At 44.9% G+C, this 144,179-nt stretch overlaps 2 protein-coding genes across 2 annotated transcripts; both read left to right on the top strand.

Moving 5' to 3' along the window:
- Positions 1 to 69,727: 69,727 nt before the first annotated feature.
- On the top strand, positions 69,728 to 78,918 carry LOC129866027 (profilin-2-like). The gene is made up of 4 exons (XM_055939164.1): positions 69,728 to 69,835; positions 70,086 to 70,261; positions 77,791 to 77,986; positions 78,604 to 78,918. Exons 2-4 carry the CDS (start codon positions 70,124 to 70,126, stop codon positions 78,699 to 78,701), a joined length of 432 nt encoding a protein of 143 aa, XP_055795139.1. The 5' UTR covers positions 69,728 to 69,835; positions 70,086 to 70,123; the 3' UTR covers positions 78,702 to 78,918.
- A 15,709-nt stretch (positions 78,919 to 94,627) lies between these two features.
- Positions 94,628 to 113,108, top strand: LOC129866026 (beta-enolase). The gene is made up of 11 exons (XM_055939163.1): positions 94,628 to 94,720; positions 102,399 to 102,488; positions 102,571 to 102,666; positions 104,445 to 104,573; positions 105,527 to 105,660; positions 106,698 to 106,920; positions 107,509 to 107,706; positions 107,780 to 107,856; positions 110,112 to 110,236; positions 111,704 to 111,871; positions 112,791 to 113,108. The coding sequence occupies exons 2-11, from the start codon at positions 102,404 to 102,406 to the stop codon at positions 112,858 to 112,860; spliced, it is 1,305 nt and encodes a 434-aa protein (XP_055795138.1). The 5' UTR covers positions 94,628 to 94,720; positions 102,399 to 102,403; the 3' UTR covers positions 112,861 to 113,108.
- The last annotated feature ends 31,071 nt before the right edge of the window (positions 113,109 to 144,179 follow it).

The following is a 144,179-nucleotide window of genomic DNA, read 5'->3' as shown; positions in this document are numbered from 1 at the left end:
AGAGTCCTGTCAGAGTGTAGAGTCCTGACAGAGTCCTGTCAGTGTGTAGAGTCCTGTCAGATTGTAGAGTCCTGTCACAGTCCTGTCAGAGTGTAGAGTCCTGTCAGTGTGTAGAGTCCTGTCAGTGTGTAGAGTCCTGTCAGTGTGTAGAGTCCTGTCAGTGTGTAGAGTCCTGTCTGTTTGTAGAGCCCTGTCAGAGTCCTTTCAGTGTGTAGAGTCCTGTCAGAGTGTAGAGTCCTGTCAGAGTCCTGTCAGAGTCCTGTCAGAGTCCTGTCAGTGTGTAGAGTCCTGTCAGTGTGTAGAGTCCTGTCAGTGTGTAGAGTCCTGTCAGTGTGTAGAGTCCTGTCTGTTTGTAGAGCCCTGTCAGAGTCCTGTCAGTGTGTAGAGTCCTGTCAGAGTGTAGAGTCCTGTCAGAGTCCTGTCAGAGTCCTGTCAGAGTCCTGTCAGTGTGTAGAGTCCTGTCAGTGTGTAGAGTCCTGTCAGAGTCCTGTCAGAGTGTAGAGTCCTGTCAGAGTCCTGTCAGAGTGTAGAGTCCTGTCAGAGTGTAGAGTCCTGACAGAGTCCTGTCAGTGTGTAGAGTCCTGTCAGTGTGTAGAGTCCTGTCAGAGTCCTGTCAGTGTGTAGAGTCCTGTCAGAGTCCTGTCAGTGTGTAGAGTCCTGTCAGAGTGTAGAGTCCTGTCAGAGTCCTGTCAGTGTGTAGAGTCCTGTCAGAGTCCTGTCAGAGTGTAGAGTCCTGTCAGTGTGTAGAGTCCTGACATAGTCCTGTCAGTGTGTAGAGTCCTGTCAGAGTCCTGTCAGTGTGTAGAGTCCTGTCAGAGTCCTTTCAGTGTGTAGAGTCCTGTCAGATTGTAGAGTCCTGTCAGAGTCCTGTCAGAGTGTAGAGTCCTGTCAGTGTGTAGAGTCCTGTCAGTGTGTAGAGTCCTGTCAGTGTGTAGAGTCCTGTCAGTGTGTAGAGTCCTGTCTGTTTGTAGAGCCCTGTCAGAGTCCTGTCAGTTTGTAGAGTCCTGTCAGAGTGTAGAGTCCTGTCAGAGTCCTGTCAGAGTCCTGTCAGTGTGTAGAGTCCTGTCAGTGTGTAGAGTCCTGTCAGAGTCCTGTCAGAGTCCTGTCAGTGTGTAGAGTCCTGTCAGAGTCCTGTCAGTGTGTAGAGTCCTGTCAGAGTCCTGTCAGTGTGTAGAGTCCTGTCAGAGTCCTGTCAGTGTGTAGAGTCCTGTCAGAGTCCTGTCAGTGTGTAGAGTCCTTGTCAGTGTGTAGAGTCCTGTCAGTGTGTAGAGTCCTGTCAGTGTGTAGAGTCCTGTCAGTGTGTAGAGTCCTGTCTGTTTGTAGAGCCCTGTCAGAGTCCTGTCAGTGTGTAGAGTCCTGTCAGAGTGTAGAGTCCTGTCAGAGTCCTGTCAGAGTCCTGTCAGAGTCCTGTCAGTGTGTAGAGTCCTGTCAGTGTGTAGAGTCCTGTCAGAGTCCTGTCAGAGTGTAGAGTCCTGTCAGAGTCCTGTCAGAGTGTAGAGTCCTGTCAGAGTGTAGAGTCCTGACAGAGTCCTGTCAGTGTGTAGAGTCCTGTCAGTGTGTAGAGTCCTGTCAGAGTCCTGTCAGTGTGTAGAGTCCTGTCAGAGTCCTGTCAGTGTGTAGAGTCCTGTCAGAGTGTAGAGTCCTGTCAGAGTCCTGTCAGTGTGTAGAGTCCTGTCAGAGTCCTGTCAGAGTGTAGAGTCCTGTCAGTGTGTAGAGTCCTGACATAGTCCTGTCAGTGTGTAGAGTCCTGTCAGAGTCCTGTCAGTGTGTAGAGTCCTGTCAGAGTCCTTTCAGTGTGTAGAGTCTTGTCAGAGTCCTGTCAGAGTGTAGAGTCCTGTCAGAGTGTAGAGTCCTGACAGAGTCCTGTCAGTGTGTAGAGTCCTGTCAGATTGTAGAGTCCTGTCAGAGTCCTGTCAGAGTGTAGAGTCCTGTCAGTGTGTAGAGTCCTGTCAGTGTGTAGAGTCCTGTCAGTGTGTAGAGTCCTGTCAGTGTGTAGAGTCCTGTCTGTTTGTAGAGCCCTGTCAGAGTCCTGTCAGTTTGTAGAGTCCTGTCAGAGTGTAGAGTCCTGTCAGAGTCCTGTCAGAGTCCTGTCAGAGTCCTGTCAGTGTGTAGAGTCCTGTCAGTGTGTAGAGTCCTGTCAGAGTCCTGTCAGAGTCCTGTCAGTGTGTAGAGTCCTGTCAGAGTCCTGTCAGTGTGTAGAGTCCTGTCAGAGTCCTGTCAGTGTGTAGAGTCCTGTCAGAGTCCTGTCAGTGTGTAGAGTCCTGTCAGAGTCCTGTCAGTGTGTAGAGTCCTTGTCAGTGTGTAGAGTCCTGTCAGTGTGTAGAGTCCTGTCAGAGTGTAGAGTCCTGTCAGTGTGTAGAGTCCTGTCAGTGTGTAGAGTCCTGTCAGTGTGTAGAGTCCTGTCAGTGTGTAGAGTCCTGTCAGAGTCCTGTCAGAGTGTAGAGTCCTGTCAGAGTGTAGAGTCCTGTCAGAGTCCTGTCAGTGTGTAGAGTCCTGTCAGAGTGTAGAGTCCTGTCAGTGTGTAGAGTCCTGTCAGTGTGTAGAGTCCTGTCAGAGTGTAGAGGCCTGTCCGTGTGTAGAGGCCTGTCAGTGTGTAGAGTCCTGTCAGAGTGTAGAGTCCTGTCAGAGTCCTGTCAGAGTGTAGGGTCCTGTCAGAGTCCTGTCAGAGTGTAGAGTCCTGTCAGAGTCCTGTCAGAGTGTAGAGTCCTGTCAGAGTCCTGTCAGAGTGTAGAGTCCTGTCAGAGTCCTGTCAGAGTCCTGTCAGAGTGTAGAGTCCTGTCAGTGTGTAGAGTCCTGTCAGTGTGTAGAGTCCTGTCAGAGTCCTGTCAGAGTGTAGGTTCCTGTCAGTGTGTAGAGTCCTGTCAGAGTGTAGAGTCCTGTCAGTGTGTAGAGTCCTGTCAGAGTCCTGTCAGTGTGTAGAGTCCTGTCAGAGTCCTGTCAGAGTGTAGAGTCCTGTCAGAGTCCTGTCAGAGTGTAGAGTCCTGTCAGAGTCCTGTCAGAGTGTAGAGTCCTGTCAGAGTCCTGTCAGAGTCCTGTCAGAGTGTAGAGTCCTGTCAGTGTGTAGAGTCCTGTCAGTGTGTAGAGTCCTGTCAGAGTCCTGTCAGAGTGTAGGTTCCTGTCAGTGTGTAGAGTCCTGTCAGAGTGTAGAGTCCTGTCAGTGTGTAGAGTCCTGTCAGAGTCCTGTCAGTGTGTAGAGTCCTGTCAGTGTGTAGAGTCCTGTCAGTGTGTAGAGTCCTGTCAGTGTGTAGAGTCCTGTCAGTGTGTAGAGTCCTGTCAGAGTGTAGAGTCCTGTCAGAGTCCTGTCAGAGTGTAGAGTCCTGTCAGAGTCCTGTCAGTGTGTAGAGTACTGTCAGAGTCCTGTCAGAGTGTAGAGGCCTGTCCGTGTGTAGAGGCCTGTCAGTGTGTAGAGTCCTGTCAGAGTGTAGAGTCCTGTCAGAGTCCTGTCAGAGTGTAGGGTCCTGTCAGAGTCCTGTCAGAGTGTAGAGTCCTGTCAGAGTCCTGTCAGAGTGTAGAGTCCTGTCAGTGTGTAGAGTCCTGTCAGTGTGTAGAGTCCTGTCAGAGTCCTGTCAGAGTGTAGGTTCCTGTCAGTGTGTAGAGTCCTGTCAGAGTGTAGAGTCCTGTCAGTGTGTAGAGTCCTGTCAGAGTCCTGTCAGTGTGTAGAGTCCTGTCAGTGTGTAGAGTCCTGTCAGTGTGTAGAGTCCTTTCAGTGTGTAGAGTCCTGTCAGTGTGTAGAGTCCTGTCAGAGTGTAGAGACCTGTCAGAGTCCTGTCAGAGTGTAGAGTCCTGTCAGAGTCCTGTCAGTGTGTAGAGTCCTGTCAGAGTCCTGTCAGAGTGTAGAGTCCTGTCAGTGTGTAGAGGCCTGTCAGAGTCCTGTCATTGTGTAGATACCTGTCAGTGTGTAGAGTCCTGTCAGTGTGTAGAGTCCTGTCAGAGTGTAGAGTCCTGTCAGAGTCCTGTCAGTGTGTAGAGTCCTGTCAGTGTGTAGAGTCCTGTCAGAGTCCTGTCAGAGTGTAGAGTCCTGTCAGTGTGTAGAGTCCTGTCAGTGTGTAGAGTCCTGTCAGAGTGTAGAGGCCTGTCAGTGTGTAGAGTCCTGTCAGAGTGTAGAGTCCTGTCAGTGTGTAGAGTCCTGTCAGTGTGTAGAGTCCTGTCAGTGTGTAGAGTCCTGTCAGTGTGTAGAGTCCTGTCAGAGTCCTGTCAGAGTGCAGAGTCCTGTCAGTGTGTAGAGTCCTGTCAGAGTGCAGAGTCCTGTCAGAGTCCTGTCAGAGTGCAGAGTCCTGTCAGTGTGTAGAGTCCTGTCAGAGTCCTGTCAGAGTGTAGAGTCCTGTCAGAGTGTAGAGTCCTGTCAGTGTGTAGAGTCCTGTCAGAGTGTAGAGTCCTGTCAGTGTGTAGAGTCATGTCAGAGTCCTGTCAGAGTGTAGAGTCCTGTCAGTGTGTAGAGTCCTGTCAGATTGTAGAGTCCTGTCAGAGTCCTGTCAGAGTGTAGAGTCCTGTCAGTGTGTAGAGTCCTGTCAGTGTGTAGAGTCCTGTCAGTGTGTAGAGTCCTGTCAGTGTGTAGAGTCCTGTCTGTTTGTAGAGCCCTGTCAGAGTCCTGTCAGTGTGTAGAGTCCTGTCAGAGTGTAGAGTCCTGTCAGAGTCCTGTCAGAGTCCTGTCAGAGTCCTGTCAGTGTGTAGAGTCCTGTCAGTGTGTAGAGTCCTGTCAGAGTCCTGTCAGAGTGTAGAGTCCTGTCAGAGTCCTGTCAGAGTGTAGAGTCCTGTCAGAGTGTAGAGTCCTGACAGAGTCCTGTCAGTGTGTAGAGTCCTGTCAGTGTGTAGAGTCCTGTCAGAGTCCTGTCAGTGTGTAGAGTCCTGTCAGAGTCCTGTCAGTGTGTAGAGTCCTGTCAGAGTGTAGAGTCCTGTCAGAGTCCTGTCAGTGTGTAGAGTCCTGTCAGAGTCCTGTCAGAGTGTAGAGTCCTGTCAGTGTGTAGAGTCCTGACATAGTCCTGTCAGTGTGTAGAGTCCTGTCAGAGTCCTGTCAGTGTGTAGAGTCCTGTCAGAGTCCTTTCAGTGTGTAGAGTCCTGTCAGATTGTAGAGTCCTGTCAGAGTCCTGTCAGAGTGTAGAGTCCTGTCAGTGTGTAGAGTCCTGTCAGTGTGTTGAGTCCTGTCAGTGTGTAGAGTCCTGTCAGTGTGTAGAGTCCTGTCTGTTTGTAGAGCCCTGTCAGAGTCCTGTCAGTTTGTAGAGTCCTGTCAGAGTGTAGAGTCCTGTCAGAGTCCTGTCAGAGTCCTGTCAGAGTCCTGTCAGTGTGTAGAGTCCTGTCAGTGTGTAGAGTCCTGTCAGAGTCCTGTCAGAGTCCTGTCAGTGTGTAGAGTCCTGTCAGAGTCCTGTCAGTGTGTAGAGTCCTGTCAGAGTCCTGTCAGTGTGTAGAGTCCTGTCAGAGTCCTGTCAGTGTGTAGAGTCCTGTCAGAGTCCTGTCAGTGTGTAGAGTCCTTGTCAGTGTGTAGAGTCCTGTCAGTGTGTAGAGTCCTGTCAGTGTGTAGAGTCCTGTCAGTGTGTAGAGTCCTGTCTGTTTGTAGAGCCCTGTCAGAGTCCTGTCAGTGTGTAGAGTCCTGTCAGAGTGTAGAGTCCTGTCAGAGTCCTGTCAGAGTCCTGTCAGAGTCCTGTCAGTGTGTAGAGTCCTGTCAGTGTGTAGAGTCCTGTCAGAGTCCTGTCAGAGTGTAGAGTCCTGTCAGAGTCCTGTCAGAGTGTAGAGTCCTGTCAGAGTGTAGAGTCCTGACAGAGTCCTGTCAGTGTGTAGAGTCCTGTCAGTGTGTAGAGTCCTGTCAGAGTCCTGTCAGTGTGTAGAGTCCTGTCAGAGTCCTGTCAGTGTGTAGAGTCCTGTCAGAGTGTAGAGTCCTGTCAGAGTCCTGTCAGTGTGTAGAGTCCTGTCAGAGTCCTGTCAGAGTGTAGAGTCCTGTCAGTGTGTAGAGTCCTGACATAGTCCTGTCAGTGTGTAGAGTCCTGTCAGAGTCCTGTCAGTGTGTAGAGTCCTGTCAGAGTCCTTTCAGTGTGTAGAGTCTTGTCAGAGTCCTGTCAGAGTGTAGAGTCCTGTCAGAGTGTAGAGTCCTGACAGAGTCCTGTCAGTGTGTAGAGTCCTGTCAGATTGTAGAGTCCTGTCAGAGTCCTGTCAGAGTGTAGAGTCCTGTCAGTGTGTAGAGTCCTGTCAGTGTGTAGAGTCCTGTCAGTGTGTAGAGTCCTGTCAGTGTGTAGAGTCCTGTCTGTTTGTAGAGCCCTGTCAGAGTCCTGTCAGTTTGTAGAGTCCTGTCAGAGTGTAGAGTCCTGTCAGAGTCCTGTCAGAGTCCTGTCAGAGTCCTGTCAGTGTGTAGAGTCCTGTCAGTGTGTAGAGTCCTGTCAGAGTCCTGTCAGAGTCCTGTCAGTGTGTAGAGTCCTGTCAGAGTCCTGTCAGTGTGTAGAGTCCTGTCAGAGTCCTGTCAGTGTGTAGAGTCCTGTCAGAGTCCTGTCAGTGTGTAGAGTCCTGTCAGAGTCCTGTCAGTGTGTAGAGTCCTTGTCAGTGTGTAGAGTCCTGTCAGTGTGTAGAGTCCTGTCAGAGTGTAGAGTCCTGTCAGTGTGTAGAGTCCTGTCAGTGTGTAGAGTCCTGTCAGTGTGTAGAGTCCTGTCAGTGTGTAGAGTCCTGTCAGAGTCCTGTCAGAGTGTAGAGTCCTGTCAGAGTGTAGAGTCCTGTCAGAGTCCTGTCAGTGTGTAGAGTCCTGTCAGAGTGTAGAGTCCTGTCAGTGTGTAGAGTCCTGTCAGTGTGTAGAGTCCTGTCAGAGTGTAGAGGCCTGTCCGTGTGTAGAGGCCTGTCAGTGTGTAGAGTCCTGTCAGAGTGTAGAGTCCTGTCAGAGTCCTGTCAGAGTGTAGGGTCCTGTCAGAGTCCTGTCAGAGTGTAGAGTCCTGTCAGAGTCCTGTCAGAGTGTAGAGTCCTGTCAGAGTCCTGTCAGAGTGTAGAGTCCTGTCAGAGTCCTGTCAGAGTCCTGTCAGAGTGTAGAGTCCTGTCAGTGTGTAGAGTCCTGTCAGTGTGTAGAGTCCTGTCAGAGTCCTGTCAGAGTGTAGGTTCCTGTCAGTGTGTAGAGTCCTGTCAGAGTGTAGAGTCCTGTCAGTGTGTAGAGTCCTGTCAGAGTCCTGTCAGTGTGTAGAGTCCTGTCAGAGTCCTGTCAGAGTGTAGAGTCCTGTCAGAGTCCTGTCAGAGTGTAGAGTCCTGTCAGAGTCCTGTCAGAGTGTAGAGTCCTGTCAGAGTCCTGTCAGAGTCCTGTCAGAGTGTAGAGTCCTGTCAGTGTGTAGAGTCCTGTCAGTGTGTAGAGTCCTGTCAGAGTCCTGTCAGAGTGTAGGTTCCTGTCAGTGTGTAGAGTCCTGTCAGAGTGTAGAGTCCTGTCAGTGTGTAGAGTCCTGTCAGAGTCCTGTCAGTGTGTAGAGTCCTGTCAGTGTGTAGAGTCCTGTCAGTGTGTAGAGTCCTGTCAGTGTGTAGAGTCCTGTCAGTGTGTAGAGTCCTGTCAGAGTGTAGAGTCCTGTCAGAGTCCTGTCAGAGTGTAGAGGCCTGTCCGTGTGTAGAGGCCTGTCAGTGTGTAGAGTCCTGTCAGAGTGTAGAGTCCTGTCAGAGTCCTGTCAGAGTGTAGGGTCCTGTCAGAGTCCTGTCAGAGTGTAGAGTCCTGTCAGAGTCCTGTCAGAGTGTAGAGTCCTGTCAGTGTGTAGAGTCCTGTCAGTGTGTAGAGTCCTGTCAGAGTCCTGTCAGAGTGTAGGTTCCTGTCAGTGTGTAGAGTCCTGTCAGAGTGTAGAGTCCTGTCAGTGTGTAGAGTCCTGTCAGAGTCCTGTCAGTGTGTAGAGTCCTGTCAGTGTGTAGAGTCCTGTCAGTGTGTAGAGTCCTTTCAGTGTGTAGAGTCCTGTCAGTGTGTAGAGTCCTGTCAGAGTGTAGAGACCTGTCAGAGTCCTGTCAGAGTGTAGAGTCCTGTCAGAGTCCTGTCAGTGTGTAGAGTCCTGTCAGAGTCCTGTCAGAGTGTAGAGTCCTGTCAGTGTGTAGAGGCCTGTCAGAGTCCTGTCATTGTGTAGATACCTGTCAGTGTGTAGAGTCCTGTCAGTGTGTAGAGTCCTGTCAGAGTGTAGAGTCCTGTCAGAGTCCTGTCAGTGTGTAGAGTCCTGTCAGTGTGTAGAGTCCTGTCAGAGTCCTGTCAGAGTGTAGAGTCCTGTCAGTGTGTAGAGTCCTGTCAGTGTGTAGAGTCCTGTCAGAGTGTAGAGGCCTGTCAGTGTGTAGAGTCCTGTCAGAGTGTAGAGTCCTGTCAGTGTGTAGAGTCCTGTCAGTGTGTAGAGTCCTGTCAGTGTGTAGAGTCCTGTCAGTGTGTAGAGTCCTGTCAGAGTCCTGTCAGAGTGCAGAGTCCTGTCAGTGTGTAGAGTCCTGTCAGAGTGCAGAGTCCTGTCAGAGTCCTGTCAGAGTGCAGAGTCCTGTCAGTGTGTAGAGTCCTGTCAGAGTCCTGTCAGAGTGTAGAGTCCTGTCAGAGTGTAGAGTCCTGTCAGTGTGTAGAGTCCTGTCAGAGTGTAGAGTCCTGTCAGTGTGTAGAGTCATGTCAGAGTCCTGTCAGAGTGTAGAGTCCTGTCAGTGTGTAGAGTCCTGTCAGATTGTAGAGTCCTGTCAGAGTCCTGTCAGAGTGTAGAGTCCTGTCAGTGTGTAGAGTCCTGTCAGTGTGTAGAGTCCTGTCAGTGTGTAGAGTCCTGTCAGTGTGTAAAGTCCTGTCTGTTTGTAGAGCCCTGTCAGAGTCCTGTCAGTGTGTAGAGTCCTGTCAGAGTGTAGAGTCCTGTCAGAGTCCTGTCAGAGTCCTGTCAGAGTCCTGTCAGTGTGTAGAGTCCTGTCAGTGTGTAGAGTCCTGTCAGAGTCCTGTCAGAGTGTAGAGTCCTGTCAGAGTCCTGTCAGAGTGTAGAGTCCTGTCAGAGTGTAGAGTCCTGACAGAGTCCTGTCAGTGTGTAGAGTCCTGTCAGTGTGTAGAGTCCTGTCAGAGTCCTGTCAGTGTGTAGAGTCCTGTCAGAGTCCTGTCAGTGTGTAGAGTCCTGTCAGAGTGTAGAGTCCTGTCAGAGTCCTGTCAGTGTGTAGAGTCCTGTCAGAGTCCTGTCAGAGTGTAGAGTCCTGTCAGTGTGTAGAGTCCTGACATAGTCCTGTCAGTGTGTAGAGTCCTGTCAGAGTCCTGTCAGTGTGTAGAGTCCTGTCAGAGTCCTTTCAGTGTGTAGAGTCCTGTCAGATTGTAGAGTCCTGTCAGAGTCCTGTCAGAGTGTAGAGTCCTGTCAGTGTGTAGAGTCCTGTCAGTGTGTTGAGTCCTGTCAGTGTGTAGAGTCCTGTCAGTGTGTAGAGTCCTGTCTGTTTGTAGAGCCCTGTCAGAGTCCTGTCAGTTTGTAGAGTCCTGTCAGAGTGTAGAGTCCTGTCAGAGTCCTGTCAGAGTCCTGTCAGAGTCCTGTCAGTGTGTAGAGTCCTGTCAGTGTGTAGAGTCCTGTCAGAGTCCTGTCAGAGTCCTGTCAGTGTGTAGAGTCCTGTCAGAGTCCTGTCAGTGTGTAGAGTCCTGTCAGAGTCCTGTCAGTGTGTAGAGTCCTGTCAGAGTCCTGTCAGTGTGTAGAGTCCTGTCAGAGTCCTGTCAGTGTGTAGAGTCCTTGTCAGTGTGTAGAGTCCTGTCAGTGTGTAGAGTCCTGTCAGTGTGTAGAGTCCTGTCAGTGTGTAGAGTCCTGTCTGTTTGTAGAGCCCTGTCAGAGTCCTGTCAGTGTGTAGAGTCCTGTCAGAGTGTAGAGTCCTGTCAGAGTCCTGTCAGAGTCCTGTCAGAGTCCTGTCAGTGTGTAGAGTCCTGTCAGTGTGTAGAGTCCTGTCAGAGTCCTGTCAGAGTGTAGAGTCCTGTCAGAGTCCTGTCAGAGTGTAGAGTCCTGTCAGAGTGTAGAGTCCTGACAGAGTCCTGTCAGTGTGTAGAGTCCTGTCAGTGTGTAGAGTCCTGTCAGAGTCCTGTCAGTGTGTAGAGTCCTGTCAGAGTCCTGTCAGTGTGTAGAGTCCTGTCAGAGTGTAGAGTCCTGTCAGAGTCCTGTCAGTGTGTAGAGTCCTGTCAGAGTCCTGTCAGAGTGTAGAGTCCTGTCAGTGTGTAGAGTCCTGACATAGTCCTGTCAGTGTGTAGAGTCCTGTCAGAGTCCTGTCAGTGTGTAGAGTCCTGTCAGAGTCCTTTCAGTGTGTAGAGTCTTGTCAGAGTCCTGTCAGAGTGTAGAGTCCTGTCAGAGTGTAGAGTCCTGACAGAGTCCTGTCAGTGTGTAGAGTCCTGTCAGATTGTAGAGTCCTGTCAGAGTCCTGTCAGAGTGTAGAGTCCTGTCAGTGTGTAGAGTCCTGTCAGTGTGTAGAGTCCTGTCAGTGTGTAGAGTCCTGTCAGTGTGTAGAGTCCTGTCTGTTTGTAGAGCCCTGTCAGAGTCCTGTCAGTTTGTAGAGTCCTGTCAGAGTGTAGAGTCCTGTCAGAGTCCTGTCAGAGTCCTGTCAGAGTCCTGTCAGTGTGTAGAGTCCTGTCAGTGTGTAGAGTCCTGTCAGAGTCCTGTCAGAGTCCTGTCAGTGTGTAGAGTCCTGTCAGAGTCCTGTCAGTGTGTAGAGTCCTGTCAGAGTCCTGTCAGTGTGTAGAGTCCTGTCAGAGTCCTGTCAGTGTGTAGAGTCCTGTCAGAGTCCTGTCAGTGTGTAGAGTCCTTGTCAGTGTGTAGAGTCCTGTCAGTGTGTAGAGTCCTGTCAGAGTGTAGAGTCCTGTCAGTGTGTAGAGTCCTGTCAGTGTGTAGAGTCCTGTCAGTGTGTAGAGTCCTGTCAGTGTGTAGAGTCCTGTCAGAGTCCTGTCAGAGTGTAGAGTCCTGTCAGAGTGTAGAGTCCTGTCAGAGTCCTGTCAGTGTGTAGAGTCCTGTCAGAGTGTAGAGTCCTGTCAGTGTGTAGAGTCCTGTCAGTGTGTAGAGTCCTGTCAGAGTGTAGAGGCCTGTCCGTGTGTAGAGGCCTGTCAGTGTGTAGAGTCCTGTCAGAGTGTAGAGTCCTGTCAGAGTCCTGTCAGAGTGTAGGGTCCTGTCAGAGTCCTGTCAGAGTGTAGAGTCCTGTCAGAGTCCTGTCAGAGTGTAGAGTCCTGTCAGAGTCCTGTCAGAGTGTAGAGTCCTGTCAGAGTCCTGTCAGAGTCCTGTCAGAGTGTAGAGTCCTGTCAGTGTGTAGAGTCCTGTCAGTGTGTAGAGTCCTGTCAGAGTCCTGTCAGAGTGTAGGTTCCTGTCAGTGTGTAGAGTCCTGTCAGAGTGTAGAGTCCTGTCAGTGTGTAGAGTCCTGTCAGAGTCCTGTCAGTGTGTAGAGTCCTGTCAGAGTCCTGTCAGAGTGTAGAGTCCTGTCAGAGTCCTGTCAGAGTGTAGAGTCCTGTCAGAGTCCTGTCAGAGTGTAGAGTCCTGTCAGAGTCCTGTCAGAGTCCTGTCAGAGTGTAGAGTCCTGTCAGTGTGTAGAGTCCTGTCAGTGTGTAGAGTCCTGTCAGAGTCCTGTCAGAGTGTAGGTTCCTGTCAGTGTGTAGAGTCCTGTCAGAGTGTAGAGTCCTGTCAGTGTGTAGAGTCCTGTCAGATTGTAGAGTCCTGTCAGAGTCCTGTCAGAGTGTAGAGTCCTGTCAGTGTGTAGAGTCCTGTCAGTGTGTAGAGTCCTGTCAGTGTGTAGAGTCCTGTCAGTGTGTAGAGTCCTGTCTGTTTGTAGAGCCCTGTCAGAGTCCTGTCAGTTTGTAGAGTCCTGTCAGAGTGTAGAGTCCTGTCAGAGTCCTGTCAGAGTCCTGTCAGAGTCCTGTCAGTGTGTAGAGTCCTGTCAGTGTGTAGAGTCCTGTCAGAGTCCTGTCAGAGTCCTGTCAGTGTGTAGAGTCCTGTCAGAGTCCTGTCAGTGTGTAGAGTCCTGTCAGAGTCCTGTCAGTGTGTAGAGTCCTGTCAGAGTCCTGTCAGTGTGTAGAGTCCTGTCAGAGTCCTGTCAGTGTGTAGAGTCCTTGTCAGTGTGTAGAGTCCTGTCAGTGTGTAGAGTCCTGTCAGAGTGTAGAGTCCTGTCAGTGTGTAGAGTCCTGTCAGTGTGTAGAGTCCTGTCAGTGTGTAGAGTCCTGTCAGTGTGTAGAGTCCTGTCAGAGTCCTGTCAGAGTGTAGAGTCCTGTCAGAGTGTAGAGTCCTGTCAGAGTCCTGTCAGTGTGTAGAGTCCTGTCAGAGTGTAGAGTCCTGTCAGTGTGTAGAGTCCTGTCAGTGTGTAGAGTCCTGTCAGAGTGTAGAGGCCTGTCCGTGTGTAGAGGCCTGTCAGTGTGTAGAGTCCTGTCAGAGTGTAGAGTCCTGTCAGAGTCCTGTCAGAGTGTAGGGTCCTGTCAGAGTCCTGTCAGAGTGTAGAGTCCTGTCAGAGTCCTGTCAGAGTGTAGAGTCCTGTCAGAGTCCTGTCAGAGTGTAGAGTCCTGTCAGAGTCCTGTCAGAGTCCTGTCAGAGTGTAGAGTCCTGTCAGTGTGTAGAGTCCTGTCAGTGTGTAGAGTCCTGTCAGAGTCCTGTCAGAGTGTAGGTTCCTGTCAGTGTGTAGAGTCCTGTCAGAGTGTAGAGTCCTGTCAGTGTGTAGAGTCCTGTCAGAGTCCTGTCAGTGTGTAGAGTCCTGTCAGAGTCCTGTCAGAGTGTAGAGTCCTGTCAGAGTCCTGTCAGAGTGTAGAGTCCTGTCAGAGTCCTGTCAGAGTGTAGAGTCCTGTCAGAGTCCTGTCAGAGTCCTGTCAGAGTGTAGAGTCCTGTCAGTGTGTAGAGTCCTGTCAGTGTGTAGAGTCCTGTCAGAGTCCTGTCAGAGTGTAGGTTCCTGTCAGTGTGTAGAGTCCTGTCAGAGTGTAGAGTCCTGTCAGTGTGTAGAGTCCTGTCAGAGTCCTGTCAGTGTGTAGAGTCCTGTCAGTGTGTAGAGTCCTGTCAGTGTGTAGAGTCCTGTCAGTGTGTAGAGTCCTGTCAGTGTGTAGAGTCCTGTCAGAGTGTAGAGTCCTGTCAGAGTCCTGTCAGAGTGTAGAGTCCTGTCAGAGTCCTGTCAGTGTGTAGAGTACTGTCAGAGTCCTGTCAGAGTGTAGAGGCCTGTCCGTGTGTAGAGGCCTGTCAGTGTGTAGAGTCCTGTCAGAGTGTAGAGTCCTGTCAGAGTCCTGTCAGAGTGTAGGGTCCTGTCAGAGTCCTGTCAGAGTGTAGAGTCCTGTCAGAGTCCTGTCAGAGTGTAGAGTCCTGTCAGTGTGTAGAGTCCTGTCAGTGTGTAGAGTCCTGTCAGAGTCCTGTCAGAGTGTAGGTTCCTGTCAGTGTGTAGAGTCCTGTCAGAGTGTAGAGTCCTGTCAGTGTGTAGAGTCCTGTCAGAGTCCTGTCAGTGTGTAGAGTCCTGTCAGTGTGTAGAGTCCTGTCAGTGTGTAGAGTCCTTTCAGTGTGTAGAGTCCTGTCAGTGTGTAGAGTCCTGTCAGAGTGTAGAGACCTGTCAGAGTCCTGTCAGAGTGTAGAGTCCTGTCAGAGTCCTGTCAGTGTGTAGAGTCCTGTCAGAGTCCTGTCAGAGTGTAGAGTCCTGTCAGTGTGTAGAGGCCTGTCAGAGTCCTGTCATTGTGTAGATACCTGTCAGTGTGTAGAGTCCTGTCAGTGTGTAGAGTCCTGTCAGAGTGTAGAGTCCTGTCAGAGTCCTGTCAGTGTGTAGAGTCCTGTCAGTGTGTAGAGTCCTGTCAGAGTCCTGTCAGAGTGTAGAGTCCTGTCAGTGTGTAGAGTCCTGTCAGTGTGTAGAGTCCTGTCAGAGTGTAGAGGCCTGTCAGTGTGTAGAGTCCTGTCAGAGTGTAGAGTCCTGTCAGTGTGTAGAGTCCTGTCAGTGTGTAGAGTCCTGTCAGTGTGTAGAGTCCTGTCAGTGTGTAGAGTCCTGTCAGAGTCCTGTCAGAGTGCAGAGTCCTGTCAGTGTGTAGAGTCCTGTCAGAGTGCAGAGTCCTGTCAGAGTCCTGTCAGAGTGCAGAGTCCTGTCAGTGTGTAGAGTCCTGTCAGAGTCCTGTCAGAGTGTAGAGTCCTGTCAGAGTGTAGAGTCCTGTCAGTGTGTAGAGTCCTGTCAGAGTGTAGAGTCCTGTCAGTGTGTAGAGTCATGTCAGAGTCCTGTCAGAGTGTAGAGTCCTGTCAGTGTGTAGAGTCCTGTCAGTGTGTAGAGGCCTGTCAGAGTCCTGTCAGTTTGTAGAGTCCTGTCAGATTCCTGTCAGTGTGTAGAGTCCTGTCAGAGTCCTGTCAGTCTGTAGAGTCCTGTCAGTGTGTAGAGTCCTGTCAGAGTCCTGTCAGAGTGTAGAGTCCTGTCAGAGTGTAGAGTCCTGACAGAGTCCTGTCAGTGTGTAGAGTCCTGTCAGTGTGTAGAGTCCTGTCAGAGTCCTGTCAGTGTGTAGAGTCCTGTCAGTCTGTAGAGTCCTGTCAGTGTGTAGAGTCCTGTCAGTGTGTAGAGTCCTGTCAGTTTGTAGAGTCCTGTCAGAGTCCTGTCAGTGTGTAGAGTCCTTTCAGAGTCCTGTCAGTGTGTAGAGTCCTGTCAGAGTCCTGTCAGTGTGTAGAGTCCTGTCAGAGTCCTGTCACAGTGTAGAGTCCTGTCAGAGTGTAGAGTCCTGACAGAGTCCTGTCAGTGTGTAGAGTCCTGTCAGTGTGTAGAGTCCTGTCAGAGTCCTGTCAGTGTGTAGAGTCCTGTCAGAGTCCTGTCAGTGTGTAGAGTCCTGTCAGAGTCCTGTCAGTGTGTAGAGTCCTGTCAGAGTCCTGTCAGAGTGTAGAGTCCTGTCAGTGTGTAGAGTCCTGACAGAGTCCTGTCAGTGTGTAGAGTCCTGTCAGAGTCCTGTCAGTGTGTAGAGTCCTGTCAGAGTGTAGAGTCCTGTCAGTGTGTAGAGTCCTGTCAGTGTGTAGAGTCCTGTCAGAGTCCTGTCAGAGTGTAGAGTCCTGTCAGAGTGTAGAGTCCTGTCAGTGTGTAGAGTCCTGTCAGAGTCCTGTCAGAGTGTAGAGTCCTGTCAGAGTGTAGAGTCCTGTCAGTGTGTAGAGTCCTGTCAGTGTGTAGAGTCCTGTCAGTGTGTAGAGTCCTGTCAGAGTCCTGTCAGAGTGTAGAGGCCTGTCAGTGTGTAGAGTCCTGTCAGTGTGTAGAGTCCTGTCAGTGTGTAGAGTCCTGTCAGTGTGTAGAGTCCTGTCAGAGTCCTGTCAGTGTGTAGAGTCCTGTCAGTGTGTAGAGTCCTGTCAGAGTCCTGTCAGTGTGTAGAGTCCTGTCAGAGTCCTGTCAGAGTGTAGAGTCCTGTCAGAGTGTAGAGTCCTGTCAGAGTCCTGTCAGAGTGTAGAGTCCTGTCAGAGTCCTGTCAGAGTGTAGAGTCCTGTCAGTGTGTAGAGTCCTGTCAGAGTCCTGTCAGTTTGTAGAGTCCTGTCAGAGTCCTGTCAGAGTGTAGAGGCCTGTCAGTGTGTAGAGGCCTGTCAGTGTGTATAGTCCTGTCAGAGTGTAGAGTCCTGTCAGAGTCCTGTCAGTGTATAGAGTCCTGTCAGAGTCCTGTCAGTGTGTAGAGTCCTGTCAGTGTGTAGAGTCCTGTCAGAGTCCTGTCAGTGTGTAGAGTCCTGTCAGAGTGTAGAGTCCTGTCAGTGTGTAGAGTCCTGTCAGAGTGTAGAGTCCTGTCAGAGTGTAGAGTCCTGTCAGAGTCCTGTCAGAGTGTAGAGTCCTGTTAGAGTCCTGTCAGTGTGTAGAGTCCTGTCAGAGTCCTGTCAGTGTGTAGAGTCCTGTCAGAGTCCTGTCAGTGTGTAGAGTCCTGTCAGTGTGTAGAGTCCTGTCAGAGTGTAGAGTCCTGTCAGTGTGTAGAGTCCTGTCAGTGTGTAGAGTCCTGTCAGAGTGTAGAGTCCTGTCAGTGTATAGAGTCCTGTCAGTGTGTAGAGTCCTGACAGTGTGTAGAGTCCTGTCAGTCTGTAGAGTCCTGTCAGTCTGTAGAGTCCTGTCAGAGTCCTGTCAGTGTGTAGAGTCCTGTCAGTGTGTAGAGTCCTGACAGTGTGTAGAGTCCTGTCAGTGTGTAGAGTCCTGTCAGTCTGTAGAGTCCTGTCAGTCTGTAGAGTCCTGTCAGAGTCCTGTCAGTCTGTAGAGTCCTGTCAGTCTGTAGAGTCCTGTCAGTGTGTAGAGTCCTGTCAGTGTGTAGAGTCCTGTCAGAGTCATGTCAGTGTGTAGAGTCCTGTCAGTGTTTAGAGTCCTGTCAGAGTCCTGTCAGTCTGTAGAGTCCTGTCAGAGTCCTGTCAGTCTGTAGAGTCCTGTCAGTCTGTAGAGTCCTGTCAGTGTGTAGAGTCCTGTCAGAGTCCTGTCAGTGTGTAGAGTCCTGTCAGTGTGTAGAGTCCTGTCAGTGTGTAGAGTCCTGTCAGAGTGTAGAGTCCTGTCAGTGTGTAGAGTCCTGTCAGAGTGTAGAGTCCTGGCAGAGTGTAGAGTCCTGTCAGTGTGTAGAGTCCTGTCAGAGTGTAGAGTCCTGGCAGAGTCCTGTCAGTGTGTAGAGTCCTGTCAGAGTGTAGAGTCCTGTCAGAGTCCTGTCAGAGTGTAGAGTCCTGTCAGTGTGTAGAGTCCTGGCAGAGTGTAGAGTCCTATCAGAGTCCTGTCAGTGTGTAGAGTCCTGTCAGTGTGTAGAGTCCTGGCAGAGTCCTGTCAGAGTGTAGAGTCCTGTCAGTGTGTAGAGTCCTGTCAGAGTGTAGAGTCCTGTCAGAGTCCTGTCAGAGTGTAGAGTCCTGTCAGTGTGTAGAGTCCTGTCAGAGTGTAGAGTCCTGTCAGAGTCCTGTCAGTGTGTAGAGTCCTGTCAGAGTCCTGTCAGTGTGTAGAGTCCTGTCAGTGTGTAGAGTCCTGGCAGAGTCCTGTCAGAGTGTAGAGTCCTGTCAGTGTGTAGAGTCCTGTCAGAGTGTAGAGTCCTGTCAGAGTCCTGTCAGAGTGTAGAGTCCTGTCAGTGTGTAGAGTCCTGTCAGAGTGTAGAGTCCTGTCAGAGTCCTGTCAGTGTGTAGAGTCCTGTCAGAGTCCTGTCAGTGTGTAGAGTCCTGTCAGTGTGTAGAGTCCTGACAGTGTGTAGAGTCCTGTCAGTGTGTAGAGGCCTGTCAGAGTCCTGTCAGTGTGTAGAGTCCTGTCAGTGTGTAGAGTCCTGACAGTGTGTAGAGTCCTGTCAGAGTCCTGTCAGTGTGTAGAGTCCTGTCAGTGTGTAGAGTCCTGACAGTGTGTAGAGTCCTGTCAGTGTGTAGAGGCCTGTCAGAGTCCTGTCAGTGTGTAGAGTCCTGACAGTGTGTAGAGTTCTGTCAGTGTGTAGAGGCCTGTCAGAGTCATGTCAGTGTGTAGAGTCCTGTCAGTGTTTAGAGTCCTGTCAGAGTCCTGTCAGTCTGTAGAGTCCTGTCAGAGTCCTGTCAGTCTGTAGAGTCCTGTCAGTCTGTAGAGTCCTGTCAGTGTGTAGAGTCCTGTCAGAGTCCTGTCAGTGTGTAGAGTCCTGTCAGTGTGTAGAGTCCTGTCAGTGTGTAGAGTCCTGTCAGAGTGTAGAGTCCTGTCAGTGTGTAGAGTCCTGTCAGAGTGTAGAGTCCTGGCAGAGTGTAGAGTCCTGTCAGTGTGTAGAGTCCTGTCAGAGTGTAGAGTCCTGGCAGAGTCCTGTCAGTGTGTAGAGTCCTGTCAGAGTGTAGAGTCCTGTCAGAGTCCTGTCAGAGTGTAGAGTCCTGTCAGTGTGTAGAGTCCTGGCAGAGTGTAGAGTCCTGTCAGAGTCCTGTCAGTGTGTAGAGTCCTGTCAGTGTGTAGAGTCCTGGCAGAGTCCTGTCAGAGTGTAGAGTCCTGTCAGTGTGTAGAGTCCTGTCAGAGTGTAGAGTCCTGTCAGAGTCCTGTCAGAGTGTAGAGTCCTGTCAGTGTGTAGAGTCCTGTCAGAGTGTAGAGTCCTGTCAGAGTCCTGTCAGTGTGTAGAGTCCTGTCAGAGTCCTGTCAGTGTGTAGAGTCCTGTCAGTGTGTAGAGTCCTGGCAGAGTCCTGTCAGAGTGTAGAGTCCTGTCAGTGTGTAGAGTCCTGTCAGAGTGTAGAGTCCTGTCAGAGTCCTGTCAGAGTGTAGAGTCCTGTCAGTGTGTAGAGTCCTGTCAGAGTGTAGAGTCCTGTCAGAGTCCTGTCAGTGTGTAGAGTCCTGTCAGAGTCCTGTCAGTGTGTAGAGTCCTGTCAGTGTGTAGAGTCCTGACAGTGTGTAGAGTCCTGTCAGTGTGTAGAGGCCTGTCAGAGTCCTGTCAGTGTGTAGAGTCCTGTCAGTGTGTAGAGTCCTGACAGTGTGTAGAGTCCTGTCAGAGTCCTGTCAGTGTGTAGAGTCCTGTCAGTGTGTAGAGTCCTGACAGTGTGTAGAGTCCTGTCAGTGTGTAGAGGCCTGTCAGAGTCCTGTCAGTGTGTAGAGTCCTGACAGTGTGTAGAGTTCTGTCAGTGTGTAGAGGCCTGTCAGAGTCCTGTCAGTGTGTAGAGTCCTGTCAGTGTGTAGAGTCCTGTCAGAGTCCTGTCAGTGTGTAGAGTCCTGTCAGTGTGTAGAGTCCTGTCAGTGTGTAGAGTCCTGTCAGTGTGTAGAGTCCTGTCAGTGTGTAGAGTCCTGTCAGAGTCCTGTCAGTGTGTAGAGTCCTGTCAGTGTGTAGAGTCCTGTCAGTGTGTAGAGTCCTGTCAGTGTGTAGAGTCCTGTCAGTTTGTAGAGTCCTGTCAGTGTGTAGAGTCCTGTCTGAGTCCTGTCAGTGTGTAGAGTCCTGTCAGTGTGTAGAGTCCTGTCAGTGTGTAGAGTCCTGTCAGTGTGTAGAGTCCTGTCAGAGTGTAGAGTCCTGTCAGAGTCCTGTCAGTGTGTAGAGGCCTGTCAGAGTCCTGTCAGAGTGTAGAGTCCTGTCAGTGTGTAGAGTCCTGTCAGTGTGTAGAGTCCTGTCAGAGTCCTGTCAGAGTGTAGAGTCCTGTCAGTGTGTAGAGTCCTGTCAGAGTCCTGTCAGAGTGTAGAGTCCTGTCAGTGTGTAGAGTCCTGTCAGTGTGTAGAGTCCTGTCAGAGTGTAGAGTCCTGTCAGAGTCCTGTCAGTGTGTAGAGGCCTGTCAGAGTCCTGTCAGAGTGTAGAGTCCTGTCAGTGTGTAGAGTCCTGTCAGTGTGTAGAGTCCTGTCAGTGTGTAGAGTCCTGTCAGTGTGTAGAGTCCTGTCAGTGTGTAGAGTCCTGTTAGTGTGTAGAGTCCTGTCAGTGTGTAGAGTCCTGTCAGTGTGTAGGGTCCTGTCAGAGTGTAGAGTCCTGTCAGTGTGTAGAGCCCTGTCAGTGTGTAGAGTCCTGTCAGAGTGTAGAGTCCTGTCAGTGTGTAGAGTCCTGTCAGTGTGTAGAGTCCTGTCAGAGTCCTGTCAGTGTGTAGAGTCGTGTCAGTGTGTAGAGTCCTGTCAGTGTGTAGAGTCCTGTCAGTGTGTAGAGTCGTGTCAGTGTGTAGAGTCCTGTCAGTGTGTAGAGTCCTGTCAGTGTGTAGAGTCCTGTCAGTGTGTAGAGTCGTGTCAGTGTGTAGAGTCGTGTCAGTGTGTAGAGTCCTGTCAGAGTCCTGTCAGAGTCCTGTCAGAGTCCTGTCAGTGTGTAGAGTCCTGTCAGTGTGTAGAGTCCTGTCAGTGTGTAGAGTCCTGTCAGAGTGTAGAGTCCTGTCAGTGTCCTGTCAGAGTGTAGAGTCCTGTCAGTGTGTAGAGTCCTGTCAGAGTGTAGAGTCCTGTCAGTGTCCTGTCAGAGTGTAGAGTCCTGTCAGTGTGTAGAGTCCTGTCAGAGTGTAGAGTCCTGTCAGTGTCCTGTCAGTGTGTAGAGTCCTGTCAGTGTGTAGAGTCCTGTCAGTGTGTAGAGTCCTGTCAGTGTGTAGTCCTGTCAGTGTGTAGAGTCCTGTCAGTGTGTAGAGTCCTGTCAGTGTGTAGAGTCCTGTCAGAGTCCTGTCAGAGTGTAGAGTCCTGTCAGTGTGTAGAGTCCTGTCAGTGTCCTGTCAGAGTGTAGAGTCCTGTCAGTGTGTAGAGTCCTGTCAGAGTGTAGAGTCCTGTCAGTGTCCTGTCAGTGTGTAGAGTCCTGTCAGTGTGTAGAGTCCTGTCAGTGTGTAGGGTTCTCTGACCTCTAAACCTCCTACTCTCAAGCCAAACAGGGTCTCAAAGAGATGGGTAATCAATCAAGTGTATTTTATAAAGCTTTTTTATAGCAGTTTTTACAAAGTGCTTTACAGATGCCCAGCCTAAAACCCTAAAGAACAAGCAATGCAGACGTAGAAGCACAGTAGCTAGGAAAAACTCCCTAGAAAGCAGGAACCTAGGAAGAAACCTAGAGCGGAACCAGGCTCGGAGGGGAAACTCTCTAGAAGAAGGAAACCTAGGAAGAAACCTATAGAGGAATCAGGCTCCGAGGGGAAAAACTCTCTAGAACGCTGGAACCTAGAGAGGAACCAGGCTCCCTGAACTCTTAACTCCATAGTAATATGTAGACAGGGCTGTGTTCTCTATTGACAAGCATTCTGTCTGCTGTATAAATGAAGGGTAACGATCTTGTTTGACTACATATCCATAATGCATCTATTATTATCTATAAGCATTTCAGGAACGTGTTAGATTGGGTCCCAAATGCATTACTAAGGTGAAGGCAATATATCTGTTGTGTATTGGGTATAGTGGTGCTATTGGGTATAGTGGTGCTATTGGGTATAGTGGTGCTATTGGGTATAGTACTATTGGGTATAGTGGTGCTATTGGGTATAGTGGTGCTATTGGGTATAGTGGTGCTATTGGGTATAGTGGTGCTATTGGGTATAGTGGTGCTATTGGGTATAGTGGTGCTATTGGGTATAGTGGTGCTATTGGGTATAGTGCTATTGGGTATAGTGGTGCTATTGGGTATAGTGGTGCTATTGGGTATAGTGGTGCTATTGGGTATAGTGGTGCTATTGGGTATAGTGGTGCTATTGGGTATAGTACTATTGGGTATAGTGGTGCTATTGGGTATAGTGGTGCTATTGGGTATAGTGGTGCTATTGGGTATAGTGGTGCTATTGGGTATAGTGGTGCTATTGGGTATAGTGGTGCTATTGGGTATAGTGGTGCTATTGGGTATAGTGGTGCTATTGGGTATAGTACTATTGGGTATAGTGGTGCTATTGGGTATAGTGGTGCTATTGGGTATAGTGGTGCTATTGGGTATAGTGGTGCTATTGGGTATAGTACTATTGGGTATAGTGGTGCTATTGGGTATAGTGGTGCTATTGGGTATAGTGGTGCTATTGGGTATAGTGGTGCTATTGGGTATAGTGGTGCTATTGGGTATAGTGGTGCTATTGGGTATAGTGGTGCTATTGGGTATAGTACTATTGGGTATAGTGGTGCTATTGGGTATAGTGGTGCTATTGGGTATAGTGGTGCTATTGGGTATAGTGGTGCTATTGGGTATAGTACTATTGGGTATAGTGGTGCTATTGGGTATAGTGGTGCTATTGGGTATAGTGGTGCTATTGGGTATAGTGCTATTGGGTATAGTGCTATTGGGTATAGTGCTATTGGGTATAGTGCTATTGGGTATAGTAGTGCTATTGGGTATAGTGGTGGTCAGCACATTATTAAGGACTGTGCACAGACACTCCCATATACAGTTGAAGTCGGAAGTTTACATACACTTAGGTTGGAGTCATTAAAACTTGTTTTTCAACCACTCCGCAATCTACTTTGTGCACGACACAAGTAATTTTTACAACAATTGTTTACAGACATATTATTTCACTTATAATTCACTGTATCACAATTCCAGTGGGTCAGAAGTTTACGTACACTAAGTTGACTGTGCCTTTAAACAACCGCTCAGGAAGGAGACGCGTTCTGTCTCCTAGAGATTAACGTACTTTGGTGCGAAAAGTGCAAATCAATCCCAGAACAACAGCAAAGGACCTTGTGAAGATGCTGGAGGAAACAGGTACAAAAGTATCTATATCCACAGTAAAACCAGTCCTATATTGACATAATCTGAAAGGCTGCTCAGCAAGGAAGAAACCACCGCTCCAAAAGCTCCAAACCGCCATAAAAAAAACAGACTACGGTTTGCAACTGCACATGGGGACAAAGATCGTACTCTTTGGTGAAATGTCCTCTGGTCTGATGAAACAAAAATAGAACTGTTTGGCCATAATGACCATCGTTACGTTTGGAGGAAAAAGGGTGAAGCTTGCAAGCCGAAGAACACCATCCCAACCGTGAAGCAAGGGGTTGGCAGCATCATATTGTGGGGGTGCTTTGCTGCAGGAGGGACTGGTGCACTTCACAAAATAGATAGCTTCATGAGGTAGGAACATTATGTGGATATATTGAAGCAACGTCTCAAGACATCAGTCAGGAAGTTATAACTTGGTTGCTAATGGATCTTCCAAATGGACAATGACCCCAAGCATACTTCCAAAGTTGTGGCAAAATGGCTTAAGGACAACGAAGTCAAGGTATTGGAGTGGCCATCACAAAGCCCTGAGCTCAATCCTATAGAACATGTGTGGGCAGAACTGAAAAAGCATGTGCGAGCAAGGAGGCCTACAAACCTGACTCAGTTACACCAGCTCTGTCAGGAGGAATGGGCCAAAATTCACCCAACTTGTTGTGGGAAGCTTGTGGAAGGCTACCCGAAACATTTGACCCAAGTTAAACAATTTAAAGGCAATGCGACTGACCCAGGATAAGGTCAAGGCCATTAAGGAGGAACCTTTTCCCCGGGAAAAAGTCTGAGCTTCAGTCGTTTCAGGGGCTTCTCAACTTTTACTACTGCTTCCTGCCTGATAAAGGTTCAGTGTTGTAGTCCTTATATCGCCTACTGGACCAGGAAGCTCCCTGGAGTTGGACTGACACTAACCAGGAAGTCTATAAACAGGTTAAGCAGCTACCACAAGCAGATCGGCTGCTAGCCCACTATGATGAGAGAAAGCTCTTGTTACTGGTCTGTGATGAGTCTCCATGAGGCTCTGAACCCCTGTTACTGGTCTGTGATGAGTCTCCATGAGGCTCTGAACCCCTGTTACCGGTCTGTGATGAGTCTCCATGAGGCTCTGAACCCCTGTTACTGGTCTGTGATGAGTCTCCATGAGGCTCTGAAACCCTGTTACCGGTCTGTGATGAGTCTCCATGAGGCTCTGAACCCGTTACTGGTCTGTGATGAGTCTCCATGAGGCTCTGAACCCCTGTCCCTGGTCTGTGATGAGTCTCCATGAGGCTCTGAACCCCCGTTACCGGTCTGTGATGAGTCTTGAGAAGTTCCATCAGTATTTTTCAGGTCACCATTGTGTTGTCTACCCCGACCACAAGCCCTTGCTGGGCCTGCTTCATCATATGAAGCCCGTGCCCCAGATTGTTTCCCCTGGATGGTCAGACGGAGCCTGATACTGGGAGCCAATGGTGATGAGTTCTGCTATCGTCCAGGGAATCAGCTGGCTAATGGGGATGCCCTGAGTCTCCTGCCACTAGCTACCCTTTTGTTGGACCCACCACCTCCCTGGGAAGTCATGCTGTTTGAGGTGGTGCCTGGTGCCCCTTTCTAGGCTTTATTATAATGTCTCTCTCTTTATTATAATGTCCCTCTCCAGGCTTTATTATAATGTCTCTCTCCAGGCTTTATTATAATGTCTCTCTCCAGGCTTTATTATAATGTCCCTCTCTTTATTATAATGTCCCTCTCTAGGCTTTATTATAATGTCTCTCTCTTTATTATAATGTCCCTCTCCAGGCTTTATTATAATGTCTCTCTCTTTATTATAATGTCTCTCTCTTTATTATAATGTCTCTCTCTTTATTATAATGTCTCTCTCTTTATTATAATGTCTCTCTCTTTATTATAATGTCCCTCTCCAGGCTTTATTATAATGTCCCTCTCCAGGCTTTATTATAATGTCTCTCTCCAGGCTTTATTATAATGTCTCTCTCTTTATTATAATGTCTGTCTCCAGGATTTATTATAATGTCCCTCTCCAGGCTTTATTATAATGTCTCTCTCTTTATTATAATGTCTGTCTCTTTATTATAATGTCTCTCTCTTATTATAATGTCCCTCTCCAGGCTTTATTATAATGTCTCTCTCCAGGCTTTATTATAATGTCTCTCCCTTTATTATAATGTCTCTCTCTTTATTATAATGTCTCTCTCCAGGCTTTATTATAATGTCCCTCTCCAGGCTTTATTATAATGTCTCTCTCCAGGCTTTATTATAATGTCTCTCTCCAGGCTTTATTATAATGTCCCTCTCCAGGCTTTATTATAATGTCCCTCTCCAGGCTTTATTATAATGTCCCTCTCCAGGCTTTATTATAATGTCTCTCTCCAGGCTTTATTATAATGTCTCTCTCCAGGCTTTATTATAATGTTCCTCTCCAGGCTTTATTATAATGTCTCTCTCCAGGCTTTATTATAATGTCCCTCTCCAGGCTTTATTATAATGTCCCTCTCCAGGCTTTATTATAATGTCTCTCTCCAGGCTTTATTATAATGTCCCTCTCCAGGCTTTATTATAATGTCCCTCTCCAGGCTTTATTATAATGTCTCTCTCCAGGCTTTATTATAATGTCCCTCTCCAGGCTTTATTATAATGTCTCTCTCCAGGCTTTATTATAATGTCCCTCTCCAGGCTTTATTATAATGTCTCTCTCTTTATTATAATGTCCATCTCCAGGCTTTATTATAATGTCCCTCTCCAGGCGTTATTATAATGTCCCTCTCCAGGCTTTATTATAATGTCTCTCTCTTTATTATAATGTCCCTCTCCAGGCTTTATTATAATGTCTCTCTCTTTATTATAATGTCCCTCTCCAGGCTTTATTATAATGTCCCTCTCCAGGCGTTATTATAATGTCCCTCTCCAGGCTTTATTATAATGTCTCTCTCTTTATTATAATGTCTCTCTCCAGGCTTTATTATAATGTCTCTCTCCAGGCTTTATTATAATGTCTCTCTCCAGGCTTTATTATAATGTCCCTCTCTTTATTATATTGTCCCTCTCCAGGCTTTATTATAATGTCCCTCTCTTTATTATAATGTCTCTCTCTTTATTATAATGTCTCTCTCCAGGCTTTATTATAATGTCTCTCACCAGGCTTTATTATAATGTCTCTCTCTTTATTATAATGTCCCTCTCTAGGCTTTATTATAATGTCTCTCTCCAGGCTTTATTATAATGTCTCTCTCCAGGCTTTATTATAATGTCCCTCTCTTTATTATAATGTCCCTCTCTTTATTATAATGTCTCTCTCTTTATTATAATGTCTCTCTCTTTATTATAATGTCTCTCTCCAGGCTTTATTATAATGTCCCTCTCTTTATTATAATGTCCCTCTCTTTATTATAATGTCTCTCTCCAGGCTTTATTATAATGTCTCTCTCCAGGCTTTATTATAATGTCCCTCTCCAGGCTTTATTATAATGTCCCTCTCCAGGCTTTATTATAATGTCTCTCTCTTTATTATAATGTCTCTCTCTTTATTATAATGTCCCTCTCTTTATTATAATGTCCCTCTCTAGGCTTTATTATAATGTCCCTCTCTTTATTATAATGTCTCTCTCCAGGCTTTATTATAATGTCTCTCTCCAGGCTTTATTATAATGTCTCTCTCCAGGCTTTATTATAATGTCTCTCTCCAGGCTTTATTATAATGTCCCTCTCTTTATTATAATGTCTCTCTCCAGGCTTTATTATAATGTCCCTCTCCAGGCTTTATTATAATGTCCCTCTCCAGGCTTTCTTATAATGTCTCTCTCTTTATTATAATGTCCCTCTCCAGGCTTTATTATAATGTCCCTCTCTTTATTATAATGTCCCTCTCCAGGCTTTATTATAATGTCCCTCTCTTTATTATAATGTCCCTCTCCAGGCTTTATTATAATGTCTCTCACTTTATTATAATGTCCCTCTCCAGGCTTTATTATAATGTCCCTCTCTTTATTATAATGTCCCTCTCCAGGTATTATTATAATGTCCCTCTCTCTATTATAATGTCCCTCTCCAGGCTTTATTATAATGTCCCTCTCTTTATTATGATGTCTCCCTCTTTATTATAATGTCTCTCTCCAGGCTTTATTATAATGTCTCTCTCCAGGCTTTATTATAATGTCTCTCTCTTTATTATAATGTCTCTCTCCAGGCTTTATTATAATGTCTCTCTCCAGGCTTTATTATAATGTCCCTCTCCAGGCTTTATTATAATGTCCCTCTCTTTATTATAATGTCCCTCTCTAGGCTTTATTATAATGTCTCTCTCTTTATTATAATGTCCCTCTCTAGGCTTTATTATAATGTCCCTCTCTTTATTATAATGTCCCTCTCTGGGCTTTATTATAATGTCCCTCTCTTTATTATAATGTCCCTCTCTAGGCTTTATTATAATGTCCCTCTCTTTATTATAATGTCCCTCTCTAGGCTTTATTATAATGTCCCTCTCTAGGCTTTATTATAATGTCTCTCTCCAGGCTTTATTATAATGTCTCTCTCCAGGCTTTATTATAATGTCTCTCTCTTTATAATAATGTCTCTCTCCAGGCTTTATTATAAAGTCTCTCTCCAGGCTTTATTATAATGTCCCTCTCCAGGCTTTATTATAATGTCCCTCTCTTTATTATAATGTCTCTCTCCAGGCTTTATTATAATGTCTCTCTCTTTATTATAATGTCTCTCTCCAGGCTTTATTATAATGTCTCTCTCCAGGCTTTATTATAATGTCCCTCTCCAGGCTTTATTATAATGTCCCTCTCTTTATTATAATGTCCCTCTCTAGGCTTTATTATAATGTCTCTCTCTTTATTATAATGTCCCTCTCTAGGCTTTATTATAATGTCCCTCTCTTTATTATAATGTCCCTCTCTGGGCTTTATTATAATGTCCCTCTCTTTATTATAATGTCCCTCTCTAGGCTTTATTATAATGTCCCTCTCTTTATTATAATGTCCCTCTCTAGGCTTTATTATAATGTCCCTCTCTAGGCTTTATTATAATGTCTCTCTCCAGGCTTTATTATAATGTCTCTCTCCAGGCTTTATTATAATGTCTCTCTCTTTATAATAATGTCTCTCTCCAGGCTTTATTATAAAGTCTCTCTCCAGGCTTTATTATAATGTCCCTCTCCAGGCTTTATTATAATGTCCCTCTCTTTATTATAATGTCTCTCTCCAGGCTTTATTATAATGTCCCTCTCCAGGCTTTATTATAATGTCTCTCTCTTTATTATAATGTCTCTCTCTTTATTATAATGTCTCTCTCTTTATTATAATGTCCCTCTCCAGGCTTTATTATAATGTCCCTCTCTTTATTATAATGTCTCTCTCCAGGCTTTATTATAATGTCCCTCTCTTTATTATAATGTCTCTCTCCAGGCTTTATTATAATGTCTCTCTCCAGGCTTTATTATAATGTCTCTCTCCAGGCTTTATTATAATGTCCCTCTCCAGGCTTTATTATAATGTCCCTCTCCAGGCTTTATTATAATGTCCCTCTCCAGGCTTTATTATAATGTCTCTCTCCAGGCTTTATTATAATGTCCCTCTCTAGGCTTTATTATAATGTCTCTCTACAGGCTTTATTATAATGTCCCTCTCCAGGCTTTATTATAATGTCTCTCTCTAGGCTTTATTATAATGTCCCTCTCCAGGCTTTATTATAATGTCCCTCTCCAGGCTTTATTATAATGTCTCTCTTGTCACCCCCTGGCCTTAGTATTCTTTGTTTTCTTTATTATTTTAGTTTGGTCAGGGTGTGACATGGGGATTGTTTGTGTTTTGTCGGTTTTGGGTGATTCTATGGTAAAGGGGGTGTTGGGTGTAGTGTATGGGTTTGTGTTGAGTGCATGTGTCTAGCTGTGTCTATGTTGGTTTAGTTGTCTAGGAGATTCTATGGTTGCCTGAATGAGTTCCCAATTAGAGACAGCTGATTTCTGTTGTCTCTGATTGGGAGCCATATTTAGGGTAGCCATAGGCTTTCATTTGATTGTGGGTAATTGTCTATGTTATACGTTTGTAGCCTGTGTGTGCACTTCGTTCTTAGCTTCACGATCGTTTTCTTGTTTTGTTTAGTGTATAAGTGTTTTTGTTTCGTTTTGCCTTCGTCTTCAATAAAAGAGATGGCGTATTTTCCAAATGCTGCGTTTTGGTCCGTCAATCCTCCACACGATCGTGACATCTCTCCAGGCTTTATTATAATGTCCCTCTCCAGGCTTTATTATAATGTCTCTCTCCAGGCTTTATTATAATGTCCCTCTCCAGGCTTTATTATAATGTCCCTCTCCAGGCTTTATTATAATGTCTCTCTCCAGGCTTTATTATAATGTCTCTCTCCAGGCTTTATTATAATGTCTCTCTCCAGGCTTTATTATAATGTCTCTCTCCAGGCTTTATTATAATGTCCCTCTCTTTATTATAATGTCTCTCTCCAGGCTTTATTATAATGTCCCTCTCTTTATTGTAATGTCTCTCTCTTTATTATAATGTCTCTCTCCAGGCTTTATTATAATGTCCCTCTCTTTATTATAATGTCTCTCTCCAGGCTTTATTATAATGTCTCTCTCCAGGCTTTATTATAATGTCCCTCTCTTTATTATAATGTCTCTCTCTAGGCTTTATTATAATGTCTCTCTCCAGGCTTTATTATAATGTCTCTCTCCAGGCTTTATTATAATGTCCCTCTCCAGGCTTTATTATAATGTCCCTCTCCAGGCTTTATTATAATGTCCCTCTCTTTATTATAATGTCTCTCTCTTTATTATAATGTCTCTCTCCAGGCTTTATTATAATGTCCCTCTCTTTATTATAATGTCTCTCTCTTTATTATAATGTCTCTCTCCAGGCTTTATTATAATGTCTCTCTCCAGGCTTTATTATAATGTCTCTCTCTCTTTATTATAATGTCTCTCTCCAGGCTTTATTATAATGTCCCTCTCTTTATTATAATGTCTCTCTCCAGGCTTTATTATAATGTCTCTCTCCAGGCTTTATTATAATGTCTCTCTCCAGGCTTTATTATAATGTCCCTCTCCAGGCTTTATTATAATGTCCCTCTCCAGGCTTTATTATAATGACCCTCTCCAGGCTTTATTATAATGTCCCTCTCCAGGCTTTATTATATTGTCCCTCTCTTTATTATAATGTCTCTCTCCAGGCTTTATTATAATGTCTCTCTCCAGGCTTTATTATAATGTCCCTCTCCAGGCTTTATTATAATGTCCCTCTCTTTATTATAATGTCCCTCTCCAGGCTTTATTAAAATGTCCCTCTCTTTATTATAATGTCTCTCTCCAGGCTTTATTATAATGTCTCTCTCCAGGCTTTATTATAATGTCTCTCTCCAGGCTTTATTATAATGTCCCTCTCCAGGCTTTATTATAATGTCTCTCTCCAGGCTTTATTATAATGTCCCTCTCTTTATTATAATGTCTCTCTCCAGGCTTTATTATAATGTCCCTCTCCAGGCTTTATTATAATGTCCCTCTCCAGGCTTTATTATAATGTCTCTCTCTCTTTATTATAATGTCTCTCTCCAGGCTTTATTATAATGTCCCTCTCTTTATTATAATGTCTCTCTCCAGGCTTTATTATAATGTCCCTCTCCAGGCTTTATTATAATGTCCCTCTCCAGGCTTTATTATAATGTCCCTCTCCAGGCTTTATTATAATGTCTCTCTCCAGGCTTTATTATAATGTCCCTCTCCAGGCTTTATTATAATGTCCCTCTCCAGCTTTTATTATAATGTCTCTCTCCAGGCTTTATTATAATGTCTCTCTCCAGGCTTTATTATAATGTCTCTCTCCAGGCTTTATTATAATGTCCCTCTCTTTATTATAATGTCTCTCTCTAGGCTTTATTATAATGTCCCTCTCCAGGCTTTATTATAATGTCTCTCTCCAGGCTTTATTATAATGTCCCTCTCCAGGCTTTATTATAATGTCCCTCTCTTTATTATAATGTCTCTCTCCAGGCTTTATTATAATGTCCCTCTCTTTATTATAATGTCTCTCTCTTTATTATAATGTCTCTCTCCAGGCTTTATTATAATGTCTCTCTCCAGGCTTTATTATAATGTCTCTCTCTCTTTATTATAATGTCTCTCTCCAGGCTTTATTATAATGTCCCTCTCTTTATTATAATGTCTCTCTCCAGGCTTTATTATAATGTCTCTCTCCAGGCTTTATTATAATGTCTCTATCCAGGCTTTATTATAATGTCCCTCTCCAGGCTTTATTATAATGTCCCTCTCCAGGCTTTATTATAATGACCCTCTCCAGGCTTTATTATAATGTCCCTCTCCAGGCTTTATTATAATGTCCCTCTCTTTATTATAATGTCTCTCTCCAGGCTTTATTATAATGTCTCTCTCCAGGCTTTATTATAATGTCTCTCTCCAGGCTTTATTATAATGTCCCTCTCCAGGCTTTATTATAATGTCCCTCTCCAGGCTTTATTATAATGTCCCTCTCTTTATTATAATGTCTCTCTCCAGGCTTTATTATAATGTCTCTCTCCAGGCTTTATTATAATGTCCCTCTCTTTATTATAATGTCCCTCTCCAGGCTTTATTATAATGTCTCTCTCCAGGCTTTATTATAATGTCTCTCTCCAGGCTTTATTATAATGTCCCTCTCTTTATTATAATGTCCCTCTCTTTATTATAATGTCTCTCTCCAGGCTTTATTATAATGTCTCTCTCCAGGCTTTATTATAATGTCTCTCTCCAGGCTTTATTATAATGTCCCTCTCCAGGCTTTATTATAATGTCTCTCTCCAGGCTTTATTATAATGTCCCTCTCTTTATTATAATGTCTCTCTCCAGGCTTTATTATAATGTCCCTCTCCAGGCTTTATTATAATGTCCCTCTCCAGGCTTTATTATAATGTCCCTCTCCAGGCTTTATTATAATGTCCCTCTCTTTATTATAATGTCTCTCTCCAGGCTTTATTATAATGTCCCTCTCCAGGCTTTATTATAATGTCCCTCTCCAGGCTTTATTATAATGTCCCTCTCCAGGCTTTATTATAATGTCTCTCTCCAGGCTTTATTATAATGTCCCTCTCCAGGCTTTATTATAATGTCTCTCTCTTTATTATAATGTCCCTCTCTTTATTATAATGTCCCTCTTTTTATTATAATGTCCCTCTCCAGGCTTTATTATAATGTCTCTCTCTTTATTATAATGTCTCTCTCTTTATTATAATGTCTCTCTCTTTATTATAATGTCTCTCTCTTTATTATAATGTCTCTCTCTAGGCTTTATTATAATGTCCCTCTCTTTATTATAATGTCTCTCTCCAGGCTTTATTATAATGTCTCTCTCTTTATTATAATGTCTCTCTCTTTATTATAATGTCCCTCTCTTTATTATAATGTCTCTCTCTAGGCTTTATTATAATGTCCCTCTCTTTATTATAATGTCTCTCTCCAGGCTTTATTATAATGTCTCTCTCCAGGCTTTATTATAATGTCCCTCTCTTTATTATAATGTCTCTCTCTTTATTATAATGTCTCTCTCCAGGCTTTATTATAATGTCTCTCTCTTTATTATAATGTCTCTCTCCAGGCTTTATTATAATGTCTGTCTCCAGGCTTTATTATAATGTCTCTCTCCAGGCTTTATTATAATGTCTCTCTCCAGGCTTTATTATAATGTCCCTCTCTTTATTATAATGTCCCTCTCTTTATTATAATGTCTCTCTCCAGGCTTTATTATAATGTCCCTCTCTTTATTATAATGTCTCTCTCCAAGCTTTATTATAATGTCCCTCTCCAGGTGTCACGCCCTGGCCTTATTATTCTTTGTTTTCTTTATTATTTTAGTTAGGTCAGGGTGTGACATGGGTAATGTTTATGTTTTGTTGGTTTTGGGTGTTTATGTGGTAAAGGGGTTATGGGGTGTAGTAGATGGTTTTGTGTTGAGTGTATATGTCTAGCGTTGTCTATGTTGGTTAGTTATCTAGGAGAGTCTATGGTTACCTGAATGAGTTCCCAATTAGAGACAGCTGATTTCGGTTGTCTCTGATTGGGAGCCTTATTTAGGGTAGCCATAGGCTCTCATTGATTGTGGGTAATTGTCTATGTAAGAACGTTAGTAGCCTGTATGTTTGTGCACAACGTTTGTAGCTTCACGGTCGTTTTGTTATTTTGTTGTTTTGTTAAAGTGTTTTTGTGTCGTGTTCATCTTCGTGTTAAAATAAAAGAAGATGGCATATTTTCCAACTGCTGCATTTTGGTCCGTCAATCCGCCACACGATCGTGACACCAGGCTTTATTATAATGTCTCTCTCTTTATTATAATGTCTCTCTCCAGGCTTTATTATAATGTCTCTCTCCAGGCTTTATTATAATGTCCCTCTCTTTATTATAATGTCCCTCTCTTTATTATAATGTCTCTCTCCAGGCTTTATTATAATGTCCCTCTCTTTATTATAATGTCTCTCTCCAGGCTTTATTATAATGTCTCTCTCCAGGCTTTATTATAATGTCCCTCTCTTTATTATAATGTCTCTCTCCAGGCTTTATTATAATGTCCCTCTCTTTATTATAATGTCTCTCTCCAGGCTTTATTATAATGTCTCTCTCCAGGCTTTATTATAATGTCTCTCTCTTTATTATAATGTCTCTCTCCAGGCTTTATTATAATGTCTCTCTCCAGGCTTTATTATAATGTCCCTCTCTTTATTATAATGTCCCTCTCTTTATTATAATGTCTCTCTCCAGGCTTTATTATAATGTCCCTCTCTTTATTATAATGTCTCTCTCCAGGCTTTATTATAATGTCCCTCTCTTTATTATAATGTCTCTCTCCAGGCTTTATTATAATGTCCCTCTCCAGGCTTTATTATAATGTCCCTCTCCAGGCTTTATTATAATGACTCTCTCCAGGCTTTATTATAATGTCTCTCTCCAGGCTTTATTATAATGTCTCTCTCTTTATTATAATGTCTCTCTCCAGGCTTTATTATAATGTCCCTCTCCAGGCTTTATTATAATGTCCCTCTCCAGGCTTTATTATAATGTCTCTCTCTTTATTATAATGTCTCTCTCCAGGCTTTATTATAATGTCCCTCTCCAGGCTTTATTATAATGTCCCTCTCCAGGCTTTATTATAATGTCCCTCTCAAGGCTTTATTATAATGTCCCTCTCCAGGCTTTATTATAATGTCCCTCTCCAGGCTTTATTATAATGTCCCTCTCCAGGCTTTATTATAATGTCCCTCTCCAGGCTTTATTATAATGTCTCTCTCCAGGCTTTATTATAATGTCCCTCTCCAGGCTTTATTATAATGTCTCTCTCTTTATTATAATGTCCCTCTCTTTATTATAATGTCCCTCTCTTTATTATAATGTCTCTCTCCAGGCTTTATTATAATGTCCCTCTCCAGGCTTTATTATAATGTCTCTCTCTTTATTATAATGTCTCTCTCTTTATTATAATGTCTCTCTCTTTATTATAATGTCTCTCTCTTTATTATAATGTCTCTCTCTTTATTATAATGTCTCTCTCTTTATTATAATGTCTCTCTCTTTATTATAATGTCCCTCTCTTTATTATAATGTCTCTCTCCAGGCTTTATTATAATGTCCCTCTCCAGGCTTTATTATAATGTCCCTCTCTTTATTATAATGTCTCTCTCCAGGCTTTATTATAATGTCTCTCTCTTTATTATAATGTCTCTCTCTTTATTATAATGTCCCTCTCCAGGCTTTATTATAATGTCTCTCTCTTTATTATAATGTCTCTCTCTTTATTATAATGTCTCTCTCTTAATTATAATGTCTCTCTCTTTATTATAATGTCTCTCTCTTTATTATAATGTCTCTCTCTTTATTATAATGTCTCTCTCTTTATTATAATGTCTCTCTCTTTATTATAATGTCTCTCTCTTTATTATAATGTCTCTCTCTTTATTATAATGTCTCTCTCTTTATTATAATGTCCCTCTCTTTATTATAATGTCTCTCTCTTTATTATAATGTCTCTCTCTTTATTATAATGTCCCTCTCTTTATTATAATGTCTCTCTCTAGGCTTTATTATAATGTCTCTCTCTAGGCTTTATTATAATGTCTCTCTCTTAATTATAATGTCTCTCTCTTTATTATAATGTCTCTCTCTTTATTATAATGTCTCTCTCTTTATTATAATGTCTCTCTCTTTATTATAATGTCTCTCTCGTTATTATAATGTCTCTCTTTATTATAATGTCTCTCTCTTTATTATAATGTCTCTCTCTTTATTATAATGTCCCTCTCTTTATTATAATGTCTCTCTCTTTATTATAATGTCTCTCTCTTTATTATAATGTCCCTCTCTTTATTATAATGTCTCTCTCTAGGCTTTATTATAATGTCTCTCTCTAGGCTTTATTATAATGTCTCTCTCTTTATTATAATGTCTCTCTTTATTATAATGTCTCTCTCTTTATTATAATGTCTCTCTCTTTATTATAATGTCCCTCTCTTTATTATAATGTCTCTCTCTAGGCTTTATTATAATGTCTCTCTCTTTATTATAATGTCTCTCTCTTTATTATAATGTCTCTCTCTTTATTATAATGTCTCTCTCTAGGCTTTATTATAATGTCTCTCTCTTTATTATAATGTCTCTCTCTAGGCTTTATTATAATGTCTCTCTCTTTATTATAATGTCTCTCTCCAGGGTTTATTATAATGTCCCTCTCTCTTTATTATAATGTCCCTCTCCAGGCTTTATTATAATGTCCCTCTCCAGGCTTTATTATAATGTCTCTCTCTTTATTATAATGTCCCTCTCTTTATTATAATGTCTCTCTCCAGGCTTTATTATAATGTCTCTCTCTTTATTATAATGTCTCTCTCCAGGCTTCATTATAAAAAATAATAAAATAAATGGGGGAAGGGGGGGGGGGATAGATCAGCTTTAAAACTGCAGATGAATTGAGCTTCCATCAATGTAATTGTCCGCATCATTTCCAATCCCCCATATCTTTTTTGTATATATATATATAGTTCATTCGGAAAGTATTCAGACCCATTGACCTTTTCCACATTTTGTTACGTTACAGCCTTCTTTAGAAATGTTTGAAAATGTATACAAAGCAGTAATTATTTCACCACTATGGCCTATTTATTGCCTCACCCCCGTTATCCTACCTCATTTGCACACACTGTATATAGATATTGTATTATTGACAGTATGTTTGTTTATTCAATGTGTAACTCTGTGTTGTTGTTTTTGTCGCACTGCTTTGCTTTATCTTGGCCAGGTCTTAGTTGTAAATGAGAACTTGTTCTCAACTGGCCTACCTGGTTAAATAAAGGTGAAATAAAATGGCTACTCTGACTAACTGAATCAATATGAGCGCATTCCCTTCGTCCCCCCTCTCTCCTATTGGCTAGCACATTCCCTTCGTCCCCCCTCTCTCTCTCTCCTATTGGCTAGCACATTCCCTTCGTCCCCCCTCTCTCTCCTATTGGCTAGCACATTCCCTTCGTTCCCCCTCTCTCTCTGTCCTATTGGCTAGCACATTCCCTTCGTCCCCCTCTCTCTCTCTCCTATTGGCTAGCACATTCCCTTAATCGCCCCTCTCTCTCTCCTATTGGCTAGCACATTCCCTTAATCCCCCCTCTCTCCTATTGGCTAGCACATTCCCTTCGCCGCCCCCCCTCTCTCTCCTATTGGCTAGCACATTCCCTTCATCCCCCTCTCTATCTCCTATTGGCTAGCACATTCCCTTAATCCCCCCTCTCTCCTATTGGCTAGCACATTCCCTTCATCCCCCCTCTCTCTCTCCTATTGGCTAGCACATTCACTTCACCCCCCTCTCTCTCTCCTATTGGCTAGCACATTCACTTCACCCCCTCTCTCTCTCTCTCTCCTATTGGCTAGCACATTCACTTCACCCCCCCTCTCTCTCTCCTATTGGCTAGCACATTCCCTTCATCCCCCCTCTCTCTCTCCTATTGGCTAGCACATTCCCTTCATCCCCCCTCTCTCTCTCCTATTGGCTAGCACATTCCCTTAATCCCCCCCTCTCTCTCCTATTGGCTAGCACATTCCCTTCGTCCCCCCTCTCTCTCTCTCCTATTAGCTAGCACATTCCCTTAATCCCCCCCCCCCCTCTCTCTCCTATTGGCTAACACATTCCCTTCGTCCCCCCTCTCTCTCTCTCCTATTGGCTAGCACATTCCCTTAATCCCCCCCCCTCTCTCTCCTATTGGCTAGCACATTCCCTTCGCCCCCCCCCCCCCCCCTCTCCTATTGGCTAGCACATTCCCTTAATCGTCCTGACCAGGGTGATCTGTAATGAAGGGTTATTCTCTGTCTCCCCCTACAGGTCGTCCTGACCAGGGTGATCCGTAATGAATGGTTTCTCTCTGTCTCTCCGTACAGGACGTCCTGACCAGGGTGATCTGTAATGAAGGGTTTCTCTCTGTCTCTCCGTACAGGACGTCCTGACCAGGGTGATCCGTAATGAAGGGTTTCTCTCTGTCTCTCCGTACAGGACGTCCTGACCAGGGTGATCCGTAATGAAGGGTTTCTCTCTGTCTCCCCCTACAGGTCGTCCTGACCAGGGTGATCCGTAATGAATGGTTTCTCTCTGTCTCTCCGTACAGGACGTCCTGACCAGGGTGATCTGTAATGAAGGGTTTCTCTCTGTCTCTCCGTACAGGACGTCCTGACCAGGGTGATCCGTAATGAAGGGTTTCTCTCTGTCTCTCCGTACAGGACGTCCTGACCAGGGTGATCCGTAATGAAGGGTTTCTCTCTGTCTCTCCGTACAGGACGTCCTGACCAGGGTGATCCGTAATGAAGGGTTTCTCTCTGTCTCCCCCTACAGGACGTCCTGACCAGGGTGATCCGTAATGAAGGATTCTTCTCTCTGTGGAAGGGTTTCACTTCATACTATGCCAGATTGGGACCTCACACCGTTCTCACATTCATCTTCCGTGAACAGATAAACAAGGCTTATAAAGTCTACTTCCTGGATTAGAGACTGGAGATACACTATACACTACACACTATACACTACACACTATACACTACACACACAATCGCACACTATACACTATACACACAGACGCACACTACACACTTTACACTATACACTACACACTACACACTATACACTATACACTACACACTATACACTACACACACACACACACATACATACGTCGTGTCGAGGGACCTTTAACTCCAACTCCCCGTTAACTTCCACCCTTTATACTGCACAACTCAGAATGTACCATTTAACACCCCACCCCCCCTGATTAGCGGTTGGTAGCGGTAACGATAGTTAAATTCGAATAATATTTGACCCTATGAAACACACAGACCTGCTGGTTACCGTGACACACAATGGGATGGTTTAGTAACCATGTTAACAGATGACTAAAACCTTGATGTTGACAAACAAGCAGATAAAAAAAACAGTATTTCTGAAGCAAGGTTTTGTTTTTGTTTATTTCATCAAGTTGTAAACAGTTCCGAAGAATGACCTGATTAATTGGTTGATTGGTTGACATACTGTGCCTGTCTGTATGTGTTTCTGTACTCAGTCGTGTGTACATCGAATACATGCTCTTACGCTAAAGGAAAAGCAGAAATCACATTATTATTGTGGGGCCAAGAAAGAGCCCCCATTTAAATCTGGAACATTCTTCTTCAACTTTATTTTTAAAATGTTTCTTCCTCAACCTTCTTCTTTAACATTTTTCTTAAACATTCTTATTTTTTTAAACATTCTCCTTCTTTAACATTTCTTCAACCTTCTTCTTTAACATTTTTCTTAAACATTCTTATTTTTTTAAACATTCTCCTTCTTTAACATTTCTTCAACCTTCTTCTTTAACATTTTTCTTAAACATTCTTATTTTTTTTTAAACATTCTCCTTCTTTAACATTTCTTTAACCTTCTTCTTTAACATTTTTCTTAAACATTCTTATTTTTTTAAACATTCTCCTTCTTTAACATTTCTTCAACCTTCTTCTTTAACATTTTTCTTAACTGTCTAGGATCAGCGTGGCGCTAGCGGCACACCCCCCCCCCCCACTGAAAAACCAGTGCCGCGAAATTCAAAAAAAATATATTTTTAAAATATTTAACTTTCACACATTAAAGTCCAATACAGCTAATGAAAGACACAGATCTTGTGAATCCAGTCAACATTTCCGATTTTTAAAATGTTTTACAGGGAAGACACAATATGTAAAGATGTACATCTATTACCTAAAAACACATTAGCATAATCCACCATCTTTTATTTGTCCACCAACACCAGTAGCCATCACCAATTCGGCTAAACTAAGATATTTATAGCCCCTAACCAACAAAAAAACTCATTAGATGACAGTCTGATAACATATTTATGGTATGGGATAGGTTTTGTTAGAAAAAAGTGCATATTTCAGGTAGATGGCATAGTTTACAATTGCACCCACCATCACAAATGGACTAGAATAATTACAATGAGCAACGTGTTTACCTAACTACTAATCATCAAACATTTCGTAAAAATACACAGCATACACGAATCGAAAGACACAGATCCTGTGAATACAGACAATATTTCAGATTTTCTAAGTGTCTTACAGCGAAAACACAATAAATCGTTATATTAGCTTAGCACATAGCAATTAGCAGCCCAGCATTGATTCTAGCCAAAGTGAGCGATAAAAGTCAACATCGCCAAAAGATATTAATTTTTTCACTAACCTTCTCAGAATTCTTCCGATGACACTCCTGTAACATCACATTACAACATGCATATACAGTTTGATCGAAAATGTTTATATTTAGCCACCAAAATCATGGTTAGACAATGTGAAATGTAACTCAGCTGGTCAGAATTTGTCCTTGCGCCACTTAGACAGTGATCTACTCTTATACATAAATACTCATAAACGTGACTAAAAAATATAGGGTGGACAGGGATTGATAGACAATTTAATTCTTAATACAATTGCGTTATTACATTTTTTAATTTATCCTTACTTTTCAATACAGTTTGCGCCAAGCGAAGCTACGTCAAAAAACATGGCGTCCTAAGCCACTAAAATGTTTCGACAGAAACACGATTTATCATAATAAAAATGTCCTACCTTGAGCTGTTCTTCCATCAGTATCTTGGGCAAAGGATCCTTTCTTGGGAGAAATCGTCTTTTGGTGGAAAGCTGTCCTCTTGCCATGTGGAAATGTCAACTGCGTTCGGGATGAACTGAAAAGCGTGCCCAACTTTTCACATCGTTGCAAAAATAAATGTCCCAAAATCGCACTAAACGGATATAAATTGCTATAAAACGCTTTAAATTAACTACTTTATGATGTTTGTAACTCCTATAACGAGTGAAAAGATGACCGGAGAAATATAACAGGCTAAACTAACGCTTGGAACAGGAGAGGGTCGGTGTCTTCCACGCGCGTTACGCAGCAAGAAAAGACTTGCTAGCTAAAGGTTTTTTTCATTTGTAGGGCCTGTGAACGAGCAATCGACCCCGTTGGAATCGTCATCACGTAAAGGCATCCAGGGGAAGACGTAAGAAGTGTCCGTATAGTCATAGCAACGACAGTGCCCTTTTAACTGTCTTCAGAAAAGTGGCCAACATTTCTCAAATCTGACTCCATGTCAGGGAAATTGCTGTAGAATGGGCTCTGTTCCACTTAGAGACAAAATTTCAACTCCTATAGAAACTATAGACTGTTTTCTATCCAATAATAATAATAATATGCATATTGTACGATCAAGGATTTTGTGGGAAGCCGTTTAAAAAATTAGCCACATTAGCATAAATAGTCTAAACAGCGCCCCCATCCCCAACAGGTTAAACATTCTTATTTTTTTTAAACATTCTCCTTCTTTAACATTTCTTTAACCTTCTTATTTAACATTTTTCTTAAACATTCTTATTTTTTTAAACATTCTCCTTCTTTAACATTTCTTCAACCTTCTTCTTTAACATTTTTCTTAAACATTCTTATTTTTTTAAACATTCTCCTTCTTTAACATTTCTTCAACCTTCTTCTTTAACATTTTTCTTAAACATTCTTATTTTTTTAAACATTCTCCTTCTTTAACATTTCTTTAACCTTCTTATTTAACATTCTTCAAAATATTTTTCAACCTTCCTGTAACAGCAGCCTTCCTTCTCTTCAAGAGGAGGTGTAGCAGAGAAAACACAGAGACAGGAAACAGCCCTATCTGGTGCAGAGAAAACACAGAGACAGGAAACAGCCCTATCTGGTGCAGAGAAAACACAGAGACAGGAAACAGCCCTATCTGGTGCAGAGAAAACACAGAGACAGGAAACAGCCCTATCTGGTGCAGAGAAAACACAGAGACAGGAAACAGCCCTATCTGGTGCAGAGAAAACACAGAGACAGGAAACAGGCCTATCTGGTGCAGAGAAAACACAGAGACAGGAAACAGCCCTATCTGGTGCAGAGAAAACACAGAGACAGGAAACAGCCCTATCTGGTGCAGAGAAAACACAGAGACAGGAAACAGCCCTATCTGGTGCAGAGAAAACACAGAGACAGGAAACAGCCCTATCTGGTGCAGAGAAAACACAGAGACAGGAAACAGCCCTATCTGGTGCAGAGAAAACACAGAGACAGGAAACAGCCCTATCTGGTGCAGAGAAAACACAGAGACAGGAAACAGCCCTATCTGGTGCAGAGAAAACACAGAGACAGGAAACAGCCCTATCTGGTGCAGAGAAAACACAGAGACAGGAAACAGCCCTATCTGGTGCAGAGAAAACACAGAGACAGGAAACAGCCCTATCTGGTGCAGAGAAAACACAGAGACAGGAAACAGCCCTATCTGGTGCAGAGAAAACACAGAGACAGGAAACAGCCCTATCTGGTGCAGAGAAAACACAGAGACAGGAAACAGCCCTATCTGGTGCAGAGAAAACACAGAGACAGGAAACAGCCCTATCTGGTGCAGAGAAAACACAGAGACAGGAAACAGCCCTATCTGGTGCAGAGAAAACACAGAGACAGGAAACAGCCCTATCTGGTGCAGAGAAAACACAGAGACAGGAAACAGCCCTATCTGGTGCAGAGAAAACACAGAGACAGGAAACAGGCCTATCTGGTGCAGAGAAAACACAGAGACAGGAAACAGCCCTATCTGGTGCAGAGAAAACACAGAGACAGGAAACAGCCCTATCTGGTGCAGAGAAAACACAGAGACAGGAAACAGCCCTATCTGGTGCAGAGAAAACACAGAGACAGGAAACAGCCCTATCTGGTGCAGAGAAAACACAGAGACAGGAAACAAACACCCACAAACCCCTACAAAACAAGCCACCTATATATGATTCCCAATAAGAGACAACACAAAACACCTGCCTCTGATTGAGAACCATATCAGGCCAAACACAGAAACAGACAAACTAGACACACAACATAGAATGCCCACCCAGCTCACGTCCTGACCAACACTAAAACAAGCAAAACACATAAGAACTCTGGTCAGAACGTGACACTTCCTCTTTAAAATGTGTCCTTTGTCTGGTCGACTGATGTCAAGAAGGCAAAGCAGCACCCTGTCACGGACAGACCTGTTCCCATTGAGTCTGTGTTTCGACTGTAACAGCTATCTAGGGTCACACCCAGCAGTTTAGTCTCTTAAACTCAATCGCCACGTTATTCAATAATATATCTAAATGAGGTTTACAACTACTGACCACAACTACTGACCACAACTACCGACCACAACTACAGACCGCAACTACCGACCACAACTACTGACCACAACCACACAACTACTGAGCACAACCACACAACTACTGGCCACAACTACTGACCACAACTACTGACCATGGCCATACTGTAGGGCCCAAAGAACCTGAAACACAACTACTGACCACAACTACTGACCACAACTACTGACCATGGCCATACTGTAGGGCCCAAAGAACCTGAAACACAACAACTGACCACAACTACTGACCACAACTACTGACCGCAACTACTGACCACAACTACTGACCACAACTACCGACCACAACTACTGACCACAACTACTGACCACAACTACTGACCACAACTACTGACCACACCTATTGACCACAACTACTGACCACAACTACCGACCACAACTACTGACCACACAACTATTGACCACAACTACTGACCACAAAACTACTGACCGCAACTACTGACCACAACTACTGACCACAACTACTGACCATGGCCATACTGTAGGGCCCAAAGAACCTGAAACACAACTACTGACCACAACTACTGACCACAACTACTGACCACAACTACTGACCACAACTACTGACCATGGCCATACTGTAGGGCCCAAAGAACGTGAAACACAACAACTGACCACAACTACTGACCACAACTACTGACAACAACTACTGACCATAACTACTGACCGCAACTACTGACCACAACTACTGACCACAACTACTGACCATGGCCATACTGTAGGGCCCAAAGAACCTGAAACACAACTACTGACCACAACTACTGACCACAACTACTGACCACAACTACTGACCGCAACTACGACCACAACTACTGACCACAACTACTGACCACAACTACTGACCGCAACTACTGACCGCAACTACTGACCGCAACTACTGACCGCAACTACTGACCACAACCACACAACTACTGACCACAACTACTGACCACAACTACTGACCACAACTACTGACCACAACCACACAACTACTGAGCACAACCACACAACTACTGACCACAACTACTGACCACAACTACTGACCACACCTACTGACCACAACTACTGACCATGGCCATACTGTAGGGCCCAAAGAACCTGAAACACAACTACTGACCACAACTACTGACCACAACTACTGACCATGGCCATACTGTAGGGTCCAAAGAACCTGAAACACAACTACTGACCACAACTACTGACCACAACTACTGACCGCAACTACTGACCACAACTACTGACCACAACTACCGACCACAACTACTGACCACAACTACTGACCACAACTACTGACCACACCTACTGACCACAACTACTGACCACAACTACCGACCACAACAACTGACCACAACTACTGACCACAACTACTGACCACACAACTACTGACCGCAACTACTGACCACAACTACTGACCACAACTACTGACCATGGCCATACTGTAGGGCCCAAAGAACCTGAAACACAACTACTGACCACAACTACTGACCACAACTACTGACCACAACTACTTACCACAACTACTGACCACAACTACTGACCACAACTACTGACCATGGCCATACTGTAGGGCCCAAAGAACCTGAAACACAACTACTGACCACAACTACTGACCACAACTACTGACCACAACTACGACCACAACTACCGACCATGGCCATACTGTAGGGCCCAAAGAACGTGAAACACAACTACCGACCACAACTACCGACCACAACTACTGACCACAACTACCGACCACAACTACCGACCACAACTACTGACTACAACTACTGACCACAACTACTGACCACAACTACTTACCACAACTACTGACCACAACTACTGACCACAACTACTGACCATGGCCATACTGTAGGGCCCAAAGAACCTGAAACACAACTACTGACCACAACTACTGACCACAACTACTGACCACAACTACTGGTAGAGCTGCCCTGCTAGAGCTGCCCTGGTAGAGCTGCCCTGTTAGAGTTCTCCTGCTAGAGCTGCCCTGTTAGAGCTGCCCTGGTAGAGCTGCCCTGTTAGAGCTGCCCTGGTAGAGCTGCCCTGGTAGAGCTGCCGTGGTAGAGCTGCCCTGTTAGAGCTGCACTGGTAGAGCTGCCCTGGTAGAGCTGCCCTGCTAGAGCTGCCCTGCTAGAGCTGCCCTGCTAGAGCTGCCCTGGTAGAGCTGCCCTGGTAGAGCTGCCCTGGTAGAGCTGCCCTGGTAGAGCTGCCCTGCTAGAGCTGCCCTGGTAGAGCTGCCCTGGTAGAGCAGCCCTGGTAGAGCTGCCCTGGTAGAGCTGCCCTGGTAGAGCTGCCCTGGTAGAGCTGCCCTGGTAGAGCTGCCGTGGTAGAGCTGCCCTGTTAGAGCTGCCCTGGTAGAGCTGCCCTGCTAGAGCTGCCCTGCTAGAGCTGCCCTGCTAGAGCTGCCCTGGTAGAGCTGCCCTGGTAGAGCTGCCCTGGTAGAGCTGCCCTGCTAGAGCTGCCCTGGTAGAGCTGCCCTGGTAGAGCTGCTCTGGTCATCTGTAAGTGCTGTTATTGTGAAGTGGAAACGTTTAAGAAAAACAACGGCTCGAATTGGTAGACCAGACAAGCTGACAGAACGGGACCGCCGAACACTCACATCAGCACAGGAACTGTTGGCCGAGCAGCCGCACACAAACCTAGATCACCATACACAATGCCAAGTGTCGGCTGGAGTTGTGTAAAGCTCGCCGCCATTGCACTCTGGAGCAGTGAAATCTGGGTTTAGCAGATGCCAGGAGAAAACTACCTGCCCGAATGTATAGTGCCAACTGTAAAGATTGGTGGAGGAATAGTCTGTGGCTGTTTTTAATGCTTCCGGCTCCTTTGTTCCAGTGAAGGGAAATCTTAAAACCAAAGCATACAATGACATTCTAGACGATTCTGTGCTTCCAACTTTGTGGCAACAGTTTGGAGAAGGCCCTTTTCTGTTTCAGCATGACAATACAGAAATGGTTTGTAGAGCTCGGTGTGGAAGAACTTGAGTGGCCTGCAGAGAGCCCTGACCTCAACCTTATCAAACACCTTTGGGATGAATTGGAACAACGATTGCGAGTCAGGCCTAATCGCCCAACATCAGTGCCCGACCTCACTAATGCTCTTGTGGCTGAATTGAAGCAAATCCCTGCAGCAATGTTCCAACATCTAGTAGAAAGCCTTTCCAGAAGAGTGGAGGCTGTTATAGCAGCAATGTTCCAACATCTAGTGGAAAGCCTTCCCAGAAGAGTGGAGGCTGTTGTAGCAGCAATGTTCCAACATCTAGTGGAAAGCCTTCCCAGGAGAGTGGAGGCTGTTATAACAGCAATGTTCCAAAATCTAGTGGAAATCCTTCCCAGAAGAGTGGAGGCTGTTATAGCAGCAATGTTCCAACATCTAGTGGAAAGCCTTCCCAGAAGAGTGGAGGCTGTTACAGCAGCAATGTTCCAACAACTAGTGGAAAGCCTTCCCAGAAGAGTGGAGGCTGTTATAGCAGCAATGTTCCAACATCTAGTGGAAAGCCTTCCCAGAAGAGTGGAGGCTGTTACATCAGCAATGTTCCAACATCTAGTGGAAAGCCTTCCCAGAAGAGTGGAGGCTGTTATAGCAGCAATGTTCCAACATCTAGTGGAAAGCCTTCCCAGAAGAGTGGAGGCTGTTACAGCAGCAATGTTCCAACATCTAGTTGAAAGCCTTCCCAGAGGAGTGGAGGCTGTTATAGCATCAATGTTCCAACATCTAGTGGAAAGCCTTCCCAGAAGAGTGGAGGTTGTTATAGCAGCAATGTTCCAACATCTAGTGGAAAGCCTTCCCATAAGAGTGGAGGCTGTTATAGCAGCAATGTTCCAACATCTAGTGGAAAGCCTTCCCAGAAGAGTGGAGGCTGTTACAGCAGCAATGTTCCAACATCTAGTGGAAAGCCTTCCCAGAAGAGTGGAGGCTGTTATAGCAGCAATGTTCCAACATCTAGTGGAAAGCCTTCCCAGAAGAGTGGAGGCTGTTATAGCAGCAATGTTCCAACATCTAGTGGAAAGCCTTCCCGGAAGAGTGGAGGCTGTTATAGCAGCAATGTTCCAACAACTAGAGGAAAGCCTTCCCAGAAGAGTGCAGGCTGTTATAGCAGCAATGTTCCAACATCTAGCGGAAAGCCTTCCCAGAAGAGTGGAGGCTGTTATAGCAGCAATGTTCAAACATCTAGTGGAAAGCCTTCCCAGAAGAGTGGAGGCTGTTACAGCAGCAATGTTCCAGCATCTAGTGGAAAGCCTTCCCAGAAGAGTGGAGGCTGTTACAGCAGCAATGCTCCAACATCTAGTGGAAAGCCTTCCCAGAAGAGTGGAGGCTGTTATAGCAGCAATGTTCCAACATCTAGTGGAAAGCCTTCCCAGAAGAGTGGAGGCTGTTACAGCAGCAATGTTCCAACATCTAGTTGAAAGCCTTCCCAGAAGAGTGGAGGCTGTTATAGCATCAATGTTCCAACATCTAGTGGAAAGCCTTCCCAGAAGAGTGGAGGTTGTTATAGCAGCAATGTTCCAACATCTAGTGGAAAGCCTTCCCAGAAGAGTGGAGGCTGTTATAGCAGCAATGTTCCAACATCTAGAGGAAAGCCTTCCCAGAAGAGTGGAGGCTGTTATAGCAGCAATGTTCCAACATCTAGAGGAAAGCCTTCCCAGAAGAGTGGAGGCTGTTATAGCAGCAATGTTCCAACATCTAGTGGAAAGCCTTCCCAGAAGAGTGGAGGCTGTTATAGCAGCAATGTTCCAACATCTAGTGGAAAGCCTTCCCAGAAGAGTGGAGGCTGTTATAGCAGCAATGTTCCAACATCTAGTGGAAAGCCTTCCCAGAAGAGTGGAGGCTGTTATAGCAGCAATGTTCCAACATCTAGTGGAAAGCCTTCCCAGAAGAGTGGAGGCTGTTATAGCAGCAATGTTCCAACATCTAGTGGAAAGCCTTCCCAGAAGAGTGGAGGCTGTTGTAGCAGCAATGTTCCAACATCTAGTGGAAAGCCTTCCCAGAAGAGTGGAGGCTGTTATAGCAGCAATGTTCCAACATCTAGTGGAAAGCCTTCCCAGAAGAGTGGAGGCTGTTATAGCAGCAATGTTCAAACATCTAGTGGAAAGCCTTCCCAGAAGAGTGGAGGCTGTTATAGCAGCAATGTTCAAACATCTAGTGGAAAGCCTTCCCAGAAGAGTGGAGGCTGTTACAGCAGCAATGTTCCAGCATCTAGTGGAAAGCCTTCCCAGAAGAGTGGAGGCTGTTACAGCAGCAATGTTCCAACATCTAGTGGAAAGCCTTCCCAGAAGAGTGGAGGCTGTTACAGCAGCAATGTTCCAACATCTAGTGGAAAGTCTTCCCAGAAGAGTGGAGGCTGTTACAGCAGCAATGTTCCAACATCTAGTTGAAAGCCTTCCCAGAAGAGTGGAGGCTGTTATAGCATCAATGTTCCAACATCTAGTGGAAAGCCTTCCCAGAAGAGTGGAGGCTGTTATAGCAGCAATGTTCCAACATCTAGTGGAAAGCCTTCCCAGAAGAGTGGAGGCTGTTATAGCAGCAATGTTCCAACATCTAGTGGAAAGCCTTCCCATAAGAGTGGAGGCTGTTATAGCAGCAATGTTCCAACATCTAGGGGAAAGCCTTCCCAGAAGAGTGGAGGCTGTTATAGCAGCAAATGGGGACCAACTCCATATTAATGGCCATGATTTTGGAATGAGATGTTCGATAAGCCACGTGTACAGATACTTTTGTTATTGTAGTGTATCTATCTATATATCTATTTAAATGTAACTGCCAAAATAAAGGAAACCCTTGAGAAAATGAGGCAAACAAAGTATATTGAAACCAGGTGCTTCCACGCAGGTGTGGTTCCTGAGTTCATTAAGCAATGAACATCCCAGCATCCTTAGGGTCATGTATAAAAATGGCCAGTTGTCCATTATTTTGGCTGCCATGGATAGAATAAGAGATCACAGTGAATTTGAAAGAGGGGTCTCAACGGAGTATAGGAGGTTTAATTAAAGGATGAATAAAAGCTTTATGAACTATAAGCCATTTGAAAGAGGGGTCTCAACGGAGTATAGGAGGTTTAATTAAAGGATGAATAAAAGCTTTATGAACTATAAGCCATTTGAATTATCATTATGCTACAGGACCAATTTTAAAATGTTCAGGCTATCCTAACTTCACATGTTCTAAAAGATTTATGAGCTATAAACCATTTGAATTAGCATAAAATAGCATGAAATCCCCAAAAGTAACTCTCGAACCGTTCAAGCTAGAGACGCCAAACCATGTCTCATGTACAGGTTCTCCTATCTTCAAATTCTTTAAAACTTGTATCAACTGTAACTATATAAATGTGCATGAGAATATGTACATATAAATACATGGATGAGCGATGGCCGAGGGGCATAGGCAAGGTGCAATAGATGGTATAGAATACAGTATATACAGGGGGGCAAAAAAGTATTTAGTCAGCCACCAATTGTGCAAGTTCTCCCACTTAGAAAGATGAGAGAGGCCTGTAATTTTCATCATAGGTACACTTCAACTATGACAGACAAAATGAGAAAAAAAATCCAGAAAATCACATTGTAGGATTTTTAATTTATTTATTTGCAAAATATGGTGGAAAATAAGTATTTAGAAGGACTTGAGTTCCTGTATGTTGTTATGATTACACCATGAGTCATTATTCATAAAGCATACACCCCCGCTCTTCCTCTTCCCAGAGAGGAGTTTATCTCTGTCGGCGCGATGCATGGAGAAGCCCGGTGGCTGGACCGATTATATCCTGAGACATGTTTCCGTGAAACAGAGAATGTTACAGTCTCTGATGTCTCTCTGGAAGGCAACCCTTGCTCGGATTTCGTCTACCTTGTTGTCAAGAGACTGGACATTGGCGAGTAGTATACTGGGGAGCGGTGAGCGAAGTGCCCGTTTACGAAGCCTGACCTGTCACGATCGTCTATGGGTGAGAGAGTGGACCAAGGCGCAGCGTGTGCAAAATACATCTCTCTTTTATTGAGAGAAGGGAAAAAACACGAAACGAACACTGAATACAAACTAAACAAAACAACCGTGAAGCTAAATGACGTAAGTGCAATGACAAGCAACAAACGTTCAACATAGACAATTACCCACATTAACCTAATGCCTATGGCTGCCTTAAATATGGCTCCCAATCAGAGACAATGAATGACAGCTGTCTCTGATTGAGAACCCTTCAGGCAACCATAGACTTACCTAGACAACTACACTAGACACTGCCCCATACACATACAACACCCCTAGACACTACAAAACCCCATGTCACACCCTGACCTAACTAAAATAATAAAGAAAACAAAGATAACTAAGGCGTGACATGACCAGAAGACTCTGTCTGCTCCTTCTGCATCGCAGTTGTTTTCGGTCAGCTGCTGGGATCCGATCCATTGTCCTGGGTGGAGGACCAAAGAGAGGATCTGCTTTGGGAAAGTTGTATTCCTGGTCGTAGTGTTGGTAAGTTGACGTTGCTCTTATGTCCAATAGTTCCTCCCGGCTGTATCTAACAAGACTTAAGATTTCCTGGGGTAACAATGTAAGAAATAATATATTAAAAAAAGTCAAATACTGCATAGTTTCCTAAGTACTCGAAGCGAGGCAACCATCTCTGTTGGCGCCATTGTGATGATTCAAGCAAGAGGCATTAAACCAACTTTCACATGTTCCAGCTATCTTAACTTCAATTTCTCTTCAAATCTTTATCAACTATAACTATATACCGTTGCATACATTTGGAAAAATGTACTCGCCAACAGTAACTCTTGAACTGTCCCAAGCTAGACACACCAAACCAATTTTTATATGTTCAGGTTATCCTAACTTGAAATTATTTCAAATCTTTATAACTATATATACATTTGCATAAAATAACAACCGTATTATTATTCAACTTAAACCTTTATTTTGACAGACTGTCATATTTCATACTGAGACAAGGGTCAGTTTTTTAGATGAGACCTGCATAAATACACTACCAGTCAAAAGTTTGGACACACCTGCTCATTCAAGGGTATTTCTTTATTTTTACTATTTTCTACATTGTAGAATAATTGTGAAGACATCAACACTATAAAATAACACATATGGAATCATGTAGTAACCAAAAAAGTGTTAAACAAAGCAAAATATATTTTAGATTTTAGATTCTTCAAAGTAGCCACCCTTTGCCTTGATGACAGCTTTGCACACGGTTTGCATTCTCCCAACCAGCTTCAGAGGGTCACCTGGGGTGCATTTCAATTAAGAGGTGTGCCTTGTTAAAAATTAATTTGCAGAATTTATTTCCATCTTAATGTGTTTGAGCCAATCAGTTGTGTTGTGACAAGGTAGGGGTGGTATACAGAAGATATCCCTATGTGGTAAAACACCAAGTCCATATTATGGCAAGAACAGCTCAAATAAGCAAAGAGAAACGACAGTCTATCATGACTTTAAGACATGATGGTCAGTCAATCCGTAAAATTTCAAGAACTTTGACAGTTTCTTCAAGTGCAGTCGCAAAAACCATCAAGCGCTATGATGAAACTGGCTCTCATGAGGACCGCCACAGGAAAGGAAGACCCAGAGTTACCTCTGCTGCAGAGGATAAGTTCCTTAGAGTTACCAGCCTCAGATTGCAGCCCAAATAAATGCGTCACAGAGTTCAAGTAACAGACACATCTCAACATCAACTGTTCAGAGGAGACTATGTGAATCAGGCCTTCATGGTCAGATTGCTGCAAAGAAAGCACTACTAAAGGTGACCAATAATAAGAAGAAGATACTTGCTTGGACCAAGAAATACGAGCAATGGACATTAGACCGGTTGAAATCTGTCCTTGGGTCTGAAGAGTTCAAATTTGAGATTTTTGGTTCCAACCGCCGTGTCTTTGTGAGACGCAGAGTATGTGAACGGATGATCTCCACATGTGTGGTTCCCACCGTGAAGCATGGAGGAGGTGGTGTTATGGTGTGGGGGTGCTTTGCTGGTGACACTGTCTGTGATTTATTTCAAATTCAGGGCACACTTAACCAGCGTGGTTACCACAGCATTCTGCAGCGATACGCCATCCCATCTAGTTTGGGCTTAGTGGAACTATCATTTGTTTTACAACAGGACAATGACCCAAAACACACCTCCAGGCTGTGTAAGGGCTATTTGACCAAGGAGAGTGATGAAGTGCTGCATCAGATGACCTGGTCTCCACAATCAACCAACCTCAACCCCTGACCTCAACTCAATTGAGATGGTTTAGGATGAGTTGGACAACAGAGTGAAGGAAAAGCAGCCAACAAGTTCTCAGCATATGTGGAAACTCCTTCAAGACAGCGGTACCGGAGAGCCAAGTCTAGGAAAAAAAGCTTCTCAACAGTTTTTACCCCCAAGCCATAAGACTCCTGAACAGGTAATCAAATGGTTACCCGGACTATTTCCATTGTGTGCCCCCGCCAACCCCTCTTTTACGCTGCTGCTTCTCTCTGTTTATTATCTATGCATAGTCACTTTAACTATACATTCATGTACATACTACCTCAATTGGGCCGACCAACCAGTGCTCCCGCACATTGGCTAACCGGGCTCTCTGCATTGTGTCCCACCACCCACCCGCCAACCCCTCTTTACGCTGCTGCTACTCTCTGTTTATGATATATGCATAGTCACTTTAACCATATCTACATGTACATACTACCTCAATCAGCCTGACTAACCAGTGCCTGTATGTAGCCTCTCTACTGTATATAGCCTCTCTACTGTATGTAGCCTCTCTACTGTATATAGCCTCTCTACTGTATATAGTCTCTCTACTGTATACAGCCTCTACTGTATATAGTCTCTCTACTGTATATAGCCTCTACAGTATATAGCCTCTCTACTGTATATAGCTTCTCTACTGTATATAGCCTCTCTACTGTATATAGCCTCGCTACTGTTATAGCCTCTCTACTGTATATAGCCTCTCTACTGTATATAGCCTCTCTACTGTATATAGCCTCTCTACTGTATATAGCCTCTCTAATGTATATAGCCTCTCTACTGTATATAGCCTCTCTACTGTATATAGCCTCTCTACTGTATATAGCCTCTCTACTGTATATAGCCTCTCTAATGTATATAGCCTCTCTACTGTATATAGCCTCTCTACTGTATATAGCCTCTCTACTGTATATAGCCTCTCTACTGTATATAGCCTCTCTACTGTATATAACCTCTCTACTGTATATAGCCTCTCTACTGTATATAGCCTCTCTACTGTATATAGCCTCTCTACTGTATGTAGCCTCTCTACTGTATATAGACTCTCTACTGTATATAGCCTCACTACTGTATATAGCCTCTCCACTGTATATAGCCTCTCTCTGTATATAGCCTCTCTACTGTATATAGCCTCTCTACTGTATATAGCCTCTCTCTGTATATAGCCTCTCTACTGTATATAGCCTCTCTACTGTTTATAGCCTCTCTACTGTATATAGCCTCTCTACTGTATATAACCTCTCTACTGTATATAGCCTCTACTGTATATAGCCTCTCTACTGTATATAGCCTCTCTACTGTATGTAGCCTCTCTACTGTATATAGCCTCTCTACTGTATATAGCCTCTCTACTGTATATAGCCTCTCTACTGTATATAGCCTCTCTACTGTATATAGCCTCTCTACTGTATATAGCCTCTCTACTGTATATAGCCTCTCTACTGTATATAGCCTCTCTACTGTATATAACCTCTCTACTGTATATAGCCTCTCTACTGTTATAGCCTCTCTACTGTATGTAGCCTCTCTACTGTATATAGCCTCTCTACTGTATGTAGCCTCTCTACTGTATATAGCCTCTACTGTATATAGGCTCTCTACTGTATATAGTCTCTCTACTGTATACAGCCTCTACTGTATATAGTCTCTCTACTGTATATAGCCTCTACTGTATATAGCTTCTCTACTGTATATAGCCTCTCTACTGTATATAGCCTCTCTACTGTATATAGCCTCGCTACTGTTATAGCCTCTCTACTGTATATAGCCTCTCTACTGTATATAGCCTCTCTACTGTATATAGCCTCTCTACTGTATATAGCCTCTCTACTGTATATAGCCTCTCTACTGTATATAGCCTCTCTACTGTATATAGCCTCTCTAATGTATATAGCCTCTCTACTGTATATAGCCTCTCTACTGTATATAGCCTCTCTACTGTATATAGCCTCTCTACTGTATATAGCCTCTCTACTGTATATAACCTCTCTACTGTATATAGCCTCTACTGTATATAGCCTCTCTACTGTATATAGCCTCTCTACTGTATGTAGCCTCTCTACTGTATATAGCCTCTCTACTGTATATAGTCTCACTACTGTATATAGCCTCTCCACTGTATATAGCCTCTCTCTGTATATAGCCTCTCTACTGTATATAGCCTCTCTACTGTATATAGCCTCTCTACTGTATATAGCCTCTCTACTGTATATAGCCTCTCTACTGTTTATAGCCTCTCTACTGTATATAGCCTCTCTACTGTATATAACCTCTCTACTGTATATAGCCTCTACTTTATATAGCCTCTCTACTGTATATAGCCTCTCTACTGTATGTAGCCTCTCTACTGTATATAGCCTCTCTACTGTATATAGCCTCTCTACTGTATATAGCCTCTCTACTGTATATAGCCTCTCTACTGTATATAGCCTCTCTACTGTATATAGCCTCTCTACTGTATATAGCCTCTCTACTGTATATAGCCTCTCTACTGTTATAGCCTCTCTACTGTGTATAGCCTCTCTACTGTATATAGCCTATCTACTGTATATAGCCTCGCTACTGTTATAGCCTCTATACTGTATATAGCCTCGCTACTGTATATAGCCTCTCTACTGTATATTGCCTCTCTACTGTATATTGCCTCTCTACTGTATATAGCCTCTCTACTGTATATAGCCTCGCTACTGTTGTAGCCTCGCTACTGTATATAGCCTCTCTACTGTATATAGCCTCTCTACTGTATATAGCCTCTCTACTGTATATAGCCTCTCTACTGTTATAGCCTCTCTACTGTATATAGCCTCTCTACTGTATATAGCCTCTCTACTGTATATAACCTCTCTACTGTATATAGCCTCTACTGTATATAGCCTCTCTACTGTATATAGCCTCTCTACTGTATGTAGCCTCTCTACTGTATATAGCCTCTCTACTGTTTATAGCCTCTCTACTGTATATAGCCTCTCTCTGTATATAGCCTCTCTACTGTATATAGCCTCTCTACTGTATATAGCCTCTCTACTGTATATAGCCTCTCTACTGTATATAGCCTCTCTACTGTTTATAGCCTCTCTACTGTATATAGCCTCTCTACTGTATATAACCTCTCTACTGTATATAGCCTCTACTGTATATAGCCTCTCTACTGTATGTAGCCTCTCTACTGTATGTAGCCTCTCTACTGTATATAGCCTCTCTACTGTATATAGCCTCTCTACTGTATATAGCCTCACTACTGTATATAGCCTCTCTACTGTATATAGCCTCTCTACTGTATATAGCCTCTCTACTGTATATAGCCTCTCTACTGTATATAACCTCTCTACTGTATATAGCCTCTCTACTGTTATAGCCTCTCTACTGTATATAGCCTCTCTACTGTGTATAGCCTCTCTACTGTATATAGCCTCTCTACTGTATATAGCCTCTCTACTGTTATAGCCTCTCTACTGTATATAGCCTCTCTACTGTATATAGCCTCTCTACTGTATATAGCCTCTCTACTGTATATAGCCTCTCTACTGTATATAGCCTCTACTGTATATAGCCTCTCTACTGTATATAGCCTCTCTACTGTTATAGCATCTCTACTGTATATAGCCTCGCTACTGTATATAGCCTCTCTACTGTATATAGCCTCTCTACTGTATATAGCCTCTCTACTGTATGTAGCCTCTCTACTGTTATTGCCTCTCTACTGTTGTAGCCTCTCTACTGTATATAGCCTCTCTACTGTATATAGCCTCTCTACTGTATATAGCCCCTCTACTGTATATAGCCTCTACTGTATATAGCCTCTCTACTGTATATAGCCTCTCTACTGTATATAGCCTCTCTACTGTATATAGCCTCTACTGTGTATACTTCAATGGGCTGTACTTCAATGGGCTGTACTTCAATGGGCTATACTTCAGTGGGCTGTACTTCAGTGGGCTGTACTTCAATGGGCTGTACTTCAGTGGGCTGTACTTCAATGGGCTGTACTTCAGTGGGCTGTACTTCAATGGGCTGTACTTCAGTGGGCTGTACTTCAATGGGCTGTACTTCAGTGGGCTGTACTTCAATGGGCTGTACTTCAGTGGGCTGTACTTCAGTGGGCTGTACTTCAGTGGGTTGTACTTCAGTGGGCTGTACTTCAGTGGGCTGTACTTCAGTGGGTTGTACTTCAATGGGCTGTACTTCAATGGGCTGTACTTCAATGGGCTGTACTTCAAACAACATGTACAGGCAGCTATTCTTTCTCTTCTTCTCAGGAGACTAATAGAGACTGATAGAGACTAATAGATACTAATAGAGACTGTCGTGTCTTTGACTATGCCAGATTAATTGCTATGACATGCTATTCTATAAAATAATTTCTCCGTAATGAATATTACCTGATTGAACTAATCATGTAAATATGAATTAACTAGAGAGGGACACCACGAAAGAATATTTATAGAGCTATTATCTTTCGAATAAACTCTTAAAGATTTAGTAATATTTTACTAAATAGCAGTCACATTAATCGTCATTTTGTTCAGTCTCATCTGAAAGTTGTAAGTCCTTGATTATCTGCAAGAATCCTGGCTAACAAGTTGAATCAGCAATACAAAATGGGTTTAATTATTTATTTACTAAATACCTAACTAATCACACAGAAACACATATACACAATTAAATCATAACTTGATCACAAATTACGTCATACAGAAAAACGTCCCTAGCGGGCAGAATCGATATGACAGCTTGTTACACAAAGGAAAGGGGGGGAGTCCTAGTGAAAGAGCGGAAGACTTGACATAGGCGAGCTGTGCTATCGTAAATACAGTATCTTATGCATTCTAAATTAACGCCCATTTGAAGAGGAAAATGCAATCAATATTTACTCTGAGCTCTTTACTATTATCTGAACCATTCTGACACTGGATCGTCATCCTAGAGTACCCGGAACAGGAAGTTATATTCTAGTTCATGGCTTTTATAGTGGAGGGAGAGGGGTGTGTCTGAAAGGTTTATAACCCATTCCTCTTCACAGGGGCGGACCACTGTGAGCAGAGAAATTCAAACATTTGAATTAAACAACAATTCCATGTGAATCCGATACCTCTGACGTTTAGACTTTGCACAGTAGAGTTTATGTCATTCTATCATTGATGAGAATGTGTCAGAGGGCAACCGAACTGACATAATATACCTTAAGTACCACTGCATATGTTCAGTTGGTCGGATTACCAGAATATAGTTCATTTCCCCCAACTTCTGATGTTACCAGAACCTCTATGTTAACCCATGGGTTTCCTTATGTCACATCAGTTATAGTAGGGAGAGAGAAAAAGGGGGAAAGAGGTATTTATGACTGTCATAAACCTACCCCCAACCCAACGTCATGACAAGATTAATAGAGACTGATAGAGACTGATAGAGACTGATATTTAAAAAAAATATATATATATTTCACCTTTGTTTAACCAGGTAGGCCAGTTGAGAACAAGTTCTCATTTGCAACTGCGACCTGGCCAAGATAAAGCATAGCAGTGTGAACAGACAACAACACAGAGTTACACATGGAGTAAACAATAAACAAGTCAATAACATGGTAGAGAAAAAAAAGAAAAGAGAATCTATATACAATGTGTGCAAAAGGCATGAGATAGGCAATAAATCGAGTAATTACAATTTAGCAGATTAACACTGGAGTGATAAATCATCAGATGATCATGTGCAAGAAGAGATACTGGTGTGCAAAAGAACAGAAAAGTAAATAAATAAAAGCAGTATGGGGGGTGAGGTAGGTAAAGTGGGTGGGTAGTTTACAGATGGACTATGTACAGCTGCAGCGATCGGTTAGCTGCTCGGATAGCAGATTTTTAAAGTTGTTGAGGGAGATAAAAGTCTCCAACTTCAGAGATTTTTGCAATTCGTTCCAGTCACAGGCAGCAGAGAACTGGAAGGAAAGGCGTCCAAATGAGGTTTTGGCTTTAGGGATGATCAGTGAGATACACCTGCTGGAGCGCGTGCTACGGGTGGGTGTAGCTATCGTGACCAGTGAACTGAGATAAGGCGGCACTTTACCTAGCATAGACTTGTAGATGACCTGGAGCCAGTGGGTCTGACGACGAACATGTAGCGAGGGCCAGCCGACTAGGGCATACAGGTCGCAGTGGTGGGTCGTATAAGGTGCTTTAGTAACAAAACGGATGGCACTGTGATAAACTGCATCCAGTTTGCTGAGTAGAGTATTGGAAGCTATTTTGTAGATGACATCGCCGAAGTCGAGGATCGGTAGGATAGTCAGTTTTACTAGGGTAAGTTTGGCGGCGTGAGTGAAGGAGGCTTTGTTGCGGAATAGAAAGCCGACTCTAGATTTGATTTTGGATTGGAGATGATTGGAGATGATATTTATTTATTTTTATTTTATTTAACCGTTATTTTACCAGGTAAGTTGACTGAGAACACGTTCTCATTTGCAGCAACGACCTGGGGAATAGTTACAGGGGAGAGGAGGGGGATGAATGAGCCAATTGTAAACTGGGGATTATTAGGTGACCGTGATGGTTTGAGGGCCAGATTGGGAATTTAGCCAGGACACCGGGGTTAACACCCCTACTCTTACGATAAGTGCCATGGGATCTTTAATGACCTCAGAGAGTCAGGACACCCGTTTAACGTCCCATCTGAAAGACGGCACCCTACACAGGGCAGCGTCCCCAATCACTGCCCTGGGGCATTGGGATATCTTTTTAGACCAGAGGAAAGAGTGCCTCCTACTGGCCCTCCAACACCACTTCCAGCAGCATCTGGTCTCCCATCCAGGGACTGACCAGGACCAACCCTGCTTAGCTTCAGAAGCAAGCCAGCAGTGTTAGAGACATGATAGAGACTGATAGAGACTAATAGAGACTAATAGAGACTGATAGAGACTGATAGAGACTAATGGAGTCTGGTAGAGACTAATAGAGACTGATAGAGACTAACAGAGACTGATAGAGACTAACAGAGACTAATATAGACTGATAGAGACTAATAGAGACAAATATAGACCAATAGAGACTGATAGAGACTGATAGAGACTGCCAGAGACTGATAGAGATTAATAGAGACTGATAGAGACCAATAGAGACTAATATAGACTGATATAGACTAATAGAGACTGATAGAGACTAATAGAGACTGATAGAGACTAATAAGGACTAATAGAGACTAATAGAGACCGATAGAGACTAATAGAGATTGATAGAGACTAATAGAGATTGATAGAGACTAATAGAGACTAATAGAGACTAATAGAGACTGATAGAGACTAATAGAGACTAATAGAGATTGATCTAGACTAATAGAGACTAATAGAGACTGATAGAGACTAATAGAGACTGATAGAGACAAATAGAAACTAATAGAGATTGATAGAGACTAATAGAGACTAATAGAGACCGATAGAGACTAATAGAGATTGATAGAGACTAATAGAGACTAATAGAGACTAATAGAGACCAATAGAGACTAATATAGACTGATAGAGACTAATAGAGACTAATAGAGATTGATAGAGACCAATAGAGACTAATAGAGACCGATAGAGACTAATGGAGACTAATAGAGACTGATAGAGACTAATAGAGACTGATAGAGACTAATAGAGACTGATAGAGACATTGTAACTTCCGGGTTGGAGCGAGTAGTCGCACTTTGCTTCGCTCCACAGGTAGTATTACATTTCATTACAGTACAACGGTTTGATTTGTTTGATCTGAGCAAAAAAAAAATCTTAGCTAGCTACATAGCCGTCTTTGTATCAAAGATAATTGTGTAGTTTAGAGTAATTATCGAGGTTAGCTAGCCAGCTTTTTTTTCGTCCTTCTAACGTAGTCAACACTGCTAGCTAGCCAGCTAGCCAACTTCTACCGAAAAGCAGCACTGTAGAAACCATTTCATTACAACGGAACGACTTGATTAGTGTAGTGTTAGCTAGCTACATAGTTGTCTTTGCTGTCTTTGTATCTAACATAATTGTGTAGTTTAGAGTAATTATCGAGGTTAGCTAGCCAGCTTTTTTCGTCCGCCGCGCCGCGCCACCGTTCTCCCACTAAGTCAACAACTGCTAGCTAGCTAGTGTGCCATGGGTGCCATGGGATCTTTAATGACCTCAGAGAGTCAGGACACCCGTTTAACGTCCCATCTGAAAGACGGCACCCTACACAGGGCAGCGTCCCCAATCACTGCCCTGGGGCATTGGGATATCTTTTTAGACCAGAGGAAAGAGTGCCTCCTACTGGCCCTCCAACACCACTTCCAGCAGCATCTGGTCTCCCATCCAGGGACTGACCAGGACCAACCCTGCTTAGCTTCAGAAGCAAGCCAGCAGTGTTAGAGACATGATAGAGACTGATAGAGACTAATAGAGACTAGTAGAGACTGATAGAGACTGATAGAGACTAATGGAGTCTGATAGAGACTAATAGAGACTGATAGAGACTAACAGAGACTGATATAGACTAACAGAGACTAATATAGACTGATAGAGACTAATAGAGACAAATATAGACCAATAGAGACTGATAGAGACTGATAGAGACTGATAGGGACTGATAGAGATTAATAGAGACTGATAGAGACTAATAGAGACTAATATAGACTGATATAGACTAATAGAGACTGATAGAGACTAATAGAGACTGATAGAGACTAATAAGGACTAATAGAGACTAATAGAGACCGATAGAGACTAATAGAGATTGATAGAGACTAATAGAGATTGATAGAGACTAATAGAGACTAATAGAGACCAATAGAGACTGATAGAGACTAATAGAGACTAATAGAGATTGATCTAGACTAATAGAGACTAATAGAGACTGATAGAGACTAATAGAGACTGATAGAGACAAATAGAGACTAATAGAGATTGATAGAGACTAATAGAGACTAATAGAGACTGATAGAGACTAATAGAGACTAATAGAGATTGATAGAGACTAATAGAGACTAATAGAGACTAATAGAGACCAATAGAGACTAATATAGACTGATAGAGACTAATAGAGATTGATAGAGACTAATAGAGACTAATAGAGACTGATAGAGACTAATGGAGACTAATAGAGACTGATAGAGACTAATAGAGACTGATAGAGACTAATAGAGACTGATAGAGACATTGTAACTTCCGGGTTGGAGCGAGTAGTCGCACTTCGCTTCGCTCCACAGGTAGTATTACATTTCATTACAGTACAACGGTTTGATTTGTTTGATCTGAGCAAAAAAAAAATCTTAGCTAGCTACATAGCCGTCTTTGTATCAAAGATAATTGTGTAGTTTAGAGTAATTATCGAGGTTAGCTAGCCAGCTTTTTTTTCGTCCTTCTAACGTAGTCAACACTGCTAGCTAGCCAGCTAGCCAACTTCTACCGAAAAGCAGCACTGTAGAAACCATTACATTACAACGGAACGACTTGATTAGTGTAGTGTTAGCTAGCTACATAGTTGTCTTTGCTGTCTTTGTATCTAACATAATTGTGTAGTTTAGAGTAATTATCGAGGTTAGCTAGCCAGCTTTTTTCGTCCGCCGCGCCGCGCCACCGTTCTCCCACTAAGTCAACAACTGCTAGCTAGCTAGTGTGCCATGGGTGCCATGGGATCTTTAATGACCTCAGAGAGTCAGGACACCCGTTTAACGTCCCATCTGAAAGACGGCACCCTACACAGGGCAGCGTCCCCAATCACTGCCCTGGGGCATTGGGATATCTTTTTAGACCAGAGGAAAGAGTGCCTCCTACTGGCCCTCCAACACCACTTCCAGCAGCATCTGGTCTCCCATCCAGGGACTGACCAGGACCAACCCTGCTTAGCTTCAGAAGCAAGCCAGCAGTGTTAGAGACATGATAGAGACTGATAGAGACTAATAGAGACTAATAGAGACTGATAGAGACTGATAGAGACTAATGGAGTCTGATAGAGACTAATAGAGACTGATAGAGACTAACAGAGACTGATAGAGACTAACAGAGACTAATATAGACTGATAGAGACTAATAGAGACAAATATAGACCAATAGAGACTGATAGAGACTGATAGAGACTGATAGAGACTGATAGAGATTAATAGAGACTGATTGAGACTAATAGAGACTGATATAGACTGATATAGACTAATAGAGACTGATAGAGACTAATAGAGACTGATGGAGACTAATAAGGACTAATAGAGACTAATAGAGACCGATAGAGACTAATAGAGATTGATAGAGACTAATAGAGATTGATAGAGACTAATAGAGACTAATAGAGACTAATAGAGACTGATAGAGACTAATAGAGACTAATAGAGATTGATCTAGACTAATAGAGACTAATAGAGACTGATAGAGACTAATAGAGACTGATAGAGACAAATAGAGACTAATAGAGATTGATAGAGACTAATAGAGACTAATAGAGACTGATAGAGACTAATAGAGACTAATAGAGATTGATAGAGACTAATAGAGACTAATAGAGACTAATAGAGACCAATAGAGACTAATATAGACTGATAGAGACTAATAGAGACTAATAGAGATTGATAGAGACTTATAGAGACTGATAGAGACTAATGGAGACTAATAGAGACTGATAGAGACTAATAGAGACTGATAGAGACTAATAGAGACTGATAGAGACATTGTAACTTCCGGGTTGGAGCGAGTAGTCGCACTTCGCTTCGCTCCACAGGTAGTATTACATTTCATTACAGTACAACGGTTTGATTTGTTTGATCTGAGCAAAAAAAAAATCTTAGCTAGCTACATAGCCGTCTTTGTATCAAAGATAATTGTGTAGTTTAGAGTAATTATCGAGGTTAGCTAGCCAGCTTTTTTTTCGTCCTTCTAACGTAGTCAACACTGCTAGCTAGCCAGCTAGCCAACTTCTACCGAAAAGCAGCACTGTAGAAACCATTACATTACAACGGAACGACTTGATTAGTGTAGTGTTAGCTAGCTACATAGTTGTCTTTGCTGTCTTTGTATCTAACATAATTGTGTAGTTTAGAGTAATTATCGAGGTTAGCTAGCCAGCTTTTTTCGTCCGCCGCGCCGCGCCACCGTTCTCCCACTAAGTCAACAACTGCTAGCTAGCTAGTCAACTTCTACCGACTAGCAGCACTGTAGAAACTAATAATACATTACAACGGAACGATTTGATTAGTGTAGTGCTAGCTAGATACATAGTTGTCTTTGCTGTCTTTGTATCTAAGATAATTGTGTAGTTTAGAGTAATTATCGAGGTTATCGAGGTTACCTAGCCAGTTATCGAGGCTACCTAGCCAGCAACACTTTCAAACAAAGTCAACAACGCAGCCACTGCTAGCTAGCCTACTTCACCAGCCAGCAGTACTGTATCATTTTAATCATTTTAGTCAATAAGATTTTTGCAACGTAAGCTTAACTTTCTGAACATTCGAGACGTGTAGTCCACTTGTCATTCCAATCTCCTTTGCATTAGCGTAGCCTCTTCTGTAGCCTGTCAACTATGTGTCTGTCTATCCCTGTCCTCTCCTCTCTGCACAGACCATACAAACGCTTCACACCGCGTGGCCGCTGCCACTCTAACCTTGTGGTCCCAGCGCGCACAACCCACGTGGAGTTCCAGGTCTCCGGCAGCCTCTGGAACTGCCGATCTGCGGCCAACAAGGCAGAGTTCATCTCAGCCTATGCTTCCCTCCAGTCCCTCGACTTCTTGGCACTGACGGAAACATGGATTACCACAGATAACACTGCTACTCCTACTGCTCTCTCCTCGTCTGCCCACGTGTTCTCGCACACCCCGAGAGCTTCTGGTCAGCTGGGTGGTGGCACTGGGATCCTCATCTCTCCCAAGTGGACATTCTCTCTTTCTCCCCTTACCCATCTGTCTATTGCCTCCTTTGAATTCCATGCTGTCACAGTTACCAGCCCTTTCAAGCTTAACATCCTTATCATTTATCGCCCTCCAGGTTCCCTTGGAGAGTTCATCAATGAGCTTGACGCCTTGATAAGCTCCTTTCCTGAGGACGGCTCACCTCTCACAGTTCTGGGTGACTTAACCTCCCCACGTCTACCTTTGACTCATTCCTCTCTGCCTCCTTCTTTCCACTCCTCTCCTCTTTTGACCTCACCCTCTCACCTTCCCCCCTTACTCACAAGGCAGGCAATACGCTTGACCTCATCTTTACTAGATGCTGTTCTTCCACTAATCTCATTGCAACTCCCCTCCAAGTCTCCGACCACTACCTTGTATCCTTTTCCCTCTCGCTCTCATCCAACACTTCCCACACTGCCCCTACTCGGATGGTATCGCGCCGTCCCAACCTTCGCTCTCTCTCCCCCGCTACTCTCTCCTCTTCCATCCTATCATCTCTTCCCTCTGCTCAAACCTTCTTCAACCTATCTCCTGATTCTGCCTCCTCAACCCTCCTCTCCTCCATTTCTGCATCCTTTGACTCTCTATGTCCCCTATCCTCCAGGCCGGCTCGGTCCTCCCCTCCTGCTCCGTGGCTCGACGACTCATTGCGAGCTCACAGAACAGGGCTACGGGCAGCCGAGCGGAAATGGAGGAAAACTCGCCTCCCTGCGGACCTGGCATCCTTTCACTCCCTCCTCTCTACATTTTCCTCTTCTGTCTCTGCTGCTAAAGCCACTTTCTACCACTCTAAATTCCAAGCATCTGCCTCTAACCCTACGAAGCTCTTTGCCATCTTCTCCTCCCTCCTGAATCCCCCCCCCCCCCTCCTCCCTCTCTGCGGATGACTTCGTCAACCATTTTGAAAAGAAGGTCGACGACATCCGATCCTCGTTTGCTAAGTCAAACGACACCGCTGGTTCTGCTCACACTGCCCTACCCTGTGCTCTGACCTCTTTCTCCCCTCTCTCTCCAGATGAAATCTCGCGTCTTGTGACGGCCGGCCGCCCAACAACCTGCCCGCTTGACCCTATCCCCTCCTCTCTTCTCCAGACCATTTCCGGCGACCTTCTCCCTTACCTCACCTCGCTCATCAACTCATCCTTGACCGCTGGCTACGTCCCTTCCGTCTTCAAGAGAGCGAGAGTTGCACCCCTTCTGAAAAAACCTACACTCGATCCCTCCGATGTCAACAACTACAGACCAGTGTCCCTTCTTTCTTTTCTCTCCAAAACTCTTGAACGTGCCGTCCTTGGCCAGCTCTCCTGCTATCTCTCTCAGAATGACCTTCTTGATCCAAATCAGTCAGGTTTCAAGACTAGTCATTCAACTGAGACTGCTCTTCTCTGTGTCACGGAGGCGCTCCGCACTGCTAAAGCTAACTCTCTCTCCTCTGCTCTCATCCTTCTAGACCTTTCGGCTGCCTTTGATACTGTGAACCATCAGATCCTCCTCTCCACCCTCTCCGAGTTGGGCATCTCCGGCGCGGCCCACGCTTGGATTACGTCCTACTTGACAGGTTGCTCCTACCAGGTGGCGTGGCGAGAATCTGTCTCCGCACCACGTGCTCTCACCACTGGTGTCCCCCAGGGCCCTGTTCTAGGCCCTCTCCTATTCTCGCTATACACCAAGTCACTTGGCTCTGTCATATCCTCACATGGTCTCTCCTATCATTGCTATGCAGACGACACACAATTAATCTTCTCCTTTCCCCCTTCTGATAACCAGGTGGCGAATCGCATCTCTGCATGTCTGGCAGACATATCAGTGTGGATGACGGATCACCACCTCAAGCTGAACCTCGGCAAGACGGAGCTGCTCTTCCTCCCGGGGAAGGACTGCCCGTTCCATGATCTCGCCATCACGGTTGACAACTCCATTGTGTCCTCCTCCCAGAGCGCTAAGAACCTTGGCGTGATCCTGGACAACACCCTGTCGTTCTCAACTAACATCAAGGCGGTGGCCCGTTCCTGTAGGTTCATGCTCTACAACGTTCGCAGATTACGACCCTGCCTCACACAGGAAGCGGCGCAGGTCCTAATCCAGGCACTTGTCATCTCCCGTCTGGATTACTGCAACTCGCTGTTGGCTGGGCTCCCTGCCTGTGCCATTAAACCCCTACAACTCATCCAGAACGCCGCAGCCCGTCTGGTGTTCAACCTTCCCAAGTTCTCTCACGTCACCCCGCTCCTCCGCTCTCTCCACTGGCTTCCAGTTGAAGCTCGCATCCGCTACAAGACCATGGTGCTTGCCTACGGAGCTGTGAGGGGAACGGCACCTCCGTACCTTCAGGCTCTGATCAGGCCCTACACCCAAACAAGGGCACTGCGTTCATCCACCTCTGGCCTGCTCGCCTCCCTACCTCTGAGGAAGTACAGTTCCCGCTCAGCCCAGTCAAAACTGTTCGCTGCTCTGGCACCCCAATGGTGGAACAAACTCCCTCACGACGCCAAGTCAGCGGAGTCAATCACCACCTTCCGGAGACACCTGAAACCCCACCTCTTTAAGGAATACCTAGGATAGGATAAAGTAATCCTTCTAACCCCCCACCCCCCCCCTCCCCTTAAAAGATTTAGATGCACTATTGTAAAGTGGTTGTTCCACTGGATATCATAAGGTGAATGCACCAATTTGTAAGTCGCTCTGGATAAGAGCGTCTGCTAAATGACTTAAATGTAATGTAAATGTAATAGAGACTAATAGAGACTGATAGAGACCAATAGAGATGATAGAGACTAATAGAGACTAATAGAAACCAATAGAGACTGATAGAGACTAATAGAGACTAATAGAGACTGATAGAGACAAATAGAGACTAATAGAGTCTGATAGAGACTAATAGAGACTAATAGAGACTAATAGAGACTGATAGAGACCATTAGAGACCAATAGAGACTAATAGAGACTAAGAGAGACTAATAGAGTCTGATAGAGACTAATAGAGACTAATAATGACTGATAGAGACTAATAGAGACTAATAGAGACAAATAGAGTCTGATAGAGACTAATATAGACTAATAGAGACTGATAGAGACTAATAGAGTCTGATAGAGACTAATAGAGACTGAAAGTGACTAATAGAGTCTGATAGAGACTAATAGAGTCTGATAGAGACTAATAGAGTCTGATAGTCTCTATTAGTCTCTATTAGTCTCTATTGGTCTCTATTAGTCTCTAATAGAGGCTGATAGAGACTAATAGAGACTAATAGAGACCGATAGAGACTAATAAAGACTAATAGAGACTAATATAGACTAATAGAGGCTGGCAGAGACTAATAGAGTCTGATAGAGACTAATAGAGACTGATAGAGACTAATAGAGACTAATAGAGACCAATAGAGACTAATAGAGACTGATAGAGACTAATAGAGACTTATAGAGACTAATAGAGACTTATAGAGACTAATAGAGACTGCAAGAGACTAATAGAGACTAATGGAGACTAATAGAGTCTGATAGAGACTAATAGAGTCTGATAGAGACTAATAGAGACTAATAGACATGTCATACAGTCTGCCTGCAGAACAAACATCCCATGTCCAGAAGCTACTTGTCAATCTATACATTTTACCATTCCATCTTCTTTTACATTTTCCTCTCTCTTTATCTCGCTTGCTCTCTTTCTCTCTCTCTTCCTGTTTTGCCAAATAAGGAGACAGACTAGCACCAATCAGACACTGACAGCTATGGTTAGAAGAACTCTTCTAGTTAAAGGTTGCGTGTGCGTGTGTGTGATGTTTGTGTGTGTGTGTGTGTGTGTGTGTGTGTGTGTGTGTGTGTGTGTGTGTGTGTGTGTGTGTGTGTGTGTGTGTGTGTGTGTGTGTGTGTGTGTGTGTGTTTGTGTGTGTGTGTGTGTTTGTGTGTGTGTGTGTGTGTGTGTGTGTGCGTGTGTGCGTGTGTGCGTGTGTGTGTGTGTGTGATGTTTGTGACCACTTCCTCTCATCTCTCGTCTTCATTCTCTCAAAATGAGTCAGGAAGCCGGAGTATCGTTAGCTACAGGAAGTCTGTGTGTTTTTACTGATCAACTTCTCATTCCCCATAGTTCAGCCCTTTCACTGGCTAGTCTATATGTAATCTTCAGGTGAATGCTTACACAGAAGTGTGTGTGTGTGTGTGTGTGTGTGTGTGTGTGTGTGTGTGTGTGTGTGTGTGTGTGTGTGTGTGTGTGTGTGTGTGTGTGTGTGTGTGTGTGTGTGTGTGTGTGTGTGTGTGTGTGTGTCTACATGCTCCATCACTGCCTCCCAGAATGTGTGTGTTTGTTAGAAAAGGAGAGAAACAAGAAGGGGACAGAAGGAGAGAGAGAATAAGAAGGGGAGAGATGGAGAGAGAGAAGAAGGGGAGAGAGAGGAGAAGGGGAGAGATGGAGAGAGAAGGGGAGAGATGGAAAGAGAAGAAGAAGGGGAGAGATGGAGAGAGAAGAAGAAGAGGAGAGATGGAGAGAGAAGAAGAAGGGGAGAGATGGAGAGAGAAGAAGAAGAGGAGAGATGGAGAGAGAGAATAAGAAGGGGAGAGAAGAAGAGGAGAGATGGAGAGAGAAGAAGAAGAAGATGGGAGATGGAGAGAGAAGAAGGGGAGAGATGGAGAGAGTCCAGAGAGTGTGTGTCTGTACATGTTGTGTACAAGGTCTGCCTGAGGGTTGGATTCTGTAGCTGTGTGTGTAATTAGACTTGCAGTAACACGCCCCTGATACTGTGTACAATGCTACTCTCTCCCTGATAAGAAGACAGGTTAGGACACCTCAGTCCTTCTCTCCCCTGATAAGAAGACAGGTAAGGATGCCTCAGTCCTTCTCTCCCTGATTAGAAGACAGGTTAGGACACTAGTATGTACCAGTCCTTCTCTCCCCTGATTAGAAGACAGGTTAGGACACATCAGTCCTTCTCTCCCCTGATTAGAAGACAGGTTAGGACACTAGTATGTACCAGTCCTTCTCTCCCTGATTAGAAGACAGATTAGGACACTAGTATGTACCAGTCCTTCTCTCCCCTGATTAGAAGACAGGTTAGGACACATCAGTCCTTCTCTCCCTGATTAGAAGACAGGTTAGGACACATCAGTCCTTCTCTCCCCTGATTAGAAGACAGGTTAGGACACATCAGTCCTTCTCTCCCCTGATTAGAAGACAGGTTAGGACACATCAGTCCTTCTCTCCCTGATTAGAAGACAGGTTAGGACACTAGTATGTACCAGTCCTTCTCTCCCCTGATTAGAAGACAGGTTAGGACACATCAGTCCTTCTCTCCCCTGATTAGAAGACAGGTTAGGACACTAGTATGTACCAGTCCTTCTCTCCCTGATTAGAAGACAGGTTAGGACACTAGTATGTACCAGTCCTTCTCTCCCTGATTAGAAGACAGGTTAGGACACTAGTATGTACCAGTCCTTCTCTCCCCTGATTAGAAGACAGGTTAGGACACATCAGTCCTTCTCTCCCCTGATTAGAAGACAGGTTAGGACACTAGTATGTACCAGTCCTTCTCTCCCCTGATTAGAAGACAGGTTAGGACACATCAGTCCTTCTCTCCCCTGATTAGAAGACAGGTTAGGACACTAGTATGTACCAGTCCTTCTCTCCCCTGATTAGAAGACAGGTTAGGACACATCAGTCCTTCTCTCCCCTGATTAGAAGACAGGTTAGGACACTAGTATGTACCAGTCCTTCTCTCCCCTGATTAGAAGACAGGTTAGGATACTTCTATATACTGTATGCCATTTAGCTTTTATCCAAAGTGACTTACAGTAGGGGTGAATACATGTTGGTATGAACGTTCCTGGGAACCCACTATCATGGCAGGAGCCATGCTTTACCAGCTGAGCCATCACTTCCTGACTCTTCTGATTCTCCTAAAGCATGTCTCTTTCTGCTTGTCAGTTCTAGTCCTCCTTCTCTCTGTCATCTCACCTCTTCTTTCTCCCCTCCATCTTGCTTTCTCAAGTACTCCTCCCTACCCTTTCTCCCCCTCTCTTTCTCCTTCTCTCTCTTCTATAAGGTTACAGGATGTGGTTCTTACAGGTGTGTGTGTGTGTGTGTGTGTGTGTGTGTGTGTGTGTGTGTGTGTGTGTGTGTGTGTGTGTGTGTGTGTGTGTGTGTGTGTGTGTGTGTGTGTGTGTGTGTGTGTGTGTGTGTGTGTGTGTGTCTGCGAGTGTGTGTGTGTGTGTGTGTGCGCGCTTTACCCACGATACACACACCCCTTCAAACAATAACACCTGGATATAGGAGACTGACCAAGGGGCAGTTCTGAGCCATCACACACACACACACACACACACACACACACACACACACACACACACACACACACACACACACACACACACACACACACACAGTGAGTTCTGCTGGGAGGTGTGTGTAGGACTGTGAGGAATGCTGTGCATATGCAGAAAGAGAACAGTCTGTCAACTTGATCCATGACCATTCTAAAATAAATATTGGAAACGTTTTAGTTGGAATAAAATATAAATAACCTACAATTTAACAAACAAAAAAACGGGTGTATGAAACGGAAACAGAGCTGCTTTGGAGGAAAAGTGTAGACTAGTTTGTAATTGGTGTCGTCGTAATATTAACACTTGTAATGCTGTTAAATTGCCAAAACCAAGAGAGCAAAAACTTCCTCAAGAGAATGCCAGGATATTGTTTGCAGCAGCACGATACAATGGCGCCCAATGTAAATCCCGGTGTGCTTCTGAGAGTCCGCTGACCCGTTCATCAGGACACAACGGTGCGCAACGTTTAATTAAAATGGTAATGGTGCTGTACTGAACGACCAGTTGTTTTTGAACGACCGGTTGAAAATCGTTGTAATTAAGGTGACCCGGAGGGGACTGGTCTAGAGTGCTGCTGTACGAATTTTGCTGCAGCCTACGAGACTGTTGAAGAAATGTTTTTTGGGGGAAAAGCGGCCTTCAGTACTCTACATAACGGAATGAAACGTTGAGTGAACTGAACGCGCCCGGCTTCTCCCTGTCTGAATGAGGAAGTCCGGAGGGGTGGGCGCGACACCGTATATATAATCGCGTGCCTGCTCTTCCTCCCGCTTCACTCCCCGGTCCCTGCGAGCCGCTCAGGTAAGAGCTTTATAGTTCTATACATAGGCCTACACGTCTTTCTGACTATTTGTTCTCCTTGGTGATTTGTGTTACATTCTACCTTTTACTCACACTGTGCAGATTTAATGCAGTAGCATCGGAATGTTGAATGTTGAGACTGTTGGTTCGTCTCCCCCTCGTCCACCCCACCTCTCCTCTCCGTTTCCTCCTCATCCACCCCTCCTCTCCGTCTCCTCCTCATCCACCTCTCCTCTCCGTCTCCTCCTAGTCTATAGGTGTTTCTAGTCAAATCAGTGCTGTAGAACCATGGCGTGGGATGGCTATATAACCAACCTGATGGCAGGAACCCCTCCCTTCGTGGAAGAGGCAGCGATCTGTGGGTCTGAGGCGGGGAAGGAGTCGGTCTGGGCGGCAACACCTGGAGGTCAGCTGGCTGGTGTGACGGTAAGTAGGCTCGCTAACATGTATGATGTACTTAGTCATAGGTGTTTAATTGGGGTGGCTGTTGACGTGACTGTTGGTTTAATGGTTTACTAGTTTGGGGGTTTGATATTTCCTGGCGGAATCTGACATCAGAGGTGTGTTTTTCTGTAGTTGGCCAACCAGGGAGTAGCCAACTCACAGGGAGGGGTGGAGAGAGAATTGCATTGCTTTGACAATGTTAAGGTGTGTTTCCCATGCCAATAGAATTAAATTGGAGGGAGAGAGGGGGGATGAGCTTGGGCAATTTTCCCACTGTCACATCAACATGCAGTTGGTTCTGGTTCTTTATAAACTAGTAGGATACACATGTTAGACAATAGCTGGTTCTTTATAAACTAGTAGGATACACATGTTAGACAATAGCTGGTTCTTTATGAACACTAGAGAATATTTTGTCAAATGATTACTCCCTGTGACCTTGTATTGTGAGGACTCTCCTGACTTCTGGTAAATGTGTTCAAATGAGACCTTGGCTTTATTTAACAATTCATACTGCAGAATGGTGTCTGAGCTAGTTCTGTGTTCACAGCTTTATTTAACAATTCATACTGCAGAATGGTGTCTGCACTAGTTCCGTATTCACAGCTTTATTTAACAATTCATACTGCAGAATGGTGTCTGCACTAGTTCCGTATTCACAGCTTTATTTAACAATTCATACTGCAGAATGGTGTCTGAGCTAGTTCTGTGTTCACAGCTTTATTTAACAATTCATACTGCAGAATGGTGTCTGCACTAGTTCCGTATTCACAGCTTTATTTAACAATTCATACTGCAGAATGGTGTCTGAGCTAGTTCTGTGTTCACAGATTTATTTAACAATTCATACTGCAGAATGGTGTCTGAGCTAGTTCTGTGTTCACAGCTTTATTTAACTATTCATACTGCAGAATGGTGTCTGAGCTAGTTCCGTATTCACAGCTTTATTTAACAATTCATACTGCAGAATGGTGTCTGAGCTAGTTCTGTGTTCACAGCTTTATTTAACTATTCATACTGCAGAATGGTGTCTGAGCTAGTTCCGTATTCACAGCTTTATTTAACAATTCATACTGCAGAATGGTGTCTGAGCTAGTTCTGTGTTCACAGCTTTATTTAACTATTCATACTGCAGAATGGTGTCTGAGCTAGTTCCGTATTCACAGCTTTATTTAACAATTCATACTGCAGAATGGTGTCTGAGCTAGTTCTGTGTTCACAGCTTTATTTAACTATTCATACTGCAGAATGGTGTCTGAGCTAGTTCTGTGTTCACAGCTTTATTTAACTATTCATACTGCAGAATGGTGTCTGAGCTAGTTCTGTGTTCACAGCTTTATTTAACTATTCATACTGCAGAATGGTGTCTGCACTAGTTCCGTGTTTTCAGTTTGATTCTCAGCTCCTTATTTGGTCATGTTGCACACAGCAACTTGAGACACACACACACACACACACCGCAACATATAGGAAGTGAAGAGAGCGTCTTCTGTGAGCCACTTCCCCCATCGAGAACGTCTGCCACACACACACCTACGGCCAGTCACATGAGGAGCATGAAGATGTGCTTGCTGAAAATGGCCAGTGTGTGTGTGTGTCACAGACATTTTCATGGTTTGGAAAGCTCAGGGTGGTGGGTGTGGTGTTTGTAAACAAACCTGCAGTATTTCTCCACAATGCTCTAACACACACACACACACACACACACACACACACACAACTGATTGAGCAAACAGTAGGCATGCAGATTACCCAAGAGGAGAGAGAAAGACCTTTTGGTAGAAGAGAATCATCTTTAATGTCCACATAGTTTCTTTGACAGTTTCTCTGAAGCAGGCAAGTCTCCCCCTTCTCTCTCTCTCCCCCCCTTCTCTCTCTCTCCCCCCCTTCTCTCTCTCTCTCCCCCCCCTTCTCTCTCTCTCTTCCCCCCCTTCTCTCTCTCTCTTCCCCCCCTTCTCTCTCTCTCTTCCCCCCCTTCTCTCTCTCTCTCTTCCCCCCCTTCTCTCTCTCTCCCCCCCTTCTCTCTCTCTCCCCCCCTTCTCTCTCTCTCTCCCCCCCTTCTCTCTCTCTCTTCCCCCCCTTCTCTCTCTCTCTTCCCCCCCTTCTCTCTCTCTCTTCCCCCCCTTCTCTCTCTCTCTTCCCCCCCTTCTCTCTCTCTCTTCCCCCCCTTCTCTCTCTCTCTTCCCCCCCTTCTCTCTCTCTCTCCCCCCCTTCTCTCTCTCTCTCTTCCACCCCTTCTCTCTTCTCTGTCTCTCTCTCGTGGTTAAATTTTCAGGAAGTCAGTTGAACTCTGAAGACAGCATCGTGTGTTTTGTGGACAAGTCAGTACTTGTGCAGAGTTCTCCTCTCTTTCCCCTGTCAGGACTTGCATCTTCTTTCTCACTCTCTCCATTTTGTTTTTCTTTCTCTCTCGCTCTCTTGCCACCTCTTCTCAATCTCTCTGTTGTGTGTGCGCGTGTCTGTTGTTTGTGACCACTTCCTAAGAGTGCTGAAGGGGATCTCTAGGCTGTTAGTAGTAACATTGTGGTGAAATACTGTCTCTTAGTGGTGGAGTGCAGTATGACTGGAGATAGATGGACTATAGCTAACTCAGGTGCATTGTGGTTAAATACTGGTAGGTTGGGGGTTCCATTCCCAGTTAAATGATCGACACTGCCAATACCGACCACGTTTCCAGGCGTTTTGCTGACATCGTTCATTATGATAAGTAGCCTGTAGTAGAGAAATGAGAAGTTTGAAATGGAATAAGTTAGCTAACATGGCTGTTAAGGGGGCAGTTGATGACGGTCCAACTAGTTTAAAGGAGAATAACAAACTGCTTCACATGACGGTTTTAAACTTCCCCTTCTGTTTGTCCTTAACACATAAATTCAGACAATTTATCCTGATATGGATTTTTGTCCCAGTTCCGTTAGGGAGGTAGATTAGTGGTAAGGCACTGCCATAGACTAGTGTCCTGTCCAGGGGGTGTCCTGTACATCAAGCTGTCTCTCTACAGAAACAGGAAATGGACTGCTGCCTTATGGGTAGTTCTGGCTGGGACAAGGCTTATGGGCAGTACTGGCTGGGACGAGGCTTATGGGCAGTTCTGGCTGGGACAAGGCTTATGGGCAGTTCTGGATGGGACGAGGCTTATGGGTAGTTCTGGCTGGGACGAGGCTTATGGGCAGTTCTGGCTGGGACAAGGCTTATGGGCAGTTCTGGATGGGACGAGGCTTATGGGTAGTTCTGGCTGGGACGAGGCTTATGGGCAGTTCTGGCTGGGACAAGGCTTATGGGTAGTTCTGGCTGGGACGAGGCTTATGGGTAGTTCTGGCTGGGACGAGGCTTATGGGCAGTTCTGGCTGGGACAAGGCTTACTTACTTAGCTATAGATAAACCTTTACAGATATTTAGTGTGTGTATCGGGTGTGGTCTAGGTTGGAGGTTCATGGTGGGCATGACTGGACTAGAGGTGTTGGAATTCCTGGAAACTGGGACATTTTGGGGGGGGGGGGGGGGGAGCGAGGGAGAAGGGGGAGTTGTAGAGAGAAAGATGAGGGGGTGGGGTAGAGAGAAGAGCTTGATGGGAGTGAAAAGTTTGAATCCTTCTAATAAAAATGAAGGAACCTGTTTGAGCATGTACTTTCTCTTTTTCCTGTCTCTCTCTTTTTCCTGTCTCTCTCTCTCCTCTGAGTGTGTATAATTTCTAAATGTTCATATATACTGTATCATAAGAAATACTGCATTCATCCACTAGATGTTTCTCGTTACATAGATTATGTAAATGCCGCTAGTTAATGTACCAGATGCCACCATATTTCCTATTTAGTCATTTTGACCAGGGTCCATGAGGTAGGCTGTAGGTAATGGGGTCCGTGAGGTAGGCTGTAGGTAATGGGGTCCGTGAGGTAGGCTGTAGGTAATGGGGTCCGTGAGGTAGGCTGTAGGTAATGGGGTCCGTGAGGTAGGCTGTAGGTAATGGGGTCCGTGAGGTAGGCTGTAGGTAATGGGGTCCGTGAGGTAGGCTGTAGGTAATGGGGTCCGTGAGGTAGGCTGTAGGTAATGGGGTCCGTGAGGTAGGCTGTAGGTAATGGGGTCCGTGAGGTAGGCTGTAGGTAATGGGGTCCGTGAGGTAGGCTGTAGGTAATGGGGTCCGTGAGGTAGGCTGTAGGTAATGGGGTCCGTGAGGTAGGCTGTAGGTAATGGGGTCCGTGAGGTAGGCTGTAGGTAATGGGGTCCGTGAGGTAGGCTGTAGGTAATGGGGTCCGTGAGGTAGGCTGTAGGTAATGGGGTCCGTGAGGTAGGCTGTAGGTAATGGGGTCCGTGAGGTAGGCTGTAGGTAATGGGGTCCGTGAGGTAGGCTGTAGGTAATGGGGTCCGTGAGGTAGGCTGTAGGTAATGGGGTCCGTGAGGTAGGCTGTAGGTAATGGGGTCCGTGAGGTAGGCTGTAGGTAATGGGGTCCGTGAGGTAGGCTGTAGGTAATGGGGTCCGTGAGGTAGGCTGTAGGTAATGGGGTCCGTGAGGTAGGCTGTAGGTAATGGGGTCCGTGAGGTAGGCTGTAGGTAATGGGGTCCGTGAGGTAGGCTGTAGGTAATGGGGTCCGTGAGGTAGGCTGTAGGTAATGGGGTCCGTGAGGTAGGCTGTAGGTAATGGGGTCCGTGAGGTAGGCTGTAGGTAATGGGGTCCGTGAGGTAGGCTGTAGGTAATGGGGTCCGTGAGGTAGGCTGTAGGTAATGGGGTCCGTGAGGTAGGCTGTAGGTAATGGGGTCCGTGAGGTAGGCTGTAGGTAATGGGGTCCGTGAGGTAGGCTGTAGGTAATGGGGTCCGTGAGGTAGGCTGTAGGTAATGGGGTCCGTGAGGTAGGCTGTAGGTAATGGGGTCCGTGAGGTAGGCTGTAGGTAATGGGGTCCGTGAGGTAGGCTGTAGGTAATGGGGTCCGTGAGGTAGGCTGTAGGTAATGGGGTCCGTGAGGTAGGCTGTAGGTAATGGGGTCCGTGAGGTAGGCTGTAGGTAATGGGGTCCGTGAGGTAGGCTGTAGGTAATGGGGTCCGTGAGGTAGGCTGTAGGTAATGGGGTCCGTGAGGTAGGCTGTAGGTAATGGGGTCCGTGAGGTAGGCTGTAGGTAATGGGGTCCGTGAGGTAGGCTGTAGGTAATGGGGTCCGTGAGGTAGGCTGTAGGTAATGGGGTCCGTGAGGTAGGCTGTAGGTAATGGGGTCCGTGAGGTAGGCTGTAGGTAATGGGGTCCGTGAGGTAGGCTGTAGGTAATGGGGTCCGTGAGGTAGGCTGTAGGTAATGGGGTCCGTGAGGTAGGCTGTAGGTAATGGGGTCCGTGAGGTAGGCTGTAGGTAATGGGGTCCGTGAGGTAGGCTGTAGGTAATGGGGTCCGTGAGGTAGGCTGTAGGTAATGGGGTCCGTGAGGTAGGCTGTAGGTAATGGGGTCCGTGAGGTAGGCTGTAGGTAATGGGGTCCGTGAGGTAGGCTGTAGGTAATGGGGTCCGTGAGGTAGGCTGTAGGTAATGGGGTCCGTGAGGTAGGCTGCAGGTAATGGGGTCCGTGAGGTAGGCTGCAGGTAATGGGGTCCGTGAGGTAGGCTGCAGGTAATGGGGTCCGTGAGGTAGGCTGCAGGTAATGGGGTCCGTGAGGTAGGCTGCAGGTAATGGGGTCCGTGAGGTAGGCTGCAGGTAATGGGGTCCGTGAGGTAGGCTGCAGGTAATGGGGTCCGTGAGGTAGGCTGCAGGTAATGGGGTCCGTGAGGTAGGCTGCAGGTAATGGGGTCCGTGAGGTAGGCTGCAGGTAATGGGGTCCGTGAGGTAGGCTGCAGGTAATGGGGTCCGTGAGGTAGGCTGCAGGTAATGGGGTCCGTGAGGTAGGCTGCAGGTAATGGGGTCCGTGAGGTAGGCTGCAGGTAATGGGGTCCGTGAGGTAGGCTGCAGGTAATGGGGTCCGTGAGGTAGGCTGCAGGTAATGGGGTCCGTGAGGTAGGCTGCAGGTAATGGGGTCCGTGAGGTAGGCTGTAGGTAATGGGGTCCGTGAGGTAGGCTGTAGGTAATGGGGTCCGTGAGGTAGGCTGTAGGTAATGGGGTCCGTGAGGCTGTTTGCTGTGCCAACGCACACTAGTGAGTTGAGTTTGTAGTGCATCTAGCTCAGGGCTGCCCAACCCTGTTCCTGGAGGTTTTAACTCCAACCCTAATTTAGTACATCTGATTGTACTTATTAGCCGACCCGGACCTCTATTAGCCAGCCCGGACCTCTATTAGCCAGCCCGGACCTCTATTAGCCAGCCCGGACCTCTATTAGCCAGCCCGGACCTCTATTAGCCAGCCCGGACCTCTATTAGCCAGCCCGGACCTCTATTAGCCGACCCGGACCTCTATTAGCCGACCCGGACCTCTATTAGCCGACCCGGACCTCTATTAGCCAGCCCGGACCTCTATTAGCCAGCCCGGACCTCTATTAGCCAGCCCGGACCTCTATTAGCCAGCCCGGACCTCTATTAGCCAGCCCGGACCTCTATTAGCCGACCCGGACCTCTATTAGCCGACCCGGACCTCTATTAGCCGACCCGGACCTCTATTAGCCAGCCCGGACCTCTATTAGCCGACCCGGACCTCTATTAGCCGACCCGGACCTCTATTAGCCAGCCCGGACCTCTATTAGCCGACCCGGACCTCTATTAGCCGACCCGGACCTCTATTAGCCGGCCCAGACTTTGCGTTCATCAACCAATGTTTGTGCCATGTCATCTACAGTGCAGTCAGACACCAGATTGCTGTAACATATTATGTGATTAGCTGAACGGTAAAATACCTTTCCAGGCGTAAGATCTTGAATGTGTCAGCAACATCTAAGCAGGGAAACAACCCTTGTCTGGCTGAATCTGGTTCGTTAGGTTATGGTTGGACTAACACTACAGTACAGCAGGGTAGATGACTGGGAGCCGGGGTAGATGTCTGGGAGCCGGGGTAGATGTCTGGGAGCCGGGGTAGATGTCTGGGAGCCGGGGTAGATGTCTGGGAGCCGGGGTAGATGTCTGGGAGCCGGGGTAGATGTCTGGGAGCCGGGGTAGATGTCTGGGAGCCGGGGTAGATGTCTGGGAGCCGGGAACAGGGTGGTTCTCCAGCTGTAGAATAACTCTACTACCACTAGGTGGCACTGCAGGGTGGTGACGGCAACAGAGACCGAGGAGTAGCAGTGGCAATGTGCATTGAATGTGACTGACTGGTTGTTAGTGAAATGAGTGAGCTTCTGCATAGCTTGATGATGAGTTGATTAGGAAACTCAGCTGTGTAGTGCTAAGGCACAAGGTGCACTGCTTTGGTTCCCTAGGACCCTGTCTCCCTCTAACTTTTTTACCATGTGTAATGTGTATACTGAATGTCTATAGGCCATTTAAATATATGAATGTATGAGGGATGCAGCCAGTCCTCCAAGTTGTGCAGCAGCTCCTACATTATTTGTTGAACTCTGATGTACAGCATGGCCTGTGTTGTATGACAAACTATTGATTTCCCCTCCCTCCTCCCCCAGGCTGCAGAGATCAAGGCGATGATGTCCTTGGATCGTTCTCCTCTCTTCGCCAGTGGTCTTCATCTCAGTGGGAACAAGTGTACTGTCCTGAGAGATAATCTCCACACTGAGGGGGACAACACGTTAGATGTTAAGATGAGGCCCACTGCTACTGATACCAACTCCTACAGCCTCACCATCGCTAAGAGTGGCAAGGGTACGAACCCCACACACTCACTCTTCTGTACATCATCTCATGTTGTCCTGTATTGGATTATACTGTTTATTAGGTACACCGCCCTGGCCAGTTTATTAGGTGCACCGCCCTGGCCAGTTTATTAGGTGCACCGCCCTGGCCAGTTTATTAGGTACACCGCCCTGGCCAGTTTATTAGGTGCACCGCCCTGGCCAGTTTATTAGGTGCACCGCCCTGGCCAGTTTATTAGGTGCACCGCCCTGGCCAGTTTATTAGGTGCACCGCCCTGGCCAGTTTATTAGGTGCACCGCCCTGGCCAGTTTATTAGGTGCACCGCCCTGGCCAGTTTATTAGGTGCACCGCCCTGGCCAGTTTATTAGGTGCACCGCCCTGGCCAGTTTATTAGGTGCACCGCCCTGGCCAGTTTATTAGGTGCACCGCCCTGGCCAGTTTATTAGGTGCACCGCCCTGGCCAGTTTATTAGGTGCACCGCCCTGGCCAGTTTATTAGGTACAGCACCCTGAGAATATTTGTTCATATGGAAAAAGGTACTATGTTCTAAAGGAGTGTCTCTCCCTTTCTCTCCCTCTCTCCCTTTCTCTCTCTCTCTCTCTCTCTCTCTGTCCTCCCTCTATCAGCTCTGATCATTGTTAAAGGGATGAAGGACATTCCAGGTGGAAAGATCAACATAAAGGCCTCAGACATGATGCAGTACCTGAGGAAGAGTGGCTTCTAACGCTTGACCCCTGACCCCGACACCCCCCCTTAGATGCTGATCTTGGTTCAGTTTAGCATTCCCCCACTAATGGTTAGGATTGGGGGAAGCTCGTCTGTGCCTCGTGGAAACGTTACCCAGCAGCCTCAGTGCCTTGTTGATGATGATATGCAAATGTTCAAACATGTGAAATTATCAGAGTGGCAAATGAAATAAACAGATTTATTCTAAGAAAATATTTATTTTGACTGCTGATTTAATTATTTATTGAGGAGAATGTACTTACTGTGATATTTAGTTAAATGACTAGAATGTTAATGGTAAGTGTGTGTGTACTCTCTCTTTTTCTATATCCATGTTTATAACCAGGTCAGACTGCAGTGTTCAACCTGAGGACCAGACCTGTTTACATTTCAGCCTTATTTAAAATTGATAATTGTTTTCCCCCCTCATCTGTCTACATTCCAAAATTTTGCAAATGTATTAAAGAAAATGTAAAAAAGATCACATTTACATAAGTATTCAGAGCCTTTACTCAGTACTTTGTTGAAACACCTTTGGCAGAGATTACAGCCTCAAGTCTTCTTGGGTTTGACGCTACAAGCTTGGCACACCTGTATTTGGGGAGTTTCTCCCATTCTTCTCTGCAGATCCTCTCAACCTCCCTCAGGTTGGATGGGGAGCGTCGCTGCACAGCTATTTTCAGGTCTCTCCAGAGATGTTCGATCGGGTTCATGTCCGGGTTCTGGCTGGGCCACTCAAGGACATTCAGAGACTTGTCCCAAAGCCACTCCTGAGTTGTCTTGTCTGTGTGCTTAGGGTTGTTGTCCTGTTGGAAGGTGAACCTTCACCCCAGTCTGAGGTCCTGAGCGATCTGTAGCCGGTTTTCATCAATGATCTCTCTGTACTTTGCTCCGTTCTTCTTTCCCTCGATCCTGACTAGGCTCCCAGTCCCTGCAGCTGAAAAACATCCCCACAGCATGATGCTGCCACCCCCATGCTTCACTGTAGGGATGCTGCCACCCCCATGCTTCACTGTAGGGATGCTGCCACCCCCATGCTTCACTGTAGGGATGCTGCCACCCCCATGCTTCACTGTAGGGATGCTGCCACCCCCATGCTTCACTGTAGGGATGCTGCCACCCCCATGCTTCACTGTAGGGATGCTGCCACCCCCATGCTTCACTGTAGGGATGCTGCCACCCCCATGCTTCACTGTAGGGATGCTGCCACCCCCATGCTTCACTGTAGGGATGCTGCCACCCCCCATGCTTCACTGTAGGGATGCTGCCACCCCCATGCTTCACTGTAGGGATGCTGCCACCCCCATGCTTCACTGTAGGGATGCTGCCACCCCCATGCTTCACTGTAGGGATGCTGCCACCCCCATGCTTCACTGTAGGGATGCTGCCACCCCCATGCTTCACTGTAGGGATGCTGCCACCCCCATGCTTCACTGTAGGGATGCTGCCACCCCCATGCTTCACCGTAGGGATGCTGCCACCCCCATGCTTCACCGTAGGGATGCTGCCACCCCCATGCTTCACCGTAGGGATGCTGCCACCCCCATGCTTCACCGTAGGGATGCTGCCACCCCCATGCTTCACCGTAGGGATGCTGCCACCCCCATGCTTCACCGTAGGGATGCTGCCACCCCCATGCTTCACCGTAGGGATGCTGCCACCCCCATGCTTCACCGTAGGGATGCTGCCACCCCCATGCTTCACCGTAGGGATGCTGCCACCCCCATGCTTCACCGTAGGGATGCTGCCGCCCCCATGCTTCACCGTAGGGATGCTGCCGCCCCCATGCTTCACCGTAGGGATGCTGCCGCCCCCATGCTTCACCGTAGGGATGCTGCCGCCCCCATGCTTCACCGTAGGGATGCTGCCTTGTTTCCTCCAGACGTGTCGCTTGGCATTCATGAGAAACAAGATTCTCTGGCCTGATCTGAGAGTCTTTTGGTGCCTTTTGGCAAACTCCATGCGAGCTGTCATGTGCATTTTTACTGAGGAGTGGCTTCTGTCTGGCCACTCTACCATTATGGCCTGATTGGTAGAGTGCTGCAGAGATGGTTGTCCTTCTGGAAGGTTCTCTCATCTCCACAGAGGAACTCTGGAGCTCTGTCAGAGTGACCATCGGGTTCTTGGTCACCTCCCTGACCAAGGCCCTTCTCCATGATTGCTCTGTTTAGCCAAGCGGCCAGCTCTAGGAAGAGTTTTGGTGATTCCAAGCTACTTCCATTTAAGAATGATGGAGGCCACTGTGTTCTTGGGGACCTTCAATGCCGCAGAATTTATTTTGGTACCCTTCCCCAGATCTGTGCCTCGACAGAATCCTGTCTCGGAGCTCTACGGGCAATTTCTTCGACCTCACGGCTTGGTTTTTGCTCTGACATGCACTGTCAACTGTGGGACCTTATATAGACAGGTGTGTGCCTTTCCAAATCATGTCCAATCAATTGAATTTACCACAGGTGGAGTCCAATCAGGTTGTAGAATCATCTCAAGGATGTTCAATGTAAACAGAATGCACCTGAACTCAATTTAGAGTCTCATAACAAAGGGTCTGAATACTTATGTCAATAAGGTATATATTTTATTTTTAATATATTTGCAAATATTTCTAAACTTGTTTTTGCTTTGTCATTATGGGGTATTGTGATGTCATTATGATGTATTGTTTGTTGATTGATGAGGAAAAACAATTGAATCCATTTTAGAATAAGGCTGTAAAGTAACAAAATGTGGAAAAAGTCAAGGGGTCTGAATACTTTCTGAATGTACTGTATCTCTATGAAGTATCTGTGTGTAACTAACTACGTAAATCTTAACTCAGCATAAAACGAAACGTCCTCACTGTCAACTGCATTTATTTTCAACAAACTTAACATGTGTAAATATTTGTATGAACATAACAAGATTCAACAACTGAGACATAAACTGAACAAGTTCCACAGACATGTGACTAACAGAAATGGAATAATGTGTCCCTGAACAAAAGGGGGGGGGTCAAAATCAAAAGTAACAGTCAGTATCTGGTGTGGCCACCAGCTGCATTAAGTACTGCAGTGCATCTCATGTACTGCACCAGATTTGCCCGTTCTTGCTGTGAGATGTTACCCCACTCTTCCACCAAGGTACCTGCAAGTTCCTGGACATTTCTGGGGGGAATGGCCCTAGCCCTCACCCTCCGATCCAACAGGTCCCAGACGTGCTCAATGGGATTGAGGTCCTGGTTCTTCGCTGGCCATGGCAGAACACTGACATTCCTGTCTTGCAGGAAATCACGCACAGAACGAGCAGTATGGCTGTTGGCATTGTCATGCTGGAGGGTCATGTCAGGATGAGCCTGCAGGAAGGGTACCACATGAGGGAGGAGGATGTCTTCCCTGTAACGCACAGCGTTGAGATTGCCTGCAATGACAACAAGCTCAGTCTGATGATACTGTGACACACCGCCCCAGACCTTGACGGACCCTCCACCTCCACCTCGATCCTGCTCCAGAGTACAGGCCTCGGTGTAACGCTCATTCCTTCGACGATAAACACGAATCCGACCATCCCCCCTGGTGAGACAAACCCGCGACTCGTCAGTGAAGAGCACTTTTTGCCAGTCCTGTCTGGTCCGGCAACGTTGGGTTTGTGCCCATAGGTGATGTTGTTGCCGGTGATGTCTGGTGAGGACCTGCCCTACAACAGGCCTACAAGCCCTCAGTCCAGCCTCTCTCAGCCTATTGCGGACAGTCTGAGCACTGATGGAGGGATTGTGCGTTCCTGGTGTAACTCGGGCAGTTGTTGTTGCCATCCTGTACCTGTCCCGCAGGTGTGATGTTCAGATGTACCGATCTGTGTAGGTGTTGTTACACGTGGTCTGCCACTAGGAGGACGATCGGCTGTCCGTCCTGTCTCCCTGTAGCGCTGTCTTAGGCGTCTCACAGTACGGACATTGCAATTTATTGTCCTGGCCACATCTCTATGTACCCATTAACACGCTCTCTGTCTGTAACTAACTAGGTATCTCTATGTACCCATTAACACGCTCTCTGTCTGTAACTAACTAGGTATCTCTATGTACCCATTAATACGCTCTCTGTCTGTAACTAACTAGGTATCTCTATGTACCCATTAATACGCTCTCTGTCTGTAACTAACTATGTATCTCTATGAAGTATCTGTCTGTGCCCATTTACACTCTCTCTGTCTAACTATGTATCTCTATGAAGTATCTGTCTGTACCCATTAACACCCTCTCTGTCTGTAACTAACTATGTATCTCTCTGTAAAGTATCTAACTATCTGGTCACAAGGAGAGTAGGAGGGTTAAATATATTTTTGTACCCAGTAGTAAAGGGTAGGGGTGCTGCTGAGGGGACTGGCAAAGGGTAAGAGAGAGAGAGAGAGAGAGAGAGTGTGTGTGTTGGTGCACTGGCCTTTAACGCACCACGTACAGTGAAAAGGGTACATGATTGTGTGTTTGTCGGGTCGCTGGCCTTTTACTGTGAACCCAGAGCGGCTCACATTTCACCTTTAGCTGAACCTTGACCTTTACACCTTAGCTGGAGAGCTAGGGAGCGTCTGACATGAGGAGAGAATGAATGAATGGTCATTGGAAAAGTGATTCAGTCTATAACTACATTGCTTTAAGGCCTGGATTCAAAGTGGAGGCCTACTGCACTGGTGACCATGCGCCTCTTAAAGGTGGCCTGAGAGCCAAACATTTATGCTTCGTGACCCACCCGCTGAGGAGTCTTGAGTTGTGACCCACCAACTGAGGAGTCTTTTGAGTTGCGACCCACCAACCGAGGAGTCTTTTGAGTCGAAACCCACCATAAGGGTTGAGCGGTGAAAAAACAGACACAGACCAAAGAATAAGTCAAAAAATATCATCTTGGCAGCGGTCAGATGCTAATCTTCTGCAATTCTACACATTGCCATGGCTAATGCAGTGTTCTAATGCAGTGCTCTAATGCAGTGCTCTAATGCAGTGTTCTAATGCAGTGTTCTAATGCAGTGCTCTAATGCAGTGTTCTAATGCAGTGCTCTAATGCAGTGTTCTAATGCAGTGTTCTAATGCAGTGCTCTAACGCCGTGTTCTAACGCCGTGTTCTAACGCCGTGTTCTAACGCCGTGTTCTAGTGCCGTGTTCTAGTGCTGTAACATTATAAAAACATCAATGGGGGCCTGATTGTCTAGCTTTAATTTAGTTTATTGTAAATTCTCCAAGATTATAGGCTATTATTAAAAAATATATAGGTCCATTAGCTTTTCTACATACTTCTATTTGGGTTTTATCATTTAAGTTTAAACAAAACGTTTTTCCATCCATTTTTTCCATCCCCACATTTTTTTCAATACACAAGCAACTGTAATCCCACGGCTTTCTGGGACCCGTGCCTCGACCCACAGTTTAGGAAGCACTGCACTATCACTACCTCTACCTGACTAGTGTGGGCTCCTGTACCCTAATAGTAAGTCTCCCTGCTCCTGAAGAGCTGCAGTAAGGCCTTGTGCAGGGTTTAGTTCAAACCAAGCACCACATCACCTCCTCAACTCATTGATCAATATCAGTGATTGGATTAATTACACTAACCGGTTTTCCAGAAGCATCTGAAGTCTAAGTTCCTGTTAGAACCTTCAGAGGAACATTGCTAAATCTCTGTGCTGATCACTAAAACCATAGTTATCAACTTTGCACTTGAAAACGCTCGTAATCTTAAAAAGGTTTATCCAGTCCTAAAGTAGAGCTGTAACCAGTTCTAAAGTAGAGCTGTGTCCAGTCCTAAAGTAGAGCTGTATCCAGTCCTAAAGTAGAGCTGTATCCAGTCCTAAAGTAGAGCTGTAACCAGTCCTAAAGTAGAGCTGTATCCAGTCCTAAAGTAGAGCTGTATCCAGTCCTAAAGTAGAGCTGTAACCAGTCCTAAAGTAGAGCTGTATCCAGTCCTAAAGTAGAGCTGTATCCATGTCTCAGTCCTAAAGTAGAGCTGTATCCAGTCCTAAAGTAGAGCTGTATCCAGTCCTAAAGTAGAGCTGTTTCCAGTCCTAAAGTAGAGCTGTTTCCAGTCCTAAAGTAGAGCTGTATCCAGTCCTAAAGTAGAGCTGTAACCAGTCCTAAAGTAGAGCTGTATCCATGTCTCAGTCCTATAGTAGAGCTGTATCCAGTCCTAAAGTAGAGCTGTATCCAGTCCTAAAGTAGAGCTGTATCCAGTCCTAAAGTAGAGCTGTATCCAGTCCTAAAGTAGAGCTGTAACCAGTCCTAAAGTAGAGCTGTATCCAGTCCTAAAGTAGAGCTGTAACCATGTCTCAGTCCTAAAGTAGAGCTGTATCCAGTCCTAAAGTAGAGCTGTAACCATGTCTCAGTCCTAAAGTAGAGATGTATCCAGTCCTAAAGTAGAGCTGTATCCATGTCTCAGTCCTAAAGTAGAGCTGTAACCATGTCTCAGTCCTAAAGTAGAGCTGTAACCATGTCTCAGTCCTAAAGTAGAGCTGTATCCATGTCTCAGTCCCAAAGTAGAGCTGTATCCAGTCCTAAAGTAGAGCTGTAACCATGTCTCAGTCCTAAAGTAGAGCTGTATCCATGTCTCAGTCCTAAAGTAGAGCTGTATCCAGTCCTAAAGTAGAGCTGTATCCAGTCCTAAAGTAGAGCTGTATCCAGTCCTAAAGTAGAGCTGTATCCAGTCCTAAAGTAGAGCTGTAACCAGTCCTAAAGTAGAGCTGTATCCAGTCCTAAAGTAGAGCTGTAACCATGTCTCAGTCCTAAAGTAGAGCTGTATCCATGTCTCAGTCCTAAAGTAGAGCTGTAACCAGTCCTAAAGTAGAGCTGTATCCATGTCTCAGTCCTAAAGTAGAGCTGTAACCAGTCCTAAAGTAGAGCTGTATCAATGTCTCAGTCCTAAAGTAGAGCTGTATCCATGTCTCAGTCCTAAAGTAGAGCTGTAACCATGTCTCAGTCCTAAAGTAGAGCTGTATCCATGTCTCAGTCCTAAAGTAGAGCTGTATCCATGTCTCAGTCCTAAAGTAGAGCTGTATCCATGTCTCAGTCCTAAAGTAGAGCTGTATCCAGTCCTAAAGTAGAGCTGTATCCAGTCCTAAAGTAGAGCTGTATCCAGTCCTAAAGTAGAGCTGTATCCATGTCTCAGTCCTAAAGTAGAGCTGTATCCATGTCTCAGTCCTAAAGTAGAGCTGTATCCATGTCTCAGTCCTAAAGTAGAGCTGTATCCATGTCTCAGTCCTAAAGTAGAGCTGTATCCAGTCCTAAAGTAGAGCTGTATCCAGTCCTAAAGTAGAGCTGTATCCATGTCTCAGTCCTAAAGTAGAGCTGTATCCAGTCCTAAAGTAGAGCTGTAACCAGTCCTAAAGTAGAGCTGTATCCATGTCTCAGTCCTAAAGTAGAGCTATATCCATGTCTCAGTCCTAAAGTAGAGCTGTAACCATGTCTCAGTCCTAAAGTAGAGCTGTATCCATGTCTCAGTCCTAAAGTAGAGCTGTATCCAGTCCTAAAGTAGAGCTGTATCCATGTCTCAGTCCTAAAGTAGAGCTGTATCCATGTCTCAGTCCTAAAGTAGAGCTGTAACCATGTCTCAGTTCTAAAGTAGAGCTGTATCCAGTCCTAAAGTAGAGCTGTATCCAAGTCTCAGTCCTAAAGTAGAGCTGTAACCATGTCTCAGTCCTAAAGTAGAGCTGTAACCATGTCTCAGTTCTAAAGTAGAGCTGTATCCAGTCCTAAAGTAGAGCTGTATCCATGTCTCAGTCCTAAAGTAGAGCTGTATCCATGTCTCAGTCCTAAAGTAGAGCTGTATCCAGTCCTAAAGTAGAGCTGTAACCATGTCTCAGTCCTAAAGTAGAGCTGTATCCAGTCCTAAAGTAGAGCTGTATCCAGTCCTAAAGTAGAGCTGTAACCATGTCTCAGTCCTAAAGTAGAGCTGTATCCAGTCCTAAAGTAGAGCTGTATCCAGTCCTAAAGTAGAGCTGTATCCAGTCCTAAAGTAGAGCTGTATCCATGTCTCAGTCCTAAAGTAGAGCTGTATCCATGTCTCAATCCTAAAGTAGAGCTGTATCCAGTCCTAAAGTAGAGCTGTAACCATGTCTCAGTCCTAAAGTAGAGCTGTAACCATGTCTCAGTCCTAAAGTAGAGCTGTATCCATGTCTCAGTCCTAAAGTAGAGCTGTATCCAGTCCTAAAGTAGAGCTGTATCCAGTCCTAAAGTAGAGCTGTATCCATGTCTCAGTCCTAAAGTAGAGCTGTATCCAGTCCTAAAGTAGAGCTGTATCCAGTCCTAAAGTAGAGCTGTATCCAGTCCTAAAGTAGAGCTGTATCCATGTCTCAGTCCTAAAGTAGAGCTGTAACCAGTCCTAAAGTAGAGCTGTATCCATGTCTCAGTCCTAAAGTAGAGCTATATCCATGTCTCAGTCCTAAAGTAGAGCTGTAACCATGTCTCAGTCCTAAAGTAGAGCTGTATCCATGTCTCAGTCCTAAAGTAGAGCTGTATCCAGTCCTAAAGTAGAGCTGTATCCATGTCTCAGTCCTAAAGTAGAGCTGTATCCATGTCTCAGTCCTAAAGTAGAGCTGTAACCATGTCTCAGTTCTAAAGTAGAGCTGTATCCAGTCCTAAAGTAGAGCTGTATCCAAGTCTCAGTCCTAAAGTAGAGCTGTAACCATGTCTCAGTCCTAAAGTAGAGCTGTAACCATGTCTCAGTTCTAAAGTAGAGCTGTATCCAGTCCTAAAGTAGAGCTGTATCCATGTCTCAGTCCTAAAGTAGAGCTGTATCCATGTCTCAGTCCTAAAGTAGAGCTGTATCCAGTCCTAAAGTAGAGCTGTAACCATGTCTCAGTCCTAAAGTAGAGCTGTATCCAGTCCTAAAGTAGAGCTGTATCCAGTCCTAAAGTAGAGCTGTAACCATGTCTCAGTCCTAAAGTAGAGCTGTATCCAGTCCTAAAGTAGAGCTGTATCCAGTCCTAAAGTAGAGCTGTATCCAGTCCTAAAGTAGAGCTGTATCCATGTCTCAGTCCTAAAGTAGAGCTGTATCCATGTCTCAATCCTAAAGTAGAGCTGTATCCAGTCCTAAAGTAGAGCTGTAACCATGTCTCAGTCCTAAAGTAGAGCTGTAACCATGTCTCAGTCCTAAAGTAGAGCTGTATCCATGTCTCAGTCCTAAAGTAGAGCTGTATCCAGTCCTAAAGTAGAGCTGTATCCAGTCCTAAAGTAGAGCTGTATCCATGTCTCAGTCCTAAAGTAGAGCTGTATCCAGTCCTAAAGTAGAGCTGTATCCAGTCCTAAAGTAGAGCTGTATCCAGTCCTAAAGTAGAGCTGTATCCATGTCTCAGTCCTAAAGTAGAGCTGTAACCAGTCCTAAAGTAGAGCTGTATCCATGTCTCAGTCCTAAAGTAGAGCTGTAACCAGTCCTAAAGTAGAGCTGTAACCATGTCTCAGTCCTAAAGTAGAGCTGTAACCATGTCTCAGTCCTAAAGTAGAGCTGTAACCATGTCTCAGTCCTAAAGTAGAGCTGTATCCATGTCTCAGTCCTAAAGTAGAGCTGTATCCAGTCCTAAAGTAGAGCTGTATCCATGTCTCAGTCCTAAAGTAGAGCTGTATCCAGTCCTAAAGTAGAGCTGTATCCAGTCCTAAAGTAGAGCTGTATCCATGTCTCAGTCCTAAAGTAGAGCTGTATCCAGTCCTAAAGTAGAGCTGTATCCAGTCCTAAAGTAGAGCTGTATCCAGTCCTAAAGTAGAGCTGTAACCATGTCTCATTCCTAAATTAGAGCTGTATCGATGTCTCAGTCCTAAAGTAGAGATGTATCCAGTCCTAAAGTAGAGCTGTATCCATGTCTCAGTCCTAAAGTAGAGCTGTAACCATGTCTCAGTCCTAAAGTAGAGCTGTATCCATGTCTCAGTCCTAAAGTAGAGCTGTATCCATGTCTCAGTCCTAAAGTAGAGCTGTATCCAGTCCTAAAGTAGAGCTGTATCCAGTCCTAAAGTAGAGCTGTATCCAGTCCTAAAGTAGAGCTGTATCCAGTCCTAAAGTAGAGCTGTATCCAGTCCTAAAGTAGAGCTGTATCCAGTCCTAAAGTAGAGCTGTATCCAGTCCTAAAGTAGAGCTGTATCCATGTCTCAGTCCTAAAGTAGAGCTGTATCCATGTCTCAGTCCTAAAGTAGAGCTGTAACCAGTCCTAAAGTAGAGCTGTATCCATGTCTCAGTCCTAAAGTAGAGCTGTAACCAGTCCTAAAGTAGAGCTGTAACCATGTCTCAGTCCTAAAGTAGAGCTGTAACCATGTCTCAGTCCTAAAGTAGAGCTGTAACCATGTCTCAGTCCTAAAGTAGAGCTGTATCCATGTCTCAGTCCTAAAGTAGAGCTGTATCCAGTCCTAAAGTAGAGCTGTATCCATGTCTCAGTCCTAAAGTAGAGCTGTATCCAGTCCTAAAGTAGAGCTGTATCCAGTCCTAAAGTAGAGCTGTATCCATGTCTCAGTCCTAAAGTAGAGCTGTATCCAGTCCTAAAGTAGAGCTGTATCCAGTCCTAAAGTAGAGCTGTATCCAGTCCTAAAGTAGAGCTGTAACCATGTCTCATTCCTAAATTAGAGCTGTATCGATGTCTCAGTCCTAAAGTAGAGATGTATCCAGTCCTAAAGTAGAGCTGTATCCATGTCTCAGTCCTAAAGTAGAGCTGTAACCATGTCTCAGTCCTAAAGTAGAGCTGTATCCATGTCTCAGTCCTAAAGTAGAGCTGTATCCATGTCTCAGTCCTAAAGTAGAGCTGTATCCAGTCCTAAAGTAGAGCTGTATCCAGTCCTAAAGTAGAGCTGTATCCAGTCCTAAAGTAGAGCTGTATCCAGTCCTAAAGTAGAGCTGTATCCAGTCCTAAAGTAGAGCTGTATCCAGTCCTAAAGTAGAGCTGTATCCAGTCCTAAAGTAGAGCTGTATCCATGTCTCAGTCCTAAAGTAGAGCTGTAACCAGTCCTAAAGTAGAGCTGTATCCATGTCTCAGTCCTAAAGTAGAGCTGTATCCATGTCTCAGTCCTAAAGTAGAGCTGTATCCATGTCTCAGTCCTAAAGTAGAGCTGTATCCATGTCTCAGTCCTAAAGTAGAGCTGTATCCATGTCTCAGTCCTAAAGTAGAGCTGTAACCATGTCTCAGTCCTAAAGTAGAGCTGTATCCATGTCTCAGTCCTAAAGTAGAGCTGTATCCAGTCCTAAAGTAGAGCTGTATCCAGTCCTAAAGTAGAGCTGTATCCATGTCTCAGTCCTAAAGTAGAGCTGTATCCAGTCCTAAAGTAGAGCTGTAACCATGTCTCAGTCCTAAAGTAGAGCTGTATCCATGTCTCAGTCCTAAAGTAGAGCTGTAACCAGTCCTAAAGTAGAGCTGTATCCAGTCCTAAAGTAGAGCTGTATCCATGTCTCAGTCCTAAAGTAGAGCTGTATCCATGCCTCAGTCCTAAAGTAGAGCTGTAACCATGTCTCAGTCCTAAAGTAGAGCTGTATCCAGTCCTAAAGTAGAGCTGTATCCAGTCCTAAATTAGAGCTGTAACCAGTCCTAAAGTAGAGCTGTATCCATGTCTCAGTCCTAAAGTAGAGCTGTATCCAAGTCTCAGTCCTAAAGTAGGGCTGTATCCATGTCTCAGTCCTAAAGTAGAGCTGTATCCAGTCCTAAAGTAGAGCTGTATCCAGTCCTAAAGTAGAGCTGTATCCATGTCTCAGTCCTAAAGTAGAGCTGTATCCATGTCTCAGTCCTAAAGTAGAGCTGTATCCATGTCTCAGTCCTAAAGTAGAGCTGTATCCAGTCCTAAAGTAGAGCTGTATCCAGTCCTAAAGTAGAGCTGTAACCAGTCCTAAAGTAGAGCTGTATCCATGTCTCAGTCCTAAAGTAGAGCTGTATCCAAGTCTCAGTCCTAAAGTAGAGCTGTATCCATGTCTCAGTCCTAAAGTAGAGCTGTATCCAGTCCTAAAGTAGAGCTGTATCCAGTCCTAAAGTAGAGCTGTAACCAGTCCTAAAGTAGAGCTGTATCCATGTCTCAGTCCTAAAGTAGAGCTGTATCCATGTCTCAGTCCTAAAGTAGAGCTGTATCCAAGTCTCAGTCCTAAAGTAGAGCTGTAACCATGTCTCAGTCCTAAAGTAGAGCTGTATCCAGTCCTAAAGTAGAGCTGTATCCAAGTCTCAGTCCTAAAGTAGAGCTGTATCCATGTCTCAGTCCTAAAGTAGAGCTGTATCCAGTCCTAAAGTAGAGCTGTATCCAGTCCTAAAGTAGAGCTGTAACCATGTCTCAGTCCTAAAGTAGAGCTGTAACCATGTCTCAGTCCTAAAGTAGAGCTGTATCCATGTCTCAGTCCTAAAGTAGAGCTGTATCCAAGTCTCAGTCCTAAAGTAGAGCTGTATCCAGTCCTAAAGTAGAGCTGTATCCATGTCTCAGTCCTAAAGTAGAGCTGTATCCAGTCCTAAAGTAGAGCTGTATCCATGTCTCAGTCCTAAAGTAGAGCTGTAACCATGTCTCAGTCCTAAAGTAGAGCTGTAACCAGTCCTAAAGTAGAGCTGTATCCAGTCCTAAAGTAGAGCTGTATCCATGTCTCAGTCCTAAAGTAGAGCTGTATCCATGTCTCAGTCCTAAAGTAGAGCTGTATCCAGTCCTAAAGTAGAGCTGTATCCATGTCTCAGTCCTAAAGTAGAGCTGTATCCATGTCTCAGTCCTAAAGTAGAGCTGTATCCAGTCCTAAAGTAGAGCTGTATCCAGTCCTAAAGTAGAGCTGTATCCAGTCCTAAAGTAGAGCTGTATCCATGTCTCAGTCCTAAAGTAGAGCTGTATCCAGTCCTAAAGTAGAGCTGTATCCAGTCCTAAAGTAGAGCTGTATCCATGTCTCAGTCCTAAAGTAGAGCTGTATCCATGTCTCAGTCCTAAAGTAGAGCTGTATCCATGCCTCAGTCCTAAAGTAGAGCTGTATCCATGTCTCAGTCCTAAAGTAGAGCTGTATCCAGTCCTAAAGTAGAGCTGTATCCAGTCCTAAAGTAGAGCTGTACCAGTCCTAAAGTAGAGCTGTATCCAAGTCTCAGTCCTAAAGTAGAGCTGTATCCAGTCCTAAAGTAGGGCTGTATCCATGTCTCAGTCCTAAAGTAGAGCTGTATCCAGTCCTAAAGTAGAGCTGTATCCATGTCTCAGTCCTAAAGTAGAGCTGTATCCAGTCCTAAAGTAGAGCTGTATCCATGTCTCAGTCCTAAAGTAGAGCTGTATCCAGTCCTAAAGTAGGGCTGTATCCAGTCCTAAAGTAGAGCTGTATCCATGTCTGTCCTAAAGTAGAGCTGTATCCATGTCTCAGTCCTAAAGTAGAGCTGTATCCAGTCCTAAAGTAGAGCTGTATCCATGTCTCAGTCCTAAAGTAGAGCTGTATCCAGTCCTAAAGTAGAGCTGTAACCATGTCTCAGTCCTAAAGTAGAGCTGTATCCATGTCTCAGTCCTAAAGTAGAGCTGTATCCATGTCTCAGTCCTAAAGTAGAGCTGTATCCATGTCTCAGTCCTAAAGTAGAGCTGTATCCATGTCTCAGTCCTAAAGTAGAGCTGTATCCAGTCCTAAAGTAGAGCTGTATCCAAGTCTCAGTCCTAAAGTAGAGCTGTATCCAGTCCTAAAGTAGAGCTGTATCCATGTCTCAGTCCTAAAGTAGAGCTGTAACCATGTCTCAGTTCTAAAGTAGAGCTGTAACCATGTCTCAGTCCTAAAGTAGAGCTGTATCCATGTCTCAGTCCTAAAGTAGAGCTGTATCCATCTCTCAGTCCTAAAGTAGAGCTGTATCCAGTCCTAAAGTAGAGCTGTATCCATGTCTCAGTCCTAAAGTAGAGCTGTATCCATGTCTCAGTCCTAAAGTAGAGCTGTATCCATGTCTCAGTCCTAAAGTAGAGCTGTATCCAGTCCTAAAGTAGAGCTGTATCCAGTCCTAAAGTAGAGCTGTATCCAGTCCTAAAGTAGAGCTGTATCCAGTCCTAAAGTAGAGCTGTATCCAGTCCTAAAGTAGAGCTGTATCCATGTCTCAGTCCTAAAGTAGAGCTGTATCCATGTCTCAGTCCTAAAGTAGAGCTGTATCCATGTCTCAGTCCTAAAGTAGAGCTGTATCCATGTCTCAGTCCTAAAGTAGAGCTGTATCCATGTCTCAGTCCTAAAGTAGAGCTGTATCCAGTCCTAAAGTAGAGCTGTATCCAGTCCTAAAGTAGAGCTGTATCCAGTCCTAAAGTAGAGCTGTATCCATGTCTCAGTCCTAAAGTAGAGCTGTATCCAGTCCTAAAGTAGGGCTGTATCCAGTCCTAAAGTAGAGCTGTATCCATGTCTCAGTCCTAAAGTAGAGCTGTATCCATGTCTCAGTCCTAAAGTAGAGCTGTATCCAGTCCTAAAGTAGAGCTGTATCCATGTCTCAGTCCTAAAGTAGAGCTGTATCCAGTCCTAAAGTAGAGCTGTAACCATGTCTCAGTCCTAAAGTAGAGCTGTATCCATGTCTCAGTCCTAAAGTAGAGCTGTATCCATGTCTCAGTCCTAAAGTAGAGCTGTATCCATGTCTCAGTCCTAAAGTAGAGCTGTATCCATGTCTCAGTCCTAAAGTAGAGCTGTATCCAGTCCTAAAGTAGAGCTGTATCCAAGTCTCAGTCCTAAAGTAGAGCTGTATCCAGTCCTAAAGTAGAGCTGTATCCATGTCTCAGTCCTAAAGTAGAGCTGTAACCATGTCTCAGTCCTAAAGTAGAGCTGTATCCATGTCTCAGTTCTAAAGTAGAGCTGTAACCATGTCTCAGTCCTAAAGTAGAGCTGTATCCATGTCTCAGTCCTAAAGTAGAGCTGTATCCATCTCTCAGTCCTAAAGTAGAGCTGTATCCAGTCCTAAAGTAGAGCTGTATCCATGTCTCAGTCCTAAAGTAGAGCTGTATCCATGTCTCAGTCCTAAAGTAGAGCTGTATCCATGTCTCAGTCCTAAAGTAGAGCTGTATCCAGTCCTAAAGTAGAGCTGTATCCAGTCCTAAAGTAGAGCTGTATCCAGTCCTAAAGTAGAGCTGTATCCAGTCCTAAAGTAGAGCTGTATCCAGTCCTAAAGTAGAGCTGTATCCATGTCTCAGTCCTAAAGTAGAGCTGTATCCATGTCTCAGTCCTAAAGTAGAGCTGTATCCATGTCTCAGTCCTAAAGTAGAGCTGTATCCATGTCTCAGTCCTAAAGTAGAGCTGTATCCATGTCTCAGTCCTAAAGTAGAGCTGTATCCAGTCCTAAAGTAGAGCTGTATCCAGTCCTAAAGTAGAGCTGTATCCAGTCCTAAAGTAGAGCTGTATCCAGTCCTAAAGTAGAGCTGTATCCAGTCCTAAAGTAGAGCTGTATCCATGTCTCAGTCCTAAAGTAGAGCTGTAACCAGTCCTAAAGTAGAGCTGTAACCATGTCTCAGTCCTAAAGTAGAGCTGTATCCATGTCTCAGTCCTAAAGTAGAGCTGTATCCATGTCTCAGTCCTAAAGTAGAGCTGTATCCAGTCCTAAAGTAGAGCTGTATCCATGTCAGATTCATGTGTTCACAGGAACCCCCCTGTTCTCTACCCGATCAGATTCATGTGTTCACAGGAACCCCCCTGTAAGTCAACAGTAGGCCTACATGTTTTAATTTGAAGAAAAAAACTCCAAAGTAATCTGAATTATTATGTGATGCTCTTCAAATCCTCTTACATACTGTTGAATCATTTGGAGAGAGAAACTAGAAAACATATTATATTTTGATTCATAATTTGGAGAGAAAGTAAGAAATATTATATATTGATGAATAATTTGGAGAGAAAGTAAGAAACATCTTATATATTGATGAATAATTTGGAGGGAAACGTGTGTATTCGACACATTAACTCAGACACAGATCTTACCGTCTTTTCAGTTTCTGCATTTCCGAATGTGTCTGATAATTTCCCTTCCGTCCCTAAGCCCTTGTCCTTATATGGGGGCGGCAGGCCGCTAGTGGCGGTCTATATAGCACCCGCGGGGGGACAGGGGTGTCACTTTCCAGAAGGACAGTCGGACAGCCAGCCAGCCGCATCAACCCCCCCTCAGGTACCATGCTTTCTGGGTTACTCGATTCGCTCTGCATACACATAGAATCTTCAGAAACATTTACAGGAAAGACCAACTTGTGTAGTTGTCAATTTAATGTTTCTTTTGCTTTGGCATTCTCAACTCCAGCCTTGTAACTTTGTTTGCTTGTGTTCTATGACTGATAAACCTGATAAACTTTATAAACAGGTCTACAATGAATACATTCATTTTCATTTTAGCGTTTGGGATTGAATCCATGGGATATGTCCTTAGACATTGCAACTGTTCGAAACATACAGTGTAGCCTAGTTCTCATGCGTCTGCGATTGAATTCGTTTTTCATCTTTTCAGTTTTTTGTACACAAACCTCCTCCTGTGTGTTTGTAGACGAATGACAACGTGATGACCTTCCGCCGAGGACTCTAATAGTTCATGTGTTGTAAGCAACAAAGCTGAAGGCCTAGAATAAACTCAAATTATTAACTTGACTGCTACTCTCTGCAGATGGATCTGAGCTATACTACAGCCTGTATAGTAAAGCCTGAATATTGATTTAGGCATATACATTTATGACCAGCATGCAATTAAATATTGTAGCGGGATGACTTTAATTCACTTCCACATTTGCAGCGCATTTGATCGTAGTCCAGGCCTACACTACATCTAACAAAGAGAGATAGTTTGCAGGATGTAGACTATGGCATCGGAGGAGGAGCAGGACACTGTTACACAATCTCCCGATAAAGTGCCGGCCAAAGTCCGTCTCACAATCACTGTCGGGCACCGAGCCGGTTCAGTTGCGTCACTGTGATGCTCTTTTGATATTTCTGTGTGCCGTTATACTTCCTCCTGACCATCTAATCTATTCAAACATTCTGTATCCAGGCAGTTACCAAGCACGCACTCGCTTTGATTCCTCGCAGGTCACAGTTGGTGTTGGGTGGAGTTATTGGGCAGCTGAGCCTTTAGCGACTGTTGTCTGCTGTCATCTAACAGGGAGAGAGAGACCAGTGTCCTGTCTTTGTGTGCATGTTGTTGTTCCAGCCTCTCTTGCATCTCTACACTCTTAGAACAAAAGTACTCCAAAGAGTTCTGCAGCTGTCCCCATAGGAGAACCCTTTTTGGTTCCAGGTAGAACTCTTTAGTGTTCCATGTAGAACCAAAAGGGGTTTAGTTTCTCCTAGGGCTGACCCCATTTAGTTTCTCCTAGGGCTGACCCCATTTAGTTTCTCCTAGGGCTGACCCCATTTAGTTTCTCCGAGGGCCGACCCCATTTAGTTTCTCCGAGGGCCGACCCCATTTAGTTTCTCCTAGGGCTGACCCCATTTAGTTTCTCCTAGGGCTGACCCCATTTAGTTTCTCCTAGGGCTGACCCCATTTAGTTTCTCCTAGGGCTGACCCCATTTAGTTTCTCCTAGGGCTGACCCCATTTAGTTTCTCCTAGGGCTGACCCCATTTAGTTTCTCCTAGGGCTGACCCCATTTAGTTTCTCCTAGGGCTGACCCCATTTAGTTTCTCCTAGGGCTGACCCCATTTAGTTTCTCCTAGGGCTGACCCCATTTAGTTTCTCCTAGGGCTGACCCCATTTAGTTTCTCCTAGGGCTGACCCCATTTAGTTTCTCCTAGGGCTGACCCCATTTAGTTTCTCCTAGGGCTGACCCCATTTAGTTTCTCCTAGGGCTGACCCCATTTAGTTTCTCCTAGGGCTGACCCCATTTAGTTTCTCCTAGGGCTGACCCCATTTAGTTTCTCCTAGGGCTGACCCCATTTAGTTTCTCCTAGGGCTGACCCCATTTAGTTTCTCCTAGGGCTGACCCCATTTAGTTTCTCCGAGGGCTGACCCCATTTAGTTTCTCCGAGGGCTGACCCCATTTAGTTTCTCCGAGGGCTGACCCCATTTAGTTTCTCCTAGGGCTGACCCCATTTAGTTTCTCCTAGGGCTGACCCCATTTAGTTTCTCCTAGGGCTGACCCCATTTAGTTTCTCCTAGGGCTGACCCCATTTAGTTTCTCCTAGGGCTGACCCCATTTAGTTTCTCCTAGGGCCTACCCCATTTAGTTTCTCCTAGGGCTGACCCCATTTAGTTTCTCCTAGGGCTGACCCCATTTAGTTTCTCCTAGGGCTGACCCCATTTAGTTTCTCCTAGGGCTGACCCCATTTAGTTTCTCCTAGGGCTGACCCCATTTAGTTTCTCCTAGGGCTGACCCCATTTAGTCTACTGGTCAATAGGCTGCTGGTCGACCAAATTTTTTTTAGTAGCAGTAGCAACAAAAAAAAGAATAATAATCGCGACGCCTGATGGTCGGTGATCTGTTTGTTGACTTGGCTTTTAAAGACCTTAGAAAGACAGGATAGGATGGATATCAGTCTGTAACAGTTTGGGTCTAGAGTGTCTCCCCATTTGAAGAGGGGGATGACCGCGGCAGCTTTCCAATCTTTAGGGATCTCAGAAGACACGAAAGAGAGGTTGAACAGGCTGGTAATAGGGGATGCAACAAATTCGGCAGATAATTTTAGAAAGAGAGGGTCCAGATTGTCTAGCCCAGCTGATTTGTAGGGGTCCAGATTTTGCCGCTCTTTCAGGACATCAGCTATCTGGATTTGGGAGAAGGAGAAATGGGGGAGGCTTGGGCGAGTTGCTGTGGGGGGGTGCAGAGCTGTTGACCGGGGTAGGGGTAGCCAGGTGGAAAGCATGGCCAGCCGTAGAAAAATGCTTATTGAAATTCTCAATTATCGTGGATTTATCGGTGGTGACAGTGTTTCCTAGCTTCAGTACAGTGGGCAGCTGGGAGGAGGTGCTCTTATTCTCCATGGACTTTACAGTGTCCCAAAACTTTTTTGAGTTTGTGCTACAGGATGCAAATTTCTACTTGAAAAAACTAGCCTTGGCTTTTCTAACTGCCTGTGTATATTGGTTCCTGACTTCCCTGAAAAGTTGCATATCACGGGGGCTGTTCGATGCTAATGCAGAACGCCACAGGATGGTTTTGTGCTGGTCGAGGGCAGACAGGTCTGGAGTGAACCAAGGGCTATATCTTTTCCTGTTTTGTTTTTAATGAATGGAGCTTGTTTATTTAAGATGAGAAAGGCACTTTTAAAGAATAACCAGGCATCCTCTACTGACGGGATGAGGTCAATATCCTTCCAGGACACCTAGGCCAGGTCGATTAGAAAGGCTGAATTGTTTCAGGGAGCGTTTGATAGTGATGAGTGGAGGTCGTTTGACCGCGGACCCATTACGGATGCAGGCAATGAGGCAGTGATCGCTGAGATCTTGGTTGAAAACAGCAGAGGTGTATTTGGAGGGCAAGTTGGTTAGGATGATATCTTTGAGGGTGCCCGTGTTTCTCCTATGGGAACAGCCAAAGAACACAGCCCTAGTTTCTCCTATGGGAACAGCCAAAGAACACAGCCCTAGTTTCTGTATTTACATTTAAAAAAATAAGAAATATATAACATCTTAATGTTGCTCTAGGATATTGCAGAGTCTCAGGGAGAGAGTCAGAATCTCGGAGAGAGGCAGAGTCTGAGTCTCAGGGAGAGAGTTAGACAGACATAAAAGATAACTCAAGAACCAGATAGGAAATGTAATCTCAAATGTTCTGAATGTTGAGTGTGGGGGGGAGGGCCGGTGTGTGTGTATTAATAGACACACTGTATTGCGTACTGTAATACAGTAATGCCATGGCCAACAATAACATTGAGTGAAAGGTCACACTGAAGCCTCTAGTGAATCTACAGAAAGGTCAAATTAAAAGGTTAGAGATTAAACAGGCTCTAGACCACTTCACACACACTGCTAACAACACATCTAGCTCAGCACGTATTCACACACACGCACACACACACACACTGCTAACAACACACATAGCTCAGCACGTATTCACACACACACACGCACACACACTGCTAACAACACACATAGCTCAGCACGTATTCACACACACACACGCACACACACTGCTAACAACACACATAGCTCAGCACGTACACACACACACACACTGCTAACAACACATTTAGCTCGGCATGTATACACACACACACACACACACACACACACACACACACACACACACACACACACACACTGCACGTAACCAGGTAACTATACTACACTAACCTACGTAACCAGGTAACCATACTCCTGTGACCTCACTACTCTCTGATAGGCTAGCTGTGTGTGATGCTTGTAGGAGGAAGCACAGTGTGGAGAGTGGGACAGATTCCACTGTGATGCAGACATGAAGCTACCCACACAGTGGCTAAGCTACCCACACAGTGGCTAAGCTACCCACACAGTGGCTAAGCAACCCACACAGTGGCTAAGCTACCCACACAGTGGCTAAGCTACCCACACAGTGGCTAAGCTACCCACACAGTGGCTAAGCTACCCACACAGTGGCTAAGCAACCCACACAGTGGCTAAGCTACCCACACAGTGGCTAAGCTACCCACACAGTGGCTAAGCTACCCACACAGTAGCTAAGCTACCCACACAGTAGCTAAGCTACCCACACAGTGGCTAAGCTACCCACACAGTGGCTAAGCTACCCACACAGTGGCTAAGCTACCCACACAGTAGCTAGGCTACCCACACAGTAGCTAGGCTACCCACACAGTAGATAGGCTACCCACACAGTAGCTAAGCTACCCACACAGTGGCTAAGCTACCTACACAGTAGCTAGGCTACCCACACAGTAGCTAAGCCACCCACACAGTAGCTAAGCTACCCACACAGTAGCTAAGCAACCCACACAGTAGCTAAGCAACCCACACAGTGGCTAAGCAACCCACATAGTGGCTAAGCTACCTACACAGTGGCTAAGCTACCCACTCAGTGGCTAAGCTACCTACACAGTGGCTAAGCTACCTACACAGTGGCTAAGCTACCCACACAGTGGCTAAGCTACCCACACAGTGGCTAAGCTACCTACACAGTGGCTAAGCTACCTACACAGTGGCTAAGCTATCCACACAGTGGCTAAGCTACCTACACAGTGGCTAAGCTACCCACACAGTGGCTAAGCTACCCATACAGTGGCTAAGCTACCCACACAGTGGCTAAGCTACCCACACAGTGGCTAAGCTACCTACACAGTGGCTAAGTCAGGTCACACACACACAGTGGCTAAGCTACCTACACAGTGGCTAAGCTACCCACACAGTGGCTAAGCTACCCACACAGTGGCTAAGCTACCTACACAGTGGCTCAGCTACCCACACAGTGGCTAAGCTACCCTAAGCTACCCACACAGTGGCTAAGCTACCCACACAGTGGCTAAGCTACCCACACAGTGGCTAAGCTACCTACACAGTGGCTAAGCTACCCACACAGTGGCTAAGCTACCCTAAGCTACCCACACAGTGGCTAAGCTACCCACACAGTGGCTAAGCTACCCACACAGTGGCTAAGCTACCCACACAGTGGCTAAGCTACCCACACAGTGGCTAAGCTACCTACACAGTGGCTAAGTCAGGTCACACACACACAGTGGTCACACACAGAGGTGTACATACCGACTACAGTACAGATTGCTAGGAGAGTGGAGACTGACCTGAATTTTGATTGGCTGACAGCAACAGAGTAAATCTGAAGGTCAATATAATAGTTGATTATTCATTTTTTCCCGTTCCCTCCTATCTCTCTTTCTCTCTCCTTCCCCCTGTCCCCTACTATCTCTCTCTATCTCCCCTTCCCTCTGTCCCCTACTATCTCTCCTTCCCCCTGTCCCCTCCTATCTCTCTCCTTCCCCCTGTCCCCTCCTATCTCTCTCCCTTCCCCCTGTCCCCTCCTATCTCTCTCCTTCCCCCTGTCCCCTCCTATCTCTCTCTATCTCTCCTTCCCCCTGTCCCCTCCTATCTCTCTCTATCTCTCCTTCCCCCTGTCCCCTCCTATCTCTCTCCCTTCCCACTGTCCCCTCCTATCTCTCTCCCTTCCCCCTGTCCCCTCCTATCTCTCTCCCTTCCCCCTGTCCCCTCCTATCTCTCTCCTTCCCCCTGTCCCCTCCTATCTCTCTCTATCTCTCCTTCCCCCTGTCCCCTCCTATCTCTCTCTATCTCTCCTTCCCCCTGTCCCCTCCTATCTCTCTCCCTTCCCACTGTCCCCTCCTATCTCTCTCCCTTCCCCCTGTCCCCTCCTATCTCTCTCCCTTCCCCCTGTCCCCTCCTATCTCTCTCCTTCCCCCTGTCCCCTCCTATCTCTCTCTATCTCTCCTTCCCCCTGTCCCCTCCTATCTCTCTCTATCTCTCCTTCCCCCTGTCCCCTCCTATCTCTCTCCCTTCCCACTGTCCCCTCCTATCTCTCTCCCTTCCCCCTGTCCCCTCCTATCTCTCTCCCTTCCCCCTGTCCCCTCCTATCTCTCTCTATCTCTCCTTCCCCCTGTCCCCTCCTATCTCTCTCTATCTCTCCCTTCCCCCTGTCCCCTCCTATCTCTCTCCCTTCCCCCTGTCCCCTCCTATCTCTCTCCCTTCCCCCTGTCCCCTCCTATCTCTCTCTATCTCTCCTTCCCCCTGTCCCCTCCTATCTCTCTCTCATTCCCTCTGTCCCCTCCTATCTCTCTCCCTTCCCCCTGTCCCCTCCTATCTCTCTCTCATTCCCTCTGTCCCCTCCTATCTCTCTCCCTTCCCCCTGTCCCCTCCTATCTCTCTCTCATTCCCTCTGTCCCCTCCTATCTCTCTCCCTTCCCCCTGTCCCCTCCTATCTCTCTCCCTTCCCCCTGTCCCCTCCTATCTCTCTCCCTTCCCCCTGTCCCCTCCTATCTCTCTCTCATTCCCTCTGTCCCCTCCTATCTCTCTCTCATTCCCTCTGTCCCCCCCTATCTCTCTCCCTTCCCCCTGTCCCCTCCTATCTCTCTCTCATTCCCTCTGTCCCCTCCTATCTCTCTCTATCTCTCCTTCCCCCTGTCCCCTCCTATCTCTCTCTATCTCTCCCTTCCCCCTGTCCCCTCCTATCTCTCTCTATCTCTCCCTTCCCCCTGTCCCCTCCTATCTCTCTCCCTTCCCCCTGTCCCCTCCTATCTCTCTCTATCTCTCCCTTCCCCCTGTCCCCTCCTATCTCTCTCCCTTCCCCCTGTCCCCTCCTATCTCTCTCCCTTCCCCCTGTCCCCTCCTATCTCTCTCCCTTCCCCCTGTCCCCTCCTATCTCTCTCCCTTCCCCCTGTCCCCTCCTATCTCTCTCCTTCCCTCTGTCCCCCCCTATCTCTCTCCCTTCCCCCTGTCCCCTCCTATCTCTCTCTCATTCCCTCTGTCCCCTCCTATCTCTCTCTATCTCTCCTTCCCCCTGTCCCCTCCTATCTCTCTCTATCTCTCCCTTCCCCCTGTCCCCTCCTATCTCTCTCTATCTCTCCCTTCCCCCTGTCCCCTCCTATCTCTCTCCCTTCCCCCTGTCCCCTCCTATCTCTCTCTATCTCTCCCTTCCCCCTGTCCCCTCCTATCTCTCTCCCTTCCCCCTGTCCCCTCCTATCTCTCTCCCTTCCCCCTGTCCCCTCCTATCTCTCTCCCTTCCCCCTGTCCCCTCCTATCTCTCTCTATCTCTCCTTCCCCCTGTCCCCTCCTATCTCTCTCCCTTCCCCCTGTCCCCTCCTATCTCTCTCTCATTCCCTCTGTCCCCTCCTATCTCTCTCCCTTCCCTCTGTCCCCTCCTATCTCTCTCTCACTTTCTCCCCCTCATCTCTTTCTATCGCTCCTCTCTAGTCAGGATGTCTATCACTAAGATCCATGCCCGAGAGATCCTCGACTCCAGAGGAAACCCCACCGTGGAGGTGGACCTCTACACCGCCAAAGGTGCACACAATGTTTACATAAAAACATACAGTACCACAATGTTGTTCACCGACCCAGCAGTTTAACCTCTCTGTGTGTTCAGGCCGTTTCAGGGCAGCCGTGCCCAGCGGTGCCTCTACTGGTGTCCATGAGGCTTTGGAGCTGAGAGATGGAGACAAGTCACGCTATCTGGGAAAAGGTGAGTTATGTCTCTCTGGGATCTGTTGAACTGCTCTGATCTAGCTCTCTGGGATCTGTTGATCTGGTCTGATCTGCCTCTCTGGGATCTGTGGATCTGGTCTGATCTACCTCGCTGGGATCTGTTGACCTGGTCTGAGCTACCGCTCTGGGATCTGTTGACCTGGTCTGATCTAAGTCTCTGGGATCTGTTGACCTGGTCTGATCTACCTCTCTGGGATCTGTTGACCTGGTCTGATCTAAGTCTCTGGGATCTGTTGACCTGGTCTGATCTACCTCTCTGGGATCTGTTGACCTGGTCTGATCTAAGTCTCTGGGATCTGTTGACCTGGTCTGATCTACCTCTCTGGGATCTGTTGACCTGGTCTGATCTAAGTCTCTGGGATCTGTTGACCTGGTCTGATCTACCTCTCTGGGATCTGTTGACCTGGTCTGATCTAAGTCTCTGGGATCTGTTGACCTGGTCTGATCTACCTCTCTGGGATCTGTTGACCTGGTCTGATCTAAGTCTCTGGGATCTGTTGACCTGGTCTGATCTAAGTCTCTGGGATCTGTTGACCTGGTCTGATCTAAGTCTCTGGGATCTGTTCACCTGGTCTGATCTACCTCTCTGGGATCTGTTGACCTGGTCTGATCTACCTCTCTGGGATCTATTGACCTGGTCTGATCTAAGTCTCTGGGATCTGTTGACCTGGTCTCATCTACCTCTCTGGGATCTGTTGACCTGGTCTGATCTACCTCTCTGGGATCTGTTGACCTGGTCTGATCTAAGTCTCTGGGATCTGTTGACCTGGTCTGATCTAAGTCTCTGGGATCTGTTGATCTGGATGAGAGATACTCAAATCTAGACCATAAGTCCAGTTCCACTTCTGATTTTAATTTCTACCTGCTAGTTAATTGCAGTCACCTGGTGCGGTACTAGACTAGAGGGTAGAGGTACTGGACTAGAGGGTAGAGGTACTGGACTAGAGGGTAGAGGTACTGGACTAGAGGGTAGAGGTACTGGACTAGAGGGTAGAGGTACTGGACTAGAGGGTAGAGGTACTGGACTAGAGGGTAGAGGTACTGGACTAGAGGGTAGAGGTACTGGACTAGAGGGTAGAGGTACTGGACTAGAGGGTAGAGGTACTGGACTAGAGGGTAGAGGTACTGGACTAGAGGGTAGAGGTACTGGACTAGAGGGTAGAGGTACTGGACTAGAGGGTAGAGGTACTGGACTAGAGGGTAGAGGTACTGGACTAGAGGGTAGAGGTACTGGACTAGAGGGTAGAGGTACTGGACTAGAGGGTAGAGGTACTGGACTAGAGGGTAGAGGTACTGGACTAGAGGGTAGAGGTACTGGACTAGAGGGTAGAGGTACTGGACTAGAGGGTAGAGGTACTGGACTAGAGGGTAGAGGTACTGGACTAGAGGGTAGAGGTACTGGACTAGAGGGTAGAGGTACTGGACTAGAGGGTAGAGGTACTGGACTAGAGGGTAGAGGTACTGGACTAGAGGGTAGAGGTACTGGACTAGAGGGTAGAGGTACTGGACTAGAGGGTAGAGGTACTGGACTAGAGGGTAGAGGTACTGGACTAGAGGGTAGAGGTACTGGACTAGAGGGTAGAGGTACTGGACTATAGAGTCAGGTTTGATCATCCCTGGAGTGGACTGATCGGTTTCTCTGTGATCTAACAGTGTGTTCTATCTCTTTAATATCTTTAGGTACCATTAAGGCTGTGGACTGATCGGTTTCTCTGTGCTCTAACAGTGTTTTCTATCTCTTTAATATCTTTAAAGGTACCATTAAGGCTGTGGATCATGTGAACAAGGACATCGCTGCCAAACTGATTGAGAAGAAGTTCAGTGTTGTTGACCAGGAGAAGATTGACAAATTCATGCTGGAGTTGGACGGAACTGAGAACAAGTGTATGTCTCTTCTCCTTTGTCTTAATTGACATTCAAATTTAGAGTACTTTAAGACAATTTAAACCTTCTGCTTCTATCGAACGTCCCATCAGCACAGGATTCCTTGTCTGCGTCCACGCATCTCCTAGGAAAAGTGTCCTGCTGACGCGTAGAGTCCGTGCATCTCCTAGGAAAAGTGTCCTGCTGACGCGTAGAGTCCGTGCATCTCCTAGGAAAAGTGTCCTGCTGACGCGTAGAGTCCGTGCATCTCCTAGGAAAAGTGTCCTGCTGGCGCGTAGAGTCCGTGCATCTCCTAGGAAAAGTGTCCTGCTGACGCGTAGAGTCCGTGCATCTCCTAGGAAAAGTGTCCTGCTGGCGCGTAGAGTCCGTGCATCTCCTAGGAAAAGTGTCCTGCTGACGCGTAGAGTCCGTGCATCTCCTAGGAAAAGTGTCCTGCTGGCGCGTAGAGTCCGTGCATCTCCTAGGAAAAGTGTCCTGCTGACGTGTAGAGTCCATGCATCTCCTAGGAAAAGTGTCCTGCTGACGCGTAGAGTCCGTGCATCTCCTAGGAAAGTGTCCTGCTGACGTGTAGAGTCCATGCATCTCCTAGGAAAAGTATCCTGCTGACGTGTAGAGTCCGTGCATCTCCTAGGAAAAGTGTCCTGCTGACGCGTAGAGTCCGTGCATCTCCTAGGAAAAGTGTCCTGCTGACGCGTAGAGTCCATGCATCTCCTAGGAAAAGTATCCTGCTGACGCGTAGAGTCCGTGCAGACGGGAGCTTTTGATGATGCATCCTGTTGTTCAAATTAAATGAGGCTTTACACTGTCAAAGTAAACTCTTAGCAGTATGCATATTCACACAGTCTCCTCCCCTTCCACCTGCCCCCCACTCCCCGCCCTCCTGCCTCTTCCTGCCCCCCTCTCTTTCTTGCCTCCCTCACACCCCCTGCCTCATGCCTCTCCCCCTCCTGTAGCTAAGTTTGGAGCCAATGCCATCCTGGGTGTGTCTCTGGCGGTCTGCAAGGCCGGAGCAGCAGAGAAGGGAGTGCCCCTGTACCGACACATCGCTGACCTGGCCGGACACAAGGACGTCATCCTGCCCTGCCCCGTGAGTAAACCCTTAACCTTTAACCCCGACCCCTGCCCCATCATATACCTACCTATATATAATCTAACCAGGACATCACCCTGCCCCGTGAGTTAACCTTTAACCCCGACCCCTGCCCCGTGAGTAAACCTTTAACCTTTTAACTCTTTCCCCTGCCCTGTGAGTAAACCTTTGAACTCTTTCCCCTGCCCCGTGAGTAAATCCCTGCCCCGTGAGTAAACCTTTAACCTTTGAACTCTTTCCCCTGCCCCGTGAGTAAACCCCTGCCCTGTGAGTAAACCTTTAACCCCGACCCCTGCCCCGTGAGTAAACCTTTAACCTTTTAACTCTTTCCCCTGCCCCGTGAGTTAACCTTTAACCTTTTAACTCTTTCCCCTGCCCCGTGAGTTAACCTTTAACCTTTTAACTCTTTCCCCTGCCCCGTGAGTTAACCTTTAACCTTTTAACTCTTTCCCCTGCCCCGTGAGTAAACCTTTAACCTTTAACCCCGACCCCTGCCCCGTGAGTTAACCTTTAACCTTTTAACTCTTTCCCTGCCCTGTGAGTTAACCTTTAACCTTTTAACTCTTTCCCCTGCCCCGTGAGTTAACCTTTAACCTTTTAACTCTTTCCCTGCCCCGTGAGTAAACCTTTAACCTTTGAACTCTTTCCCCTGCCCTGTGAGTACATATGCCTTCATATTTACTACCTTTATACTTGATGTACAGTATATTGTCAGCTTTGGAAATTAAAAATAAATAAAATGGGTAGCATATCAAACTAGAAATGACATTTCCTAAAGAAAATATGTCTGCTTGCCTGCCCTCTCTCCAGGCCTTCAACGTGATCAACGGTGGTAGCCATGCTGGTAACAAGCTCTAACCTCTTCTCTACACCTCCCTCTCTCCTCCTCTCCTCTCCCCCTCCTCCCTCTCTCCTCTCCTCCCTCTCTCCTCCCTCTCTCCTCTCCCTCTCCTCTCCCTCTCCTCCCTCTCTCCTCTCCTCCCTCTCTCCTCTCCTCTCCTCTCCTCCCTCTCTCCTCTCCTCCCTCTCTCCAGGCCTTCAACGTGATCAACGGTGGTAGCCATGCTGGTAACAAGCTGGCCATGCAGGAGTTCATGATCCTGCCCATCGGAGCGGCTAACTTCCACGAGGCCATGAGGATCGGAGCTGAGGTTTACCACAACCTGAAGAACGTGATCAAGGCCAAGTATGGAAAGGATGCCACCAACGTAGGTGATGAGGGCGGCTTCGCACCCAACATCCTGGAGAACAACGAGGGTAAGAGCTTATAGGGCACCCTTGTGGAGCTGCACCACAGGGACTATTACTATAGGGCACCCTTGTGGAGCTGCACCACAGGGACTATTACTATAGGGCACCCTTGTGGAGCTGCACCACAGGGACTATTACTATAGGGCACCCTTGTGGAGCTGCACCACAGGGACTATTACTATAGGGCACCCTTGTGGAGCTGCACCACAGGGACTATTACTATACGTGGTGGCATCCTTTCTCTTGTGGACCTGCACCACAGGGACTATTACTATACGTGGTGGCATCCTTTCTCTTGTGGAGCTGCACCACAGGGACTATTACTATACGTGGTGGCATCCTTTCTCTTGTGGACCTGCACCACAGGGACTATTACTATAGGGCACCCTTGTGGAGCTGCACCACAGGGACTATTACTATAGGGCACCCTTGTGGAGCTGCACCACAGGGACTATTACTGTAGGGCACCCTTGTGGAGCTGCACCACAGGGACTATTACTGCAGGGCACCCTTGTGGAGCTGCACCACAGGGACTATTATAAAGGGCCCCCTGGTGGAGGTGTGTGATACTTTAACCCTTTCTTCTCCCTCCAGCTCTGGAGCTCCTGAAGTCAGCCATTGAGAAGGCCGGCTACCCAGACAAGATCATCATCGGCATGGACGTGGCTGCCTCGGAGTTCTACAAGGCAGGAAAGTACGACCTGGACTTCAAGTCACCTGACGACCCTGCCAGGTACATCACCGGGGATCAGCTGGGAGATCTGTACAAGAGCTTCATCAAGGGATATCCCGGTATGTAGAGAAACACAGGCACACACACACTGTATATACACCCTTCCTCGCTAACTCCTTCGCTCCTCTCCAGTCCAGTCCATTGAGGATCCCTTCGATCAGGATGATTGGGCTGCATGGTCAAAGTTCACCGCCGCCGTCGACATCCAGGTGGGTCCAGTCATTGTTTGTTTATCTTCAGCTCTTCCTATATCTATAGGGGTCTAACTCTGTGTGTTCCTATATCACTACACAACACTAAACTATACATTAATTGCACTGTAACGGTGGCAACCGGTGCCCACAAACTGTTAGGGCCGACATAAAGCTGTCCCAACAACAGAGCTTTATTTTCAGCACCATGCAGCGAAACATTACCACTGCTACACCTGGTTATCAGTGGAGCCTTGTCTGGCAGCAAAACATTACCACTGCTACACCTGGTTATCAGCAGAGCCTTGTCTGGCAGCAAAACATTACCACTGCTACACCTGGTTATCAGCAGAGCCTTGTCTGGCAGCAAAACATTACCACTGCTACACCTGGTTATCAGCAGAGCCTTGTCTGGCAGCAAAACATTACCACTGCTACACCTGGTTATCAGCAGAGCCTTGTCTGGCAGCAAAACATTACCACTGCTACACCTGGTTATCAGCGGAGCCTTGTCTGGCAGCAAAACATTACCACTGCTACACCTGGTTATCAGCGGAGCCTTGTCTGGCAGCAAAACATTACCACTGCTACACCTGGTTATCAGCGGAGCCTTGTCTGGCAGCAAAACATTACCACTGCTACACCTGGTTATCAGCGGAGCCTTGTCTGGCAGCAAAACATTACCACTGCTACACCTGGTTATCAGCGGAGCCTTGTCTGGCAGCAAAACATTACCACTGCTACACCTGGTTATCAGCAGAGCCTTGTCTGGCAGCAAAACATTACCACTGCTACACCTGGTTATCAGCAGAGCCTTGTCTGGCAGCAAAACATTACCACTGCTACACCTGGTTATCAGCAGAGCCTTGTCTGGCAGCAAAACATTACCACTGCTACACCTGGTTATCAGCAGAGCCTTGTCTGGCAGCAAAACATTACCACTGCTATACCTGGTTATCAGCAGAGCCTTGTCTGGCAGCAAAACATTACCACTGCTACACCTGGTTATCAGCAGAGCCTTGTCTGGCAGCAAAACATTCAGCCTCATTTACTGCCTGTTAAAAACCATAGCTGATATGGCTCACTTTTTATATATATTTAATTTTATTTCACCTCTATTTAACCAGGTAGGCCAGTTGAGAACAAGTTCTCATTTACAACTGCGATCTGGCCAAGATAAAGCAAAGCAGTGCGACACAAACAACATCACAGAGTCAGACATAAACAAACACACAGTCAATAACACGATAGAAAAATCTATATACAGTGTGTGCAAATGAGGTAAGATTAGGGAGGTGAGGCAATAAATAGGGCCATAGTGGCAAAATAATTACAATTTAGCAATTAAATACCAGAGTGAAAGATGTGCAGAAGATGTGCAAGTAGAGATACTGGGGTGCAAAAGAGCAATAATAATAATAATAATTGAAGATGAGATGTGTGGGTGGGCTATTTACAGATGGGCTATGTACAGGTATGTACTTGCTTACACTAATAGGGTTTCTACTGTCTCCTTGTGGATTTGTGGAACTTCATATATAGTATATAGTATCCCCTCTTCATGGTTACAGACTCAACAACATTATATAGTATCCCCTCTTCATGATTACAGACCCAACAACATTATATAGTATCCCATCCTCATGGTTCCAGACCCAACAACATTATATAGTATCCCCTCTTCATGGTTACAGACTCAACAACATTATATAGTATCCCCTCTTCATGGTTACAGACTCAACAACATTATATAGTATCCCCTCTTCATGGTTACAGACCCAACAACATTATATAGTATCCTCTCTTCATGGTTCCAGACCCAACAACATTATATAGTATCCCCTCCTCATGGTTCCAGACCCAACAACATTATATAGTATCCCCTCCTCATGGTTACAGACCCAACAACATTATATAGTATCCCTCCTCATGGTTACAGACCCAACAACATTATATAGTATCCCCTCCTCATGGTTACAGACCCAACAACATTATATAGTATCCCTCCTTGTGAAGAGAAGCACATGAGAAAATTATAATACACAAAGTAAGCAAAACAATGAAATGCATCATTCCAACATTGCCTAAAATTATGAATAAGATACTAATGAGATAGACCTAGATAAGCAATAGGATATGTACAAACAATGGCATAAGGGAACGATGAGCGGATAAAGGCAAGCCATTAGTGAGTGAGTAGTTGATATAACTATTTGTTCAGCACTTTTGTACACTCAGTGTATACGTTAACCAATCTGTATGTTATTCTATAGGTGGTGGGAGATGATCTGACCGTAACCAACCCTAAGCGTATCCAGCAGGCTGTGGAGAAGAAGGCCTGTAACTGCCTGCTCCTGAAGGTCAACCAGATCGGCTCCGTCACAGAGTCCATCAAGGCGTAAGTATAGGGCCCCCTCTTAGAGCTGCACCACAGGGACTAAGCTAGAGTGTCTCCTGTTGGAGCTGCAACACAGGGACTATATTACAGGGCCCCCTGCTGGAGCTGCACCACAGGGACTATATTACAGGGCCCCCTGCTGGAGCTGTGCTACAGACTCTATATTACAGGGCCTCCTGCTGGAGCTGTACCACAGAGACTATATTACAGGGCCCCCTGCTGGAGCTGTGCTACAGACTCTATATTACAGGGCCCGCTACTGGAGCTGCACCACAGGGACTATATTACAGGGCCCCCTGCTGGAGCTGCACCACAGGGACTATATTACAGGGCCCCCTGCTGGAGCTGCACCACAGGGACTATATTACAGGGCCCCCTGCTGGAGCTGCACCACAGGGACTATATTACAGGGCCACCTGCTGGCGCTGCGCCTCAGGCACTATATTACAGGGCCCCCTACTGGAGCTGCGCCTCAGGCACTATATTACAGGGCCCCCTGCTGGAGCTGCGCCTCAGGCACTATATTACAGGGCCCCCTGCTGGAGCTGCGCTATAGGCACTATATTACAGGGCCCCCTGCTGGAGCTGCGGTTCAGGCACTATATAACAGGGCCCCCTGCTGGAGCTGCGGTTCAGGCACTATATTACAGGGCCCCCTGCTGGAGCTGCGGTTCAGGCACTATATTACAGGGCCCCCTGCTGGAGCTGCGGTTCAGGCACTATATTACAGGGCCCCCTGCTGGAGCTGCGGTTCAGGCACTATATTACAGGGCCCCCTGCTGGAGCTGCGGTTCAGGCACTATATTACAGGGCCCCCTGCTGGAGCTGCGCTATAGGCACTATATTACAGGGCCCCCTGCTGGAGCTGCGGTTCAGGCACTATATTACAGGGCCCCCTGCTGGAGCTGCGGTTCAGGCACTATATTACAGGGCCCCCTGCTGGAGCTGCGGTTCAGGCAATATATTACAGGGCCCCCTGCTGGAGCTGCGCTATAGGCACTATATTACAGGCCCCCTGCTGGAGCTGCACCACAGGGACTATATTACAGGGCCCCCTGCTGGAGCTGCGCTATAGGCACTATATTACAGGCCCCCTGCTGGAGCTGCACCACAGGGACTATATTACAGGGCCCCCTGCTGGAGCTGCGCTATAGGCACTATATTACAGGGCCCCCTGCTGGAGCTGCACCACAGGGACTATATTACAGGGCCCCCTGCTGGAGCTGCTCTATAGGCACTATATTACAGGGCCCTGCCCCTCAGGCACTATATTACAGGGCCCCCTGCGGGAGCTGCGCCTCAGGCACTATTTTACAGGGCCAAATTGACCATCTCTTATGTGTAACAGGTGTAGTAGCGACTCGGCTTCTCATTATATAGTATTAGTTCATTTTTTGCTTTGAGATTTCTTTCCGTTACGAAAAATAGTTTAGAAGTTGAAATAATGATTTTGTATTATTCTTACAGGTGTAAGCTGGCCCAGTCTAACGGATGGGGTGTGATGGTATCTCATCGTTCCGGAGAGACAGAGGACACTTTCATCGCTGACCTGGTGGTCGGACTCTGCACTGGACAGATCAAGACTGGGGCCCCCTGTAGATCAGAACGTCTGGCCAAATACAACCAGCTGATGAGGTCAGTTATACTAACCCTAGTTAATACCATAGCCTTATAATGCACTGCCCCCTACAGGAATACACCAGCTACTGCACCCTGACTCAGTTAATATACTGGCGCCTTATAATACACTGCCCCCTACAGGAATACACCAGCTACTGCACCCTGACTCAGTTAATATACGGGAGCCTTATAATACACTGCCCCCTACAGGAATACACCAGCTACTGCACCCTGACTCAGTTAATATACTGGAGCCTTATAATACACTGCCCCATACAGGAATACACTAGCTACTGCACCCTGACTCAGTTATTATATACTGGAGCCTTATGGTAGACTGACCCCTACAGGAATACACTAGCTACTGCACCCTGACTCAGTTAATATACTGGAGACTTATAATACACTGCCCCATACAGGAATACACCAGCTACTGCACCCTGACTCAGTTAATATACTGGAGCCTTATAATACACTGCCCCCTACAGGAATACACCAGCTACTGCACCCTGACTCAGTTAATATACTGGAGCCTTATAATACACTGACCCCTACAGGAATACACCAGCTACTGCACCCTGACTCAGTTAATATACTGGAGCCTTATAATACACTGCCCCCTACAGGAATACACCAGCTACTGCACCCTGACTCAGTTAATATACTGGAGCCTTATGGTAGACTGACCCCTACAGGAATACACCAGCTACTGCACCCTGACTCAGTTAATATACTGGAGCCTTATGGTAGACTGACCCCTACAGGAATACACCAGCTACTGCACCCTGACTGACTTTATACTAAGTTACTACTGTAGTGTATACCAGATATATATATATATACCAGATGTGTTCAATTCAAACTGCTGGACAAGATTTTATGTTGCAAAGATGAACGATCCTGACCTCTAACCCCTGACTTCTATGTCCTTCAGGATTGAAGAGGAGCTTGGAGACAAGGCCAAGTTTGCCGGCAAGGACTACCGTCACCCCAAAATCAACTAAACCCTCCATCCTCCTCCATCTCCTCCTTTAACCTATCACGGCTGACTGTCTACCCTCCTCTTGAGGTCAGGGGTCAGAAGAAGACGAAATTCCACTTTTTATGTGTTTTATCTTCGGCCCTTTCATCCCTCCCTCCGTCCCTCCCTTTCATCCCTCCCTCCGTCCCTCCCTTTCATCCCTCCCGACGTCCCCTGTTACGAGTGACTGTTTTGACGTAACGTGAGAAATAAAACAAAACCAAATTTAAAGTGGTGCTCTCCTGTTCCTGTGTACTGCTGCTCTGATCTACATCATTGACTATTTATGTGTGTCAATGGTTCCAATTGGCTCTTACATCCCCCACCATCCTTCTCTCCCAGTAACAATTCCCCAGGTCGTTGATGTAAATGAGAACGTTTTCTCAGTCAAATTACTGGGTTAAATATTTAAAAAAATAAAACAAAATGTAGTGATCTATTTAGACCAGGGTCCATCACCACTACATATGATCTACTATATAGACCAGGGTCCATCACCACTACATATGATCTACTACTATATAGACCAGGGTCCATCACCACTACATATGATCTACTACTATATAGACCAGGGTCCATCACCACTACATATGATCTACTATATAGACCAGGGTCCATCACCACTACATATGATCTACTATATAGACCAGGGTCCACCACCACTACATATGATCTACTATATAGACCAGGGTCCACCACCACTACATATGATCTACTATATAGACCAGGGTCCATCACCACTACATATGATCTACTATATAGACCAGGGTCCATCACCACTACATATGATCTACTATATAGACCAGGGTCCATCACCACTACATATGATCTACTACTATATAGACCAGGGTCCACCACCACTACATATGATCTACTATATAGACCAGGGTCCACCACCACTACATATGATCTACTATATAGACCAGGGTCCACCACCACTACATATGATCTACTATATAGACCAGGGTCCATCACCACTACATATGATCTACTATATAGACCAGGGTCCATCACCACTACATATGATCTACTACTATATAGACCAGGGTCCACCACCACTACATATGATCTACTACTATATAGACCAGGGTCCATCACCACTACATATGATCTACTATATAGACCAGGGTCCACCACCACTACATATGATCTACTATATAGACCAGGGTCCACCACCACTACATATGATCTACTATATAGACCAGGGTCCATCACCACTACATATGATCTACTATATAGACCAGGGTCCACCACCACTACATATGATCTACTATATAGACCAGGGTCCATCACCACTACATATGATCTACTATATAGACCAGGGTCCATCACCACTACATATGATCTACTATATAGACCAGGGTCCACCACCACTACATATGATCTACTATATAGACCAGGGTCCATCACCACTACATATGATCTACTATATAGACCAGGGTCCACCACCACTACATATGATCTACTATATAGACCAGGGTCCATCACCACTACATATGATCTACTATATAGACCAGGGTCCACCACCACTACATATGATCTACTATATAGACCAGGGTCCATCACCACTACATATGATCTACTACTATATAGACCAGGGTCCACCACCACTACATATGATCTACTATATAGACCAGGGTCCATCACCACTACATATGATCTACTATATAGACCAGGGTCCATCACCACTACATATGATCTACTACTATATAGACCAGGGTCCACCACCACTACATATGATCTACTACTATATAGACCAGGGTCCATCACCACTACATATGATCTACTATATAGACCAGGGTCCACCACCACTACATATGATCTACTACTATATAGACCAGGGTCCACCACCACTACATATGATCTACTATATAGACCAGGGTCCATCACCACTACATATGATCTACTACTATATAGACCAGGGTCCATCACCACTACATATGATCTACTATATAGACCAGGGTCCACCACCACTACATATGATCTACTATATAGACCAGGGTCCACCACCACTACATATGATCTACTATATAGACCAGGGTCCATCACCACTACATATGATCTACTATATAGACCAGGGTCCACCACCACTACATATGATCTACTACTATATAGACCAGGGTCCACCACCACTACATATGATCTACTATATAGACCAGGGTCCACCACCACTACATATGATCTACTATATAGACCAGGGTCCATCACCACTACATATGATCTACTACTATATAGACCAGGGTCCACCACCACTACATATGATCTACTATATAGACCAGGGTCCATCACCACTACATATGATCTACTATATAGACCAGGGTCCATCACCACTACATTTGATCTACTATATAGACCAGGGTCCACCACCACTACATATGATCTACTATATAGACCAGGGTCCATCACCACTACATATGATCTACTACTATAGAGACCAGGGTCCACCACCACTACATATGATCTACTATATAGACCAGGGTCCACCACCACTACATATGATCTACTACTATATAGACCAGGGTCCACAACCACTACATATGATCTACTACTATATAGACCAGGGTCCATCACCACTACATATGATCTACTATATAGACCAGGGTCCATCACCACTACATATGATCTACTATATAGACCAGGGTCCACCACCACTACATATGATCTACTACTATATAGACCAGGGTCCATCACCACTACATATGATCTACTATATAGACCAGGGTCCATCACCACTACATATGATCTACTACTATATAGACCAGGGTCCATCACCACTACATATGATCTACTATATAGACCAGGGTCCACCACCACTACATATGATCTACTACTATATAGACCAGGGTCCATCACCACTACATATGATCTACTATATAGACCAGGGTCCACCACCACTACATATGATCTACTATATAGACCAGGGTCCATCACCACTACATATGATCTACTATATAGACCAGGGTCCACCACCACTACATATGATCTACTATATAGACCAGGGTCCATCACCACTACATATGATCTACTATATAGACCAGGGTCCACCACCACTACATATGATCTACTATATAGACCAGGGTCCATCACCACTACATATGATCTACTACTATATAGACCAGGGTCCACCACCACTACATATGATCTACTATATAGACCAGGGTCCACCACCACTACATATGATCTACTATAGAGACCAGGGTCCATCCCCACTACATATGATCTACTACTATATAGACCAGGGTCCACCACCACTACATATGATCTACTATATAGACCAGGGTCCATCACCACTACATATGATCTACTATATAGACCAGGGTCCATCACCACTACATATGATCTACTATATAGACCAGGGTCCATCACCACTACATATGATCTACTATATAGACCAGGGTCCACCACCACTACATATGATCTACTACTATATAGACCAGGGTCCATCACCACTACATATGATCTACTATATAGACCAGGGTCCATCACCACTACATATGATCTACTATATAGACCAGGGTCCATCACCACTACATATGATCTACTATATAGACCAGGGTCCACCACCACTACATATGATCTACTATATAGACCAGGGTCCATCACCACTACATATGATCTACTATATAGACCAGGGTCCACCACCACTACATATGATCTACTACTATATAGACCAGGGTCCATCACCACTACATATGATCTACTACTATATAGACCAGGGTCCATCACCACTACATATGATCTACTATATAGACCAGGGTCCATCACCACTACATATGATCTACTATATAGACCAGGGTCCACCACCACTACATATGATCTACTATATAGACCAGGGTCCATCACCACTACATATGATCTACTATATAGACCAGGGTCCATCACCACTACATATGATCTACTATATAGACCAGGGTCCATCACCACTACATATGATCTACTATATAGACCAGGGTCCATCACCACTACATATGATCTACTACTATATAGACCAGGGTCCATCACCACTACATATGATCTACTATATAGACCAGGGTCCACCACCACTACATATGATCTACTATATAGACCAGGGTCCATCACCACTACATATGATCTACTACTATATAGACCAGGGTCCATCACCACTACATATGATCTACTATATAGACCAGGGTCCATCACCACTACATATGATCTACTACTATATAGACCAGGGTCCACCACCACTACATATGATCTACTACTATATAGACCAGGGTCCATCACCACTACATATGATCTACTACTATATAGACCAGGGTCCACCACCACTACATATGATCTACTACTATATAGACCAGGGTCCATCACCACTACATATGATCTACTATATAGACCAGGGTCCATCACCACTACATATGATCTACTACTATATAGACCAGGGTCCATCACCACTACATATGATCTACTATATAGACCAGGGTCCATCACCACTACATATGATCTACTATATAGACCAGGGTCCACCACCACTACATATGATCTACTATATAGACCAGGGTCCATCACCACTACATATGATCTACTACTATATAGACCAGGGTCCATCACCACTACATATGATCTACTATATAGACCAGGGTCCATCACCACTACATATGATCTACTACTATATAGACCAGGGTCCATCACCACTACATATGATCTACTATATAGACCAGGGTCCATCACCACTACATATGATCTACTATATAGACCAGGGTCCATCACCACTACATATGATCTACTATATAGACCAGGGTCCACCACCACTACATATGATCTACTATATAGACCAGGGTCCATCACCACTACATATGATCTACTATATAGACCAGGGTCCATCACCACTACATATGATCTACTACTATAAGACCAGGGTCCATCACCACTACATATGATCTACTATATAGACCAGGGTCCACCACCACTACATATGATCTACTATATAGACCAGGGTCCACCACCACTACATATGATCTACTACTATATAGACCAGGGTCCATCACCACTACATATGATCTACTATATAGACCAGGGTCCATCACCACTACATATGATCTACTATATAGACCAGGGTCCATCACCACTACATATGATCTACTATATAGACCAGGGTCCACCACCACTACATATGATCTACTATATAGACCAGGGTCCATCACCACTACATATGATCTACTATATAGACCAGGGTCCACCACCACTACATATGATCTACTATATAGACCAGGGTCCATCACCACTACATATGATCTACTATATAGACCAGGGTCCATCACCACTACATATGATCTACTATATAGACCAGGGTCCATCACCACTACATATGATCTACTACTATATAGACCAGGGTCCATCACCACTACATATGATCTACTATATAGACCAGGGTCCATCACCACTACATATGATCTACTACTATAGACCAGGGTCCATCACCACTACATATGATCTACTATATAGACCAGGGTCCATCACCACTACATATGATCTACTATATAGACCAGGGTCCATCACCACTACATATGATCTACTACTATATAGACCAGGGTCCACCACCACTACATATGATCTACTACTATATAGACCAGGGTCCATCACCACTACATATGATCTACTATATAGACCAGGGTCCATCACCACTACATATGATCTACTATATAGACCAGGGTCCATCACCACTACATATGATCTACTATATAGACCAGGGTCCATCACCACTACATATGATCTACTACTATATAGACCAGGGTCCACCACCACTACATATGATCTACTACTATATAGACCAGGGTCCATCACCACTACATATGATCTACTACTATATAGACCAGGGTCCACCACCACTACATATGATCTACTACTATATAGACCAGGGTCCACCACCACTACATATGATCTACTATATAGACCAGGGTCCATCACCACTACATATGATCTACTATATAGACCAGGGTCCATCACCACTACATATGATCTACTATATAGACCAGGGTCCACCACCACTACATATGATCTACTATATAGACCAGGGTCCATCACCACTACATATGATCTACTATATAGACCAGGGTCCATCACCACTACATATGATCTACTACTATATAGACCAGGGTCCACCACCACTACATATGATCTACTACTATATAGACCAGGGTCCATCACCACTACATATGATCTACTACTATATAGACCAGGGTCCATCACCACTACATATGATCTACTATATAGACCAGGGTCCATCACCACTACATATGATCTACTACTATATAGACCAGGGTCCACCACCACTACATATGATCTACTATATAGACCAGGGTCCATCACCACTACATATGATCTACTATATAGACCAGGGTCCATCACCACTACATATGATCTACTACTATATAGACCAGGGTCCACCACCACTACATATGATCTACTATATAGACCAGGGTCCATCACCACTACATATGATCTACTATATAGACCAGGGTCCACCACCACTACATATGATCTACTATATAGACCAGGGTCCACCACCACTACATATGATCTACTATATAGACCAGGGTCCATCACCACTACATATGATCTACTACTATATAGACCAGGGTCCACCACCACTACATATGATCTACTATATAGACCAGGGTCCATCACCACTACATATGATCTACTATATAGACCAGGGTCCATCACCACTACATATGATCTACTATATAGACCAGGGTCCATCACCACTACATATGATCTACTACTATATAGACCAGGGTCCATCACCACTACATATGATCTACTATATAGACCAGGGTCCACCACCACTACATATGATCTACTATATAGACCAGGGTCCATCACCACTACATATGATCTACTATATAGACCAGGGTCCATCACCACTACATATGATCTACTACTATATAGACCAGGGTCCATCACCACTACATATGATCTACTATATAGACCAGGGTCCATCACCACTACATATGATCTACTACTATATAGACCAGGGTCCACCACCACTACATATGATCTACTATATAGACCAGGGTCCATCACCACTACATATGATCTACTATATAGACCAGGGTCCACCACCACTACATATGATCTACTATATAGACCAGGGTCCACCACCACTACATATGATCTACTATATAGACCAGGGTCCATCACCACTACATATGATCTACTACTATATAGACCAGGGTCCACCACCACTACATATGATCTACTATATAGACCAGGGTCCATCACCACTACATATGATCTACTATATAGACCAGGGTCCATCACCACTACATATGATCTACTATATAGACCAGGGTCCATCACCACTACATATGATCTACTACTATATAGACCAGGGTCCATCACCACTACATATGATCTACTATATAGACCAGGGTCCACCACCACTACATATGATCTACTATATAGACCAGGGTCCATCACCACTACATATGATCTACTATATAGACCAGGGTCCATCACCACTACATATGATCTACTACTATATAGACCAGGGTCCATCACCACTACATATGATCTACTATATAGACCAGGGTCCACCACCACTACATATGATCTACTATATAGACCAGGGTCCATCACCACTACATATGATCTACTACTATATAGACCAGGGTCCATCACCACTACATATGATCTACTACTATATAGACCAGGGTCCACCACCACTACATATGATCTACTATATAGACCAGGGTCCATCACCACTACATATGATCTACTACTATATAGACCAGGGTCCATCACCACTACATATGATCTACTACTATAAGACCAGGGTCCATCACCACTACATATGATCTACTATATAGACCAGGGTCCACCACCACTACATATGATCTACTATATAGACCAGGGTCCACCACCACTACATATGATCTACTATATAGACCAGGGTCCATCACCACTACATATGATCTACTATATAGACCAGGGTCCATCACCACTACATATGATCTACTACTATATAGACCAGGGTCCACCACCACTACATATGATCTACTACTATATAGACCAGGGTCCATCACCACTACATATGATCTACTATATAGACCAGGGTCCACCACCACTACATATGATCTACTACTATATAGACCAGGGTCCACCACCACTACATATGATCTACTATATAGACCAGGGTCCACCACCACTACATATGATCTACTATATAGACCAGGGTCCATCACCACTACATATGATCTACTACTATATAGACCAGGGTCCATCACCACTACATATGATCTACTATATAGACCAGGGTCCATCACCACTACATATGATCTACTATATAGACCAGGGTCCACCACCACTACATATGATCTACTATATAGACCAGGGTCCACCACCACTACATATGATCTACTATATAGACCAGGGTCCATCACCACTACATATGATCTACTACTATATAGACCAGGGTCCACCACCACTACATATGATCTACTATATAGACCAGGGTCCATCACCACTACATATGATCTACTATATAGACCAGGGTCCATCACCACTACATATGATCTACTATATAGACCAGGGTCCATCACCACTACATATGATCTACTACTATATAGACCAGGGTCCATCACCACTACATATGATCTACTATATAGACCAGGGTCCACCACCACTACATATGATCTACTATATAGACCAGGGTCCATCACCACTACATATGATCTACTATATAGACCAGGGTCCATCACCACTACATATGATCTACTACTATATAGACCAGGGTCCATCACCACTACATATGATCTACTATATAGACCAGGGTCCATCACCACTACATATGATCTACTACTATATAGACCAGGGTCCACCACCACTACATATGATCTACTATATAGACCAGGGTCCATCACCACTACATATGATCTACTATATAGACCAGGGTCCACCACCACTACATATGATCTACTATATAGACCAGGGTCCACCACCACTACATATGATCTACTATATAGACCAGGGTCCATCACCACTACATATGATCTACTACTATATAGACCAGGGTCCACCACCACTACATATGATCTACTATATAGACCAGGGTCCATCACCACTACATATGATCTACTATATAGACCAGGGTCCATCACCACTACATATGATCTACTATATAGACCAGGGTCCATCACCACTACATATGATCTACTACTATATAGACCAGGGTCCATCACCACTACATATGATCTACTATATAGACCAGGGTCCACCACCACTACATATGATCTACTATATAGACCAGGGTCCATCACCACTACATATGATCTACTATATAGACCAGGGTCCATCACCACTACATATGATCTACTACTATAGACCAGGGTCCATCACCACTACATATGATCTACTATATAGACCAGGGTCCACCACCACTACATATGATCTACTATATAGACCAGGGTCCATCACCACTACATATGATCTACTACTATAAGACCAGGGTCCATCACCACTACATATGATCTACTACTATATAGACCAGGGTCCACCACCACTACATATGATCTACTATATAGACCAGGGTCCATCACCACTACATATGATCTACTACTATATAGACCAGGGTCCATCACCACTACATATGATCTACTACTATATAGACCAGGGTCCATCACCACTACATATGATCTACTATATAGACCAGGGTCCACCACCACTACATATGATCTACTATATAGACCAGGGTCCACCACCACTACATATGATCTACTATATAGACCAGGGTCCATCACCACTACATATGATCTACTATATAGACCAGGGTCCATCACCACTACATATGATCTACTACTATATAGACCAGGGTCCACCACCACTACATATGATCTACTACTATATAGACCAGGGTCCATCACCACTACATATGATCTACTATATAGACCAGGGTCCACCACCACTACATATGATCTACTACTATATAGACCAGGGTCCACCACCACTACATATGATCTACTATATAGACCAGGGTCCACCACCACTACATATGATCTACTATATAGACCAGGGTCCATCACCACTACATATGATCTACTACTATATAGACCAGGGTCCATCACCACTACATATGATCTACTACTATATAGACCAGGGTCCACCACCACTACATATGATCTACTACTATATAGACCAGGGTCCATCACCACTACATATGATCTACTACTATATAGACCAGGGTCCATCACCACTACATATGATCTACTACTATATAGACCAGGGTCCACCACCACTACATATGATCTACTATATAGACCAGGGTCCACCACCACTACATATGATCTACTATATAGACCAGGGTCCATCACCACTACATATGATCTACTATATAGACCAGGGTCCACCACCACTACATATGATCTACTATATAGACCAGGGTCCATCACCACTACATATGATCTACTATATAGACCAGGGTCCATCACCACTACATATGATCTACTACTATATAGACCAGGGTCCACCACCACTACATATGATCTACTATATAGACCAGGGTCCATCACCACTACATATGATCTACTATATAGACCAGGGTCCATCACCACTACATATGATCTACTATATAGACCAGGGTCCACCACCACTACATATGATCTACTATATAGACCAGGGTCCACCACCACTACATATGATCTACTATATAGACCAGGGTCCACCACCACTACATATGATCTACTACTATATAGACCAGGGTCCATCACCACTACATATGATCTACTACTATATAGACCAGGGTCCATCACCACTACATATGATCTACTATATAGACCAGGGTCCATCACCACTACATATGATCTACTATATAGACCAGGGTCCATCACCACTACATATGATCTACTATATAGACCAGGGTCCATCACCACTACATATGATCTACTATATAGACCAGGGTCCACCACCACTACATATGATCTACTACTATATAGACCAGGGTCCATCACCACTACATATGATCTACTATATAGACCAGGGTCCATCACCACTACATATGATCTACTATATAGACCAGGGTCCATCACCACTACATATGATCTACTACTATATAGACCAGGGTCCACCACCACTACATATGATCTACTATATAGACCAGGGTCCATCACCACTACATATGATCTACTATATAGACCAGGGTCCATCACCACTACATATGATCTACTATATAGACCAGGGTCCATCACCACTACATATGATCTACTATATAGACCAGGGTCCACCACCACTACATATGATCTACTATATAGACCAGGGTCCATCACCACTACATATGATCTACTATATAGACCAGGGTCCACCACCACTACATATGATCTACTACTATATAGACCAGGGTCCATCACCACTACATATGATCTACTATATAGACCAGGGTCCATCACCACTACATATGATCTACTACTATATAGACCAGGGTCCACCACCACTACATATGATCTACTATATAGACCAGGGTCCATCACCACTACATATGATCTACTATATAGACCAGGGTCCATCACCACTACATATGATCTACTACTATATAGACCAGGGTCCACCACCACTACATATGATCTACTATATAGACCAGGGTCCATCACCACTACATATGATCTACTACTATATAGACCAGGGTCCACCACCACTACATATGATCTACTATATAGACCAGGGTCCACCACCACTACATATGATCTACTATATAGACCAGGGTCCATCACCACTACATATGATCTACTACTATATAGACCAGGGTCCATCACCACTACATATGATCTACTATATAGACCAGGGTCCACCACCACTACATATGATCTACTATATAGACCAGGGTCCATCACCACTACATATGATCTACTACTATATAGACCAGGGTCCACCACCACTACATATGATCTACTATATAGACCAGGGTCCATCACCACTACATATGATCTACTACTATATAGACCAGGGTCCATCACCACTACATATGATCTACTACTATATAGACCAGGGTCCACCACCACTACATATGATCTACTACTATATAGACCAGGGTCCATCACCACTACATATGATCTACTACTATATAGACCAGGGTCCATCACCACTACATATGATCTACTACTATATAGACCAGGGTCCATCACCACTACATATGATCTACTACTATATAGACCAGGGTCCATCACCACTACATATGATCTACTATATAGACCAGGGTCCACCACCACTACATATGATCTACTATATAGACCAGGGTCCATCACCACTACATATGATCTACTATATAGACCAGGGTCCACCACCACTACATATGATCTACTATATAGACCAGGGTCCATCACCACTACATATGATCTACTATATAGACCAGGGTCCATCACCACTACATATGATCTACTATATAGACCAGGGTCCATCACCACTACATATGATCTACTATATAGACCAGGGTCCATCACCACTACATATGATCTACTACTATATAGACCAGGGTCCATCACCACTACATATGATCTACTATATAGACCAGGGTCCACCACCACTACATATGATCTACTACTATATAGACCAGGGTCCACCACCACTACATATGATCTACTATATAGACCAGGGTCCACCACCACTACATATGATCTACTATATAGACCAGGGTCCATCACCACTACATATGATCTACTATATAGACCAGGGTCCATCACCACTACATATGATCTACTACTATATAGACCAGGGTCCATCACCACTACATATGATCTACTATATAGACCAGGGTCCACCACCACTACATATGATATACTACTATATAGACCAGGGTCCACCACCACTACATATGATCTACTATATAGACCAGGGTCCATCACCACTACATATGATCTACTATATAGACCAGGGTCCACCACCACTACATATGATCTACTACTATATAGACCAGGGTCCATCACCACTACATATGATCTACTACTATATAGACCAGGGTCCATCACCACTACATATGATCTACTATATAGACCAGGGTCCATCACCACTACATATGATCTACTACTATATAGACCAGGGTCCATCACCACTACATATGATCTACTATATAGACCAGGGTCCACCACCACTACATATGATCTACTATATAGACCAGGGTCCACCACCACTACATATGATCTACTACTATAGACCAGGGTCCATCACCACTACATATGATCTACTACTATAAGACCAGGGTCCATCACCACTACATATGATCTACTATATAGACCAGGGTCCACCACCACTACATATGATCTACTACTATATAGACCAGGGTCCATCACCACTACATATGATCTACTATATAGACCAGGGTCCATCACCACTACATATGATCTACTACTATATAGACCAGGGTCCATCACCACTACATATGATCTACTATATAGACCAGGGTCCATCACCACTACATATGATCTACTACTATATAGACCAGGGTCCACCACCACTACATATGATCTACTATATAGACCAGGGTCCATCACCACTACATATGATCTACTACTATATAGACCAGGGTCCACCACCACTACATATGATCTACTACTATATAGACCAGGGTCCACCACCACTACATATGATCTACTATATAGACCAGGGTCCATCACCACTACATATGATCTACTACTATATAGACCAGGGTCCACCACCACTACATATGATCTACTACTATAGAGACCAGGGTCCATCACCACTACATATGATCTACTACTATATAGACCAGGGTCCACCACCACTACATATGATCTACTATATAGACCAGGGTCCATCACCACTACATATGATCTACTATATAGACCAGGGTCCATCACCACTACATATGATCTACTATATAGACCAGGGTCCATCACCACTACATATGATCTACTATATAGACCAGGGTCCATCACCACTACATATGATCTACTATATAGACCAGGGTCCATCACCACTACATATGATCTACTACTATATAGACCAGGGTCCACCACCACTACATATGATCTACTATATAGACCAGGGTCCATCACCACTACATATGATCTACTACTATATAGACCAGGGTCCATCACCACTACATATGATCTACTATATAGACCAGGGTCCATCACCACTACATATGATCTACTACTATATAGACCAGGGTCCATCACCACTACATATGATCTACTATATAGACCAGGGTCCATCACCACTACATATGATCTACTATATAGACCAGGGTCCACCACCACTACATATGATCTACTACTATATAGACCAGGGTCCACCACCACTACATATGATCTACTATATAGACCAGGGTCCATCACCACTACATATGATCTACTACTATATAGACCAGGGTCCATCACCACTACATATGATCTACTATATAGACCAGGGTCCATCACCACTACATATGATCTACTACTATATAGACCAGGGTCCACCACCACTACATATGATCTACTATATAGACCAGGGTCCATCACCACTACATATGATCTACTACTATATAGACCAGGGTCCACCACCACTACATATGATCTACTATATAGACCAGGGTCCATCACCACTACATATGATCTACTATATAGACCAGGGTCCACCACCACTACATATGATCTACTATATAGACCAGGGTCCATCACCACTACATATGATCTACTATATAGACCAGGGTCCATCACCACTACATATGATCTACTATATAGACCAGGGTCCATCACCACTACATATGATCTACTATATAGACCAGGGTCCACCACCACTACATATGATCTACTACTATATAGACCAGGGTCCATCACCACTACATATGATCTACTATATAGACCAGGGTCCATCACCACTACATATGATCTACTATATAGACCAGGGTCCACCACCACTACATATGATCTACTATATAGACCAGGGTCCATCACCACTACATATGATCTACTACTATATAGACCAGGGTCCATCACCACTACATATGATCTACTATATAGACCAGGGTCCACCACCACTACATATGATCTACTATATAGACCAGGGTCCATCACCACTACATATGATCTACTACTATATAGACCAGGGTCCACCACCACTACATATGATCTACTATATAGACCAGGGTCCATCACCACTACATATGATCTACTACTATATAGACCAGGGTCCATCACCACTACATATGATCTACTATATAGACCAGGGTCCATCACCACTACATATGATCTACTATATAGACCAGGGTCCATCACCACTACATATGATCTACTATATAGACCAGGGTCCACCACCACTACATATGATCTACTATATAGACCAGGGTCCATCACCACTACATATGATCTACTATATAGACCAGGGTCCATCACCACTACATATGATCTACTATATAGACCAGGGTCCATCACCACTACATATGATCTACTACTATATAGACCAGGGTCCATCACCACTACATATGATCTACTATATAGACCAGGGTCCACCACCACTACATATGATCTACTATATAGACCAGGGTCCATCACCACTACATATGATCTACTATATAGACCAGGGTCCACCACCACTACATATGATCTACTATATAGACCAGGGTCCATCACCACTACATATGATCTACTATATAGACCAGGGTCCACCACCACTACATATGATCTACTACTATATAGACCAGGGTCCACCACCACTACATATGATCTACTATATAGACCAGGGTCCATCACCACTACATATGATCTACTATATAGACCAGGGTCCACCACCACTACATATGATCTACTACTATATAGACCAGGGTCCACCACCACTACATATGATCTACTATATAGACCAGGGTCCATCACCACTACATATGATCTACTATATAGACCAGGGTCCACCACCACTACATATGATCTACTACTATATAGACCAGGGTCCACCACCACTACATATGATCTACTATATAGACCAGGGTCCACCACCACTACATATGATCTACTACTATATAGACCAGGGTCCATCACCACTACATATGATCTACTATATAGACCAGGGTCCATCACCACTACATATGATCTACTACTATATAGACCAGGGTCCACCACCACTACATATGATCTACTATATAGACCAGGGTCCATCACCACTACATATGATCTACTATATAGACCAGGGTCCATCACCACTACATATGATCTACTACTATATAGACCAGGGTCCACCACCACTACATATGATCTACTATATAGACCAGGGTCCACCACCACTACATATGATCTACTACTATATAGACCAGGGTCCACCACCACTACATATGATCTACTATATAGACCAGGGTCCATCACCACTACATATGATCTACTACTATATAGACCAGGGTCCACCACCACTACATATGATCTACTACTATAGAGACCAGGGTCCATCACCACTACATATGATCTACTACTATATAGACCAGGGTCCACCACCACTACATATGATCTACTATATAGACCAGGGTCCATCACCACTACATATGATCTACTATATAGACCAGGGTCCATCACCACTACATATGATCTACTATATAGACCAGGGTCCACCACCACTACATATGATCTACTACTATATAGACCAGGGTCCATCACCACTACATATGATCTACTATATAGACCAGGGTCCATCACCACTACATATGATCTACTACTATATAGACCAGGGTCCACCACCACTACATATGATCTACTACTATATAGACCAGGGTCCATCACCACTACATATGATCTACTATATAGACCAGGGTCCATCACCACTACATATGATCTACTATATAGACCAGGGTCCACCACCACTACATATGATCTACTACTATAGAGACCAGGGTCCACCACCACTACATATGATCTACTATATAGACCAGGGTCCACCACCACTACATATGATCTACTACTATATAGACCAGGGTCCACCACCACTACATATGATCTACTACTATATAGACCAGGGTCCATCACCACTACATATGATCTACTACTATATAGACCAGGGTCCATCACCACTACATATGATCTACTATATAGACCAGGGTCCACCACCACTACATATGATCTACTATATAGACCAGGGTCCACCACCACTACATATGATCTACTACTATATAGACCAGGGTCCATCACCACTACATATGATCTACTATATAGACCAGGGTCCATCACCACTACATATGATCTACTATATAGACCAGGGTCCATCACCACTACATATGATCTACTATATAGACCAGGGTCCATCACCACTACATATGATCTACTATATAGACCAGGGTCCACCACCACTACATATGATCTACTATATAGACCAGGGTCCATCACCACTACATATGATCTACTACTATATAGACCAGGGTCCATCACCACTACATATGATCTACTATATAGACCAGGGTCCACCACCACTACATATGATCTACTATATAGACCAGGGTCCATCACCACTACATATGATCTACTACTATATAGACCAGGGTCCACCACCACTACATATGATCTACTATATAGACCAGGGTCCACCACCACTACATATGATCTACTATATAGACCAGGGTCCATCACCACTACATATGATCTACTACTATATAGACCAGGGTCCACCACCACTACATATGATCTACTATATAGACCAGGGTCCACCACCACTACATATGATCTACTACTATATAGACCAGGGTCCATCACCACTACATATGATCTACTATATAGACCAGGGTCCATCACCACTACATATGATCTACTATATAGACCAGGGTCCACCACCACTACATATGATCTACTATATAGACCAGGGTCCATCACCACTACATATGATCTACTATATAGACCAGGGTCCATCACCACTACATATGATCTACTACTATATAGACCAGGGTCCATCACCACTACATATGATCTACTATATAGACCAGGGTCCATCACCACTACATATGATCTACTACTATATAGACCAGGGTCCATCACCACTACATATGATCTACTATATAGACCAGGGTCCATCACCACTACATATGATCTACTATATAGACCAGGGTCCACCACCACTACATATGATCTACTATATAGACCAGGGTCCATCACCACTACATATGATCTACTATATAGACCAGGGTCCATCACCACTACATATGATCTACTATATAGACCAGGGTCCATCACCACTACATATGATCTACTATATAGACCAGGGTCCATCACCACTACATATGATCTACTATATAGACCAGGGTCCACCACCACTACATATGATCTACTATATAGACCAGGGTCCACCACCACTACATATGATCTACTATATAGACCAGGGTCCATCACCACTACATATGATCTACTATATAGACCAGGGTCCACCACCACTACATATGATCTACTACTATATAGACCAGGGTCCATCACCACTACATATGATCTACTATATAGACCAGGGTCCACCACCACTACATATGATCTACTATATAGACCAGGGTCCATCACCACTACATATGATCTACTATATAGACCAGGGTCCATCACCACTACATATGATCTACTACTATATAGACCAGGGTCCATCACCACTACATATGATCTACTATATAGACCAGGGTCCACCACCACTACATATGATCTACTACTATATAGACCAGGGTCCACCACCACTACATATGATCTACTACTATATAGACCAGGGTCCACCACCACTACATATGATCTACTACTATATAGACCAGGGTCCACCACCACTACATATGATCTACTACTATAGAGACCAGGGTCCATCACCACTACATATGATCTACTATATAGACCAGGGTCCACCACCACTACATATGATCTACTATATAGACCAGGGTCCATCACCACTACATATGATCTACTATATAGACCAGGGTCCATCACCACTACATATGATCTACTATATAGACCAGGGTCCACCACCACTACATATGATCTACTACTATATAGACCAGGGTCCATCACCACTACATATGATCTACTATATAGACCAGGGTCCATCACCACTACATATGATCTACTACTATATAGACCAGGGTCCACCACCACTACATATGATCTACTACTATATAGACCAGGGTCCATCACCACTACATATGATCTACTATATAGACCAGGGTCCATCACCACTACATATGATCTACTATATAGACCAGGGTCCACCACCACTACATATGATCTACTACTATAGAGACCAGGGTCCACCACCACTACATATGATCTACTATATAGACCAGGGTCCACCACCACTACATATGATCTACTACTATATAGACCAGGGTCCACCACCACTACATATGATCTACTACTATATAGACCAGGGTCCATCACCACTACATATGATCTACTACTATATAGACCAGGGTCCATCACCACTACATATGATCTACTATATAGACCAGGGTCCACCACCACTACATATGATCTACTATATAGACCAGGGTCCACCACCACTACATATGATCTACTACTATATAGACCAGGGTCCATCACCACTACATATGATCTACTATATAGACCAGGGTCCATCACCACTACATATGATCTACTATATAGACCAGGGTCCATCACCACTACATATGATCTACTATATAGACCAGGGTCCATCACCACTACATATGATCTACTATATAGACCAGGGTCCACCACCACTACATATGATCTACTATATAGACCAGGGTCCATCACCACTACATATGATCTACTATATAGACCAGGGTCCATCACCACTACATATGATCTACTATATAGACCAGGGTCCACCACCACTACATATGATCTACTATATAGACCAGGGTCCATCACCACTACATATGATCTACTACTATATAGACCAGGGTCCACCACCACTACATATGATCTACTATATAGACCAGGGTCCACCACCACTACATATGATCTACTATATAGACCAGGGTCCATCACCACTACATATGATCTACTACTATATAGACCAGGGTCCACCACCACTACATATGATCTACTACTATATAGACCAGGGTCCACCACCACTACATATGATCTACTACTATATAGACCAGGGTCCATCACCACTACATATGATCTACTATATAGACCAGGGTCCATCACCACTACATATGATCTACTATATAGACCAGGGTCCACCACCACTACATATGATCTACTATATAGACCAGGGTCCATCACCACTACATATGATCTACTATATAGACCAGGGTCCATCACCACTACATATGATCTACTACTATATAGACCAGGGTCCATCACCACTACATATGATCTACTATATAGACCAGGGTCCATCACCACTACATATGATCTACTACTATATAGACCAGGGTCCATCACCACTACATATGATCTACTATATAGACCAGGGTCCATCACCACTACATATGATCTACTATATAGACCAGGGTCCACCACCACTACATATGATCTACTATATAGACCAGGGTCCATCACCACTACATATGATCTACTATATAGACCAGGGTCCATCACCACTACATATGATCTACTATATAGACCAGGGTCCATCACCACTACATATGATCTACTATATAGACCAGGGTCCATCACCACTACATATGATCTACTATATAGACCAGGGTCCACCACCACTACATATGATCTACTATATAGACCAGGGTCCACCACCACTACATATGATCTACTATATAGACCAGGGTCCATCACCACTACATATGATCTACTATATAGACCAGGGTCCACCACCACTACATATGATCTACTACTATATAGACCAGGGTCCATCACCACTACATATGATCTACTATATAGACCAGGGTCCACCACCACTACATATGATCTACTATATAGACCAGGGTCCATCACCACTACATATGATCTACTATATAGACCAGGGTCCATCACCACTACATATGATCTACTACTATATAGACCAGGGTCCATCACCACTACATATGATCTACTATATAGACCAGGGTCCACCACCACTACATATGATCTACTATATAGACCAGGGTCCACCACCACTACATATGATCTACTATATAGACCAGGGTCCATCACCACTACATATGATCTACTATATAGACCAGGGTCCACCACCACTACATATGATCTACTATATAGACCAGGGTCCATCACCACTACATATGATCTACTATATAGACCAGGGTCCATCACCACTACATATGATCTACTACTATATAGACCAGGGTCCATCACCACTACATATGATCTACTATATAGACCAGGGTCCACCACCACTACATATGATCTACTATATAGACCAGGGTCCACCACCACTACATATGATCTACTATATAGACCAGGGTCCACCACCACTACATATGATCTACTATATAGACCAGGGTCCATCACCACTACATATGATCTACTATATAGACCAGGGTCCACCACCACTACATATGATCTACTACTATATAGACCAGGGTCCATCACCACTACATATGATCTACTATATAGACCAGGGTCCACCACCACTACATATGATCTACTACTATATAGACCAGGGTCCATCACCACTACATATGATCTACTACTATATAGACCAGGGTCCACCACCACTACATATGATCTACTATATAGACCAGGGTCCATCACCACTACATATGATCTACTACTATATAGACCAGGGTCCACCACCACTACATATGATCTACTATATAGACCAGGGTCCACCACCACTACATATGATCTACTATATAGACCAGGGTCCACCACCACTACATATGATCTACTACTATATAGACCAGGGTCCACCACCACTACATATGATCTACTATATAGACCAGGGTCCACCACCACTACATATGATCTACTACTATATAGACCAGGGTCCACCACCACTACATATGATCTACTATATAGACCAGGGTCCACCACCACTACATATGATCTACTACTATATAGACCAGGGTCCACCACCACTACATATGATCTACTACTATATAGACCAGGGTCCATCACCACTACATATGATCTACTACTATATAGACCAGGGTCCACCACCACTACATATGATCTACTACTATATAGACCAGGGTCCACCACCACTACATATGATCTACTATATAGACCAGGGTCCATCACCACTACATATGATCTACTATATAGACCAGGGTCCATCACCACTACATATGATCTACTATATAGACCAGGGTCCACCACCACTACATATGATCTACTATATAGACCAGGGTCCACCACCACTACATATGATCTACTATATAGACCAGGGTCCATCACCACTACATATGATCTACTATATAGACCAGGGTCCATCACCACTACATATGATCTACTATATAGACCAGGGTCCACCACCACTACATATGATCTACTACTATATAGACCAGGGTCCATCACCACTACATATGATCTACTATATAGACCAGGGTCCATCACCACTACATATGATCTACTATATAGACCAGGGTCCACCACCACTACATATGATCTACTATATAGACCAGGGTCCACCACCACTACATATGATCTACTACATAGACCAGGGTCCACCACCACTACATATGATCTACTATATAGACCAGGGTCCATCACCACTACATATGATCTACTATATAGACCAGGGTCCATCACCACTACATATGATCTACTATATAGACCAGGGTCCATCACCACTACATATGATCTACTACTATATAGACCAGGGTCCACTACCACTACATATGATCTACTATATAGACCAGGGTCCATCACCACTACATATGATCTACTATATAGACCAGGGTCCATCACCACTACATATGATCTACTATATAGACCAGGGTCCATCACCACTACATATGATCTACTATATAGACCAGGGTCCATCACCACTACATATGATCTACTATATAGACCAGGGTCCATCACCACTACATATGATCTACTATATAGACCAGGGTCCACCACCACTACATATGATCTACTACTATATAGACCAGGGTCCATCACCACTACATATGATCTACTATATAGACCAGGGTCCATCACCACTACATATGATCTACTACTATATAGACCAGGGTCCATCACCACTACATATGATCTACTATATAGACCAGGGTCCATCACCACTACATATGATCTACTATATAGACCAGGGTCCATCACCACTACATATGATCTACTATATAGACCAGGGTCCACCACCACTACATATGATCTACTATATAGACCAGGGTCCATCACCACTACATATGATCTACTACTATATAGACCAGGGTCCATCACCACTACATATGATCTACTATATAGACCAGGGTCCATCACCACTACATATGATCTACTACTATATAGACCAGGGTCCATCACCACTACATATGATCTACTATATAGACCAGGGTCCATCACCACTACATATGATCTACTATATAGACCAGGGTCCATCACCACTACATATGATCTACTATATAGACCAGGGTCCACCACCACTACATATGATCTACTATATAGACCAGGGTCCATCACCACTACATATGATCTACTACTATATAGACCAGGGTCCATCACCACTACATATGATCTACTATATAGACCAGGGTCCATCACCACTACATATGATCTACTACTATATAGACCAGGGTCCATCACCACTACATATGATCTACTATATAGACCAGGGTCCACCACCACTACATATGATCTACTATATAGACCAGGGTCCATCACCACTACATATGATCTACTACTATATAGACCAGGGTCCATCACCACTACATATGATCTACTATATAGACCAGGGTCCATCACCACTACATATGATCTACTATATAGACCAGGGTCCATCACCACTACATATGATCTACTACTATATAGACCAGGGTCCATCACCACTACATATGATCTACTACTAATAGACCAGGGTCCATCACCACTACATATGATCTACTATATAGACCAGGGTCCATCACCACTACATATGATCTACTACTATATAGACCAGGGTCCATCACCACTACATATGATCTACTACTATATAGACCAGGGTCCATCACCACTACATATGATCTACTATATAGACCAGGGTCCACCACCACTACATATGATCTACTACTATATAGACCAGGGTCCATCACCACTACATATGATCTACTATATAGACCAGGGTCCACCACCACTACATATGATCTACTATATAGACCAGGGTCCATCACCACTACATATGATCTACTATATAGACCAGGGTCCACCACCACTACATATGATCTACTACTATATAGACCAGGGTCCATCACCACTACATATGATCTACTATATAGACCAGGGTCCATCACCACTACATATGATCTACTACTATATAGACCAGGGTCCACCACCACTACATATGATCTACTATATAGACCAGGGTCCATCACCACTACATATGATCTACTATATAGACCAGGGTCCATCACCACTACATATGATCTACTATATAGACCAGGGTCCATCACCACTACATATGATCTACTATATAGACCAGGGTCCATCACCACTACATATGATCTACTACTATATAGACCAGGGTCCATCACCACTACATATGATCTACTATATAGACCAGGGTCCATCACCACTACATATGATCTACTATATAGACCAGGGTCCATCACCACTACATATGATCTACTACTATATAGACCAGGGTCCATCACCACTACATATGATCTACTACTATATAGACCAGGGTCCATCACCACTACATATGATCTACTATATAGACCAGGGTCCATCACCACTACATATGATCTACTATATAGACCAGGGTCCATCACCACTACATATGATCTACTATATAGACCAGGGTCCATCACCACTACATATGATCTACTACTATATAGACCAGGGTCCACCACCACTACATATGATCTACTACTATATAGACCAGGGTCCACCACCACTACATATGATCTACTATATAGACCAGGGTCCATCACCACTACATATGATCTACTATATAGACCAGGGTCCATCACCACTACATATGATCTACTATATAGACCAGGGTCCATCACCACTACATATGATCTACTACTATATAGACCAGGGTCCACCACCACTACATATGATCTACTATATAGACCAGGGTCCATCACCACTACATATGATCTACTACTATATAGACCAGGGTCCATCACCACTACATATGATCTACTACTATATAGACCAGGGTCCACCACCACTACATATGATCTACTATATAGACCAGGGTCCATCACCACTACATATGATCTACTACTATATAGACCAGGGTCCATCACCACTACATATGATCTACTATATAGACCAGGGTCCATCACCACTACATATGATCTACTATATAGACCAGGGTCCATCACCACTACATATGATCTACTATATAGACCAGGGTCCATCACCACTACATATGATCTACTATATAGACCAGGGTCCACCACCACTACATATGATCTACTACTATATAGACCAGGGTCCATCACCACTACATATGATCTACTATATAGACCAGGGTCCACCACCACTACATATGATCTACTATATAGACCAGGGTCCATCACCACTACATATGATCTACTATATAGACCAGGGTCCATCACCACTACATATGATCTACTACTATATAGACCAGGGTCCATCACCACTACATATGATCTACTACTATATAGACCAGGGTCCATCACCACTACATATGATCTACTATATAGACCAGGGTCCATCACCACTACATATGATCTACTATATAGACCAGGGTCCATCACCACTACATATGATCTACTATATAGACCAGGGTCCATCACCACTACATATGATCTACTATATAGACCAGGGTCCACCACCACTACATATGATCTACTATATAGACCAGGGTCCATCACCACTACATATGATCTACTACTATATAGACCAGGGTCCATCACCACTACATATGATCTACTACTATATAGACCAGGGTCCATCACCACTACATATGATCTACTACTATATAGACCAGGGTCCACCACCACTACATATGATCTACTACTATATAGACCAGGGTCCATCACCACTACATATGATCTACTACTATATAGACCAGGGTCCATCACCACTACATATGATCTACTATATAGACCAGGGTCCATCACCACTACATATGATCTACTATATAGACCAGGGTCCATCACCACTACATATGATCTACTATATAGACCAGGGTCCATCACCACTACATATGATCTACTATATAGACCAGGGTCCATCACCACTACATATGATCTACTACTATATAGACCAGGGTCCATCACCACTACATATGATCTACTACTATAGACCAGGGTCCATCACCACTACATATGATCTACTATATAGACCAGGGTCCATCACCACTACATATGATCTACTATATAGACCAGGGTCCACCACCACTACATATGATCTACTACTATATAGACCAGGGTCCATCACCACTACATATGATCTACTATATAGACCAGGGTCCATCACCACTACATATGATCTACTATATAGACCAGGGTCCATCACCACTACATATGATCTACTACTATATAGACCAGGGTCCACCACCACTACATATGATCTACTATATAGACCAGGGTCCATCACCACTACATATGATCTACTACTATTAGACCAGGGTCCACCACCACTACATATGATCTACTATATAGACCAGGGTCCATCACCACTACATATGATCTACTATATAGACCAGGGTCCACCACCACTACATATGATCTACTATATAGACCAGGGTCCATCACCACTACATATGATCTACTATATAGACCAGGGTCCATCACCACTACATATGATCTACTATATAGACCAGGGTCCATCACCACTACATATGATCTACTACTATATAGACCAGGGTCCACCACCACTACATATGATCTACTATATAGACCAGGGTCCATCACCACTACATATGATCTACTATATAGACCAGGGTCCATCACCACTACATATGATCTACTATATAGACCAGGGTCCACCACCACTACATATGATCTACTATATAGACCAGGGTCCATCACCACTACATATGATCTACTATATAGACCAGGGTCCATCACCACTACATATGATCTACTATATAGACCAGGGTCCACCACCACTACATATGATCTACTACTATATAGACCAGGGTCCATCACCACTACATATGATCTACTACTATATAGACCAGGGTCCACCACCACTACATATGATCTACTATATAGACCAGGGTCCATCACCACTACATATGATCTACTATATAGACCAGGGTCCATCACCACTACATATGATCTACTACTATAAGACCAGGGTCCACCACCACTACATATGATCTACTACTATAGAGACCAGGGTCCACCACCACTACATATGATCTACTACTATATAGACCAGGGTCCACCACCACTACATATGATCTACTACTATATAGACCAGGGTCCACCACCACTACATATGATCTACTACTATATAGACCAGGGTCCACCACCACTACATATGATCTACTACTATAGAGACCAGGGTCCATCACCACTACATATGATCTACTACTATATAGACCAGGGTCCACCACCACTACATATGATCTACTATATAGACCAGGGTCCATCACCACTACATATGATCTACTATATAGACCAGGGTCCATCACCACTACATATGATCTACTATATAGACCAGGGTCCACCACCACTACATATGATCTACTACTATATAGACCAGGGTCCATCACCACTACATATGATCTACTATATAGACCAGGGTCCATCACCACTACATATGATCTACTACTATATAGACCAGGGTCCACCACCACTACATATGATCTACTACTATATAGACCAGGGTCCATCACCACTACATATGATCTACTATATAGACCAGGGTCCATCACCACTACATATGATCTACTATATAGACCAGGGTCCACCACCACTACATATGATCTACTACTATAGAGACCAGGGTCCACCACCACTACATATGATCTACTATATAGACCAGGGTCCACCACCACTACATATGATCTACTATATAGACCAGGGTCCACCACCACTACATATGATCTACTACTATATAGACCAGGGTCCATCACCACTACATATGATCTACTACTATATAGACCAGGGTCCATCACCACTACATATGATCTACTATATAGACCAGGGTCCACCACCACTACATATGATCTACTATATAGACCAGGGTCCACCACCACTACATATGATCTACTACTATATAGACCAGGGTCCATCACCACTACATATGATCTACTATATAGACCAGGGTCCATCACCACTACATATGATCTACTATATAGACCAGGGTCCATCACCACTACATATGATCTACTATATAGACCAGGGTCCATCACCACTACATATGATCTACTATATAGACCAGGGTCCACCACCACTACATATGATCTACTATATAGACCAGGGTCCATCACCACTACATATGATCTACTACTATATAGACCAGGGTCCACCACCACTACATATGATCTACTATATAGACCAGGGTCCACCACCACTACATATGATCTACTATATAGACCAGGGTCCATCACCACTACATATGATCTACTACTATATAGACCAGGGTCCACCACCACTACATATGATCTACTATATAGACCAGGGTCCATCACCACTACATATGATCTACTACTATATAGACCAGGGTCCATCACCACTACATATGATCTACTATATAGACCAGGGTCCATCACCACTACATATGATCTACTACTATATAGACCAGGGTCCATCACCACTACATATGATCTACTATATAGACCAGGGTCCATCACCACTACATATGATCTACTATATAGACCAGGGTCCACCACCACTACATATGATCTACTATATAGACCAGGGTCCATCACCACTACATATGATCTACTATATAGACCAGGGTCCATCACCACTACATATGATCTACTATATAGACCAGGGTCCATCACCACTACATATGATCTACTATATAGACCAGGGTCCATCACCACTACATATGATCTACTATATAGACCAGGGTCCACCACCACTACATATGATCTACTATATAGACCAGGGTCCACCACCACTACATATGATCTACTATATAGACCAGGGTCCATCACCACTACATATGATCTACTATATAGACCAGGGTCCACCACCACTACATATGATCTACTACTATATAGACCAGGGTCCATCACCACTACATATGATCTACTATATAGACCAGGGTCCACCACCACTACATATGATCTACTATATAGACCAGGGTCCATCACCACTACATATGATCTACTATATAGACCAGGGTCCATCACCACTACATATGATCTACTACTATATAGACCAGGGTCCATCACCACTACATATGATCTACTATATAGACCAGGGTCCACCACCACTACATATGATCTACTATATAGACCAGGGTCCACCACCACTACATATGATCTACTATATAGACCAGGGTCCATCACCACTACATATGATCTACTATATAGACCAGGGTCCACCACCACTACATATGATCTACTATATAGACCAGGGTCCATCACCACTACATATGATCTACTATATAGACCAGGGTCCATCACCACTACATATGATCTACTACTATATAGACCAGGGTCCATCACCACTACATATGATCTACTATATAGACCAGGGTCCACCACCACTACATATGATCTACTATATAGACCAGGGTCCACCACCACTACATATGATCTACTATATAGACCAGGGTCCACCACCACTACATATGATCTACTATATAGACCAGGGTCCATCACCACTACATATGATCTACTATATAGACCAGGGTCCACCACCACTACATATGATCTACTACTATATAGACCAGGGTCCATCACCACTACATATGATCTACTATATAGACCAGGGTCCACCACCACTACATATGATCTACTACTATATAGACCAGGGTCCATCACCACTACATATGATCTACTATATAGACCAGGGTCCACCACCACTACATATGATCTACTATATAGACCAGGGTCCATCACCACTACATATGATCTACTACTATATAGACCAGGGTCCACCACCACTACATATGATCTACTATATAGACCAGGGTCCATCACCACTACATATGATCTACTATATAGACCAGGGTCCACCACCACTACATATGATCTACTACTATATAGACCAGGGTCCACCACCACTACATATGATCTACTATATAGACCAGGGTCCACCACCACTACATATGATCTACTACTATATAGACCAGGGTCCACCACCACTACATATGATCTACTATATAGACCAGGGTCCACCACCACTACATATGATCTACTACTATATAGACCAGGGTCCACCACCACTACATATGATCTACTACTATATAGACCAGGGTCCATCACCACTACATATGATCTACTACTATATAGACCAGGGTCCACCACCACTACATATGATCTACTATATAGACCAGGGTCCACCACCACTACATATGATCTACTACTATATAGACCAGGGTCCATCACCACTACATATGATCTACTATATAGACCAGGGTCCATCACCACTACATATGATCTACTACTATATAGACCAGGGTCCATCACCACTACATATGATCTACTATATAGACCAGGGTCCATCACCACTACATATGATCTACTATATAGACCAGGGTCCATCACCACTACATATGATCTACTATATAGACCAGGGTCCACCACCACTACATATGATCTACTATATAGACCAGGGTCCATCACCACTACATATGATCTACTACTATATAGACCAGGGTCCATCACCACTACATATGATCTACTATATAGACCAGGGTCCATCACCACTACATATGATCTACTACTATATAGACCAGGGTCCATCACCACTACATATGATCTACTATATAGACCAGGGTCCATCACCACTACATATGATCTACTATATAGACCAGGGTCCATCACCACTACATATGATCTACTATATAGACCAGGGTCCACCACCACTACATATGATCTACTATATAGACCAGGGTCCATCACCACTACATATGATCTACTACTATATAGACCAGGGTCCATCACCACTACATATGATCTACTATATAGACCAGGGTCCATCACCACTACATATGATCTACTACTATATAGACCAGGGTCCATCACCACTACATATGATCTACTATATAGACCAGGGTCCACCACCACTACATATGATCTACTATATAGACCAGGGTCCATCACCACTACATATGATCTACTACTATATAGACCAGGGTCCATCACCACTACATATGATCTACTATATAGACCAGGGTCCATCACCACTACATATGATCTACTATATAGACCAGGGTCCATCACCACTAC

This window comes from Salvelinus fontinalis, chromosome 11 (genome assembly GCF_029448725.1).
Source record: "Salvelinus fontinalis isolate EN_2023a chromosome 11, ASM2944872v1, whole genome shotgun sequence".
Taxonomy (NCBI): Eukaryota; Metazoa; Chordata; class Actinopteri; order Salmoniformes; family Salmonidae; genus Salvelinus; species Salvelinus fontinalis.
The sequence above is the reverse complement of the archived record's forward strand: the minus strand, read 5'-3'. Positions and strand labels throughout refer to the sequence as shown.

Excerpts from the sequence above, each read along its gene's own strand:
- LOC129866027 (XM_055939164.1), top strand. The coding sequence starts at position 70,124 with ATGGCGTGGGATGGCTATATAACCAACCTGATGGCAGGAACCCCTCCC. Across the intron at positions 70,262-77,790 it reads GTCAGCTGGCTGGTGTGACG|GCTGCAGAGATCAAGGCGAT; the intron begins GTAAGTAGGCTC and ends CTCCTCCCCCAG. Across the intron at positions 77,987-78,603 it reads CATCGCTAAGAGTGGCAAGG|CTCTGATCATTGTTAAAGGG; the intron begins GTACGAACCCCA and ends TCCCTCTATCAG.
- LOC129866026 (XM_055939163.1), top strand. The coding sequence starts at position 102,404 with ATGTCTATCACTAAGATCCATGCCCGAGAGATCCTCGACTCCAGAGGA. Across the intron at positions 102,667-104,444 it reads GTCACGCTATCTGGGAAAAG|GTACCATTAAGGCTGTGGAT; the intron begins GTGAGTTATGTC and ends ATATCTTTAAAG. Across the intron at positions 110,237-111,703 it reads GTCACAGAGTCCATCAAGGC|GTGTAAGCTGGCCCAGTCTA; the intron begins GTAAGTATAGGG and ends TTATTCTTACAG.